Source organism: Erpetoichthys calabaricus, chromosome 11 (assembly GCF_900747795.2).
Source record: "Erpetoichthys calabaricus chromosome 11, fErpCal1.3, whole genome shotgun sequence".
Classification (NCBI taxonomy): Eukaryota; Metazoa; Chordata; class Cladistia; order Polypteriformes; family Polypteridae; genus Erpetoichthys; species Erpetoichthys calabaricus.
In genome coordinates this window covers 30,822,907-30,967,085 of record NC_041404.2, presented here as the reverse complement: position 1 = coordinate 30,967,085, position 144,179 = coordinate 30,822,907, and the positions used below count along the sequence as shown (strand labels likewise).

Sequence of the window (144,179 nt, the reverse complement as noted above, 5' to 3'; positions counted from 1 at the left end):
TTACATTATTGTTGTTATTTTTATTATGACTTATTCTTGTAAAAATACTTAATTAGAACAGTATAATTACTAAGCCTTTGATGAGGCAACTAAAAAATTAAATTTCAATTCAGTTAACTAAGTCGCTATTTTTATTTGATTTATTATTACAAAATATTTAAAGAACAAAAACATGAGCAATCCTTGGGAATCATGACAGTGATGCCATAATTGTACAGTAACTCAGGGTGAATCAAGTCTGGTAAATGTAGGAGTACCTACAGAATTGTTAATACAAAGCTCCTAATCACCAGCCTGCTTGGATTGCCTTTCCCAGTATACTGCAGAGACCCAGCAACTCCAGGATTTAATCTAAGAATGGAATATTACAGAATTTGCTAGTGGACCTCCTCTCCCTCTTGCTGCCTGTGCAATCTGATGTAAAGCTCCTGACTCACAGGACTTGTGACATTTTCTTCTGTCATATTCTAATTCACACATGGCTTCTTTTGTGGAATGCATTAGGTACTTTTCCCTATGTCTAGGGAATCCATTAGTGTTACTCAGTGTTTAAAGCTCCTAGAATTGTGCTTCCAGGGTATGAATAATGAAGATGTAGTCTATTTGATATTTATACACATGCTAAAAAATGAGAAATCTCAGGGCACTGGGTGACAACAGAATGCTTCAGAAGCCATGATGTTATGCATAAAGAATAGCATAATACTATATCTGTCCTTAAAGCTTTCCATCTTAGATCTAACTCCTTTCTAAATTTGGATCGGGAAGACTGAAATATACGTCGTCATCAAGAAAGGTCAAGACAAGACTCTGTTCTGTAAGGGATGGCATGCACTCCTGTGACTTTTCTATGATGCATCATTCACTGTGTAATGTTACTAATGTAATTACCCTACTTTTAACATTAAGTGCTTTTTCGAAACTAGTGAAGAGCAAAATAGCGGAGCTTCATTTTGCATGCAGCTTTGAAAGTTAATGCTAAAAGTAATTTAATGAGATTTTGTAATCAAATGAGCTTTTTTGTTTTTTTTTCTTTAAGTTTTTTGAGTGGAAAACATGAAATATTGTTACCTGAAGCTTTGCTCACATCTGTGTTTTTTTCTTCAGCTGTGTAGTACCAGTAATTTGCAGCTCACCAGTATAATAAATGCTATTTTATGCATCTTGTTTGCAACACCTTGTTTGTAAAATGTGACATTCTACATATTTTATACACAAAAAAACATCAAAATGCACCATCATGCACAGTACTCTCTTTACTCTACAACAGGTGATAACAGTAAGTAACACACATGAATACATCTACTGCACACTGAGGGAACTAAAATTCATTTTAAATGACCACATGTGATTAGCAGTGTCTTTGTGTAAACAAAAAGCTAGCAGTATGCATACAGTACATTGTATTTGGATAAATTCTGAGGTACTATGACGGTTCACAGAGGCCGAGAATCCTAGCTCTACATGTTATGTTTATTTGGTGAAAAAACATGTTTAAAATTTGAAATTGACAAATCATCACGTATAATCTCTCTATTGTATTAAAAAAAGTTTTCCGGTGTGTCCGCGTTATTCAACCTTGACCACTCCCCTCCACATCGCTCGCCCAATCACTACTACTGTGCACATCTCCGTATCACCCTGCGACACCCTCAGTGCCTTCAATGCAGTCGGTTATAATGGAAAAGCAAGTGATCTATTCAAGAACGTCGAATTGTACATTCCAATAGAAAAAGAGAGGCAAGAGCTGTTAATGAACATCGAAAAAAGAAAATGAACCAAAAAGAGCTACATATTATAAAAATCAAGAACAAAGAGAATCATCTAATAAATGAAAAAGAGAAAAATATCCCAAACAATATGCAAACAGAAATGCAAAAAGGGAACTTTTATAGAATGTAAGTTAGAGGATAAAGTAATTCATAAAGTAACTCTTACTGCCACCTCCATGCATCGCTGTTAGAGTGGTATTGTGCAGCTGATTAGAGGTGTCTGGTTTCCTCCAGACATGATGCTAAATTTGGCTTCATCAGACTACAGAATCTTGTTCCTCACACTCTGAGAGTCCATTGGGTACTTTTTTGCAAACTCCAAAGGGCTTCCATGTATGTTTTATTGAGGAGAAGCTTCTGTCTGGCCATTCTTTCTTAAAGCCCAGAGTGGTGGAGCATTGCAGTGATGGTTGTCCTCCTGGAAGTTTCTCCCATCTCCACACTGGTTCTCTAGGGTTCAGCCAGAATTACCATTGGGTTCTTAATCACCTATCTTACAGAGACCTTCCCCTCACAGATGCTCAGTTTACCTGTATACCCAGTTATAGGAAAAGATGTGATTGTTCCAGACTTCTCCCATTTAAGAATTATAAGTCAACTGTCCTCTTGGTAACCTTCAATGCTGCAAGAATGTTTGGTAGCCTTCCCCAAATCTGTGCCTCAACACAATTCTGTCTCTAAGTTCTGTAGTCAACTCCTTCGACCTCATGGCTTGATTTTTAGTCTCTGACACACACTATCAACTATGGGACCTTCTACAGACAGATGTGTGCCTTTCTTAATGATGTCCAGTCATTTGAGTTGAAGACAGGTGGACTCCAAACAACATCTCAAAAATGATCAATTGAGCCAAATGTCAAGTGTCAAAGCAAAGGATCCAAATACTTGTGTCAATATGATATATCAGGGTTTTTCTATATTTAATAATTTTACAAGAATTTCTATAATCCTCTTTTTCGTTTTGTCATTCTGGGGTATTCGGTCTTGCTTGATGTTGGGAAAAAATTCATTTAAATGATTTTATTACAAGGCTGCAACATTGCAAAATGTGAAAAAAGTGAAAGAGACTGAATATGTTCAAAATCCCCACAATATGTGAATAGGACTGAAAAGAATGTTGGGCTGAATGATGTTTTCTCTACAATGTGTTTTTCATGCTCTACTAACATTCTCCAAACTACTTACTCTTTCACAGATTAGGTGGGGGGAACAGGGAGAGGTTGGGCCAACACTGGGTGGGGTGCCAGTCCATTCCAGGGCACAGACACACCTGCATACTCTACACTTACTGACTGTCTTGACTGAATTCCTTCACCTGGTGAGCCTTGCACTAAATAAGTATAGAGGCCTTTGCTCTACGTTGTATTTATAAAGTCCTTGCATGCTTTTGCCTTTTGAAAAGGTGCTATATGTAATAGTTGTATTTGAAAACCATTGAAGGAATGGTGATGAGTGGCCTGACTATCTGAATACTTTTCATCAAACAGACCAGTTGTCTCTTCTTAATTCTCTGTGTGCAGTAATGCAGAGAGCTAGAGTGCATTCAACCAGAGTGATTGACACCAACAGGACCTCTTAGACTTTGCACTACACACCGATACAAACATCAAGAAGATGTTAAAAATGAGTGCCTTCAGAAGTGTGACAGTAAAACGTGTCTGGGTCTCCGGAACAGAAAATAGTGCTGAAACTAATGGCGCAGAACTATAGAAAATCTCACCAAGCCTCTAATTAGGCCCATAATAGAGCAGTGTTGTCAGATATCACAGTGGTGCTCTGCCCCTGCTGAACAAGAGGGTCCGGAGATGACAGGAAATTTCCATGCTGTGATTTCAGTTATACAACTTTGCAGAATCTCACAATCATGCCGCTTCCAATCCGCCCCATCTTTTTATATTCCTCATCTGTTGATTTCATGTTAGTGTGCTCTGTCAGCTTTGACAGCTGACGTTTTCTGGAGGATGGTGGATCATGCAGCAGCAGTAGCCAAGGTGGATGTGAAATTCATGTTCCTTTCATAGCTCCGAAGAAAGATGGATAGAGAGAAGGAGAATGTCACAGGGTTAGGAGTTTGTCATGCACTGGAATTGTAGTTTTGAAAAAAAAAACCTCACAAAAGAAGTGGTCCAAGTCATTTTAATTTATTGCCTTTATTCTCCTATTCTACCACGGACAGAGAAGTGCAGATTTATAAATTGTAAACCAATCAAACACTACTATAGAGAATATCTTTTATATTGTTCATGAAATGAAATTAAAATAATAGACTTGCTGGACAGGAGCTTGAATGGAGTCTCATTGGAGCTGTGAGACAACAGTGCTAATCATTGGACCAACAATATACAGTTTGTTATCTTATCATTTTTTTTTAATTCTCTATAATGCTATAAACATATTTCCATCTGTCTATCTCTTATTTAATCCTCCTATCCAAAAACATTGTCTGTTGAGGAAGCAATGGCTGCAAGGAAGGAACCAACTATTGACAAGCAAAGTAACAGTAAAGTGATGAATGGAATGTTTCCCTTCATTGACTTGTTTCATGTGTTGATGCCATCATTCGGTCACATTTACTTGGACGTCCTTCAGGCTGTGCTTGCTATTTCAGTAGAGGATATTTGTGTTATTTTGAAATTGAGTGAAGTGAAAAGTTTGAACATTTTGGAAATAATATAAAGTACATAAAACTGTTGATGAGTTTACTATCTTCTAAAAACTATTCCTAATAGTTTCTATGAACTATGCAACAGAAGGTTTGCTCAGTAGTCAGTGCATGCTGCCTCACTGATCCAGCATCCTGGATTTGAATCTTACACCAGGTAGGTGTCTGTGTGAAGTTTGCATGTTTTCCCCTTATTTATGTAGGTTAATGTCCAATATCCCCAAAGCAGTGCATGTTAGGCGTCTAAAATGGCTTCTGTGGTGGACTAGAGCCATTTCTGGGGTTAATTTCTACCTTGTGCCCAATTCTATCATGAGAAGCTCAGCCACCCATGACCCTAAACTGAATTAAAGGGCTACTCCTCCCTAAAATTATATTTTTTATATGTTCCTTATACTCCGTTGGGCCCTTGAATAAGGTCCTTCACCTGTAATTGCTTCGTCCTGGGTATGACGTTAATCTACATCCAGCCTTACAAGCAGCTCCTCCAACTTGTAGGGAACACTTGGGGGTTGGTGGCAGGACTGGCACTCCAGCCACCATAAAAAAAACTCACATTGTTCCAGTGTGGTGCTGAGGTGTCACTCGCTGCACTTGGGTCCCAATCCAGGTGGTTCATCGTGTGGTGGGTGTGGCAACACGCTATCAGTGTATGCTCCCAACCTCTCTCTCTCTCTCTCTCCATGTAGTTTGTTATTATGGGAGAAAAAAAATTGAATCACATGCCATCTTGCTGAAAGAAGATAAGAAAGTTTCTGATTGAATAGGCAACTATGGTAATCAATAATGGACAACTGCATACAATATCAAAAACATCCATGAAGAAGTCTCATGTTATTTGTATTGCATAATCCACATAATAAGTTGTCCAGTCATATACTCAATATGTCCTAAGCACATCTATTTTTTTAATTACTAAAATATTGTTAAATAAACAACTTCAGGAAAACACTCTCATGACTGAAAATGGAGTGTGCTCAGATGCAAATGCGCATTTGAATTGAAGACTCATCCATCTTTCTCCTCATTTATTGGTCTGCAGTATAGCAGGTACGTGGCTCTGAAAGAATGGCTATTTTATGAAATAATCCATTGGCCGAGGTAGCATCAGTGGGTGCACTAGCACAGCTGCGGGAAGTTGGTGAAGTAATTGGGGTGAGATGCACGTGACGGTGCAAACTTTCTCGATTGCTTCATCAACTTCCTGTGGTGCGTGATTGAGATGCTGTGCCCACAGAACTGTTTAAGTACAGGCCATCATAAGTAAAGAGAGAACAGAGAAGAAAAAAAAAAACGAGAGAAACAGGTGCAGAGCCATGAGAACAGCAGCGGGTGGAGAGGCAAGTCGAGCCAGCCAGTATGGAGAAAGGCAGCAGGGTCGTTTGCCCCACGTAGACGCAAGGGTTTGGTGCTCTAGGGGTGGATCGTGCTCGCTGACTATTCTATTGAAGAGCGGGTACGATCGAGGTGGTGTCCTTCCTAGGGTTCCGAGGGACGGCTGCGTGTGTGTGAAGGAAGACAGGAGGACAACCGAACCCTGAGTGGTCTGGCAGACACTAACGGAGACAGCCAAGACAGGGGTTGGGATGGAGAGGACCACGACTGCTGAAGTCTCCGCTAGCTGTGTGAGCTATGGGAGAGCTGGGGAGATGAAGAGGGTGTATTGTTGGACTCGTCCAAGTTGGGAGAAGAACAAAGACCTGCCTTCTGGGACACTGATTTTAGTCTTCTTATGAATCATTTTATTCTTTTTTTTTTTACAGTTTTTATGGATTATTTATTGAACCTTATTGGAAGCACTGCACTTTTTATATGGGCAATGTTTTGATTGTTTTAATAAAAGCACTTGGACACTTCACACCATCACGTTAACTGGAGTGTTTTGTCCCCATCTGCCATGCTCATCCTGTTACATTATCGACGGTGTTGGGTTCTAGAGGTTCCCAAATATGGAAGAGAGAGCATGGAACTGGACCCGCACTGTCACATGGTCCTGACTCTAGCCCAGTAATATCTTATTCATTGCAAAATGCACAGAGAGACATGGAGAACAAAAAATAAAGGAAAAAATCTGCTTTGTACTTGTATAGATAGTGTGGTAGCCTGCCCAGACACAGACAGGTGGACACCAATGGTTCACCCACAACATGTTTATTTACATTCATATTTACAAAAGTGCACCTCAAAACCCCCAAAAGTCCCCAAAGTCCAGGCCAACTCAAATACCTTAGTCTTCAGGCCGCCTCCTTGCCTCTCCTCCCGAGCTCCGTCCTTCTCCACTCCTGACTCAAGCCATTGAATGGAGGGAGGCGGCCCCTTTTATAATCACTCGGATGTGCTCCAGGTGCTTGCAGACAATCTTCCGCCGGCACGCCCCAGTGTGGCGGAAGTACCGGCTACGCACCTGGAAGCACTCCGGGTGTCCCTGGTCTTCTCCCCCCCAGCACTTCCTGGTGTGGCAGAAGTGCTTAGGGCCAGGGCTCCAAAGGCATTGGGGCGCCCCCTGGTGGTGACCATGGGCCCCTACAGGGTTGAGCTTCCAAGCTTTGTACCTGTGGTCTCCATAGCTGCCAGGGCAGTCGCCCCCACGTGGTCTGGAGGAGGCGCGAGCCCCCCTCCGGACCTCCGGGGTGTCCCGGCCGGGTCGCCCCCCCAGCCTCCTGCGACAATAGTTAAATGCTTTATATACTCACTGATATGTTCTCCCGTGGATAAGTCGGGGCTTAGTTTTACCATATAATTTCCAGTATTTTATAATGTCGGTCATATAAGTTGAATGCGGAAAACTCACTCTATTGGTCCAAGAGATTATGATATGCGAATGCCCACCTGAGAGAGTAACCACGGAGTACACTGCCTTTTTTTCTATGTATTGTGCCTACGTGACCCAACAGTAATACCCAAACTATTCGGAAGTGACGTTTGCCCTGTTTTGTGTTTTTTGTATCTCACACCCTCATGCACCTTTATCGTAAGGGCATCCCTTATCTATGATGGAGCGTTCAATCAGAAGAAAATATGAAGTTGGTTTTAAATTAAAAGTCGTTGAAGTGGCGAAAGAAATTGGTAACTGAGCTGCTGCAAAAAAATTTGATGTGTCTCAGAAACTGATACGAGATTGGAGGAGGCAAGAAGATGTAAAAAAAAAAATTCAGTGTTGCATTTTTGAACGGGCATATAAGTTGGGGTCTGATTTTATGAGCAATTTTTTGGGTTTCAAGACCCGACTCATACGCAAGTATATATGGTACTTTATGTGTCCCCAGGGACAATTTGACTTTTTATGGGAGCTCTTTTAAATAAATAAATAAAAATATATATACATGTGAGATTTTTGAGACCTTCCCCAACAGTTATGCACGGTGAAATGAGGTTGACGTGTCTGTCAAGGATTGCTTGTCCGTTGCAGAGGCAACCTCAGTTTGGCAGCGCCACTGAGGCAACTGCAAGTTTGCAACTCTCACCATGTAACGTGTCTGTCGCCAGATGGTTAATGTGGGGCAATTTCTAACACGGCCATTGACCTGGCTTGTTTGTTGTGTCTGTGTATGTTGAAGTGGATACATACCTAAACTGTTCCTGTTTTGATTTGAATAAAGTTGGTTTTCTTGAAGTCTTTGGACTCAGTGTCTTCTCTCTTGTGCAAGACAGTGACACATTGCTTGTTCATAGGTCTGAACAAACACCAAAATGACTAAAAAGAAAGAAAATTAGGAACCTCTGACTTAGCTGTCACAATCGCAGTGAGGCATTATGCAGGCGTATTGCTGCTGATATAAAGGACCCCCCACTCATGTTTCTTGATACACCTCTGCTGAATGATTCATTGACTGAAAGTCCTCAGTGTTGGTGTGTCAGAGAGAGGATGTGCAGCATTGTTCATAATGGCACTCAGTTTTGTTTAATTCTCTTCTTTGCTTTAACCTTCAGGGGGTTCCAGAGTGTGTCCTATAACTGAGTTTGCCCTTTTAATTAGTTTGTTGATTCATTAGGATCCTCTTGAAGTGATGTTAGCAGACAAGCACACCACAGTGCAGAAAATCACACTGGCCATAACAGAGTCGTAAAAGATGTGAAGGACGTCACTTCCCACATTAAAGGAATGCAGTCTGCTAAGAAAAAAGAGCCTGCTCTGGCCCTTTCTAATATAGTTCCTTTATATTACGTGACCAGTCCAACCTATAATTCATATGGACACTCATGCACTTGAAAGAGTGGACCACCTCTGCATCCACTCCTTGAATAGTGACTGGATACAGAGACTTATTGGTGTGGTGAAAGTCAATCACCAGTTCCTTGGTTTTGCTGATATTTAGTTTCAGATGATATTTTTCTGCCACAAGAAACAACATTCTTCACCTGACTCCTCTCCTTTGTCTCAGCCCCCCCTTATCAATACACCTTTTAAGTGCAGAATCATTTGAGAATTTCTGCAAGTGACATGACCTGCTGTTATATTTATAGTCAGAGGTGTACTGAGTCAGGAGAAAAGGAGACCGGACTGTTCCTTGTGGTGCTCCAGTGTTGCTCACAAAGTCCTTGAGTCTCACAAACTGGGGTGTGCCCGACAGATAGTCCATTATCCAGCACATCACAGGCTCATCCACCTGCATGTCCGAGATGCTTCATCAAGCAGAAGGACGATTTACCCATGCAGTTTGACAGCCTGCTGCTAAATAATCCCAAGGTACTCCAGTTATGGATATGAATTTAATGATGGGATGTGAGTCTGCAAATGAAAGGCTCAGTCGTGTCTGAGTGTGTTTCATTTTCAACCATGAGAGTGTTTTGAAGAAGTGATTTATTTAACAGTATTTTAGTAAAAATACATGTGTTTAGGATGTTGTGTGCATATGACTGGACGACTTAACATGTGGATTATGTGACATTTGTAACATGACATTTTTAATGGACTTTTTGATACTGTTTATTGTAGACACCTACTTCATCAAAAACTTTGTCTCTGTTCTGCATTAAAACACAGAACTAAAAAAAATTCTCTGCTATCAGTACAAATGACATGGGGTAAGTAACATTTTGGGTAGAGTGCTCCTTTAAGTGGGTTTCAGAAACGTATGCTATGTGTCACACACGTGCAGTTAGGAGGCAGTCAAAAAGCCTAAAGGTGAGTGAAACATCGCGAGACAAGGGGTTGTCACATGGTACTTACCTAAATCTCTCGTTCTTCTCAACAGGAAAACAGAGGAGATATAAGAAGCCTACTTCTGGGTTCCAAAAAGGCCACCGGACCATTTCCTGTTATTCATTTTTGTTACTGTATAAAAATGCCATTTTGACATTGTAAATCATCAACTGCTATATACATCTTGCTTTTCATCACTAAAACATTTTTTTCTTGTCCGTTGGACAATTTACGGGGATGGTCCCCAAAACTTCTTTTTGTGACGCTTCTTTTTATTTTTAAAGAAGAAAACTCTCACATGTTATATCAGTGTCTATCGAAAATATAATTGCTTGCATAATGTGATGCAGTGCCACCCCATCCTAACCAGTGCTGGTTTCCCCACAGCCCTTTGCCACCGTGAATTGGATTTAGCAGATGTGAGAATTTTATTTCATATTTTTCACATGTTTAAAGTTTCAAGTATTAGGTGACACCAACATACACATGGGTTCCTTGTAATGCTTCTGTATCAAAACAAATAATTAAAATCTATGTAAAATAATTATCTTAATAGCCAAGCTCAGCCAATGTCTTCAGAGACTGGAGAGGTTAATTAATTTCCAAGACAAGAAAAAGAAACTTGTTTTCCCTTCCTGAAGATACTTTCTGATTCCTGGTTTTAACCTTGACTCGTATTTTGGCTTTGACATTTTCTGGTCATTTTCATTTTTTTTTTACCACTGCCAGTCTTTAAGTAGAACAAAATGTCTACATGTGACAGGAAATGATTCTGATGATTATTGCTTTTTCACAAGTGAGCTTTATTTAAACACTTAATGATATATAGACCCATGTACAATTAGCACAAGATAACACTTCAAGGCAGGGACTAAACATATTTTTTCTTCTGTTAATGGCACAAATTTCACTTACCATGAAACAATGCTACTGTCATGTTTTTTGTACGATTTTGAGTCCTCAAAGGCCGCCAGTATTTATTTCCATTGATAGGTCCACTTCTAGCATTGCGAGGGGTGTGGCCTCTGAGGTCATGACCCATGTGTAATCGACACAACAGCATAAAAGAATGGCTATGAGTGGAAATCCTTATCTGATCTACGGATACTAAATCTCTGAAGTATTCAAAGTTTATCAGATAGATAGATAGATAGATAGATAGATAGATAGATAGATAGATAGATAGATAGATAGATAGATAGATAGATAGATAGATAGATAGATAGATAGATAGATAGATAGATAGATAGATAGACAGATAGATAGATCTTTATTTGCTTTCTTTTCTCGCTTATACTTTTGGTTTTGACCCTTTTGTTCTTTCGACCATGATTATTGTCTCTTGTATTAGACTTCGGTTTCATTTTGCTTTATACTCCTATGTTTTTTCATTTTGTTTGTTTGTTATGCACATCTCCTGAAGTTTGCTCAAAAGTTTATCTGCTAGTTTGATGACAGAACAGTTATTTTCAAACACACATTCAAGTTTTACTGTGAATTCAGTTTTGTATCAATCACTGACTCCTATTACTATTACTATTAGAAACCTTAGCCTTATCCTTAATTTACACATACACCAACATACACATGGGTTCCTTGTAATGCTTCTGTATTTCACCAGATAATTAAAATTCATGTGAAATAATTATTTTAATAGCCAAGCTCAGCCGAATGGTAATGTCTTCAGAGACTGGAGAGATGAATTAATTTCCAAGCGAGGAAAAAGAAACTTGCTTTCCCTGCCTGAAGATATTTTATCAGGTGTAGCAAATAATATGCAGCCCAATCAATTCACCTCTGCACCATCATTCATCCTTGGGTGAGGCGTAGCCCTTAAAGCAGATGTGATATCACCATAAGGAATTTGACATTGTCACACACGTACGCATGGGAGGCAGCTAAAGGGCTTGAATAAGGGCAATTCCAAATCAGACCAGGATGCGGCAGAGTGCACTGACTCTTTATGTCCCTTTTCTGAAGACCATTCACAGAAGATTCCACCTGGTCCTCTTGATGTCACTTCCACCTATGGGTGCCCCAGACTGGCAGGTGAAGAAAGTAAGACAGTGGAGACTTGACCCAAAGTGGCCAACCCACAAGCAGGCCTGGTCTTTATGGGCTGCAGTAGGGCACTGGTTGCGGCCAGGGGAAAACACGCCCTACCAAATAGTGGAGCAGGTGGCTTGTTACCTGCTCCTAGAGACACTACCCCATGGCTTCGCCCAGCCGGTCTGGGGTAAAGACTTTATTAATAAGAAAGGTCTGATGAGGTCTGATGAACCTCACTGAGGCACAGAGGAGAGCCTTGTAACTTGTGGGAGCAGAACGATCCCTTAGTCGAGTTCAGCTGGGGTATGTCCCTAGACCTGGCCCTCTCCCCTACAACTCAGAGCTCACGCCAGTGTCTGTGGAGATGCGGGCACGCAAGTTGCTTGGAAGCGAGGAGGAATGCAGGTGGAGGGGGGGAGGGGTCAGTGCGCTCTGACGAAAACCTTGACGGTCCCACACACAGGTGTGGTGATCATAAATGGGTTTAAAACCAGGGCCTTATTCGACTCCGGCAGCAACATTAACATTGTTTCCCGCCGATTTGTGCTACCGCGACAGTGGATAACATTTAAGACCAGCATAACCTGTGTCCACAGAGAAATCCGCTGGTACAGGTCCGCCGCCTGTATCATCAGTTGCGGGGGATCGGTACGGAAATTAACCGTGTCTGTCCACCAAAATCCACCACATTCAGTGATACTGGAGCGGGAGTTAAAAGCGTTGAGACACATACCACTTCTGGGTTTAATTTAGGACTAGTTGTAGACGGAGACGAGCCGTCTTAAGCCGCCTCCACGCCGTGTAACCAGCTGGTGGAGAGAGACGAAGCGGCCCCCCTGAGTGATGTGGCAACTCCTGGACCGTTGTGAGCTGATACGTCATCCTCCAGCGCTGAGATGGAACGGGAGGAACCCACACCCCTTAAGGTCGGCCCGGACCCTCTCTTCCTCTTACAGTTTCAATTTAGAGAAACGCCGGCTTCGTTTAGAAGGGAACAGTGTAATGACGATTCCTTTAAATTTCCTAAAAATGCAGTGGTCCTTGTCAATGGCCAGCGCACTCACCAGTCCATACCACAGGGTCCTCACTTTGTTTTAGAGAACGACCTGCTGTATCATGTAGCTGAGCATGAGGGACAGGAGAGAAAGCTACTTCTAATCCCACGGACCTTCCGGCAGCAGGTCTGTGAGTTAGCACACGCCCACTTCCTAGGTGGCCATTTGGGCACCAAGAAAACTCTGGAGCGGATCAGGCTCCGCTTTCATTGGCCGGGAATCAATGAGGAGGTTCGTCGCTTTTGCACTTCCTGCCCAGAGTGTCAATTGTAACAAATTCCTAGGAAGGACTGTGCTCCTCTCGTTCATATTCCCCTAATCGATGTTCCCTTTCACAGAACTGGGGTCGATTTAGTCGAACCCCTAGAGCTCTACACCTGAGGACACAAGTACATTTTAGTCCTCGTGGATTATGCTACCAAATACCCCGAAGCTATTCCGTTACGCTCAGCTAGTTCTAAAGCCATCACACTGGAATTACTAGGGGTCTTTGCACGTGTCGGCATCCCTTTTGAAGTCCTGACGGACCAAGGGATGCCTTTTACCTTGGCGACGTTCAAGGAGACTGCCACGTTACTTAAAATAAAGCATCTAAAGACCACAGTATATCATCCTCAAACCGACGGTTTGGTAGAGAGATTCAATCAGACTCTCAAACAAATGCTTCATAAGGTGGTCAATGAGGACGGAAGGAACTGGGATCAGCTCCTCCCCCTCGTCGTTTTTGCCTATTGGGAAGGCCCTCAAGTCATGGAAGAGGCATAAGCAGCACAGGTCCGATATTACAATCGTGGCACATCTCTCCGGGAGTTTAGCCCAGGAGATCGCGTCATGGTCTTAGTACCTACCTCCCACTCTAAGTTACTTACCCATTGGCAAGGTCCCTACGAAGTTAAGGAGAGGAAAGGACTTGTCGACTATTTGGTGAGTCAACCCAATTGTCGGCCGAGGAAGTGGGTTTATCATGTAAATCTGCTGAAACCGTGGAATGACAGGGATCCCGATCCCTCCTCTGGTCAGCTCTTTGCTCACACAGCTAGCCTTAACTTCGTTGCGGATTTAAGTCCCAAACAGCGACGGGAACTGGAAGCAGTTATCCTGTCCATCCCGGAGGTAGTGAGTGAAAACCCCGGAAGGACCTCTCTGATTGAGCACGACACTGTGACAGAGCCCGGGGTTATAATTCGAGAATGACCGTATCATCTTCCTGAAGCAAAAAGAGTTGAAGTGAAGCTTGAGAACAAGCACATGCTGGAACTAGGAGCAATCGAGGAAAGTCGTAGTCCCTGGTCCAGTCCCATTGTGTTGGTCGCTAAACTTGACGGGAGTTGGAGGTTTTGGAATGACTTCTGTTGACTTAATCAAGTCTCCCAATTTGATGCTTATCCAATGCCATGAGTGGACAACCTCCTCGAGAGGCCTGGAATAGTTCAATATTTGACCACGCTGGATTTGACAAAGGGGTACTGGCAGGTTCCTTTAACGGACTCTGCGAAGGTTAAGACCGCGTCCCTAGCGGACACTGGCAGTATCGTGTTCTTCCATTTGGGCTACATGGGGCTCCGGCAACCTTCCAGCGTCTGGTGGACAAAGTGCTCAGGCCTCATAACTCATATAGTGCTGCCTGCCTGGTTGATGTGGTCATCTATTCCAGCACATGAATGGAACACCTACAGCAGGTAAAAGCGGTATTGAGGACACTTGGTGAGGCCGGGCTTCAGATTAATCCCAAGAAATGTTTCTTTGGATTGATCGAAGCCAAGTATTTAGGCTACCTGGTGGATCGGGGTACCGAGAAGCCACAGTGCTCCAAAGTAGATGCCATTTTGAAATGGTCCCATCCGCGAACCAAGCGGCAAGTCCAAGTCTTTCTCAGGTTAGCGGGGTAGTACTGCTGGTTTGTGCCCCAGTTCTCGGAGAGAGCGGCACCCTTGACTGATCTGACAAAGAAGAGGGCCCCAAACATTGTGGTATGGACTGAAAAGACAGGCACTGCATTTAGTGACTTGAAGCAGACCCTTTCGTCTGCACCTATTTTGAAAGCACCTAACTTTTCTTTACCTTTCATCCTCCAGACGGACACTTTAGACACAGGCCTGGGGGCCATGCTGAGCCAAAGCGTCAATGGTGTGGAACACTCCATCATGTTCCTGAGCCAGAAACTGTTGGCTCGGGAGACTAGGTATGCGGCGGTGGAGAGGAAGTGTTTGGGGATTAAATTTGCAATTACTCAGCTGAGGTACTACCTGTTGGGCCGGGAATTCACCCTTGTCACGGACCATGCACCTTTACAGTGGATGGCCCTGCACAAGGAGTCGAATCCGCAGGTCACCTGGTGGTTTCTTGACCTCCAGCTGTACAAGTTTTCACTCATTCATCGTCGGGGCTCTCTTCATGCCAACACCGATGCTCTTTCTCGGGTTCACAGCCTCTCAGTTAGGGTCACCTGACCCGACGGGTCTGGGCTGGGGGTGGGGGGGGGGAGGTTGTCCTTGTCACACACGTACGCATGGGAGGCAGCTAAAGAGCTTGAATAAGGGTAATTCTGAATCAGACCAGGATGTGGCAGAGTGCACTGACTCTTTTTCTTCCTTTCCTGCAGACCATTCACGGGAGATTCCACCTGGCTCTCTTGATGTCACTTCCGGGTCCGAGCCTATGGAGGAAGACCTTGCTGGCTCCAACCCCTGTGATGTCACGTCCAGGCTTGAGCCTATGGCTGAAGACCTTTGTGAGCCCAACCCCTTTGACCTCACTTCCTGTCTTCCCCTTTAAAAGTCTCCACCTTTTCCCTATTCCCTCAGTTCTGTTTTGGACTCGGTTTTGTGCACATCAGTGCTGTTTATATTTTTGCAACTTTGCAGCCAGGATACCAAATATACAGGTGGCTGCCGCAAACCTTGTTATGACTCAGAGTGGAGTTTCTGACAACATCTATGATGACCACCTGGCTCACATTTTTTCTTAAAGGGTCTCTTGTGAGAAACACAGCAAATGATGAAAAAAATATCTTGCTATGGTCCACAAGTTGCTTTAGGACTCTAAACAAATGGAAAGTCTTTTTTTATTCTTAACTAGAACTGAAGATGAGAAAAGCAGACAACGGTCTCTTTCAGTTACTGACTTTTATGCACCAAAGCATTTTTTTTAACATTACTAGTGAAAAATGAAGACCCACAACCATAAAACAAAATGAAAATAAAAACAAGGTTAAAAATAATGAGCTGTTGATACTTCTTATGTTTTCCAAATAGTTACCTCTCTCAGTTTCTTTACAAGTCATAATGTGTTTTATTACTTCTGTTGACTCATCTACAGCAAGCAAAACATTTCTAATGTTGCAACCCATTGTTTTGATTCCAACATGAAAAAATCCAGTTTGACATTGATCTGATAACTCATGGGACTTTTTAAATAGTGGTCTTCAAAGACAACATCGATGTAAGGTGGTTAAAACAATACATTTGTATGGTTAGAAGATTTGACTAATTGATGATCTTCTTGATTGCCTCCTCGCATTTCTCTCTTGTTCTCTTTCTTACATTCTGTATCCTGAAGTTTGTCTTTCATGCCCATGAGCCATTGTGTATGTCTGCTGCTTAGTTGTTTAATATTTAGAATTGCTTCTTGTTTGTCAATGTAGTTCAGTGTCTTGTCTTCTTATGGGAGGGGGGCGTATGACCCAACAAAAGGATAGATATAAACAACAGTAAACTCTCCAAGCGATTGTCAGCATGCATTTCTCCATCTTTGTTATTCTTGAATTTAGTATCCCACACTTGATGCTCAACAGATGACACTGCTCTTATTCTGTTTCCTTCTATTATGCTGTTCTTCTTCATGTAATTGGCCTCTGCAATTTGCTATATATTCAACAGATGTCTTTCTCTTTCTGCCATGTCACTTAGTTTTGCTCTCACTTTGCCATTATTAACCAACAACCACAGGTCACTTTGCTGAGGCTGCCATTTTTTTTTAATTTCCAGAACGTATCAGGTCACAAGCTTATGATTAAGACCAAGATCAAGATTTTAGTCTTCAGTAGTTCCCAAGTAATCGTGTGACAGATGAACAGACTGTAGAATTTTAATATATATTGTAAAGGGTTCAAAAAGAAGAACGTTACAACCTCTTCAGGTGGAGAATCTTGTATACTTAGTGGATAAAAAAGAGCAACAATCAAGAGTGTGAGAGTGTCAAACCAATATATTTTCTCTCTGGTTATCAAGAGCACTCTGATGTATTTTAAGGCTTTGAGGTGGATTATATGCTGTCAGGGCTGAAGGGGCATGGCTAATGGGCGGATGTGGAACTTGGTTCTCTGGTCCTCTGTTGAATGAAGCTTGGAATTGCGGGTAAAAAGAAACATTCAGTCAGTAACAGCACCCTCTCTTGGTCTGGGGTGGAAGTGTCAGATTCTTCAAAGCTTTTAAGATTTCCCTTTTCCACATGTATGTGACAACGTGATTATTTTTTTAATCTGGATGGAATAAAACATTAGTCTTTTTCAGTTGTTGCCACATTATATAAACATCCATCCATCCATCCATCCATTTTCCAACCCGCTGAATCCGAGCACAGGGTCACGGGGGTCTGCTGGAGCCAATCCCAGCCAACACAGGGCACAAGGCAGGAACCAATCCCAGGCAGGGTGCCAACCCACCGCAGCATTATGTGAACATTTAAACTAAAAAGAAAAACTAGTTTTCTTTAATGTAATAAATGGACTAATTATAAATCAGTGTAATAAATGGAATAATGTATTAATTATAAGTGGGTTGCACCATGGCATGGTGTGTAGAGTTGCCACCTTGTAAATGCAGTCTCCTGGATTTAAACTTGTTGTCCTTTCAATGTCCATGTAATGTCTGCACATTCCCTCCTTGTCTTAATGTCTTTTCCTCAGGATTTTCCTTTCATGTTCCCAAAGACTTTTGTTCAATTAAATGATAATTCAAAAAGGACCCAGTCTGTGTGTGTGTGCGTGGACACTACAATGGACTACCGCTCAATCCAGGATTGGCTCCAGTCTTCTCTCTAATGTTGCTGGAATGGGCTCCAGCCACAGACAACTCTCAGTCAGATTAAGTGGGCTTGAGAATTTTGTGTTATAAATTATGAAGTAAAAATAGCACATTGCATTCTTGGCCTTCTTTCATCTATGCATTCCTGGTTTTGTGGCTTTTTTGTACATTAATTTATAAATAGTGCAATCCATGAAAGATACTGTAAACACGGGGTGGGTTTAACATAAGTAACCGATTACAGTTGTTGATCTAATTACTCTAATCACTTACTAGATATCCACTCTTTGACATTGGTTTATTTGCACTTGTTTTTGTTGCTTTGGCATTTGTAAATATAAAAGAAACCCAGTGGACATACATTTAAAAGGCAGATATATTCATAATCCAAATATCCATCCATTTACTGAACCTGCTGTAAGGTTAAGATGGATAGCAACCGATAGTCGGCACCAGGGAACCAGAGAAGTGAAACACAAGTAGATTTATGTTATGTGAACAGACTGACGGGATGCTACAAACTCTTATACAAAAAGAATTGACCCCGGGGTATTACTGTCCCAGCATAATAAATGCACTAAAAAAAGGCAAGAGGGTAACAACTACTGTTGAACAAGTGCTCCTCAATCCACTAGGGGGCAGCAGAGAGGCTCCTTTCTATTGTTCATGGTTCCCTGCTAAATATTGTGAAGAAGAGGCTAGCGGTTGGGCATTCTAGGTATCTACATAGCATTGTTAACCCAAGAATTAGCTGCTGAGATTTCCCATTGGGACTTTTTTTGGACTTAATGTTTTGTATGTTCTTGGTTCTTTGTGTTCTTGCAGTGATGTTCTCTCTCTTTTATTATACAGTATAACCCAATTTTATTTATACCTTGACATCCTTAGGTCTCTGGAATGGTTCAAAAGTGCCCCCTAGAGTTCACTCCATTCATTAATTTCATAACTCGTCTTTCTACTGCAAGGTTCGAGATTTTATTTAGTCATGTTTACTCAGGAAATCATGAAATGTGCCTTTTCAGTTGCTCCAAAAACAGACAGAAAAAAATTAAGAAATTTGGACGTGGCAAATTAAAATGTACACAGAACTTTAAAAACTTTAACATCATTTGAAAACAAATTCTTTGCTAACTACTAGCAGTTTGGTTTTTACCTAAAACAGTTACATTTTATACTGTATATGAGAGACTGCACACTCCTGCAATTTTTATTATCACAGATATTCCTTATTAAAAAGATGTTTGGCATTGGGAAGAAAGAAATGTCTGCAGTGCTTTGTGTCAATCTTTAAAGCAACTAACTTTCCCCCTGATTTACTGAAGTTTTGTGTGTAATGGGTGTCTGTCATCAGTTGAGATGGTTTCCAGTTCTTTTTTAACGGTTGTCCTCTGACGCACACTTACTTACCAAATCATCTACGTCAGCCCTAAAACCTTTAACTGCATGTTTGGTAATCTGCTGCAGCTTTTTTCCCAATTTTGATTTGTCAGACTACTAAACCAGGCAAGGAAGCTGAAAGTGAATACAGACTGGATCTCTCTGCGATAAAAGCACAACATGAAGTTCATGTCTACTTAAAATAGTCTGAGTTTACAAAGGGTTAGGGTTAAATGCATTGATTGCATTTATAGTATACACTAAATGAACAAATTATTAGGAATACTATTCCACAAGATGTTGCAAACATTCCTTTGAGATTCTGGTCCATGTTGACATGACTGCATCACACAATTTCTGCAGATTTTTAAAATGCACATCCATGTTGTGAATCTCCCATTCTACCATATCCCAGTTAGATTCACATACAGTGACTGGGAAGGCCAATGAAGAACACTGAACTCATTGTCATGTTCCATGAAATCAATTTGAGATGACTTTTCCTTTTTGACATAGTGTATTATCATGCTGGATATAGTCATTAGAAGATGCGTGGCCATAAAGGGATACACATGGTTGACAGCAATACTAAAATAGGCATTGGCATTCAAACGATGATTGATTGGAAACATTGGTTGCAAAGTATGCCAAGAAAATTTTCCCCACAGAATTATACCACCATTGCCACCTGTTAACACAAGGCAAGTTGGGTAAATGGATTCCTGCTGTTGGTGACAAATTCTGACCCTACCATCTGTGTGCCTCTTCAGAAATCGAGATTCACCAGACCAGGCTACGTTTTACCAATCTTCGACTGCCCAGTTTTGGTGAGCCTGTACCCACTGCAGCCACAGCTTTCTGTTCTTGGCTGACAGGAGGGGAACCCGACATGGTCTCCTGCTGCTATGTTGTGCATTCTGAGGTGCTTTTCTGCTCACTACAGTCGTACTGAGTGGTTGTCTGAGATACTGTAGCTTTTCTGTCAGCTTGAACCAGTCTGGCCATTCTCCTCTTACCTGTCTTATCAAAAAAATATTTCTGTTTGCAGAACTGACACTAACTGGATGTTTTTTTGTTCCTCACACCATTATGACTAAACTCTAGAGAATGTTGTGTGTGAAAATCCCAGCAGAGGCTACAATGGCTGAGATTGGAGAGAAGGTGCAGACACCAACTGTGCCTGGGTGCTTCACAAACAGTTTTAAATGGTGGTAAGGACAAAGCCATTGTTAAAAAATGCATGTGGCATCTCAGCTAGAGTTTTCCAGAAAGCACACAGGAGACTCCAAAGTCTGTAGTCAAGGGATTTCAATTGATTGTAGTATAAATGCACCTTATCTGTAGGGTCCAACCTGTGGTATGTTTGCTGGCCTAATGTACACAATGAACAGAAAAGAACTCTCCAAGCAACTTCATTAAAAGGTGAATGGAAAGCACAAGTCAGGGCATGGAGACACGAAAATATCCAAACCACTAAAATCCCTTGGAGTCCAATTGAATTAATCATTAAGAAATGGAGTGTGTCAGAGCTGTAAATCTGACTAGAGCAGACCATCCATAAAAATGGCGTTAACATACAAGAAAAGACCAGCGAGGGAGGATGTAAACATGACTAAATAAAGAAACCTAACCTAACCTAACCTAAGGCCATCAAGGGACCTTTGAGAACTCTGATGGAGACATAAGTGATAGAGATTGAAAAGATTGCATAAAAAAGCATTTTGCTTTACCAGTTACAGCTTTATAAGAGAATGACAAAGGGAAAGCCACATTTAAAAAATACACACATAACATTTTGACCAGAGTTTGACAGAAGGCACACGGGAGACTCTGAAGTCAGCTAGAAGAAGGTGATCTGATGACACCTAAACACCATGTTTGAACACAGCATGTTATCAAAAACACAGCATCCCCACTGTGAAGTATGGTGGTGGCAACATTATGCTATGGGGATGCTTGTCTTCAGGTGGCCCTGGAAGGCTTGTTAGGGTAAAAATGCTGGGAAATCCTGGAGGAAAACCTGATACTGTCTGCAAGAAACCTACACCCTGACAAAAGGTTTATTTTCCAGGAAGACAAAAACCCCAAGCATAAAGTCAAAGCTACACAGGAATGGCATCCAAACAACAATGTTAATGTCCTGGAATTGGCTAAGTCAGCATTCAGGTCTTAATCCAACTGACAATTTGTGGCTACACTTGACTTGACAGAGACCGCTCATTCACGATTCATAATGCAACCTGATGGAGCATTTTATCAAAACAGAATGTCCGAAAATGGCAGTGTACAGATGTGCAAAGCTGACAGGGAACACACAGACTCAGGGCTGTCATGGCTGCCAAAGGTGCATCTACCAATTGTTGACTTGAAGGGGTTGAAAACTTATGGGATCAATTCCTTTGCGTTTTTGTATTTGTAATTAATTTAGGCCACTTTGCAGAGGTCTGTTTTCACTTTGACATTAACAAGTCTTTTTCTGTTGATCAGTGTCAACAAAAGACAAATTAAATCCACTATGATTCAGTGTTGTAAAGCAATAACATGTGAAAGCATGCAAGGGGGTGAATACTTTTTATATGCATTGTATATACACAGGGCATGAAGATTAGATGTTAGTTTTCTCCATTAAACACCTTTGTTTTTCAGCTCTAAAACACTTCAGAATTTCATGTTTTTAATGAAACCATTTCAAGTATTTAAAATAAAACAAAAATTCCATTGCTTTTAATATTTATAAAGACTTCGGCTAGAGTTAACATCAAGCACGGCAGGCTCAATGGGCTCTGTAAATTTGGCCACACAAAACTAAATTAAATCAGGCAAAGTGTACGTCAGAGCTGTTCAAGAGTAATCCAAACATGTAATTCATTCAGGGGACATTTTAAATCATGAAAAGCTGACAGCGTGCAGGGCAGAGAGGCTGATGGAGTCTGCCTGTCCTAACTGCTAATAGTATTTGCACAAACTTGACTGAATGATACATCAAGGCTTATTGACAGTCCATTTTTTTATCCTGCTAATGCCTATTCCAATTGTATTTGTACAAGTTAGGAACCAATCCTGGGTGTAGCGCCCATCCATGGTAGGGACTTTCATGCACATATTGGCACTCACTTATAAGGGTCCATTGTAGAATCTCCAGTTAATCTAACTGGGACATTGCTTGGGTGGTAGGAGGAAAATGCAAGCAGACAAAGAACATGAAAAGTCCATATAGGAAACAACTGGGCACAAGATTCAAACCCAACAATGGAACCATGAGGCAACAGTGCTAACCATTGCACCACCTTGCTGTCCATCTCCATCTTGTAATGATTCTTTCTCCAAAATCAAAATCTATTTACACTTTTAGGGCAGTGAGTCAGAAATGTGATTTAGAGTACAGGCAAACCTTTAAAAAGTCTAAAAATGAACTGAAATAAAACACATCTGCTACCCCGATAGGTAATGACATACAGTCTCTCAAGGCTTCATAATCTAATATGCCATCAGTGCATTAGATAGATAGATAGATAGATAGATAGATAGATAGATAGATAGATAGATAGATAGATAGATAGATAGATAGATAGATAGATAGATAGATAGATAGATACTTTATTAATCCCCAAGGGGAAATTCACATACTCCAGCAGCAGCATAATGATAAAAAAAACAATATTAATTAAAGAGTGATAACAACACAGTGCAAGGTGGAGAGTGTGAGGCAGGTATAACAGTCAATAACTTTGTATAATGTTAACGTTTACCCCCCCGGGTGGAATTGAAGAGTCGCATAGTGTGGGGGAGGAACGATCTCCTCAGTCTGTCAGTGGAGCAGGACAGTGACAGCAGTCTGTCGCTGAAGCTGCTCCTCTGTCTGGAGATGATACTGTTTAGTGGATGCAGTGGATTCTCCATGATTGACAGGAGCCTGCTCAGTGCCCGTCGCTCTGCCACAGATGACAAACTGTCCAGCTCCATGCCAACAATAGAGCCTGCCTTCCTCACCAGTTTGTCCAGTCGTGAGGTGTCACTCTTCTTTATGCTGCCTCCCCAGCACACCACCACGTAGAAGAGGGCGCTCGCCACAACCGTCTGATAGAACATCTGCAGCATCTTATTGCAGATGTTGAAGGACGCCAGCCTTCTAAGGAAGTATAGTCAGCTCTGTCCTTTCTTACACAGTGCATCAATATTGGCAGTCCAGTCTAATTTATCATCCAGTTGCATTCCCAGGTATTTATAGGTTTGCACCCTCTGCACACAGTCACCTCTGTTGATCACGGGGTCCGTGATGGGCCTGGGCCTCCTAAAATCCACCACCAGCTCCTCGGTTTTGCTGGTATTCAGTTATAGGTGGTTTGAGTTGCACCATTTAACAAAGTCCTTGATTAGGTTCCTATACTCCTCCTTCTGCCTACACGATAGCAGTGTCGTCAGCAAACTTTTACACGTGGCAGGACTCCAAGTTGTATTGGAAGTCCGATGTATATAGGCTGAACAGGACTGGAGAAAGCACAGTCCCCTGTGGCGCGCTGCTGACCACAATGTCAGACCTGCAGTTCCCGAGACACACATACTGAGGTCTGTCTATAAGATGGTTCACGATCCATGTCACCAGGTATGAATCTACTCCCATCTCTGTCAGCTTGTCCTAAAGGAGCAGAGGTTGGATGGTGTTGAAGGCAGGCAGAGCAGGTAAGGCCATTTCATATGACTTAGGACCCTGACCAGAAGAAAGCCGGTTAAGGAAAAGGATGAAACAGTGAATATTGTAATGCAAAAAGGGTGTTACAGTTTAAAGAGGCAGCACTTTTGCTCCATGATTAGAGCTGCTACAGAGCACATCCAGCATGCTGGGCATACTGTAAATGCCATTTCCAGCCATTGTCTGTATAGAGTTGTCCCATTGTTCTCCTGTCTATTTGTGCTCTGGTTTTCCATTCTTATCCCATCCCCAATGGTGTGTGTGTTAGGTTGATTGGTGATTATAAACTGTACCCATTTGGGTGAGAGTGTTTGTGTGAGTGTTTGTGTATGTGACTGTGTATAAGACGACATAGTAGACTAGCATCCTCTCAAATGTTGGTTCCTGTCCTTTGTCCAATGCTGCTAGTACAGGCCTCTGTCTCCCTTGACAGTGAACTAAGTAAGTGAGTTTGAGTAGGGTATGAACACCCACATTTCTCCAGTTTTATTGAAATGTAGGTTGTGAATAACATGAAATGGTACAAAAGTAGGTGGTGAGCTGCCACTGGTTAAAAGAAAGTTATTAAAAACTGAACAATAATATATATTTTCAGAATTATACAAAAATGCCTTTTTCTTGGTGCAAATAATGGCTTAGCAGTTTAAAAGGTATTCTGCAACAGTAGAAGTTAATTAATCCTTGAAGCCGGATCTTAATTTAACCTGCAATACTGGATCACGAGTTGGTTAACAGACAAGAGAAAAAGAGTGTGGATAAGAGGAGAACGCTCTATGTGGAGTGAAGTCATCAGTGGAGTCCCTCAGAGGTCTGTCCTTGGTCTGATACTTTTTCTGATTCATATTAGGCAAGCAGTGTGGTACAGTGGTCAAGGCTTTGGACCTCAAACCCTGAGGGTGTGGGTTCAAATCCCACCACTGGCATTGTGTGACCCTGAGCAAGTCACTTCACTTGCGCTTGTGCTCCAATTGGAGAAAGAAAAGAAATGTAACCAATTGTATCTCAAATGCTGTAAGTTGTATTGGATAAAGGTGTCAATGTTATAATAATATAACACAGTGGGATCTCTCTCTCTCTCTATATATATATATATATAGAAGCACTATCTTTGATATATGCACATACTAAATCGACAGGACACACATTCAACTGGGACAACGTAAAAGTAAAATTTAAGGCCAGTACAAAAAGCGCCAGAGAGTTGGCCGAGTCTTGGCTATCAGATGAAAACGCCATCAACAGACACTTGGACATAAACCCAGCATATGCCAACTTAAGAAGGACATATACACTTTAATTAAACGATACACCCCCCCCCCCCCTTGATCATACTGACTTAGTCACCGCCATCCCCTCCCCCCCCCCCCCCACAATACTGAACGTGATGCTATATATTGCCTTTGATTCTTGTAAGTCTAAGCATTATCCTCTGATGAAGACCCCTGATAGGGGTTGAAAGCTCAGGAATAAAACTATTTTATGATACGTGATTCGTTTTTTCTCCCTTTGTGGATCTCCAACTGCAAATATATATATATATATATATATATATATATATATATATATATATATATATATTGTCACACACGTTTGCATGGGAGGCAGCTAAAGGGCTTGAGTGATGGCAATTCTGAGACAGGTGGCAGAGTGCACTGACTCTTTTCTCTCTTCCCTGTAGACCATTCCCGGGAGATTCCATCTGCCTTACTGGCTCCGGCCCCTGTGATGTCACGTCCGGGCAGGAACCAATGGCTAAAGAACATGGGCCCAATCCTTATGACCTCACTTCCTGTCTTCCCCTTTAAAAGCCTTCCCCTTTCCTCTATTTGTCAGTCTTGTTCTGGACTCAAATGTATGCACATCTGTGCTGTTTATTGCTACGAAAATGATTTTGCAGCCAGGATACCATACGGGTGACTGCCCCAAACCTTTATCTGTGCATGTCTCATTTTTGTGACTATATATATATATATATATATATATATATATATATATATATATATATATATATATATATATATATATAAACGTTGGTCTGTCCATTTTTCACAAGAGAACTACTTCACGGATTTAGATTTTTTTCTATAATCTGCTTGAACATTCCAGTTGATTTTGCAACTTCTGTCATCGTGCTAAGTATCATAGTTCACTTGCAGGAGCGATATATTTGCGCTTATCCAAGACAGAGGCTGTGGACCAAGGGGATGGGAAAATGTGACGTCAGAAGTGGGATCCTCCTCACTTATGTTCCATCCCCCGTACGAGGTGGTCTGCCTGTCTCCACATTTTGGAGCATATCCTGCCTCCACTTAGCTTGTGATACCTGTTTGTTTATTGATTTTTAAAGTTTGTCCTGTTTCACTACTACGTGGGCGGAGCAGTGGGAAAACAGCTAGTAGTGAATAAACTTGCAAAATTCACAGATGACACTAAAATTGGAGGAATAGCAGACACTGAGGAGGCAGCAAAGAAATTCCAAAGACCTACATAATCTTCAGAACTGGGCAAACACCTGGAAAATGCAGTTTAATGTATCAAAGTGCTGCATGTGAGCAAAAGGAACATCAATTATAAATACAAGATGGGAGACACTGTCATACAGGAAGCAACCTATTTAGGGGGTTGTGTTGACACAATGTTTTCATTATCTAAGAATGTGCAGAAGTAATTTTAAAGGCAAAAAAATGTAAGGTTATATTGTAAAACTGTTGATTATTAGATTATTAATTAAGGGACATTATGCTTAGACTATTCAATGCACTATAAGACTACCTCTAGAGTATTATATGAAGTCATGGTTACGATGCTACAATAAGACACAGCAGCACATGAACCTGTGCAGAGGAGAGTGGCTATGTGCATCCCAGGACAAAAGGACATTTGTACTCTGACAGCCTCAAAGAATTAAACCTGTTTAGTCTCAAACAGAGGAGACTAAACAGGTTTTAGGTAGCTCAGGAAGATATTGTGGGGACCTAATCCAGGTCTTTAAAATCCTCAAAGACACTGATGATGTAGATCCAGCAGAATTCAGCTTCAAGTTGATGTTATTTCTTCACAGACATGGTAATGTATGTATGCATTTCTCACACAAATATGTGTTCAAAAGTTAAGCATTTTCTATAAATTAAAAAAAAATAAAAAATATATATTTTAGCCAGTCTTAGCATTTTATAATGTACCAGCTGTGTAAGCCCGTGCTGTAAAAAGCCTGGGGTCTTAGAAACTATTGAAATCATCATAAAAAAATTGACACGTAGAGATGTCAGGTAATTGAAAGGAACTACTCTGTGCATCTCTCACCTAGGAGGATTTGTTTTACCGATGTGCTCGCCTCGCTTGTGCATTAGCAACGGGAGGAAAAGTAAAACGGATACCATTTTTCCGATGTTATTGGCTACGCAACTTTGCCTTTCATCTGAGGTTTCGTTTTGCAGACGTGCTGGCCTCATTTGTGTTATTAGCGGCTAAGTTTTCTGTTTCCTCGGAGACGGAGCCCTTATCCTGACTGCACCTCTCACTTTCGGGCCAGACAGACACACACACTTCCACGCATAGACGTTTATATATAAGATTCTGTGGGGCATGGGGCACCACTGGAAAATAAAAGCCCAAAAATTTCCTGAATACAACCTCTTTGCAGTGTCAAAAGGAAACATGCCTTCCAGGTTTCCAATGCATGTTTGGATCCAGAAATAGTGGTTTTATCACATACTAGCAAAATACCCATGCTTTGCAGCGGCGAAGTACTGCCTTAAAATTTTTATTAAGAAGAAAAGTAAACCTTTTTAAACTGAGGGAAAATATACCAATAATTATTTGTTAAGGATCTCTTTGTATACAACGTTGTCAGTTCGGCCCTCCGGTTGTAATATGACCACGCTGTGCGCTGAGCTTACTCTTGAGCATGCAACGTACAGTTGGCCATGTGAAAAGCAATCTTGCCTCAAATCAATGCCAACCTTTTGTAGGGTCTGTCCCTGAGATTTATTAATTGTCATTGCGAAGCAGAGCCTTACTGGAAATTGGAGGCGTTTGAATTGAAATGGGTTTCATCGATAACTTCTCATCCAGCTTTTGAGAGTTTAAACATTCATAAACATCAAAGTGTCCACTACTCAAATTGTCACCTGTGAATCTAAGATGTTTAAGAGGCATTGGTGGTTGTCCAAAGGTGTAAAATATTTGGCCATTTCGGTACACTTGAAAGCGACAACCGAACAATTCAGCGGCAGCCATCAACTCACATGCAGAACCATAGGTGAAGGGCTTAAGCATTTCACTCTTATAGTGCACCTGTGTAGTATAATTATCTCCTGTACTGTCATCAGTCCACACCTTGAACCTGTCCCAGTCATTCAATACATAAGACACAATATTCCTCCGGATATCAAGAGTGAGCCTGATATGGCCGTGCAATATGTAACACAGAGAATGGAAAAGGCAGTCGCCATCTCCTGGCATGGAAACCACTCGGTAAGCGACAGTTTTTTGATCGATGGTGATCACTTCGATAGACATGTTAATGGGGGTACGGTTGGAACGATAAAGGAAATGGGTACCAGAACAATGTAAACTAAGTCTAAAATACCTACACAATAACTATAATCGCAATAAACGAACAATAAAACAGCGGAGAAGCCATGGATTAAATAAAAAGGCTGCAGTTATCAGCAGGGAGACATGAATACAGTGGCGAAGCAAGGAAGGGAGTGAAGAGATCAGAGCGATGGACGGCCTATTAGTGCACACGCATTTGTGCTTCCTTTTCATTGTCCCGGACGAAATAAAGTTGCAAAAATTTGTGTTCCTCAGTCGGCATAGGTAAAAGACTGCCAATCAAGTGATACACTTGTCCCTGGACTTTAAATGAAGGCATAAAATTTCCCTCAACGATATGGTTAGCACCAAATGACGTCATTTGAAATGCGCTGTTGTACTTTTGACTGTTGTTCAAGAAATGCTCACTTTGAGGATGTTCTCCATTTAACAGGCCCTCAAGAAGGTCAGCAAGCTTATGTAAAGGAGTGAGAGAGACTTTACCACCGTTACAGCACAAACCAGAAGACTCGCATTTACACCTATGAGCTTGACAATCCTCACAGTCAACATCCATGGATCCAATGTTGTTTTCGTATGTGCTGCTTTTCATTATTGGGATTGTACCAGAAACAGAAGCTCTATTAACTTGTGGATTTGCCTGCGAGTATTTAGTGACAGTGTGCAAGTATTTGGCGGCAGCGTCATGAAGTTGTTTCTGTCTAGCTGCATCAGAAAATGTATGACGACGTCTGACACGCCTCCTTTTTACTGTTTTCTCTCAGCTTCCGAAATAAGTACGTACATCGGTTTCGGTTAGCGCAGGGAAGCCGCCTACCAAATTTCGTGAAGATGGGGCCATAAATACGAAAGTTTAACATGGCGGACGTTGTCGACCGTTATTACCGTTATGCGTAGAATTTCTAAATGAAACCTGCTTAACTTTTGTAAGTAAGCTGTAAGGAATGAGCCTGCCAAATTTCAGCCTTCTACCTACACGGGAAGTTGGAAAATTAGTGATGAGTGAATCATTGAGGGCTTTGCCTTTTATTAGTATAGACTCCTGGTACTGTTTTTCTCGAGATAAGGAAGCATTTTCTGTTTGCCTGTGTGATACCAGCCAACTTCATGGGAAGAATTCTCAGATAAACACAAACATTTTACTGTGATTTTGTCTTTCAAGAGGAAACTACGCCCTGGGGATGAAAGGTTGTTGCAAAAGAAAGGAGATATTGAGCTAGCGTGCACCACTGGTCTTCTTTTAAAATGGCTAAATCTCATTATATTACATGTATAAGCTATTTTACAATTTGTGTATAATCTCAAGATGCAGATCAATGCTCTGCAACATTTTTGGCTGAAAACAATGGATGTATTCCATATGTTTTTAGACATGGTTTCCAGATGCCGGACATTTTTTTGCTTCATATATTGAGAAATATCAGAAAGCTCAAGGTAGCTCAGGAAGTTTTGAGTAGTGAAGTGAAATGAATCCTTTACACCAAATCATCAGAACTCAAATGGTGTTTTCCAGGTGACCTATGCCCCATAAGGTTCCATTATAAAATGGCAGAGGTGGCTATGTATTTATTTATTCATGTAATTTATATAAGACACTTAACTTTAGAACACAATTTTGTGTGGCCAATGCATATATACCACGTTTGTGAAGAAATAAATTTGACTTGAAAAATACCAAACTTATCCTTTAGAGTTGAATCATGTACTCAAGGACACCAGTGGAAATTAAAAGGAAGTGCTTTTAAGACCGAAACCAGGAAACACTTCTTTATGCAAGGAATTGTGAGAGTCAGGAGCAAACTACAGAGATATGTAATTGAAGCAGAAATCTTGACATCCTTTAAGAAGAATCTGGATGAGATATTGGGATAGCTTAGCTATTAGCTAAACAAATGCGCTTGGTGGACCGAATAGCCTCTTTATATGTGAAGTTTCTCATGTTGTTATGTATTTATGATGTAAACCAATCCTACAATTGTTTGAACGTTTCCTGATTACTCTCAAACCCTCTGTGTTTATGAAAGCAGTTTTGGAACAAACTATGTTGCTACACCAGTCTTTTGAAATGTATCTTGCCATCATAATGGTGAAAAAAATGCAATTAACAAAAGAAGATAGACCTTTATAACCCTTGAAAGTGTAGGTCTTTCCTTTCGTGAAATTGTAAAGAAAGCCAAGGTGTCAATGAGTGCAAAGTCCTACCCCATCAAAAGGAACTTAGAAACTGGAGTGAACTCTGATAGGAACAGGTCTGGCAGACCCAAGCTCACAACAGAATCAGAAGACAAGTTCCTGAGCCTCAACAGCCTGTGTGATAGGCACATCACAGCACAGTGGTAGAAGTAAGAAAGTCTCACTTTCAGCTGTTAAGAGACAACTTTGAGCTGCAGGTTTGATAAGTCGAGTGGCAATAAGAAACAAATTGCTAAAATTGCACAGTAAGGGAAAAAGGTTTACCTGGTCCAAAAACTACCACCAGTCTCATTGTACTCTGAAATTAAAGCACAGAACAAATAAACAATTGAAAATATGGAAGATGGAGGCAGGAAGCTCTTGTCCTCCCTCACAAGCTGTTGACTGTTGGAAATTATTAAAATACTAACAATTCAAAATGCCCAACTTAATGGTACAATCCAAGGTCTGTCTTTTGTTCATTTACAACCCTCTGTTCAATGGATATGCCTTACGTTCTTCTTTCTTTGTTCATCTTGTTGCCTTTTTTCATCAGACATTTTAGCCCTTACATTCCTTATTCTTTGTGCTTCTTGTGGCCTTTCTCTCCAGACGACATGATGCCCAGATGCATGCACATACACCGCATGGATTACTGTCTTACGCCAGCCACTTGCCTTTGTTCATTAGACATTAATGCCCTATTTTAGATGGCAGGTGACATTATGATCAGGCATGGAAGCCAGATGCCGGACATTTTTTTGCTTCATATATAGAGAGATATCAGAAAGCTCAAGGTAGCTCAGGAAATTTTAAGTAATGAAGTGAAATGAATCCTTTACACCAAATCATCAGAACTCAAATAGTGTTCAGTTTGTTATACTGTAGGTATTTAACCCAATATTTAAAATATTGGGCAAAATGAGTGCAAAACATGTTGGCAGACACAAGAAGTAGTATACTAGTCCAACATGAGGAACTAATTGCACTTATTGCACAACATGCAAATATTTATAAAAAGAAAGGTGTACAGTTAGACATCCTGTTCATTCAGTCAGCATTTTGGAGCTGGGCTGTGCTGAGCTTTTCTGCCTTATTTCTTTGATTCTTCACCCTTTGTGAAATCCACATCATTGTTTTGGTGTTACTCAGATATTTGAAAATTACTGGACTATGGTGATTAATATGCTGTCCAGCATTATTCAAGCACACAGGCCATGAATGAATACATCAGTGTATTACCTCAAGTCTAGTGCTGGGAATGCCTAACTAATGAACATCGCATTTGGGATTTAGAAAATGAAGGCTAGCACTGTAGCAAGCTGCTATGATTCACCAGATGAGCTGGAAAAGTCCACAGCCTCTCATTGCATAACGTCAAATGCATGTGACATGCATCAGGAAACAGGTTAGGGTGAAATAATCCATGAATGAAGGCAGCACGCTGGCAGGCATCTGCATGGTACCCAGTTATAAATCTTTATCTGCAGTCTTAAATGATGCCTGTTAAATTTTTACTGTAGCACATGCCTGCTTGTTTAATTTATTTCTGCCTTGTGTGGATACAGATTTTATGGTCTCTGTTTACAGAAGGTACATATGCTGTGCTCCTCTTCACTCAGCACCAATGTCAAGTAAAAGGAGTTTTACATTTTCAACATGTACAAAGAAAATATGCAATTGATAGATACTTAGTGTGGCCTCTGAGGGGTGTCTCGGACCCCCACTCCCCCGCAAACCCCAGACACAGTTCCAGGTTCAAATAAGCTTTTGATTCTTCTTTTTCTTTCAGTAAACAATCTTCTTTACCCCGTACTACCTTTTTTGTTTTCTGTAGCTTTTCTTCCTTCACCTACACTCCAGCTGAGCATTGTCTCACAAGGCTCCTGACTCTGACTCACTTGGCTAAGGAAGATGAACCTCTTTTAAAGTGAGACCTAGAAGTACTTCAAGTACGTCACCAGAATTTATACCTTGGAAGCACTTTCAGGTCAGACCGATAAGGGCAGGAAAGCTGCCCTTCCAAGAGCTTCCTCCAGAGGCCCCAGAGGTCTCCGACAGGGTCTATATGCTCCAAATATAATTCTCATGTAGCCCTGTGGGAATCCTAATTGGAGAAGCAGAAGTTGCATGCTGCCATCCAACATATTGAGGGAACATCCATTATATAGGCAATATGTCGAAGAAAGTTTCTTCACAAGTGATAGATAGATAGATAGATAGATAGATAGATAGATAGATAGATAGATAGATAGATAGATAGATAGATAGATAGATAGATAGATAGATAGATAGATAGATAGATAGATAGATAGATAGATAGATAGATAGATAGATAGATAGATAGATAGATAGATAGATAGAAAATTCACTATGTTAGATAGATTGAAAGATAAACATATGGGTTTACGTTAAATGAAAAGTCCATCACAGGTTACCATAGGAATATTTTTTTTAATCACAAAATGCTGTAAAGGACATGGATGGACTGGCATCCTGTTCAGGTTGGATGCTATGCCCTTGCCTAAGTTTGCCGTCAAAAGGAAGACATTTATGCCTTGTAGGTTTTATGTCCTTCTTTCAGCTATTTGTCCAGTTATTTGTAGCTGTTTCGAGAGTTTGGTGCTTTAAAATGCCCCCTTGTGGTCACAATATGCACTCATCTCTTTATATATAAAATCCAACATTTGTCCATCTGTCTGAATGTCTGTCTGCTTTTCACAAGAGAACTACTTAATTGATTTAGATCTGGTTTTTTTTCTATAATTTGATTGAACATTCCAGTTGATTTTGCGACTTCTCTCATCGTGTTAAGTATTATAGTTCAGTTGCAGCACCGATTTATTCGTGTGAATCCGAAAGAGAGGCTGTGGGTCGAGGGGAGGGGAAGCTGGGACCTCAGGAGTTCGGAGGTGGGCATTACCCTCCTCACTCACACACCAGCCTCCGCTCGAGTTGCTATACCTCTCGCCACATGTTGGAGCGTACCTTGCCTCCACTTAGCTAGCAATACCTGTTTGTCCAGCAGACATTATCATCTAGAGATTGTTAAAGAGTAACGTTTGATGTTTTTGATAGAGAGATCACAGCTACATGTGTTTTAGATGGTACCTGCTCATTGGCAGATATATCACGGCCACGTGCTCTTCTCCCCACATGGGGGACGCTCTCCCATCAGAGCTGAACACGATCAGATACAGTGACAATGTTTGACGCTGGAGCGTACCTACCTTCCGGTTGGTCACAGATACCTTGCTAACTATTTACATTTTTACCAAAGAAATCACAGCTACATTCTCGCCCCTGATAGCAAAACCATAAATATTGTACAGTAATCCCTCCTCCATCGCAGGGGTTGCGTTCCAGAGCCACCCGCGAAATAAGAAAATCCGCGAAGTAGAAACCATATGTTTATATAGTTATTTTTATATATTTCAAGCCCTTATAAACTCTCCCACACTATTATAAACATTTCACGCACAGTTATACAGCATAAACCCTTTGTATTCTCTTAGATATTAGGTAAGATTCGTTGAAATTATGTATGTAAACACAGTTTACATACAGTAAAACCTAAGTATTATTTTAAAGATATCGAACGTCTCCAATATCACATACGTTACAGCCATTACAACAGACAGGCCACCAGCAATAAATACGTACAATGCAAGAAAAATTGTATACAGTAAAATGTGTTTACAGCGACACTACACTATGTACATGTAATAAGTACTGTACGTAAATAATTAATTATGGTTACTCACCAACAATGACACGACGACTTGTCCGATAACGATGAGTTTAATTTTACTGCACAACAAAGGATAGCGTTACAGCTCTTCTAAAGGAGCCTCTTCAGGCGACTGTTTAGCACTGCCGTTGTTCTTCTTCCATCACTCTTCAATCCAAATCCCTAAAGCAGATTCCATCCAGACTACTGCCTTATCACGTCCACTTGCAACTCGTTTTGCGCCCTGATTAAAGGACACTGCGTCCGTAGATCTTATATGCTTTTCCTCCTTTTTAAATAAAAAGAATCGTGGACTCATTGATGCTGTAATTGTGTCCTGCAGCGGTGTAGCTGTTTCCTTCCTTCAACATATCCAAAACATTTACCTTTTCTGCAATCCTGAAGCATTAGCAGTAACGTGCATTAATGCTGAATGAGTGAGATTATACTTCCTGGTTAATGCAGCACTCCGTTGCTGAGCCAATCAGCAGCACACAGGAACTTAACCGCGTGCTCTGATTGGGTAGCTTCTCAGCCATCCGCCAATAGCATCCCTTGTTTGAATTCAAATGCGTCCCTTGTTTGAATTCAAATGGGCAAATCAACCGAGGAAGCACACGTACTGTAGACCGCAGACATCCGCGAAGCAGTGAAAAATCCGCGATATATATTCACATATGCTTACATTTAAAATCCGCGATGGAGTGAAGCCGCGAAAGACGAAGCGCGATATAGCGAGGGATCACTGTATATCGAGAAGCCCTCGGATCGGAAAGCTGTCAATATAAATTCTTCTCAGTACAAATTATTACATTTTTTTTTAAATTGATTTTTAAAGTTGCCCTGTTTCACTACTACACGGGCGGAGCCACAGGGGACAGCTAGTATACAATATATACCATTTAGATTGCCATAATAGCAAGCTATACTAGAGATTGTATCATGTTTCTTTCCACAAGGTTTTAGGAATTGTTAGTATAACTGTGCAAGTAGTATATGGAAACAGGTAAGGATTACATCAGGTAAGCTGGCTTGTGTGTTCTATTAAATAAATGGAGTTATGCATTTGGAATTTTTAATGCTTTCTTGTCTGTCACGGCAACAGAGAGTGGTGACACGTTGCCTTTTGGTAGGGCATGGAATTTAAAAATATCACTGTACTCTTTACCCTTGAGCATGGGAAAGGCACTAAATAAATAAAATGTATTATTTTATTTTTATTATTATTTGACAGCACTAGTGCTGCTGCTACTACTACTACTACTTTTATGCAACAGAAATCTAAATTTAATACCTAAACCTTTAGCCACTAGCAACTAGTCTGTGATGAAAAATGTGACACTTGTAGCTTCATCAAATACTCTATACATCTGTAGTGTGACCACTAGGGGGTGTTACAGCACTCCAAACCCCAGACACAACTGTACAGGCACAAGTCCCTATACAACCGAAACGTTTATTTGTATAAAGGCTTTGACATCACAAATAACACAATTCTTCTCTCTTTCTCCCTCTCTCCATTCCTCCAGGTGAACTTTGTCCATCCTCCATACCCGACTCCAAAATCGCGTGGATGAGGTTGAGCTGCTTCTTTTATCTTGGACACTGAGCACTTCTGGTGCTAGGACATAGCCCATTGGAAGTACTTCAGGGTCAAACAGAACCCCACAAAGTAGGGATCAATAATCCTTGCAGCTCCACCTGGTGGCCCCCACAGAACCAAACAGGACTGCCCCACCGAACTACAAGTCTCAACATACTCTGAGGGTGTCTGTGTGGGAATCCTGATCCAAGGATGCCATCTAGTGTATCAGGAGAGCATGTAGTCCTGACAGGTTGTCACCCCCTATTCTTCCATCATACTGGCATCTCTGGCTGGGTATTATTTTAAGATCCAGCCCTACTGGGATGCCAATATGCCCACTTCTGTACTGGTATCTTCTGCCACCTTCCAGGCTAAGGCAAAGAACACCCTACCATTTTTTCTGTTCATTTACCACCTGGACCAGGTAAGGGAATGGTGTCCATACGGGTGGGGATGCTGGTCCCTGCATGCTATTCATTACAGTAATTAATATACCACCATGGGACCCAGGAGAATGTCTGTCTACAGGATGACCAGGGGACAAATTAAAGGAATAAGTGTCTCAGGGGCTGTTAAAGAAAACAAGTATGGTGGGCATCCTTTTCTTTTTATATTCTTGATCTATATCCAAATGTGTTGGTCTCCTTCTTTTTAATTTCTGTTTCTTAAGAATTTAACACCAGAAAGGCAGTGCTGATTACACAAGAAACAGTTTCCTGGTTCAGCTACAACATATACTGAAGTGCTAAAAACATGTCAGCCTTTCAGTGTACTCCGTCTTTATCATTTACATAGCAAAGCTTTCTTTATACCCTGTGACTTGAGAAAGTGTATTCAGAAGATCGATGGTGTGCTTACTTTATAATCTTTCTGTGTAGGCAGGAAAATATATAACATGTAATAAAAAGATTTAATCCTCCAAATACTATTTTCTTCTTTGTCAAAACATAAAACTCTATGATCTCCTTACCCTTCTCTCTGGCACACATCCAAGCCAATTAGGTTTTATTGAATTATTCATGCTGTGCCTATCAAACCAACTTGGTTTGTGGAGATTTTTTTTTAGCTGTACGCAGCATTATAAATGCTTCCAAAGAGCTATATTGTCAATTAATTCTGCATTTCTCAAACGTCTTCACATCTTTATCTTTCTCTCTTCCTATTAGTATGGGTGACAGCAGCAGTGAGTCATGACAGCATCAAAGTCCGCATTAATACAAAAACTTATTGGTTACCCTTTCGATCAGGAGCTACCCCTGCTGTGTAATAAGAACTTAACAAACACTTTGGTTTTAGTAATACTTAAAAAGGACTATTGACACTTTACTTGTATGCTAGGGGACTTGCCACAGTAACAGTCACTGCTAAGTAAGAAGAGCATAACAAAGCCTTTATTATTATGTCTGTGTCTGTGTCTACAAAACACATTATCTGTTTGTTTGTCAAGCCACCGACTTGAAGTTTAGCACACAGGTCCTTCTCACTATAAGTCAAGTTTCAGACTTTGTCACACATGTGCGTTGGAAGCTCTGTCGAGGTATGTAATGACCCACCAGGATGAGAGGGGGCTGTCTTCTCCATCTCTCCCCGCAGCACTGAGAAACCTCCTAGTGAGGACATCTAACTCTGCCCCTTCCAGTTTCCCTGACCATAAGAACCCCAACTGCCTGGAAGTAGGCATCATTTTGACAAGAGTGACCCGCCAGACCTAATGCACAGCTAGAGACGAGCTTTTATTTTGTTATTTAAAGCCAGAGAGCAAGAGGTATAATGCCTAAGGAACATTTCTTTTTGTTTTTGGAACTTCCCATTAATTAAACAGGACAACCCAGTTTGGGCTCCAGATTTTTTTGCCAGCCTGTCATTTTAGTACATGTCCACAAATTATAACTGTTAGGTTTGTCAGAGTGAGTGGCAAGAAACAGTACAGTGTGAACTATCGACATAGAAATAATGCCATGCAGGTTTTAATGGGTTGGTTTGGGTATTGTTATGTTTTAGTCACTGCGGTGGGCTGGCGCCCCGCCCAGGGTTTGTTTCCTGCCTTGCGCCCTGTGTTGGCTGCGATTGGCTCCAGCAGACTCCCGTGACCCTGTAGTTAGGATATAGCGGGTTGGATAATGGATGGATGTTTTAGTCAGTGTATGGGAGATGCTTTAACCTTTTTAACTGACAGATTTCAGATAAACAGCCGAGGCCTGAAAGGCTTGTTAAACTACTGGTGATAATGGTGATGCCCTATACTCCTTCTCACCCTCTCGGGTCTGCCAGGAAACAGCGTCTGGTGATGCTGCCTCTGCATAGCGTCAAGTCTCAAGTCTGTGTAGTTCCTAATTGGTGGAACAAGCTACCCACCTCCATCCGTACTTTTGACTCCCTCATTGTATTCAAGAAGCAATTGAAGATTATTTTGGGAAAGCTGTAGTGAGACGTCAAGCAAAATTACCCTGTTTATTGGCTAACTGAAAAGATTACAATATGCAAGCTTTTGAGGCAACTCAGGCCCCTTCTTCAGGCAAGATAAAAGGTGTCATTTTGCTTGACGTTTCACTACATCCATAATGGGTAACACAGTGCAACACCCTAGTACTACATTTGGGAAAGCTGAAAGGTAAATCAGGGCCATACTTTGTTTTGTAGAGAAAGTCAGTTTGCAGCTAAGTGCAGATTTTCATTCCCATGGGAAGCCACCTAGAGCATGTACGATAATTTAGAAACTGTAAAAATGTTAGCTGGTTTGCTAATGGACAGCAAGCAAGGTGTGTGCACTTAATTTGAGAGAGGGGGGAGAAAACAGTGACTGGTTTTTATTAGAACTTTTCCAAATTACTTCTTTTAGATCCGTTGTTTTAGGGTAGTTTTAGTTCAGTTGGGGCTTTCTTGCAAAAATTGAGTGTTTGATTCAGTTGCTGTCATTCTGACACTTTGAGAGGTGCCACAGAAATTTAAATGGAGATTGGTATCTGCTTAGCTGTTGGAAACGTTTCAAGGAGCTCTGTCTCCAGTAAGAAATCTTTCTTTTCACTGTCTGAGAGGGATATAAAATCAGTAGATAAGGAACTGAACCATCTCAGAATTGTTATCTGGGACTAAACGAAGAATGCATGAACCCACACAGGTTGTATAAATCTTTGTATTGCTTACATTTGTTGATCAAAGAGTCTCTATGTCCAGTCATTATTCAAGGAGTGAATTTCCCCTTGGGATTAATAAAGTATCTATCTATCTATCTATCTATCTATCTATCTATCTATCTATCTATCTATCTATCTATCTATCTATCTATCTATCTATCTATCTATCTATCTATCTATCTATCTATCAGGGGTGTCGAACTCCGGTCCTGGAGGGCCGCAGTGGGTACAGGTTTTCCTTCTAACCATCTCCTTAATTAGTGATCAGTTTTTGCTGCTAATTAACTTCTTATGCCTTTGTTTTAATTGATGTGACTCAGACCCCTTAGTTGTTTCTTTCTCCTTAATTAGCAGCCAAACAATAATGAGACACAAAACAAGCAGCCACATGACCAGCTCTCCTGTGCCCATCACACAATAGCTGAAAATAAAGAAGGGTGAAGGTCTCAGTAAAACAGACAATCAACAGTTTTGGAAATGTCTGCTGTGGCAGAACGAGAGCAGCAACAAGCCATGGAATTAAATGACGGGTTCAATTAACAAGAATCAGCATTTCATTAAGAAAGTGGTTGGAGTGAAATTGGTTGGAGTTTGAATCCCCAGTTTAATTGATAATCTGTTGACTCGTTTCACATCTAATTTCTGTTTGGCTGTCATTTAATGAAGAAAAGAATCAATTCAGGGGACTGAATCCTTAAAACAGGGCTAAAGAAAAGAAGTTAATTAGCAGTGAAAACTGGTCACTTGTTATGAAAAAGGTTAGAATGAAAACCTGCAGCCACTGCGGCCCTCCAGGCCTGGAGTTTGGCACCTGTGATCTAATAAGTGGATGTAGAGTTGGTACATTCCTACAAGTACTTGAGGGTGCATATTAATGACAGGTTGGACTGCACTCAGAACACAGAGGACCTATTTATTTTAGTTTTGTTTATAATTTGTGTTTTATCTATTGTTCGGTGTCCTTGAGTGTTTAGAAAGGCGCCTACAAATAAATACAATGTATTATTATTATTATTTAAGAAAGGGCAGAACAGGCTCTTCTTCCTTAGGAGACTGTATTCCTTTAATGTGGGAAGTGACATCCTTAACATGTTCTACAACTCTGTGATGGTCAGTGTAAGTTTCTTTGCTCTGGTGTGCTGAGCTGATAACATCACTTCAAGAGAGGCCCACTGAATCGACAAGCTAATTAAAAGTGCAAGATTGGTTATAGGATGCACTCTGGACCCCCTGGAGGTCATAGCAAAGTAGAGAATGAAAACAAAACTGAGTGCCATTATGAACAATGCTGCACATCCTCGCTCTAACACACCAACATTAAGGACTTTCAGACAAAGAATTATTCAGCAAAAGTGTGTCAGGAAATGCTATGGGGGCTCCTTTATACCAACAGTAATACATCTGCATAATGCCTCACTGAGAATGTGTCTGACAAGTCAGAAGTTTTGTTTTTAATTTTCTTGCTATATAGTCATTCTAGTGCATGTATATTTATTTATTTATTGATCTAACTATTTATTAATTAATTTATTTAAAGAGCTTCTGTAAAAATCCAAATTACACCCTAGGGACAAACAAGGTTCTATCTATCTATCTATCTATCTATCTATCTATCTATCTATCTATCTATCTATCTATCTATCTATCTATCTATCTATCTATCTATCTATCTATCTATCTATCTATCTATCTATCTATCTATCTTTTCTGCTATTGGTTATAATGCATATAAATATAATATTTATTTAAAAGATTAAATTCATTGTCTCTGTCTGATTATTGATTACTAGCATAACCGAGAAACTGAGATTGAGCATTACTTGTCTAGCTGTGGTACATTAAGGGCATGAGAGAGTACAGTCAGTGAGCAGCCTGCCATTACAGGTCCCTAGGGTTGAATACACACGGTACAATACCCACAGTGAGACTGGTAAAAGGGGAAAGGTAACAGTTACATAGCTGGTTTTGACATTTGTTCCTATCAACCTTTAAGAAAAGTAGCAAAGTGGTTAGTTGGTGCTTTTCATTTAAAATGAATGTCACAGGTGTTCCCATAACATGATAAAACAGCCAGTATCTCAACCCGTGCTTAAACACTGGGTCACATATTTTTATGCTCTTTTTGTTAACATTTAAATATTATTTGTATACTATGTTTTGAATATTATTTTAACTATTCATTATTTATTATATATGTATTTTGTTTCTTTTATTGTTAACGTATTTAGTTATATGCCCTGTCCTCTTTATGTGGAGTTTCAGGGGCAGGGCCACTATGATGTTTCAGCTGCAGGACTGCCCACTGCCTATATATTCCAGGCAGAGGGTCCGGTTGTCCAGGTTGGCATTGTATATTGAACATTTTATTAGTAAGTATCATTCGGATTTTCTGGTTTTCCGAAATATTTTGTTCGATTCGTGTGAATTTTGATGATTAGATTTTGGACTAGCTTTTTTGTTCAATATATAGTAGAAGGAGGACTGACGTCATGCTGGGAAACAGGATGATTTCATACTTGGGTGGGAGGCCAGGAGAGAATGACAAATGGATTGGCCATTCATTGTCATTCACATTGGAACTCAGTTGGGATACCTACAGAAGCAGATCAGTACTCTATAACAGGGATAGGCAACGTCGGTCCTGGAGTGCCACAGTATGTGCAGGTTTTTGTTCCAACCCAGTTCCTTAACGAGAACTCAATTATTGCTGATGAAGCACATATTGCTTAAGTGACATTTTAATGCTTCATTTTAGTGGTCTCGCTTGTTAAGGTTCTCCAACCTTAATTGCTTATTTCAATCTTAAACTGCTGCATTCAGTGTTTTAATTGCTCCTTATTAGCAATAAGATGTAAAACAGGGGTAGGCAATGTCGGTCCTGGTGAGCCGCAGTGGCTACAGGTTTTCATTCCAACCCAATTGCTTAATTAGAAACCAATCATTGCCAATCTCAGACCTTATTTAATTTTATGGCTTGTTAGTCTGTGCAATGTAAGGCTTTTATATCATAGATTTTTTTCCTTTCCAAGGATATCATCCAAATAATTTGAAGCCTAAAACAGATCATTTTCAGTCTGTCACATTTTTCTATTAAGTGTTTTATTAAATCAAACAGTGCATGATGAACACACACAGATGTAATTGGAAAAAAGCTAGCTGGAGAACTGCTGGCTGCTTTGTCTTTTACATCTTATTGCTAATAAGGAGCAATTAAAACACTGAATGCAGCAGTTTAAGATTGAAATAAGCAATTAAGGTTGGAGAACCTTAACAAGCGAGACCACTAAAATGAAGCATTAAAATGTCACTTAAGCAATATGTGCTTCATCAGCAATAATTGAGTTCTCGTTAAGGAACTGGGTTGGAACAAAAACCTGCACATACTGTGGCACTCCAGGACCGACGTTGCCTACCCCTGCTCTATAACATGCCTATGATTTGCTTCACCCAACTGAAAGGGCATGGCGGATGTTTGTCAACTGGCCAACCAACCACAAGCGTTACTTGCTACACCCAAATAATCAGATTGCGATTCAGACCTATGGATATAATACTCCAATCTACACCCTGTCAAGTAAGCGAACGAGCCACCATGGCGCAACATCTGAGGCTTTGCCTCATGCACTGATGTCTGAGGTTCAATCCCCACAAGGGGAAGCAAAGGTGCATACAACTGATAAGCCCCAATTAGAATTGGAATGGATGATAAGTTACCCAGTCGGGAAGCACTAATAATGGGTGGAGAATGCCATTGGGTGGGTGTACTGGTTGGGATGGTTGGTGGTCCCTTTCCCAGTTGGGATGAGATAGTGGAAGTACAATGGGAAACTGCACCAATATGCTAAGTGGCAACATCCCTTTGCCAGAACTCCTGTGTGCACACCTGCAATGCTACCTGGGAGTTGTAGTCCCAATGGGCAGCCCTGCTTGGTTACTTGCCTGCTGCCCAGGGGAACAACCAGAAGAGGAAATTTTCCAATTTAAGGATTTAGGAGTGGAGTAGAGTAAAGCTCACCTGGGAGGAGTAAAGTTAAAGGAATCATAGTTGTGCTTGTTTGAACCAAGCGGAAAAGCCTGTGAAAAGTGTTTGTTTACATAAATAAGCCTTTTGAAGCTGGGGCTGTTTGATAGTTGTATCTCATGTTTGGAGGTCTGAGATACCCCCTACCGGCCACAATACATATGTATCAACGTGTTTACTGTAGAACATTAGAACATTAGAACACTCTAGATGAGAACAGGACATTCAGCCCAACAAAGCTCACCAGTACTATCCACTTATTTCTTCCAAGAAAACATCAAGTCGAGTTTTGAAAGACCCTAACGTCTTACTGTCTACCACAGTACTTGGTAGCTTATTCCAAGTTTCTATCGTTCTTTGTGTAAGGAAAAACTTCCTAATGTTTGTGCGAAATTTACCCTTAACAAGTTTCCAACTGTGTCCCCGTGTTCTTGATGAACTCATTTTAAAATAACAGTCTCGATCCACTGCACTAATTCCCTTCATAATTTTAAACACTTCAATCATGTCACCTCTTAATCTTCTTTTGCTTAAACTGTAAAGGCTCAGCTCTTTTAATCTTTCCTCATAATTCAACCCCTGTAGCCCTGGAATCACCCTGGTCGCTCTTCTCTGGACCTTTTCTAGCGCTGCTATGTCCTTTTTGTAGCCTGGAGACCAAAACTGCACACAGTACTCAAGATGAGGCCTCACCAGTGCATTATAAAGCTTGAGCAGAACCTCCTTGGACTTGTACTCCACACATCGTGCTATATATCCTAACATTCTGTTAGCCTTCTTAATGGCTTCTGAACACTGTCGGGAAGTCGATAGCTTAGACTCCACTATGACTCCTAAATCCTTCTCATAAGGTGTACTCTCGATTTTCCAACCGCCCATTGTGTATTCAAACCTAACATTTTTACTTCCAATTTGTAATACTTTACATTTACTGACATTAAATTTCATCTGCCACAAATCTGCCCAAGCTAGTATGCTATCCAAATACTTCTGTAATGATATAACGGATTCCAAATTATCTGCTAATCCACCTATCTTGGTATCATCTGCAAATTTAACCAGCTTGTTACATATACTGTATATACACATATAAGAAGCTTTCCATTACTAGCAAGTCAAGTCAAGTCAAGTTGGGGAGCATGCACTGGTACAGTGCGTTGCCGCACCCACTACACGTCGTAACAGCTCGGGATCCCGGTTGGGACCCACAGCACCACACCAGTTCCGATCCCCAACAGACCTGACCCCGTTGGCTCTCCAACGGTTTTGACTTTTCCAGGGATGGGGCTTCCGAGGGCTTTCCTCCATCCCCTTCATGATGCAAGCAGCCTTCCTATGTGTGGCTGCAGCAGAGCTACTCCCGTGGAGAGCAAAAAGGAGTCCTTTCTGTAGTCTCGGAGCTTTGTGAAGTTTTTTTATGGTGGCCGGAGTGCTAATCCTGCCACCAACCCCCATGATTTCCCAACAAGTTGAAGGACTACTTGCAGAGCCGGATGCAGTTTAACGTCATACCCAGGACCAGCAGTAGGTATGAATTAAATTCAATAAGTTTAAGGGTAATAAAATTTGATAATATATAAAGTGTAATTACTTTTCGCCTTTCTACCTTTTCACTTCCTCACATAGGCAATGACAGGCAACACAGCTACTACAACAACAAGTGACTAATAGACTAGACAGGATAGAGGTAGTAAACTTTATTTTTGAATATCCATCTGTCCATCTCCCTTTTTTCATAAAAGTGTTACAGAGAGCTGAAGTCTACTGCAGTAGCATTAGTCACAAGACAGGAACCAGCCCTGGATGGAAGGCCACTCCACTGAGGACACACACACACATACACAAACTCATAATGGCTTAGTCTAGAGTTGTTAAGTAATGTGACGTGAGTATGTTTCTGAAACTAGAAAATGAGGAAAAACTGTCATATTTAAAACAATTTTTATATCTTACTATGAACTGGACCCAAAGTGAACCTATCTGCTATGGGTATAATAGAACCAGATAATGAAATCAGGCTATTGAATCTTGCATTAAATAAGCATAAAATAATGATATGTAAGAGCAAACAATAAGCTGCTCCAAATGCATTATATAACTTCATTTCTTACTGAATACGTGGGTGTGGGTGTACATTGTGTGGGCTGTCTAACTACCTTGGGAAGAAAAAGAAGACATTTGTATATTACATATCAAACAATACATTTGACTACTTTCCTTATATAATTATTTATTTACTCTATTTTTTTAATGTAAATATTTCTGAAATGTGGGCGTGCATGTATCATGCTTTTTCCTTATCAATTTCAGTTCCTGCCATGCTCCAGTGCAGGACTGAATAAAGTGAATGTGTTTATATAAACACTTGAACCCTCGAAAGCTTCACTCAAGGGAGACCTGTGGCCTGGTGGCTAATGAGCTGCACTGTAAGCCTGAACTTCTCTAGATTGGTTTCTCAGCACTGACTTCCCATCTGACCCTTATTGAGTCACTTAAACTGCTGTGACTCACCATGTAGAATGTAAAGGCAGTCGTACTCTGCATCTGTGTAGACATTGATTCAAGAATCTACAGTAACAGGCTAGAAAACTTCTGCTTTATTCTTGCACACTTCTTTGTTGTTTTGGGAGTTTTGAAGTCAGGATTCAGTCCAGGATGTCTGGATGTGTGCTTTCTTCTCATTTAATCTTTGAGATTAAGTATATTTTATTATAATTTTTTGGTCTTACCACAATACCATTTTGTTTTATTTATAGGAGGTGTTTTGTTCTCATTCTGTCATCAAGATGCAACTCTCGTTGTCTAGGAGGCACAGTCCTGGATGTAGTGATGCAATGCCTTCTAAGACAGTAAGACAAAACGTTTAGCATCCGGGATTGTGGGTATTTAATGCACTGTCTGTTAAGTTCTTTGTTTAGAAGACTGCTATCTATTGGTCATATGTGGCACTTCAGTTCAATTAAATATGTATATGATCCTATGATCCCTTTACTTGACACCATTGGATGATGCAATTTGTATTAATTGGTAGGAAGAAGAATGCTTGTGTTTATACACTTAATGTCCTTTCATAAGTTTTCTATTCAAGCTGCTCAATGCATCGTTAGTGCTTTTAACATTCTATATATGCTATAACCACCAGGGGTGACTAACTCAAGACACAGTAATACCCTAAACGTTACTAGGATAAAATAAAAGATATTTATGTATTCAAAGCACTTCTTCACAATCACTCTTCCAAAGATTAGCTACAAATACATGATACAAAACAGATTCTTCCTACACTCGCACTCCCATTGTGTGTTGATCGGCATTCAGGGAGACTGAGTCCAGAAGTCCCTCTACAGGGGCAGTGTGTTCCGTCTCAAATAATTTAGTGATGGAGTTCAGACATTGATTCCATGACTCGTTATTTACTCAGAAGGAAAGGACACTTACCCCCAGTCTGGATTTCAGGGATATTAGGGCTGACGTAGCTAGCATTTGGGTTTGCGTTCACAGTACTGATATTGGCGTCACTCCAGGTCCTCAGCATCTCACGACCTTCCAGTCAGGGAGCTTAAAAAGACAGAAGACAGCCTGCCACAGGTACCTCATTTTCACGGAGTGATTTTGCAAGGGTTTTTATCAGATCTTTTTAGGGACATTGGCCCTTCTCCTGTATGTACCTCATTAACTTTACCGTCAAAGAGGCCATCCAGTGTCCCTCCCGCAAGGAATTCTTCCTGCCTATGTAGATCCCGATCTTACAGCCGGTATGTTGGCCATTTGTGTTTTGAATTTCACAACCTTCCAGACAGCAACCAGCTTCACTATGGATGGATTTCTTGCCTAATCATTAGCCCATCTTTGGTACCAGTGTTGGTACTGGATGTGAAGGGTTAAAAATTATGATTTTAGTTACAATAAATGCATATTACAGTTTTTCTGCCAAATAGACACATCAGAAAATCCTGTCAATTACGACAATTGTAACCACCAGGGGGTGCCACCTTGCCTGAAACCCAAAACACAGTACAGTAGTACCCAACATGTTACTGAGATAAAATAAAAGATATGTATTTATCCAAAGCACTTCTCCACAATCACCTTTCCAAAGATTACCCACAAATACACAATTCAAAACAAATTCTTCTTCCTCTTATCCTCCTGTTGATTGTTACCCTGTTGCTCCCGACTCTGACTCCCTGATGGCTCCTTTTAAGCCAGACTTGGGAATGCTTCCGGTACAGTCTCCCTGGAAGCAGTTCTAGGCCATAAAGAAAATAGGGAATTCCTCAATCCAAACCCGGACTCCAACTCCTAAGCACCCCTGCAAGAGTCCTAACTGGGCTGCCACACATGGGCCATTGCCACCTGCCATATGGAGGATGGAACTGTTCCCAAACTCCAGATTCCGCTGGTCCATCCATCCAGTCAGCCAATTTGTCTGAATTTCTGCTCAGGCCTCTCGTTCGGGTAATAAACCATCTTCCTTCCTGGCCGGGATGCCCATTCTTCTCCTAATATATAATAATAATTCATTACATTTATATAGCGCTTTTCTCAGTACACAAAGCACTATCCACACAGGGAGGAACTGGGAAGCCAACCCACAATCGTCCACAGTCTCCTTACTGCAAAGCAGCAGCACTACCACTGTGCCACCTGTGAGGACAATATATGTATGCGTGTGTGTGTGTGTGTGTGTGTGTGTTTATTTTAAGGTGTAATACATCTTGTGTTAGAGTAATTGAGTTGTAAATTTAGAGATGTAGTTTCAGTTTGATGCTTAGATGTGCTGTATGCTGTCTACCAGCATCAGGTATACTGTCAACATCAATAATATTCATCTCTTTTATGTATTTTGGGGGTGAGCTGATAAGTCTTTAGCCTTTTAAAGAAAACAATGAGCTACAGCTTTGACGCATTTTGTTTACTCAATATATTCCCTCCTGAACTCAATATTATTTTAGCTTTATTTCTCCAACTTCTTCAACCTGTCAAAGAAGAACTCTGGTGATTGTGCTACAAACCACTCATCAGCAACTGATGTGGTGTTCTTGATGCTTAAATTTGTTTTCCCTTTGGTTGTTTTTTGTGGTTAGGAAATAGGATATAGTCAAAAACGGCCAGGTCAGGTGAGTAAGCTGGGTGTTGCAGCACTTGAAAGCATAGATTAACCAATTTCTGCTGTTAGGAGATGCATTTCCAGGAAGAAACAAGACCCCCTTCGAAGATTGCCTCATTGTTTGGAGGCCAGTTCCTGCTTCAACTTGTTCAAAAGTGATACGTAGTAATGTGGAGTGAGGGTTACACCTTTTTCCAGGTAATTCACAAGATCAATTCCATCTTTCTTCTTATAAACCATCACTTTGCTTGCTGACTTCTGTTTCTTGAAGTTCTTTGCATGCGGGGAACCACTATGCCTCCATTCTTTGGATTGTTTTTTGGTCTCATAATTGTGGATCCAAGTTTCATCCATAGTAACAAAGCAATTCCATAATCCCACAACATTCCCCCTAAAATGGTCCAAAATGTTTTGGTAGTCCAACACTCAATCACGATGCTGGCTAACTTTGAGGCATTTGGTAATCCATTTGGCTGAGAGATCCCAAGATATGTGCAGGGTCTCTGACATTTTTTTAACAGATATTCTTCAATCCTCCAAGATCATGGTGTGAATGGCATCCACATTTTCAGTTGGTGTCCCAGGATGTGCTTCATCTTCTGTGTTGAAATTTCCTGTTCTAAATCAAGCAATCCAGTTTTTGTAATGTACCTGATGTATCATCATACATTTGTTTGGTTGAGTTTCATTTTTAAGAACAAACATATAATCACCACTCATCACTCTTTTGATGTGAAATGTATTTTGTTTTCTGACATCTTTATCTGAACCATGCAAAAAAAAAAAAAAGTTACAATAATATCATTTTGTCCAGAGACGTTTGACACAATAAGTTTTGATGTGATATAGGTTAGGTTATTGAAAAAATGTCAAATAAGGAAAGCCAAAGACTTATCAGCATCCCCTCATGTCTTTGTTTTCTGTAGATTGATACTTAAATATTGTTTTCTGTTTTAGTTTTACCTTTTCCTAATTGCTACATTAGACAAGTTAAGCAAACTTCTCCATTGCGTAAAAGAGGAATTAGTTTAAGCTACCTGTCAAGTTATACACATGGTACTAGGAGGACTAAGAGTTTGGTTAGCATTCTGGTTTATTCTGAATTCCCACTTATGACTGCTTTGAATTTTGATTTTGTTTCACTTCCTTGTCCTTCTTCATTCCAATCTAATCAGTTATTTGCACCAGCAGTACAATGATTTGTATAACGCGTATTCTCTGTTTGTTTTGACATATCATTTTTGGTCTTAACCCCAGGGGATGGTGGAGACGGCTTGGGATTGTAGTGAGTGGCAAGAAATACCACAGTATGAAGTATTGGCATAAAAACAGAACTGTTATGATGTAAGTACACTCAGAGTAGCGCAAAGGTGTGAGGCCACAAAAAGCACCCAGAAACCAGGCCAGGGCCAAACTGGCCCGAGTAAGGGTATATGCATCTATGTGCCCCATGATGGTCTAATGCCTTGTCCAGAGCTGCTTCCTCTCTCGTGTCCAATGCTGCTGGGATTGACTCTATCCTTCCATTTCCCTGAACTGGATTAAGCAGGTCTGACAATGTAAGTATGCATGATGTTTATGTAGTGAGAGATGGCTGTATATTCCATAAATGATTTCTTCCAAGTTGTCTCCATATGTGTTTAAATGTTTCTTAGATGTAAAGCCTTTCTAAAAAAATTGGAAATGCATGGACCAAATAAATAAAGGTTGTTCATAAAGAGCAAGCTGAACATTTACATTTTGGCCACACGATCTTTTGTTTTCTGTATGAGAATATACCACGCCACAGTGAGCACATCATGGTCCAGTCTTTCAAAAGTTGTGCTTCTCAATCCAAAATTAATGTAAGGATGTAAAAGCAATGTTTGCATATGGCAGAAGTTGTGAGTATTTGAGTTGTATCCTCATTTGTCGGCATACATTTCTCTGTCGTTGTTCTTCTTGCATTCTGTATCATGGAGTATGTGTGGCATGGCAATGACCTACCTGATTAACGGCTAAGTATCCAGGCTTATCTCTTATAGTTCTTCATCCCTGAAGCATCTCCTGTGTTTGGCTTGACACTTGGTTTGAAACTCGAGTTCTTTTTCACACCATCACGGTGTGTAGTACTGTGAGGAGCACAGGTACGTTTGCGCAGGCAGTTTTCTGTCTTTGTCGCATGTGCATTCAGTTTCTCATACTTGACGTTCAGCAGATGGCACTACTGTTCTCCTTTGTCTTCCTATGAGGGACCTCAGCAATGTATTTCACGCTCGGCAGATGTCACTGCTGCTTTTGAACAACTTGTTGTAAGAAAGTCGCTAACCCTGATATCTTTGTGGAGGTTAATGCTACCCACAGTTTTTGCTTCATCAGTGCATATAACATTATAAGCTTTTATTTAAGATCAAAGGTCAAACTCCAGTGGAGATTTAAAATGACTTGCATTGATCAGTACACTCATTGTTCCTGTGATTGTGCTCTTTAAGAATTGCAGCCATGCTAAAACCCACCGATCTCACTTCTGTAGCCATATTAAGGCAAGGAAATATTGCATTAAAGAATGAAACATTTGGCCTTTTAAAAACCTTTCTCCCCCATATACAAACAGCTGAAGGAAGCCCATAGGATTAATAATAATTCTCTAATGATGCTCCATTGAGTTCTAAAGTAATCTTATGTTCAGAGGAAGTGGAGTTATTTTCCTAGGCATGGTACCACAAGAAAATGTCAGCTATTTTATATTCTTAGGACAGTCCAAAAGTAACCAATCCATGCAAAGGTTTGGTCACTCTTACTTAAAATGTCTGTTACTGAGAATAGTTAAGTGAGCAGAAGATGAACTGATCACCAAAAGGCATAAAGTTAAAGATGACACATTTCTTTAATATTTTAAGCAAGATTACATTTTTATTTCCATCATTCACAGGTACAAATACCAAAAAAATGAAAAGGGCCTGAAGTCAACGCTTGGGCACTCGACATGGTCAGTATATTAGTAACACCTCTTTGACAAGTATCACAGCTTATAAATGCTTTTTGTAGCCAGCTAAGAGTCTTTCAGTACTTCCTTGCAGTATTTTTGCCCATTCATCTTATAAAAGGCTTCTAATTCTGCAAGATTCTTGGGCCATCTTGCATGCATTGCTCTTTTGAGATCTATCCACAGATTTTCAATGATGTTTAGGTCAGGGGCTGTGATGGCCATGACAAAACCATCAGCTTGCGCCTCTTGAGGTATTCCACTATAGATTTACAGATATGTTTCAGATCATTATCTTCAACTTTTTTATAGATGGTGTGATGTTTGCTTCCAGAATTTACTGGTATTTATTTGAATCCATTCTTTCCTCTACCAATGACATGTTGTCTGTGCCACTGGCTGCAACACAAGCCCAAATTCTGACTGATCCTCCCCCATGCTTAATAGTTGGAGAGGCGTTCTTTTCCTGGAATTCGGCACATTTGTTCTCCAAACATACCTTTGTGCATTTTGGCAATTTCTATTTTGACTTCATCAGTCCACAGGACATGTTTCCAAAATGCATCAGACTTGTTTAGATGTTCATTCAGGTGCTGAATTTTGTGGCTAGGATGCAGGAAAGGTTTTCTTCTGCTGATTCCACCGTGAAGGTCATATTGGTTCAGGTGTCGCTCCATAGTAGAACAGTGAACCACCACTCCAGTGTGTGCTACATCTTCCTGAAGGTCTTTCGAGGTCAAACGGGGATTTTTATTTGCCTTTCTAGCAATCCAATGAACAGTTCATTCAGAAAGTTTCTTAGTCTTTCAGTCCTCAACTTGACCTCCACTGTTCCTGTTAACTGCCATTTCTTAATAACATTATAAACTGGGCAAGAGAAGAAGAGACAGCAAGAGAGAAAAGAATGGGAAGTTAAACTCAAGCTAAAATGTAACACATTACAACATGGTTTAAATAGAGACAAGAGTTTTATAACCAGATATGAGGATTGTTTACATCTCTCCACTGACCCAGACAACCTGACTACAGATCCACATTGTAGGGAAAAACTCATCAAAAACTTCAAAAGACGTTGTTGGACAGTTATCTTATCAAAAGATCTTGACTATACATTGTTCTCCTCTCTTGCTAAATGAATCTTAGCCTGGAGTGGTCTATTAATTTTTCACATCTAAGACATTCCACTTAAAGGTTTGCCAGTGCTGTATCTGTCCTAGTGTCTATATAAACACAGGGTACTCCAGTTTCTGTATTACATTTTGCCTGAAGAAGTAGCCTGAGTTGCCTTGAAAGCTTGCATATTGTAATCTTTTTAGTTAGCCAATAAAAGGTGTCATTTTGCATGACTTCTCATTATGAACTGAGGAAACAGCTACCTGAAAATGCTTCGCTATTGTCTTGTAGCCATCTCCTGCTTTGTGAGCATCAATTACAGCATTTTATTTTTCAGAGTGCTAGGCAGCTGCTTAGAGGAGCTCATGGCTGCTGATTGTTGGGACAAAATTCTCTGATTGAGGAGTCAGAGAATTTATACGGCTTTGCAATCTGCGTCACCCGGAGTTTCCTAATGATGACTGTGAACAAGCCAGAGCCTTAATGGGCTACTTAAGGTCTGAGACCTCAGTAAACATTATCTGAGACATCAAATATCTAGAGGTGCCCAAACTTTTGCTTGGTGCTACTTTAAATTTTTTCACTGTACAGTTGTACAAAACAAAAGTAATATGCAAATCTTCCATAAGATGCTGGAAAGAAATGTGTTATCTTTAACTTTATGCCTTTTGGTGATCAATTCATCTTCTGCTCACTTAAATATTCATAGTGACAGACAATTTAATTTAAGGGTCCCCAAACTTTTGTATGCCACTGTAAGTTCTACTAACTTTACCCATTAACTTGTATGCTGATTCCGTAACTTTGTGCCTCTGTTAACCTGAAATACCTCATTTATAACCTTGATGCTCGGTTAATGTTTCAGTCAATATGATTTCCTGTTTGTCTTTAGTGGCCCTGTCTTTATTAAGGATGTGTTGCCAAAATGTAATCCTGTAATTGTGTAAGCTGAGTATACATGAATTAAAGACAACCAGCCTCATGGATCACAGTGACGTACTTCTCACTAATTGTTTTCTTTTATATAGTTCTTCTTCTATTTCTTGACACAAATCTTAAAAATAAATTAGGCAAAGCCAAATTTGACGAATAACTTTTTACAAGATTTGTTTTTATCAAAACAGGAACTATAATAATTTGCATCCAAATGGTGACACATAAAGGTTATACTGCAGCTGCCAAAAACAAAATCAAATCAGATTTATCTCACCAAAAAAGCTGAAACACAGCCCAAAGCCTGCCCGCTCAAAGGATTTATTTAAAGAAAAGTCAGAAATGCCACAAAGCAACCTTGGAATAAGCTGTAGTTTTCACTTGAGATTCATTATATGCACTGCTGTGAAAATGTTTTTGCCCCTTCCTGAATTCCTGCATAGCTGCAAATTTCTGGCACTGAATGTCATCGCATCTTCAGCCAAAATCTAATATTAGATGAAAGCCACCTGAATGAACAAAGAACACATTATTTTCATTTATCTAAGGAACAAAGTTATCCAATGCCAACTGGCAATGCCTGAAAAACTAATTGCCCCAATGAAATCAGCCTAATTAAAGGCGTAATTGTGCTTAGCCAGGCTTGATTACAGCCAGCCCTCCTACTTATAAACCTCACTTATTTTGATCCTTAACATCAGAGTCAAGTTGCCAGTGCAAAGATTTAACAAGCACATAATGACATATGTAAGAGAAATTTCTGAAGAGATCAGAAAAGAAAGGTGTTCATATTTATCAGAACAGGAAGGACAAAACCGTTCTACAGCTCTGAGTCTTCACCGTACTACAGTGACAGCCATTATCTCCAAATGGAAAACACTTGAAACAATAATGAATGCTTTCAGTATTGGCTGATCAGGTATAATTAGTTCAAGGGTACAGTGAAAATCACAAGGTACCCCTAAGAAATATCCATCCCTCTTATCTAATGTAGCCAATGGTCTTAAGTGTGCCACTGTGATCTGTGAGGGTTTTTCCATGCACATTATTTTATTTAAAATGGATATTTGATGACACCACACAAACCAGCTGACAGGTTGAACCTGACAGGGAGATGAGATGAAACAAGTGGAAGATGACTCAGGCAGTGCTGATGTGCCCTGTTCAGTAATGATCAATATATGGCCAGGGGCCACTGTCAGCTATTTTTGAGGTTTCCCAAACTGATACTGCTATGCAAGCAACCTTTGCAATAACCGTGTGCTATTCAATATTCATGTTATGCCAGCAAAAAACTGCACCCATGTTTGGAGAACCTTGAACTGTAGTGAAGGCACAAACGCTCGGACAAGTGCAGTGAACCTCACCTACAGGCAGATGGAAGACATTGCTCCTGCCTGTACCAAGGACAAAAATATCTTCCCGCATTCTCTATCGAAGTTGGACGAGTGGCAACTGCAGGAACCCCTGACTGCATCATGCTTTCGCCAGTAGCTCTCTTTCGACTATTATATTAATTTGAGTGTTAAGCCAATATTAAACAGATGCTAAGCATAATCTTCCTTTAGTGTTACTGATTCTTTCTTCCTTGTAGACTCACCGGCGTACTGCTAGGGAAAGTTATAATATATCTTGGTTTAGTAAAGGCTGCAATCTCTAATGGACCTATTTCCAGGGAGTGTGCGCACCCTGCTGGATACACCTAAGCAAAGGTCAATGATCACACCTTCACAATCAAAAAGCCACTAGGCAAAAATGGGGTTCGTTGGAGCAGAAAACACAGCTAAACAAGAAGAACTTAGAGTAAAGGCTCATCTCATCTTGTCCAGGAAACACCTAGATCAATCCCAAACATTTTGGAAGAATATTTCACAAACAGGAGATCTTCCTGTACAACATGGGCCCCATCATGTCAGGCATAAAGCAAACACAGCATTCCGTAGTAAGAACATCCTACCAAAAGTGGTGACAGTGTTATGCCATGAGGATGCTTTGCATGTCCAACCAAAATGCACCCAGGGCATTCACCTAGGGTGCAGATCACAATGGGGGGGTAACACCAGCTGCAAGGGTAAGCTACCAAACAGTCGGTTGGATCACTTATAAGCTAGGCCCAGCACCAACACTGGGTGCACCACATTGCCAATCTATAGCCCCATGACAAATGGTAGTATTGCTGGAGTATGTGAATTTCCCCTTGATATCTATCTATCTATCTATCTATCTATCTATCTATCTATCTATCTATCTATCTATCTATCTATCTATCTATCTATCTATCTATCTATCTATCTATCTATCTATCTATCTATCTATCTATCTATCTATCTATCTATCTATCTATCTATCTAATACAGGACTTCACTGTAATAAATAAAAAACACAAATCAGCTTACCTAATGTATTCCTTTCTCCAGTTTCTATGAGTGCTACAATTACCTAAAACCTGCTGGAAAACACCAGATTCTGTCTTCATCTGTTAATATGCAGTACATAAATGATCCTGATGAAAATATAAATAACAAGCTGGTCAAATCTGAAGATGATATCAAACTAAGTGGAATTGTGGATATGGTAAATTTAACTGAATAATTACAGATGGACGAGGGCAGAAGGCAGACTTGGGCAAATTTGTGACAGATGAAATTTAATGTAAATACATGTAAAGTGTAAGGGGGCAGATACTAGTTGGTGTTGTATAATTATGTTCATTCAATAAATGACATAGGTAACAAATGCATTAATTCTACACTCAGATACTATTAGATTTTGGCTAAATGCCTGAAAACATATTGTTTATTTAGCATCTTTAATAATAAGCAATGGAACAAAATTCTCTAAAAATACAATATTAGAGATTTCTTCATAAACTGAATATTAATCAAGTGGCCTTGGTTTATGCCATTGCATCATTTTTTTTAATTCAAAAGTCAAGTGACATGAGAAGCCAGCAGATTGTGTGAAGGAGGAAAGGCTTGGTGGATGTAGCAGGCCATCTATCTCTGCTGTATCTGAATTCCATTTTTAGTTAATTGAGCTATTAAGAAAAATTACCAGAAAGGTGAAGGCTGAACTACAAATGTCTCAAAAATATTTTATTCCTGCAACATTTCCATAGGATTCCTAGCATTATTCACAAGCTGCTGATCCATCAGAATTTGCTAAAAGGATGCATTACATAAATCATAAAATTAATAGAGAGGTCTGCTGAAGAAAAAAGGACTGAGGCATTTGTGGTGAAAGGCACATAAATTGTTAAGAATTTCACCCTGGAGGATACAAATCAGTAAGAAATGTACGTTGCGTAATGATGTACTGCAAACTGACGTCACAAAGTACATATTTACATGAAAATCAACAAGTGGATGAGAAAGGCACTGACACTTATAAATAAATCTTGAGTATGTATAATGAGGACAGTGTTCTCGCTTGATTGTTCTTTATTCTTGTTTGTTTTACAAAATTAAGTTTTTATTTCAATTCCATTGCTCTTGTTTCTTTTTTTGGCTGAATGTTTTCAGAATTCTATTTAATAACATAGAGTTTACATAACTTGGCATTGGTCCTGCCTTTCATTTTATGTTCCTGGGATTGGCTCTTTTTGTTTTTTTCTTCCTGAAGGGAATCAGGCTCTAAAAATGATTAGAAAAGTGATGCCCAGATAATTAAGAACGTAAACTTTAAATAATGTATTCCATCCATCCATTATCCAGCCCGCTATATCCTAACTACAGGGTCACGGGGGTCTGCTGGAGCCAATCCCAGCCAACACAGGGCGCAAGGCAGGAGACAAACCCCGGGCAGGGCGCCAGCCTACTGCAGTAAATAATGTATTGATTTCAATAACTACTTTGTGTTTTAGGGCAGTACAGTAATGAGCACTGCTGCTTCATGTATCCAGCATCAAGGTTTTGAATCTTGTGCCCCAGTTTGCGTGTGTGGAGTCTGCACCTTCTGTATTTGTGTGTGGGTGCAGGTCAGGTTATTTGGGGACTTTAATCTGTACACACTGTAGGTGTGTACTGTACCTGAGTGGGCTGTGGTATGGACTGGCATCCTCTCTGTGGCTGGTTTGTGTCCAGTGTTGTCAGGAAAGGCTCTGGCCTATAAGACCCTGAATTGGATGAAAATGTTTGGAGGATTGTTATATTGTACAGTATGTATGATGCCTGCAAAAAGAACTCATCCCCTTTGAATTTTAAAATGTTATTACACCACTGACAGTTTATATAATTTTGCTTTTTTGACACTAATCAACAGAAAACAACTCTTTAATGCAAACAAATCTCTGCAAGTTAATGACAAATATTAAACACAAAATAATTGCTATCATAAGTATTCTTCCCTTTCAAATAGATAGATAGATAGATAGATAGATAGATAGATAGATAGATAGATAGATAGATAGATAGATAGATAGATAGATAGATAGATAGATAGATAGATAGATAGATAGATAGATAGATAGATAGATAGATAGATACTTTATTAATCTCAAGGGGAAATTCACATACTCCAGCAGCAGCATACTGATACAAAAAAAACAATATTAAATTAAAGAGTAATAAAAATGTAGGTCACTATTAAATCACTATTTGGTGCAGTAGATGCACCTTTGACAAATATGACAGCCTTAAATCTGTATGGAATCAGCTTTACACATCTGAACACTGCCGTTTTTCCCCTTTCTTCTTTGTAAAACTGCTCAAGCACTGTCAGATTGTATGGAGATCCTGAGTGAACAGCCTTTGTAAAGTCCAACCACACATTCTCGCTGGATTGAGATCTGGATTCTGACTTCGGCCACTCCAGGACATTAACGTTGTTGTTTTGAAGCCATTCCTGTGTAATAGAAACCAATGCTGCTGGAAATGTCTTGTATTCCTCTCCACCTGGTGATAGGCTTAGTAGGATCAGAAAACAGCACGTAGGTAAGCTCAAGGACATAAACTTTACACTTTAGATTCAATAAACAGCAACTGTAATCATTATTCAGGGGTTCCTACCAGACTAGGCTTCAGTTTTACTCCTGAGCTTCCCCTTGATCCTGCAATGCGTAAAGAGTCCTGGGTTTGAATCAGGAATCTACTCAGTGTCCGTGTAGAGTTTGCATCGTCTCTCCTGTGTGTGTGTTGGCATTCCCCCATACCCAAAGGTGTTCCTTTTGCATTAATTGCTAGCCTCATTTGTGTGTGTGTGTGCGTGTCATGTGCTTGCACCTGATGCAGCCAGGACAGTCGTCAGCCCAATCGTGACCTTAAAATGGATTAAGCAGGTGTGATGATGAATAGATGGATGGACAGAATATATGAATGAGGAGTAGTGGTAGTAACAGTATTCTCACATGTATAAAAAACAGTGAAATTCACATTTATATGTATGATTAGTATGCAGTGCCATAGTAAAGATTAAAATTATAAGCATATATTGTAACTTAATTTCAGGAAATAACTACTTCTTCTATATAACTTTCAATCCAGGTTAGGTTCTTGCCTCGGAGCTAGCGCTGCTGGATTAGCCTTATTTTCCTTTAATAAATAAATTAGGTTTGGAAAATGAATGGATGAATAATTAACACTGAAAAAAATGACATATTAAAAATATAGAAAATGAACCTTATGTAAAAGGGATGCAGTTCAGGTATGATTTTCACCTAGTGCCCCTTTTGTAAAATGATGGCTGAATGGATGCAATGACTTAACTGGCATCCTGTCTACAGTTGGTTCTTCTTACTTTGTTGTCGCTGTTGCTGAAACAGGCTCAAGTTGACCTTGTAATGGGCTTACCAGATTCAAAAAATGGAACTCTTATAGGAAGAAGAAATAATCTTAAGCATAAACTTTTCTTATTTTAATTTCATTTCAGTCAATGGTTATTGCAATGATTTAATGGGGCTGATTTGTGCTTTACTATGGTGCCCTGCGACCCTGTAATGGAAACAGTGGGTCCAGAAAAAGGATGGAGCAATGAGCTCACTAAAGACCCAAAAGCTGCTTTTACAACAGTATCCTGGTTCACTTGATAAAGACAGAGCACAGGGAGGCAAATACTGGTAACAGCCACTTATGTTTTAAATAAAAGCAATCAGAAAATAATAAACTTAAACTGGTGTCCTTTGTGTGTGAGAATAACATTTGGAAATAAATAGTGAAGATAAACAAGCAGATGGGAATTTTAACAGACTATTTACTTGAAAACTAGTTACAGCTTTGCAGTCTGTATCTCCGTATTACATTTGTGCGCCATCTGCTGTTTCTAACTGGGATGTCCAGAACAGGATCAAGAAACTCCAGGAATATTAGACAGAAATACACCTTATTGCTTGGGTAATATAACATATTCTGATAATTTCCGCTTCATCTAATTCAAGGCTATGGGATGCCATTGCCTGTAATGGCGAGACTAGGTGTAAATCACAAGGCAGTCTGGAACTGGGAGCCTGGCCATGTATGTCCCCACAAGGACTGAAATTACAGGCGGCAATTACCCTGATAAGCATGTCTTTGGGATGTAAGAGGGAAGGCCAAAGTGCCCAATGAATACTCATGCAGGCATGGAAGCATCACAATTACAAGCCACAATGAAACATGAACAGGGAAGCAGGATTTCAGGAAATCAACACAAACATGCCCTTCATTCTACTCTGAGCCAATTGGAAAGCCCTCACCCCCAGGCTGCCCAACCCCATAAGTCAAAGGGCAGACTTTAAGGCCTGCACAGTCCCAAAATGAAGCCAGGGCTTTGTAAAGTTTAAAAAAATGTCCACCAATATCAAAAACGAGAAAGGAGCAAGCTGTAAAAACCTTCTGGCCAATCAAATAAAGAATTTCAAAAAAGCCAAACAAAATGGAAACCAAGGAAAAAGAGCAAAAATATGATTACCATACAGGCAAGAACCTACAGCCGACAAATCCAACTCATTATTCTATAATCGAAGCAAGAGTCAAAACCAGGAAATCCAAACGAGAATCAAAATGATGAGTCAAAAACTAGCAATGCCAAAGCTACTGCTACAACTGCCGCTTCTGCTTTTATACAGCTGTGGCCACACCCCCAACCACAACATCTGGAGGCTCTGTCCTCGAAACTCTTAAGAGGACAAAGCAGAAGACAAATAAAACGAAGACATATATCCTTAATATAATACAAACTTGTAAAATAATTAACAAACAATACCATATTAATAAAAATCTAAACATTCCATAAATACAAGAACAATACAAAATTTAAAGAATTAATGGCAGAATATGAAAACTTATACATACTATAAATAGCAAAAAAACAAAAAATAAATAAACTTGAGGCAGTTCAATATCCATGACTGTATCGCAAAAGTCATGAATTAGTAGACAAACAATCAGACACAGTGTTTTCTCTGTTGTGGCTTTCAAAATTTTCTGCATCCATACCATGATTTACTTTAACATTTACTTATTTGGCTGCCGCCATTACCCAAGGCAACTTATAACATTTATGATACAATTGGTTATATTTCTTTTTGGTTTTACAATTAGAGCACAGGCATGTCAGGTGACTTGCTTAGGGTTACACAGTGTCATTAGTAGGATTTGAAGCCATAACCTCCGGGTTTGAAGTCCAAGACCTTAACCACATGATGAATGAAGAAAGGGTGTGATAAGAGGTATTTGGGGTCTGCTTCTTCTATTTCCTTTTGTTATTTTAATGAAATGAAAGCATATTTCCATATGAAAAGCTCACAGTACTGCTACATGCATACTGACTAATTCTATACACCAAACAGCTAAACCTCCTCCCATATATTAAATTGACCAATTTGAACAATTCAGACTCCCACATTCTGTCATTCTGCCAATCAATAAATTAATGAGGTACATAAAGGTGTTTTTTACCTTACATATCCTCCTTGGATTTGACGCACAAGAAACAATAGAGCTGCTAATCTTGAAACAGCAAGGTCCATGACCAGCATCGTCATACCATGACAGAAAATGTAGGATGGTGTGAGAAGTGGAGTAACAATTTTAGAAGCAGCACAACTGTTCCTGGCTTCTCCTACCCACATTAAACACTGCTCTGGACAAGAAATATCCTGTTGGGTTCATTGGGTACCACCAAAGGGGGCTGTTGGGAGGCAGATCCCTTATCCTTATATACTGTAGTTCCACTTGATCCAAAAGTACATTCCAGATACAATAATTTGGCACAGGTAGTACTCCTGGGTCAGGTTTTAAAAGGAGCCTTCCACATCGACCAAGGGAATGGGAATCGGGAGAGGAGGCAGATAAAGGTATAAAAAAAGGAAAATGAAAGGAGTGTGGTTTGACATGCAGGTGTGAAGGATGTGTATGAGTGCAACAATAACCAGGAGATGGCAGCGTTTAGCAGAAAATCATGGCAAAAACAGAAAGCCAGGTCAGAACTAAAGAGAGACGACCAAACAGAATACCAACCAAAGGAAACCAAAACACAAGAAAGGAATGGAAATCTGCCAGGAGTCGGGGATGAAAAAAAGAATTCAAAATCAAAAATGAAGCCTGACAAAAGGGCCTACTAACCACCTGAGAAATGAACACACAAGAATTTTATCTAACTGAGCGATAACATGAAATGATAGCTGCCATATTTATACTGACAGAAATGGTGATGTAGTTAATGTGCCAACACATACATCACATCCCGTAAATAAAGAAACTGAAGAGGAATAAAATGAAACATGATAAACTCCAAAAACACGTTTATGTTGGTATAACAATGATAATGTGAGGCAAAATACACATACAAAACCGTATTACACATAATTACTTAATTACACATAATTACTACAGAGTGGAGTTGTGCTTAACTGGTGTGAAAAGGACATACCTTTGAGAAGTGATGCCAGTTGTGTTAATTTAATGCTCAACTATGCTCTAATAAAATAATTTTGTTTTTGATCTGAACTTCAGTTCTGGTAAGTTGTGTTTGGGTTTGAAGTGCAAGATGCCCCTTACAGCCCACAATATACAGGGATTGATAGTGGTGCTTGTGATCAGACTCAATACTCAGAAAAACCATCAGACGTGATCAGAGTCCAAGTAGCAAAAATGTTTATTGAGAAACTAACAGTGATATGGGAAGGTTTTCACAGAAGAAGAATTAACAGGATAAAACAATAAATGCTATAGTCCAACAGTCTACCTAAACATAAAAGTGACCTACCTGGTTCCTAGAAAATGTCTCCTTTTCACCTCCTTTACTTTTATCTAACTCCAGCCTTCATCTTCTTTACTTCAGGTGAGCTGTTGCCTCTAACTCTTTACTCCTTTCTAAAATGCTCACCTGGCTTGTGGAGACGGGGTCTTTTTAAGGTCTGACCTTGGGGTACTTCTGCTGCCACTCTGTCTAAACAGGAATCAATTCAGTGTCAGTCAGAAAGCTCTGCTGGCAATGATGCGGCCTCCAGAGACCACAATTCTTAGACTTTCTGGTGGGAGTCTGAAGAATGTCCACACCATCTTGGAATGGGGGACTGGTTTAAAACACCACCTCAGCTGTCTTTTTATTAATTTACACTCCTGTTCCTTATGACATACCTACCAAGGGAGTCTGCTCTGTAATCCCTATGGGGGTCTTGTATGACCTAATGTTTGTGGACATCTGACCATCACGCCTACAGTATATCAGCCTGTTGGAAATCCAACTCCAAAATCACAGTCATTAATACAGAGTCCAATCCTCCCACTCCTCCACACCCTCACTTTTTCAGCTTCCACAAAATTTTGAAGTATGTCTGTCAGAACTGGTGCCCATTCAGCCAAAAGAGCATTTATGAGATTAGTTTACTGATGTTGGACAAGAAGAAGTGTCTTTCAAATTCATCCCAACGGTGTTCAGTAGGATTGGAGATCAGTGTTCTGTGTAGTTCCTCCATACCAAATTTATTAAACCATATCTATATGGACCTGGCTATGTACAAAGGGACAGAGTGATGCTGGGACAGGAAAGGACCTTCACCAAACATTTGCCAAAAAGATGATAGTGCACATTTGTCTAAAATGTCTTTGTTTGCTGTAGTGTTAATAGTATTCTTCAGTGGAACCAAGGTTCCTAGCCCAAACCCTGTCATTATCTCTCCTTCAGCAAACTTTTACAGTGGGCACTATGCACCCTGGAGGGTAGCATTCTTCTGGTATCTGCCAAACCCAGACTCATCTGTCAGACTGCCAGATAGTGAAGTGTGATTCATTACTCCAGAGTCCACATCTCCAAAGCTCCAGAGTCCAATGGCAGCTTGCTTTACACCACACTAGTGGACGCTTGCCATTCTATTTAGTGATCTTAGGCTTGTGTGCAGCTCCTCGGCCATGGAATCCCATTTCATGAAGCTCCTAACATAAACGTCTTGTGCTGATGTTGTTTCCAAAGGCAGTTTGGATCTCTGTTGTGAGTGATGTACCAGAGAACAGGTGATTTTTACATTCTAATTTCTTCATTAATTTTCATTCACGCTCTGTGACTATGCATGGTCTGTGGTTGTGGCTGAGCTGTTGTTGCTCCTAAACACTTCTGCTTCACAATAGCACTTACAGTTGACTGGGGTAGATCTAGTAGAGCAGAAATTTCGTGACCTGACTTGTGGCAAAGATGGCATCCTTTGACAGTGCTACATTTAAGGTCACTGCACTCTTCAAACAACTCATTCTCCTTCTAATGTTTGTCAATAGAGATTGCATGGCTATGTGCTTGATCTTATGCATCTGTTAACAACGGGTTCAACTGAAACACTTCAACTCAATAATTTGGGGAGATGTCCTCATACTTTTGGCCATGTAGTGTATGTTACATTCAATGTGACATTTTATTTATTGTGCAGTGTACAAATGCCAATAAACTTCAACTCGAGACAGTTATGGATATGCTAAATGTATCACTAAAAAGCTACATAAAAAAAGAGTAAAGCAAACATCTGAAAGACTTTTTTTAAAATGTAGCATGTTTTTCATTTATTTAAGATAGGTTTGTTTTGCTTTAGCCTAACAAGTGAAGATATACAAACACACACACATACATTCCCACCCCCATACAGTGTCAGCTAGTATATGTCACCCCATGACTAATGCAGCCCAAAAATATTCCCACACAGTAATATTTGATCAAACTCTATCTGTTTTATGGCAAAAAAACATAAATCTGACCTCCACTTGACCAGAAAATACATCTTTTTATATGGTTGACTGCACATTCTAAACTTCTTCTCTGAATCCCTCCTTTCTAGTGTTATATGGCACCCACCAGAAAGCAAACTTATGACACTGGTATTAACCCGGACTGTAATTCAGAGACACAAATCACATGAAAGAACTGTAATGTGGACCTCTGCATCTGCAGCCTTCATTGTGTGCTTTTTATTCTGCTGGAAATTGAGGATTTATTGGTGATTTCTGGTCAAAGTCATGAGCAGGTTTTCCTTCAGAAACCCCCTACTGATATACATACACTCATGAAGCAAACTGTGTTTTGTCTTTTATAATGCCCTCTCTCTGTCAGTGGCAACAGATACAAATCAACTAGTGACCCCAAGCAGGAATGGAGAATGAGCATGAGCAGTGTTTGTAGGCCAATTGTGACAGTTTCAGAAGAACAGATGGCTAAATAAGTCCCGATGAGGAAATCAGACAGACAATGTCATGTATTTCATCTACCATGGGATGAAACATCGATTAGTAAGCCATGTTTAGCTGCAATAAACACTCATAGCCATAATGGGACAATGTAGGCACTCTCTTCCAACACTATAATAACAATATTTTTTTCCAACACTATAATAACAACATAATCTTTCCCCCTCTGGCATTATTTAGGCATTATGTAATATTAAAAAAATAGCATTTTTATGTTTTTGATTTATATGATCAGGATACAATAAATTGTTAAGATAATTTTTATAATTGGAGCATAGTGAGGTTAAGTGATTTGCTCAGGGACACACAGTAGCAGAAAGTGACTTGGACAGCCTATTGTTTACCTTGCTATGCCTCAAAACCCTGTAGTTAGATTTGGATATTGAAAAATTAGTGGCCCGGGTGAATTGGGATCCTCTATTTGGAAGACTACACTTCTTGTTCAGTTTTGATCATTTTTTTAAGTAGACTAGTTGTGTTCAACTTTATTGTCATGGTGCACTGCCCGAGGATGTGTACAATGAAAAAATACTTTGTGCTAAAAGAAAACCAACAAAACAATGACAATAATAAAAGATAAATAATAACATAAAAAGAGAAAATGCATTAAATGTGCAAAAACTAGGGGTTTAGTCAATAGGCAATTCAGAGTTCCAGAGCATGGTGGCGCTGTTGAGTAGTTAATAACGTCACAGTATTGAGAAAGAAGCTATTTCTTAGTCTAGAGCAGAGGTCATCAATCACAGTCCTAGTGGGCCACAGTGGCTGCAAGTTTTCCTTCCAACTACTTTCCTAATTAAAAGACAGTCCTTGCTGATAACGAAGCTTGTTATTTAACTATTTGGCTTGTTAGTGCTTCCATTCATCCAGGAGAAATTTTAATTGCACTGTAGAGTTTCCTTCTCTGAGAGCATTATCCATGTGTTTTGTGGACCAGAACAGATTTAAACTTAGTGATCCTTCCAATTACCTTCTCATTTATTTCTAAACATTTTTTTAACACAGAAACGTCATGATGCATACGCTCAGGTTTAAAAGGAAGCACGTTAGCTGGAGAGCTGCTGGTTTATTGGTTATCTCCAGTTCAATATTAATTAATGTCTGGTTAAGAAAACAGACAACAATTAAAACTTAGCAGCTGCTAAAAACTAAAATAGGCAAGTAAGGGTTCTGAATTGTAACAAGCAAGATAACTAAAATAAAACCCCAAAAAATATTGCTTTAGTAATAAATAAATGGATTCTGTTTAAGAAATTGAATGAAAATGAAAACGGCTAACAAGGCATCTAATTATCAGCAAGAACTGAGTTCCAACTAGGAAACTGGCTGGAATGAAAACCTGTAGCCACTGTAAATACTTCAGGACCATGACTGAGGACCCCTGATGTCTGTTGCGCCTTTGTGAGGGAAGAAGTGAAAACATTTGATAGTTGGAGTGTGTAGGATCAAGGGTGACTCGGATTCCTCTCTGCAAGCAACGCATTGAGTAGATGTTCTTCACAGCTGGAACTACGATGCCAATGATATGCTTTGCAGTTTTAACAATACTCTGTAGAGCTTTCTGATCAGCGACCATGCAGTTGTACAAATTGACAAGCAATTTAGAGGACAGATGGGACTTTATCAACCTCATTAAGAAATGAAGGTGCTGTTGAGTCTTTCTTACCAAGAAGGTGTTAGTTGTCCCAGTTAGATCCTTTGTGACACAAGTGCTGGGGAACTTAAATTTTCTGAATGAAAGATTGAAAAATGAAAAGGCAGGCCAGGTTCGACACCAGTAAGTCAATATATTTTTATCCCTAAGAGTTTTCCAGAAGGCACATTGAAGACTCTGAAGTCACCTGGAAGAAGGTTATGTGGTCTGTTGAGACCAAAATTGAGCTTTAACCCATTAGTCTAAATGCCATGTGTAGAATAAGCAAGCATGACATATTCTCAAAAACACTCTTTCTCCATCATGAAGCATCATGGTGGCAGCATCAGGTTGTAAGGATGTTTCTCTGTAGCAGGCTTTAGAAGACTTGTGAGGGTAAAATAAATGCAGCAGAATACAGTGAAATTCTGAAGGAAAACATGATGAAGATGTAAAGAAACCTGTGCCTTGGGAGAAGAAGTGCTTTTCAACAAGACAATGGCCACAAGCAGAAAGCCAAAGCTACACAGGAGTGGCTTGAAGTGATTCAGTTAGAGCCCAGTTCTCAAAAAATTAGAGAATTTGTGTCTGAATTTGAAAAAGGTTGTTCATTCATGATTCCCATGCAGCCCGACAGAGCTTGAGCAGTTTTATAAAGAAGAACAGGGATAAAGTGCAGTGTCCAGATGTGCAAAGCTGATAAAAAGAGAGAGACCTGTGCACGTTGACTCAAGACTGTCATGGCTCCCAAGTACTGTCTGCTTAGTACTGAGTGAATTCTTACGCAGTTATTTTATGTTTTATATTTATAAATATTTTAGAGCATTTTGTAGACATCAATTTTCATCTTGACTTTAAAGAATCTTTATCTGTTGATCAGTAAGAAAAAAATTAAAAAATTAAATCAATTGTGATTGCATGAGAATAAAATGTGAATACTGTAGGTACTGTACACATATTTTTATCATTTGATGCTTCTCTGTGTTTCAGCATTATGCTTTGTGTTTAAACTGTGCTCCTTCCACCCTCTTCTTACTATTATTGAATTACAGACTGGGCTCACAAGTGGAGGCAGATAGCAGATTTTCAAGCAGCACTTACTTTAAAACTGAATTGAATATGATAGTATTTGAGGAGGTGTAGGCTAAATATCACTAATCTCAGTATAAAAATTGCCAGCGCTAACCTGGATCAGTGTGTATATGTGAATGGTTGCGTCTTATGATGGACTGGCTTCCCATTAAGGGTCGGTTCCTGCCTTGTGTTCAGTGCTGCTGAGAAAGCCAGCCGCTCTTGTTAATACTCACCCAGTTATAAGGGTTAGTAAAACTACATAAGGATAAAATATTTGCATTTCATATTACTCACTTCTCCCATTCAAGCAAGAGCAAAACATGTTCAAGTAGTAAATAAACCCATGAACAAAAAAATATCCGCTATAACATTAAAACTACCTGCCTAAATATTGTGAAGGACCCCCATGTGTCACCAAAATAGCGCTGACCGATTGAGGTATGGACTCTACAAAACCTCTGAAGGTGCCCTGTGGTATATGGCATTAAGATGTTAGCAGCAGATCTTTTAAGTCCTGTAAGCTGCAAGGTGGGGCTTCCATGGATCAGACTTTCACAATACAACCACAGATGCTCGATCTGATTGAGAGGTGGGGAATGTCAACATTTTGAACTCTTCCTCATGTTCCTCAAACCATTCCTGGACAATTTTTGCAGTGTGGCAATGCTGCATTGTCTTTCTGAAAGAGACCACTGCTATCAGGGAATACTGTTGTTGTTTTGTTTTTTCTGTCCTCCTGGCCATCTGACCTTACTTTATTCTTTATTACTTAGTATTGCCTAATCTTATTTTTGTTTCATATAAACCTTTCTTTCTTCATGTTGTAAAGCACTTTGAGCTACACCATTTGTATGAAAATGTGTTATATAAATAAATGTTGTTGTTGTTGTAGGCACTTTTGGCAGCAGACAGGGGTCAGCATGGGCACTGTGAGCGGTCTGTGGCTATGCAGCCCTATAGACAGCAAGCAGTGATGCACTCTATGTTCTGATACCTTTCTCTCATGACCAGAATTAGGCTTTTCAGTAATCAGAGCTACAGTAGCTCATCTTGGGATTGAACGAGAGAGGTTAGCCTTCACTCGCACACATCAATGAGTCTTGGGCGCCAATGACCCTGTCGCCAGTTCACTGATTTTTCTTCCTTAGACCATTTTTAGTAGGTATTAATCACTGCATATCGGAAACACCCCACAAGATCTGCTGCTGGACAGGCTATGACCCATTCGTCTAGCCATCACAATTTGGCACTTTGTCAGAGTCGCTCAGATTATTATGCTTGCCATTCATTTTCCCTGCTTTCAACATAACACCTTTAAGAACTGATTGTTTATTTGCTGCCTAATATATCCCACCCCTTGACAGGTGCCATTGTAATGAGATAATCAATGTTACTCGCCTCACCTGTCAGTGGTCTTAATGTTGTGACTGAGTATAGCGACATTCTTACTTGCCTGTGCTAATCAGCATACAAGACATTTCCACTCTCCAGTGCCATTAGAATAAAAAACAGTAAACAAATTCTGCTACAAAAGTAGTGAGAAGTCAAGCAAAATGACACCTTTGATTGACTAACTAGAAAGATTACAATATGCAAGCTTTTGAGGCAACTCAGGCCCCTTCTTGTCATTTTGCTTGACTTCTCACTACATTCATAATGGCTAACACGGTACAACACCCTATCACTGCTACAAAAGTTAAACTATTGTGACAGACGACCGGCTATGGACTCCGGTCGTCACCCCCAGGCCGCTAGGAGGAGCCCTCCGGACAGCATATTTGTGCCCCGAGTTCCAGCAGGGCCTTGTGGACTTTGTAGTGTGGTGGCACAGCCCTGCTGGATACCTTGGGGGCCGCCAGGAGTCGCTGTAGGGGGGCTAGTTGGCTCTGGCATGCCCTATAACCCGGGAGTGCATCTCAGTCACGTGACTGGAAGAAGCGATGTGCTCCCGGGATGAAGAAAAGGACTGTTTACCCTGACCCGGAAGGAAAACGGACTTGTGGGTTTGGCTTGGAGCCACTTCCGGGTCAGGGGCTATAAAAGGACTCTGGGAAGCCCAGAACACCGAGCTGAGCTGGGAGGTAGGGTGGCGACGTGTCTGGGCGAGGAGGAGAGTTATTGAGAGAATAGTGAATTGTGTTAATGAGTGTGTGGAGGAGAGTGCTTGGTGCACTACCGTATAGTAATAAAAAGAATTATTATTATACTTTCACCTGGTCATCAGAGTGGTACCTGAGGGTTCGAGAGGTGGACACAAGCCTCATCTGTTACACTATGCATTTTATGTCCCTATATATTGCAGCATGGTTCCTCTCTGGACAATACTTACCTGAATCTAAAGTGGCAAAGGAGTTCTTCATCAAAGATAACAGATTTATTATACAAAATAAGCACAAACAAAGTGAGACCATAAAGTAACAGAAAACAAACCCCTTCTTTTTTTGGACATCGCTGTACAGTAAGAATATTTAATTCCTGCACAAGGTGGGATATACAGTACACTTTCCCATTGGTAAAAATGTAGCGCCACAAGTGCCAAAACATTTCCAAATACCTCCCAAAATTCTTATACTCACTCCTACTCTCTCATTCCAGCACTGGCAAAATTAATTTGATGGTGAAAATTGGAGTGAAAAATATAACCTTGTAAGAAAAAAAATACTGCCAAGATATGTATAGCCAAAATAAAAGCATCTTGACTAAATTAATTTGTATGCCTGAGAAATAATTTTCTGAATTCTAACATAAAAACAATTTAAAACGATGATTCATAGGAAGAATACAAGATGATATTTACAGTGCACTGAGGCCACCTAGTGACCTGATTAGCAAATACTAAAGTGTATGTTATTATACAGCATACAGTCTTGTGTTACCAGAGGCTTTTTTTACAGCTTCTTGGGTGACTTGCAGATTTACTGCACGCTTCATGTTGTCACTCATGCAAATTCTGTTTTGCCAATTTCATTGAACAATGATGTCTTCTAAAAAGACTTCTTGCTCTATTCCTAATGTGTACTTTCTGTTCCTTTCAAAGTAGTTCCAGATAGATGCTTCATTTTAGAAATATGTCAAATAAAGAAAAAAGATTAGCTTCCCCGCGACACTGCTCAGGATAACAGAGTTTGTAAATAAATGGATTGATAAATTACTTTGTTCTAATTGGGATCAGAACTATCCACATTCTGTGTCACTCATCATCAAAAGTGCCGGACTACTATTTCTGGTTTGAACTTGAGGGTGTGTCTGAAGGACCGTTTGGTCTTGAGAGTCTTGCTGCTGCTGTGTCATATTGAAGCTCCTTCTCTTTCATCCAAAATGTATATTTGAATTAAACTTGTCCAAAATTAATATGCTGAATAAAGGTGAATGTGAAGTTGCTAATAACCACTGATTGAAAAAAAAACAGAAAAGATATAACCGTGTTTTAGAATATCCATATGCAAAGTACTTCTAGAATGATTCCAGAACTGCAAGTTATGAACTATGACGAAAGACTGAAGGATTTGAATCATTTCAGTTCAGTGAAAAAAGATTAATGGGAGACATGACAGGAGTGTTCAGAATAACAGTATGAAGTCAGATAGCAAGGCGAGTGGCAGATGTTAGTTTAAGAATTATGACGATACTAGCCATGATACCCGTTGAAGACAGGTAATAAAATTTGTAATATCTCTTGCCCTATGTCTGCCTTCAGTGCATTTCTTTTTTATCCTCCCCTGTCTGAACATCCCTTTGTCAAGGAAATCCCATTAAGCCTGATCCTCATATTTTTGAGGTGCCTTGCTTACTTCTGTCTGCTTTTATATTTCTCTTCTTTGAAGGCAACTCTTAGTGTGGCTCCTACAGCTTTACCCCTCCTCGTGTAACTCACACTCGCACTTCCTATTTTGATTGTGTAACCAAAGCCAAATTAACCAATCACACCAAACTCAAAATTAGTTATACCAAGCATCACAATTGAGTACATTCTCTTGTTTATCTGATATGACTGAATTAACTGAATTATGTCAAAACCATACTAATAAAACAAGAAAACATAAGCTGCATGCAAGATTTCTAAAGGATATTAGACAAAATAAATGTTAAAAATCTGTGTATAAATAGGCACAAAAAAATCCAGAGAGCAAAAGAATTGCAGTTGCTACATATATAAAAAAAACAACAAGTGAACAAACTTGTGATTGCTAATTATGCACAAAAAATGAAGAATTGCTATTGCTAAATACAAGCATAAACATCCAATAATTACTGGGCTACCGTTACTAAGTATACCTCAAAACATATTGATATGAACAGAGAAACTTCTCTTCAACGTGCAAATCATAAAAGATGTTTGCCTTGGCTAAACAATTTCAATGATGGGTTTAATTATAATTCACACATGAATTATGAATCTATAAACGAGATTCTGTTATGGTCCATGAATGTTAAATGTTCATATTGTAACATCCAGCATTGTCACTCTAGAAGTGGGTGGGTTCTGGACAGGTGATTGACAGCAGGGTATTCACTGGTGTGCTAAGCTCTGTGTTCCAGGATCCCCTGGAACTTTTCAAGTCTAAGAAGGTTCGAGAAGGCAGGTGGAGACTTCCAGGGCATTATAAATACAGCCTTGCAAATGATAATCGGAGATGGAATAAAGGGACACCAGAAGAAACACTGGACGATGATTGGGAACCCTGCAAGAATGGAATAGCCTGGTGAAATGACTGCTTTTTTATTTTGGGGCATTTTACTTAGTTTTTACAATGCAATTTGATAGTACTAGAAGACTATGTAAATCATTTATTGTGGAATAAACATGCCCGTCATTGGGCTTAACTCCCATTTGGTGTGTGTCTTGGTCTTTCCATTTCAGTGCTCTATACAATTGGTTTTAGAAGTGGGATTGGACCGGCAAACAACCTGAGATGGAGGGCTGGTACCATCAATAGTTAGACTGTAAACCATTGGCTCGGCAGACCCCAATTGGTCTGTAGAAATCACCTTCAAGCCCCGAGCACAAATCACGGGAAAACTGTACCGAATCTCTGATAACTGATGATTTGTTTTATAGTTATCTGCCAAGAAAGGACACAGAGACTGGCAGAGCCTTCATTCCCTGAGGAGAAAAACTGAAAGTTGGCCTGTATAATGGATTGGACACCTGGGAGGTTTAACAGAGCCAATTTTCAGTTGCTGATAATGGAAGGCGACTGAGGGAGTAAGTGGTGCATCTGGTGACGGTGTCAGAAGGAGTAATACCTGATGATCTGGCACCAGAAGATTGGATGGAGCTGAGTGCACATTTGTAGCCATAGAATGTTGGTTCAACCTCAGGGAGTCGCTGCTGGGATTGCAAGAAAAGCTGAGCTCCCGGCCCTGGATGCCCGGTGAGAGCCTGGAGAGATTCACAGCTATGGTTCAGTTGTTAGTGCAATGGGCGTATCCACACTTTCCTCAGGCTGTGCAGAGCTCAGCATACCTGTGAATACTCTGCTGTCAATCACCTGTTCAGAGCCCCTCCATTCTCTAGGGTGACAATATTGTTGTGCACTGAAATAGACTGATGAACCAACTGGAATGAGTTGCAGAACCGGAAAAGTCAAATTTTCACCTTTTGAAGACTTATTAGAGCCTGGTTAAAGTTTAGTATTTGCTTTACTCCCAGACTCAGAACATTTTCTCAGTGCTCAGTACATTTAAAATGACACCATTTGGAGCAAAAAGAATAACTGAAGGCAATTTAATGCTGAATTTAAAAGTACAAGGAGAGGTGTATCATCATTGTCTTAGGAAATGTCCTGTAACACAGCTAGTAATAAATAAAAACAAAAATAATATATTCATATTAACAATATAATCACAACACAACTGTGAATGAGATAGTTTAACCATGGAGGATGCTATTAGCAAATATCTAGTATTCTCTTTCCACATTTCCTTGTTTTATCATTGTCCATTCACTGAGGTTAAGGACATTTTTGAAAAATGAGAACATCCTGTGGCAGAATTAAAAAGAAAAGAACTGGGAGATGAATAATTATAAAGGAAGCAACCCAAGATTAAGGCCAAAGAGTAGACTATAGTTAGAAATAACGGGAGAATCATTTAGAAATCAAATATTAAAAATCAGAAATGCTAAACCTAAATTGAATTTTACAAAATGCTACAAATCCTAACTCTAGCCCTGAATCTAAATTCCTCCAAACTGTCACTAAATATGTTTAGATGTATTGAATCAAATGTTTGGATTGCTATGAGATCGTGCAACGCACGGCTGGTGGTCAAGTGACTGACAACAGATACCTCTGCTCATGGAATGCATTGACAGCAAGTGCGGGATAGTTTAAGGATGAATGGTGTGCATAGTGTACAATTAAATGGCAAAAACTGAACAAAATTCATAGGAATACATTTAATCCTGCATGTGTTGTGGGGTAAACCAAGAAGCAACCATGGTGGATAATATGCCAGTTCTTTGCAGGGCAAAATAGCACAGCTGATCAGAAAAGAGTGTGCTGTGTGCAGCCCAGTAACAAAAGCTTACAAATAAAGGATGTGTTTAGTTTTAGTTTAGAACACTCTCTAGATGAGAACAGGCCATTCAGCCCAACAAAGCTCACCAGTCCTATCCACTTATTTCTTCCAAAAAAACATCAAGTCGAGTTTTGAAAGTCCCTAAAGTCTTACTGTCTACCACACTACTTGGTAGCTTATTCCAAGTGTCTATTGTTCTTTGTGTAAAGAAAAACTTCCTAATATTTGTGCGAAATTTACCCTTAACAAGTTTCCAACTGTGTCCACGTGTTCTTGATGAACTCACTTTAAAATAACAGTCTTGAACCACTGTAGTAATTCCTTTCATAATTTTAAACATTTCAATCGTGTCACCTCTTAATCTTCTTTTGCTTAAACTGTTAAACTGCTCAGCTCTTTTAATCTTTCCTCATAATTCATCTCCTGTAGCCCTGGAGTCAGCTTAGTCACTCTTCTCTGGACCTTTTCTAGCACTGCTATGTCCTTTTTGTAGCCTGGACACCAAAACTGCACACAGTACTCCAGATGAGGCCTCACCAGTGCATTATAAAGGTTGAGCAAAACCTCCTTGGACTCCACACATCAGGGCGTTATATAACCTAACATTCTGTTTGCCTTCTTAATGGCTTCTGAACACTGTCAGGAAGTTGATACCTTAGAGTCCACTATGACTCCTAAATCCTTCTAATAAGGTGTACTCTCGATTTTCAGACCGCCCATTGTGTATTCAAACCTAACATTTTTACTTCCTGTGCGTAATACTTTACATTTACTGACATTAAATTTCATCTGCCACAAACCTGCCCAAGCCTGTATACTGTCCAAGTCCTTCTGTAATGATATAACGGATTGCTAATCCACCTATCTTGGTATCATCTGTATCTATTATAGTGTCATGGATGGTATGCCTGACCTGGCATCCCTGGTTTGGAGGCCGGAAGAAAAAAAAAAGGCAGGAGACTTTGTGTCTTGGCCATGAAATTGGCAGTAGGAGCCAACAATTTGTAGAGTGTGTCAACATCCCAGACAGGGGCAGATAAAGGACCCTTACCTAGCTGGGAAGACATCATCATGAAACAACCAGGGAGGACTCCATACCGTAAATGATAGCACCCCTGAGACTCAGTGCCCAAAAGTACAGTCACAGAACATGCTGGGAAATGTAGTGCCGTTGAGCAGCTCTGTTGAGTTCCATGAATGCTGTTAGAGAGTGCTGCAGGGATTTATGTTCTCTATTTTCAGAGAGTTCTGCTTGACTTGGAAGTACCAATGGGATATGCCCTTGCACTGGAAGTACTCCCAGGTCTTGGATAAAAGGAGTCACTCAGGCGAATTGGAGTCAGGTGGAAGAACAACAAAAATCACCTGGCAGGAGTGGAGGAGGAAACAAGAAGAGAAAAGGATTGTGATTGTGCTTGTCTGAAAGCAATTATACTAAAAAAAGCCTTGGTTAAGGTAATTTATTATATGAAACCTTGAACCCAGGACTTATGTCTGTGCAGTTGTGTCAAGGGTTACAGGGGCAGCAACACCTCCTAGGGGTTACTCTAGTTATTTATTATACATATTTTGAAACATTGTAATTTGGTGAAGCAGCAGCTACAGTTCATACCTTGAATGTTCAGGGGCTAAAGCTGGGGATGGAAAAAGGTGAAGTTTGTTGTTTACCTTACAGCGTATGAAGGACTAAATGTCTCTTTGTTAATTGAGAAGTAATACTGACACATTTCCATCATTCAAAGATCCTACCTGCTGCTGCTGGTAACATCAGGCACGCACATGAAAAGTTAGGTTAAACACACATGTAGCATGCAATCAAGTGCCACACATGAGGGGAACGTGCGGACTCCATAAAAACCCTGAAATTGTGAGTCAGGCATTCTAGCTCAGCACCACCACTCTGCCTATATGGTAAAACCTTTGTACTAAATTTACTAAACTTTAATCTGACTAAAATTAAATCTACATCTATAGCTTTGTTGAGTTATTGTCACTTGATTGCAATCTACATGCTTTCTTAACCTCTCCCTCCACATGCACGCCCAGTGCCCAGTGCAGCAGGTTGCTCTACTCTTGCACAATATTCTTAAATTTGAATACACATCTGGGTGTAGCTCATTAAAAAGTTTGTAGTGAATAGCAGCAAAATCCAGAACTGCAAAGGCTCCACCCAAAGGATTTGTCCTAAAACATCACAATTCCTCAAGTCTGTGCACTTTAAATGGCCAGGGTTTCAGGAAGACAACAAAAGAAACTGAGCAAAAGCCTTGATGATGAGAGGAAATAAAACCATAAAATTGCTGTTATCAGCTTAAGAGCTTAGTTGTGAAAGGTATCTGAAGCTTAATGATTAATTTGGATATCGGAATGAGCCAGGCAATGGCACATAAGACACATACAGACACACACACACACACTGTCTGCAACAATATGTTTCTGTCATTTTGACTATTGCATCACCATATGGCATAACAACAGCAATTAGAGCTGAGATAAGCATTGTGGTCTATGGATATACGTTGTGTTAAAACATTGTGGTTATACTCCGGCATGACACGTTTGCATTTCCAATTAGACAGTAATGCTAATTTACTTTAGTTATTCTTTTAAACATTTACTCAGAAAATAGATGCTGTACAGCCTCATCTGCTGTTGTACTGGTGTCGTTAGGCAAATCTTTTGATTCGGGTGTTTTGAGTAGCGAAGTGTGCATCTTTCTCTTTGTTATCAACTTTCTTAAAGTCATTCCTTTTCACCTTTTTTGGGAGGGTGTGACACACTGTTTACTTCTAATGCATATTTTGCAATTCATATTTTCATGAACATGGTTACCAATTCTTACATTGACACAGAGCTCTTACAGCACCTGCAGGAATATACAGTATTATTTACTTTTACCACTAGTCCATTGATGCTTACAAATGCCAATGTATAATCTGATTTTGGAACAGGTTATGTCTATTTTTAACACATACAGAGTGCTCTACACACATGTTACAAATGTTCAATACAAACGTACAAACATTCAGTAGGGTTTATTTTTAGGGAAACATTTTAGCTGTAGATAGTTTATCGTACTCAGAAGCTTGATTACATGCTATGCACATCCTAATGATGAGTTCCTTTTGAACTGGGATTTTGGAATTTCCGAGTTCTTAGTCGTACTTTTAAACTGAAGTCAGATTTCCTACTCGGAATCTCTGGCCTGGTCTGTCAAGCCTGAACTTCTTTGACTTCAGATTATAACATTAATCCAAAATGAAGAAATGCACCCCAAACTTTAGTGAAAGATGTATGCTTATAGGGTGGCACGGTGGCGCAGTGGGTAGCGCTGCTGCCTCACAGTTGGGAAACCTGGGGACCTGGGTTCGCCTCCCGGGTCCTCCCTGCGTGGAGTTTGCATGTTCTCCCCGTGTCTGCGTGGGATTCCTCCGGGCGCTCCGGTTTCCTCCCACAGTCCAAAGACATGCAGGTTAGGTGGATTGGCGATTCTAAATTGGCCCGGGTGTGTTTGTGTGTGTCCTGCAGTGGGTTGGCACCCTGCCCAGGATTGGTTCCCTGCCTTGTTGGCTGGGATTGGCTCCAGCAGACCCCCGTGACCCTGTGTTCAGATTCAGCAGGTTGGATAATGGATGGATGTATGCTTACACAATTTATTAGCACTTTTGTCTATTTGCCTCATTAAATCAGTTGTACACATAATACTGTCTAACGTCTATCAGTGGATATGTTGCTACGGCATTTGCATGAGCAAAACATCGCATTATCTAAATTCAACTGGTATTTATTCTGGAAAAGCAAGTACAACAAAAGTCTTCCTGGAGGTGTCAATATTTGCTTTCTGAATGTTTTACTGGAACTCAGTTTACTCCAGTAGCTCCAACATCCGACTTCCAAGGTAAAATGGAGCATAGCATTAATCTATACCTCACCAGCCATCACATGACATCTGGTGGAGCACATGCATGCATGATAATACTTGACTATGGTTGGCAAAATCTTTTCTATAAAAACGAAGTACTTTTTGCAAAATAATGCAATATTTTTGAAAAATAACACAAACGTTTTGCAAAATAACAAAATCTTTTTTTTTTTTGAATGGCAGGAATGCTTCCGTAGAAGTGAGCTGGTACACACTTCTCAGTTTTTAGTAGCTGTAAACAGGTGTTTAGTCCATCTTCACAAAAATGTCAATCAAATCTCAAATCAGCAATGTTTCATGATCAGGGCTTGTCATAGAGCAGAGTTTCTCAACCTTTTAAGTATTTGCGACCCGAGTTTTCATAACAGTTTTAATCGCACCCCCTCTAACGTTTTGTTGAAAGGAGCCCACTAATACCAATTTGTTCTTTTTTAATTAATGATATATCATAGATGCATATTTTATTAAACCTACTTAACTTTTATCGACATTTATCTAACTCTATATTTATTTTTCTAGTATCAGAATGTAGTTTAAGTTAATTTGTTTTGGTTTCAATAGATATATTTTTCATATTTTCGATTCTTGTTTTCTTTTTTTCACATCTTCGCACCCCCTTAGGGGGGCCCGCCCCACAGTTTGAGAACCTGTCATAGAGAAAGGTATGGTCCAGTATTGACTTCTGTGAAAGCTGATCATGAAAAGTCACTGATTTTGTGGTTTGACTAACTTTTTTACCAGGGTGGAAGTGATTTGGATACAACAGGAGCACCAGTGTTTTTTCCAGTGAATCAGTGCAAACTCGAAAATCCAACAGAGGTGTGTTTGGGGGGCTTCCATTTCAAACATATGCCCTTTGTTCAACTGTCAGTGTATTATGGCCACTTTTCAATTGAGTAACTCCGTCTTAAACATTAGAGTAACAACATTTGTGTACTGTATATCAACTTCAGGCACTGACCGTCATCACTTTAATGTCATGGCCTATTTGAGTATTGTTGCTGATCATGTGTTTTATTTCATGGCCACAATGTACTCACCTTCTAATAGTTACTTCAACATGATAATGGGAAATCTGTTTTTTTCTGAGTTCAGGATTATTCAGTGGCCTGCCAAATCACTTGAGCTGAATCCAACAGAACACTCTGGGATGTGGTACAACGGGATATTCTCACTCTGAATGTGCAGCTGACAAATCTGCAGAAACTGAGTGATGCAATCATGGCAACATGGGCCAGAATCTCAAAACATCTTGTGGAACTAACAATTAAGTCTCTTTTAAGAGAGAAAGGAGAAACCATTTGTTTAGTGTTTCTAATAATCGGCCCAGTGAGTGTATACAGTATTATATAACTTGATTAAAGCCACGTGACGGCAGGCTATCTGCGTTAAGTAGGGTGACCAAGCGTCCTCTTTTGCCCGGACATGTCCACTTTTTACGTCCTGTCCGGTTTTATAAATTCACGAAAATGTCCGGTTTTTCATAGCACCATTACGCGTGTACGTAAATTGACTGGCGTTTTGCACACAATACTAGGGTACTACTTTTTTGCGTGACGTAATTACCGGGAGGCTGCCTTGTGGGCAGGTCTGCGCCGTGCGCGCAAACACACAGACATAGACAGGGAGCAGTGCAGACAGGGATCAGAGCAGAGAGCGGAGCAGTATAGCAGGGAAAATGCCGAAGCGTAAGTGCAGCTTCACCGATGAACTGCAAAGAAAATTTCCCACATACCGTCCCGGTCGGGACAAGTGGGAGGCGGAGTGCACCGTGTGCAAAGCCGGTACATATGTCTCGGTATCCAATAAAGGTGCTGGGGATATGAAAGCCCACATGGACACCGAGAAACATAAAAAAGCTGTGCGAGGTGAGACTAGTTCATCTGCAAAGTTGACAGTTTTTTGTCAGACCAGGAAAAACAGAGGATGATGTAAATGCAGCAGAAGGTGCAATGGCTTTTCATACAGTGAAACATCACAACAGTTACAGGTCCATGGATTGCACCAGTACTTTGCTTAAAAAGGCATTTCCTGACTCTGACATTGCAAAAAAGTTTAGTAGTGCTCGCACCAAGACCGAAGCCATCGTCAATGGTGCTATAGCCCCCCACTCTGTTGAAATCACTCATGAAGCACTCAAAGAAATCCAGTACTGTGGTGTTTCCACAGACGGGAGTAACCACGGAGCAGTGAAAATATTCCCAGTCATAATCCAGTATTTTGACTGGAAGAAGGGTGGCGTGCAAACAAAATTGATTGAAGTTAAAGACACACCCAATGAGACAGCAGAAACCATTGCAAAATATCTCACAGAAACCCTGGCAAAAAACAATCTGTCGGAAAAATGCATTGCATTTACTGGAGACAATTGCAACACAAATTTTGGAGGAATCCGACGTGACGAAGCTGGAAAGAATGTGTTTGCAAATTTGAAGAGTTTGCTGCAAAACAAGACTCTGATCGGTGTGGGTTGCCCAGCACACATATTGAATTGTGCACACCATGGGGCAGGCACAATAGAAATTGACATTGAGAATATCATATTCAAATTCTACCAGTACTTTCACATTTACACTGTGCGCACTGAGAGCCTGAAGGAGTATTGTGATTTTGTTGAGATTGATTACAGAAGGATGCTCTCTCAGAGTAAGACAAGGTGGCTGTCATTGTTCCCAAGCATTGAGAGGATGTTACAGATGTTTCCAACTTTAAAGGCATATTTTCTGTCTCAGCAAAAGCCACCCATAGCACTCAAGAGTTTTTTTGAAAATGATTTTGCTGAAATCTACCTTTGGCACATGCACACACTCATGTCTGTGTTCCACACCCACATTCAAGAAATGGAACAGGAGAACATGTCCATTATGGAAGTGAAGAAGATATTAAACAATATTCATACCATTCTTCTTCAACGCAAGAGCAACAACTTCATGTCCCTTAAAGTTAAGGGACTAATGGCACAGAAGCGCAAAGATGGACTTGACAAAGGCTGTGACCAGTTCTGTGCAGATGTGCATGGCATGTACAGTGCATGTCTGGAGTATCTGGAGAAGTGGATGACTCCCATGGAAGAGTTCTCAACATTCATGTGGATGGATCTGAGTGAGCCACCAAACTGGAATGATTTGGAGGCATGCATCAATTACCTTGGAGAGAAGGGGGTGGCAGTTGATGATGTTAAGTGTTTTGACCAGGTCACCAATCTGAGGAAATTCACAGAAACGTGCAACCATGATGAGGAGTTCAGTGGCCTGCAGGTACACCAGAAGTGGACCAAATATTTTGAAAAGGCAAAAAGCATTGCATGTTACTCAGAGCTACTGACAATTGCACAGTTTGTCTTTGCACTTCCCTCTCACAATGCAAGTGTTGAGAGGGTTTTTTCACTAATGCAAAGCCAGTGGACCAAGGAGAGGAACCTGCTCTCCGTAGAGTCACTAAAGGGGATTCTACTAGTTCAGTACAACTTCAAAGACATGTCTTGCAAAGACTTTCATGCTTATTTGTTAAGCTATCGAAAACTGCTAGGAAAGATCAACCCTACAGCAAAATATGGATGGGCTGACAAGGAGGATGAAGAAGAGAAGCAGGATGAAGAAGAAAACTAAAGATGAAAAGTCTAGATTCTTTTTGTTTAAGTTTTTTTGTCTTTGTGAGACTCTTCTGTTATTTATTTTATTACATTTAAGAGATATATTGTTGAAGCTGGAACAGAATAGTTCATATTTAGAACAGTATTTAATTATTTATTTGAAGAGTCTAAGAGAGCTATTATTTTGTTATAAGTTTTTACAGATTTCATTTTATTTTATTACAGAGGTTAATTCTGCACCATTGAAGTATAATAAATAATGTTCATCAACCACCAAGAAGCTTGTCTGAATTCGTCTGGTGGCCGTGCCGATCGTCCTCTTTTTTGGAAATCAAAATATGGTCACCCTAGCGTTAAGGAGTTGCTCTACCTAACTGAGTGGCCGTTCTCGTATGTCTGTAAGTAGGCCGACAGTCTCACAAATACATATTCACAAAGAAAATTAATAATTGAATATATTTACATATAAAGCGTCTTGATTTATACAAGAACACCCATCAGAGAATTGCACAGCCACTACCGCGTAGCGTATCTTAGAAGTTGCCCGCCGAATGAAACCAAGTATGTGCTCATTTCTGATTGGCTACAGTCATCGCTGTTCCGTCACTTTAGTCATCACTACTACAACTCATGTTATTGCCTCTGAATTTATTGATTAAATTTTTGCAATATGCTTGCTTTAAACAATTCAGAAAATATGAAAAGTGTTTTGTTTTGATGGAAATATATTACCGATTTAAATGTACTGTCACAAGTTTACATTCTTAAAATGTGTTGAGAGTCCGTTATATAAATAATACTCATTTGCAAAACATTTGTATTGCGTTATTTTGAATAAAACGTTTTACACTGACTCGTCAAATATGCAATTTAAAATGATCTGGCTTTTTCTTATAAATTCACATCAAAAACTTTCGTCTGACTTTCTTCGGGTAAGTTAATCATGTTTCCAGACGTACGAAATATGCAGTGACACAATCCAGGAAGTCTGCAGTTTTTTTTAAGCTGGCAAGATGGCGTTGGGACGGGACGGGAAAGTGATTTCATTGCTGGTCTGTGGTATTCAGATAGGCAAAAGCAACGTTATGCCCAGAGCTTTCAGTCTCTTTTTAATGTTGGTATGTCTTTCTATCCGTGGTGTACTAGCTGATATTACGGATGGTAACAGCGAACATCTGAAACGAGAGCACTCACTTATAAAACCCTACCAGGGTAAGTAACTAACTTTTTCATCATGTACTTTTTTGTTTTAAAAGTTTATGCTTAATCTTTTCATTATTCTAGATGTGTGTATTATAGTGATATTTGGAATTTACCTCCTTTAAGTTACTTTTTCCTGTCATGTTGTGAATGCCATCGAATTAAGTAGCGTTCTTTTACGGAAAAGTTTAATATGAACTCGCGTCATAAACTGTTCCAGAATGTCATGTCAGTGTAGAGTGATTGTAAATTTACAACTTCTGTTTGACTAGCCTAATTTATAATGCTGTATATGGTCTTTATACATTAATGTCCAGAAATAAACTATTTGCTGATTGTGTGTGGCTTTTTGTGCGCAGAGGAGAATGGGATATAAGAAAGGGTCCGTGGATTTTGTGAAAGCAACAGTCGATTGCTGTATTTGAGTAATTGTGGACAAGAGCCATGTCAGCTTTACAATTGTTGTATCTGTTTGAGAGCACGAACCATGCAGGAAGCCGGACCTTGGTTTTCAAATTGTTCTTGTGTTGGTTGAATATGATTGGTTGTTACTGGGGTGCGAAGCGTTGGCCGCGCAGAACAGCTGCCTACAGCGTTCCTGGCATCCCCATGCGTACAGCCAGACAGGTCGATTTCGCAATTTGCTCTGGAAATGGGCTGTTACCGATCAGAGCTGCTGGCGACTTTGAAATCGCTGGTAGGCGTTTTTTTATACTGATACTGTAAACCTAATAATGCAGTTAACTTAACAACTAAGTTAAATTAAATAATCCTCTTAATAATTAAGTTGAATCTGTTTTTTTGATCTATGGCTCAGACCACGCAGAATGTAATCGGAAAATACAAAATGCTTCGTGTTACAATCAACAGGGTCTTACGACAGGTATTGAGGTACATATTGAACAAAATCACATGCTCAAGTAAATGGTTAGTGTATGTAGAGATGCTTTTTTTTTTTTTTTTTGAAGTTAAGATGAGAAGCACATGATCATGATGAAAGTTTTGCAGAGAGAGCGTTGCAAGTGTCCAGTGCTATTCTTGGTTGAGATGGATGAGATAACTGGAGTCTGTGCTGTAAGTGATCTTGAGTATGACAGTCAGCCCTAAAGCGGACTCAGCTGGAGAATACAGAAAAATGGGGAAGCACTCGAAGTTGAATGCAAGAAAGACAATGTTGACAAATGGAGAGGCAGGACCAGGAACCATATTAGAGTTGACAGTATGCGCATATAGAGCAGAGGTTCTCAGACAAAGGTGCTCCGAGGCCTCTCAGTGTACCATGTGAATATAACAGGGGCCCCCTACACACGCCGTGAAATTTACCATCTGCATTTGCTGTAGTCTTGACAAAGGTGCTTGTTTTTGAACTTGACAAATTCATATTGCTGCCAGTGTTATTACACTACCTGTATATTTAAAGAAGAAAACAAAATTAAGAAGCCATTTAAAAACTTGTTTTTTTCTTTTTAAACTAGTGCCTAAATTTCTTAAACATAACATAAAATGGGTTGGCTTTTTTTTTAGGGATAAACAGTTACCAGTCATTACCAAAATACATAATTTGTTAAAACAGATTTTTTTCTATCTCACTTGGCTTAAATATCATGTTATATATTTATGAAAATATAAAAATAAGCTAATGTCATTTTTATAATGCAGAATTAGTTGTTTCAGTCATATGCTTGCTCTAAGTCTACAAAGACACAATGCAGCTCCTTCTGGCCTTCTTTATACTTCTCCATCAACACCCTCAGAACAAACATTACATCTGTGGTGCTCTTCTCTGGCCTGAAATCATACTGCTGCTTGCTAATCATCCCCACCCTTCTTAACCTAGCTTCCACTATTCTTTCACATAACTTCATGCTGTGGCTGATCAGTTTTATTCTTCTGTAGTTACTACAGCTCTACACATCCCCCTTATTCTTAAATATCGGCACCAGTACACTTCTTCTCCACTCCTCGGGCATCCTCTCACTTTCCAAGCTGACATTAAACAATCTGGTTAAAAATTCCACTGCTGTCTTTCCTAAACACCTCCATGCTTCCTTGCTTTCTCTTTGCTAATTAGTTGCACTTTGTGGTTCACTATCTCCCCGTCTTCCAACCTTCTCTGTCTCTTTCTTTTTATTCATCAACTTCTCAAAGTACTCTTTCCATCTGTTCAACGCTGTCTCCTCGCTTGTGAGTATGTTTCCATCATTATCCTTTATCACCCCAACCTGCTGCTCCTCTTTCCCAATATGGGTAAATTTAGAAGTCCACAATAGGTTGATGTGGTATACAAGTACTGAATAAGTAACAAAAAAAAACCCAGTTTTAAAAATGGTACAGTACCAGCATTTCTTTAATTTCTTGTCAGGAGGTAAATGGTAGTTATCAAGTTCCTTATAGTCAGCCATTTATTAGCACTATTGGAACGTCAAGGGGGAAATGAGCCCTTCATTTGTTAAATTGAACATGCGTACAGTTAGGTCCATAAATATTTGGAAAGAGACAACTTTTTTCTAATTTTGGTCCTGTACATTACCACAATGAATTTTAAATGAAACAACTCGGATGCAGTTGAAGTGCAGACTTTAAGCTTTAATTCAGTGGGGTGAACAAAACGATTGCATAAAAATGTGAGGCAACTAAAGCATTTTTTTAACACAATCCCTTCATTTCAGGGGCTCAAAAGTAATTGGACAAATTAAATAACTGGAAATAAAATGTTCATTTCTAATACTTGGTTGAAAACCCTTTGTTGGCAATGACAACCTGAAGTCTTGAACTCATGGACATCACCAGATGCTGGGTTTCTTCCTTTCTAATGCTCTGCCAGGCCTTTACTGCAGCGGCTTTCAGTTGCTGTTTGTTTGTGGGCCTTTCTGTGCGAAGTTTAGTCTTCAACAAGTGAAATGCATGCTCAATTGGATTAAGATCAGGTGACTGACTTGGCCGTTCAAGATTTTTCCACTTCTTTGCTTTAATAAACTCCTGGGTTACTTTGGCTGTATGTTTTGGGTCATTGGGCGGCGTTTCATGCTACAAATGGAGAATCAATTTGACTGCATTTAGCTGGATTTGAGCAGACAGTATGTCTCTGAACACCTCAGAATTCATTCGGCTGCTTCTGTCCTGTGTCGCATCATCATCAATAATAATAATAATTCATTACATTTATATAGCGCTTTTCTCAGTACTCAAAGCGCTATCCATAACACTAGTGACCCAGTGCCACTGGCAGCCATGCACACCCAAGCCATCACACTGCCTCCACCGTGTTTTACAGATGATGTGGTATGCTTTGGATAATGAGCTGTTCCACGCCTTCTCCATACTTTTTTCTTGCCATCATTCTGGTAGAGGTTGATCTTGGTTTCATTTGTCCAAAGAATGTTTTTCCAGAACTGTGCTGGCTTTTTTAGATGTTGTTTAGCAAAGTCCAATCTAGCCTTTCTATTCTTGAGGCTTATGGGTGGCTTGCACCTTGCAGTGCACCCTCTGTATTTTCTTTCATGCAGTCTTCTGTTTATGGTAGACTTGGATATCGATATGCCTACCCCCTGTAAATTGTTGTTCACTTGGTTGGCTGTTGTGAAGGGGTTTCTCTTCACCATGGAAATTATTCTGTGATCATCCACCACTGTTGTCTTCCGTGGACGTCCAGGTCTTTTTGCGTTGCTGAGTTCACTAGTGCTTGCTTTCTTTCTCAGGATGTACCAAACTGTAGATTTTGCCACTCGTAATATTGTAGCAATTTCTCGGATGGGTTTTTTTCTGTTTTTGCAGCTTAAGGATGGCTTCTTTCACCTGCATGGAGAGCTCCTTTCACCACATGTTGTCTGTTCACAGCAAAATCTTCCACATGCAAACACCACACCTCAAATCAACTCCAGGCCTTTTATCTGCTTAATTGATAATGACATAACGACGGACTTGCCCACACCTGCCCATGAAATAGCCTTTGAGTCAATTGTCCAATTACTTTTGAGCCCCTGAAATGAAGGGATTGTGTTAAAAAATGCTTTAGTTGCCTCACATTTTTATGCAATCGTTTTGTTCACCCCACTGAATTAAAGCTGAAAGTCTGCACTTCAACTGCATCTGAGTTGTTTCATTTAAAATTCATTGTGGTAATGTACAGGACCAAAATTAGAAAAAAGTCGTCTCTGTCCAAATATTTATGGACCTAACTGTATATTCAATTTACCAAGTGGGACAACTGTTGCAATGTATATACTAATGTAAAATGCAGACCACTTAAAGAAAAGCAGGGGTGTGGAAATCAAATTTTTTTCTACTTGTCCACGGACAAGTAAACTTAGAAAATCCACTTGTCCGCCAGTTAAATTCACTTGTCCATAAACAAATAACAAAAGTGAAAAATAGTTTATTTTTTCTGATCTCTTTTATTGATACCAAAATTGCCTTCCATTTTAAAACTGAAAAAAGTTCTTTCAGGGAGTAGTATTTTGCCACCTTGCTCTAGAGCATTTTATAAAAGATTCCCTTATTTTAACTCACTAATAAACAATGCCTTCATTATAGCTACACTAGTTCTGTTTCACATACTACAGTTACAGTGAAGATTTTTATAGATATTTCATAACCTTTGGAAACCGTTAGAATGTTTTCTTCTTTATTTTTTATTAAACTGACAGCGCGAAACCAACTTGTTTTATATGAAATATTCGCTAATCAAAAACGATCTATTGACAGCTCATCAAAATTGATGTCGTCACGTAATAAATTTCTTAACTCCTCAATATATCACAACCTACACGAAATCGCAAATTTCAGTAAAGATTAACTGCCTAACAAGCTTTGTTATGTGGTGAAAACAATTGTATTGTAAGTAAAATGACTGCATTTTTATGTAGAAACAATGAATTTTATCATTCTTCTTCTATAATACGCTACCGTGGCTGTTTGTTTGTCTGTCCAGGATTTTAAATCACCTGTAGCTCGCAAACCATTTCACCTTTTGACTTGAAATTTGGTACACTTACAGTATACTACATGACGTCTACTATCCGCTTTCGAGGTGATGATTTGCATTACTCTTTATTTTTATTTTATTTTATTTCGCTAATCATTCTTGAGGCAGATTGAAGACTTAAGTGCCAGTTTAAGTGAAAAATTAAAGAAAATGTACAAAACACAACACAAAAACTAACTTAATCAGTTTTAACGTGAAAAGATGCCGACGAAAGAAGAGAAGCAGCGGGCCGCTAGGGTGGAGAAAAGAAGGGCTGCTCAGGAAGCAGCAAGCGCATCAACCTCAGAGCAAATGTATGCTAAACGTACAGAGAAAGAGGATGAAAACTATGAATGCTCAAGTCAAGTGTATTTATTCACTGCATGTTATCGTGCAGTACGCCATTACTGGTAATATATAAAAGTTATTGATTATAATGAAAAATCATCAGATTACATCGTAATGTCAGCATGAAAAAAATGACCGCATCTCCAAGCGTGTAAGTATTAGGGTAAAATATTTATGTAAGACCGTAAGATTGCTTCCCCTTTGAAAAATCAGCCGTCATTTTGTAAACAATATTGAAGACCAATTTGAGACATGAAGAACATGCCTAAGTAGACTGTTTCCGCACAAAGTACGTACCCAAATGTTTAAAATGTTAAAGTAGTGGTAAAATGTGCCCTGCACAGCACATATATTTTTTCTCCAGAAAATTGCAGTTGTGCGCGGACAACTGAAACAGAAAAACACTTGTCCAACGGGCAATTTACCCGAGTCGGGCGTTGGATTTCCGCACCCCTGAAAAGTAGTGACACCCCCCATTAACATCTCTTGTTAATCATTTGCGGAGTGCAGCAGAACAGGAAGGCACACGTTTCTGTGGGGTGGGGAATGACACAGCTATAATACAGGGGTTTGGAAGGAGTTATCTGTTACTTGCTTCTGAACTGTTTTGGTAATTGTGCTGAGATCTGAAAGCTGGTATCGATAACAAAGGCAAAATTTTAGTACAGATCCAACAGTATTCTGTAAAGGATGGTTTTTCAGAAATGTGGGGAAGCTTTGCTGATTGATACTGTTCATGAGTATGGGAGAAAGATGAAACTAGATAGTGGGCATAGGGGTTAACTGTGTAGTATAGGCATCAGGGCTTTATCCCTAATTGTGACTTCTAAAGGATCCCCTTTGGCACTAGGGGAAATTTTTTTATTAAAATAAATATAAAACAATATGGTGACGCATGGCAGTAGAACATATAATAAAGTTGGAAAGTATTGGGTTAAGTTTGAGAAGTTTGAGATGCAGAATTTTATTGTGGAAGAGAAAGAGAAGTTCCAAGTTGAGTGAAGAGACTGGTGTACAGGTAATAAGACATGAGTTAAATCTGGCCGAGGTGAGTGGGTATATGGAGCAAATGGCAGAGAGTGTGCAAAGCCTAAGGGGTGTATTCATTTGGAATGTAAATGACCAAGGCCAAGTGGGATACTGATGATATTTAGGATGCAAAAGCTGATGGATGACTTAAAGGAATACTCTACCCAAAGGAAGGCAGCAGGTCCAGATGGCATTCCAGAATGTGTTTTTAAGATCTCTGCCAATGAGCTTGAATCAGTGTACAGAGCAATATTTTATCTGTCCATAACCCAGTCTGCCATACCAACATGCTTTAAGAGATCCACAATTGTCCCTGTACCCAAGAAATCAAGTACAACCAGTCTGAATGACCAATCCACCATTGCAGTAATGCCCATAGCAATGAAGATTTTCAAGAGGCTAGTCAAGAATTACATAACCTCTTTGATGCCAAAAAACTAGATCCGTTACAGTTCACACTTCACCCCACTAAATCCACACGTAGTGCTGTCTCTGTGATCCTACTGGCCTTCCTGAACAACAAGAGTGGGAATTGTGTGTAAATACTATTTATAGATTATAGTTCAGGAGTAACCCCTTCTGAGCTCATCATCAATTTTGGGGACCTGGGTCTGAACACTTCCCGAAATAGGTCCATGTGAGTGGCCACACTTCATTATCCCTCACTCTCAACAGAGGCACTTCACAGTACTGCATACTGAGTCCTCTGCTGTTCTTCCCCAACACATCTGATAGCATGGTTGCACGTGATTCTAACATCATTGTCAAGATTGCTGACACAGCTGTAATGGGTTTTGATCTCTAACAACAATTACCAGGCTTATTGGATAAAGTGCAGTCTTTCACACTGGTGTCAGGATAGTAGTATCTATCCTCCTGAATGCCAGCAAACCAAAGTAGTTGATTGTGGACTTTGGGGGGGAAAAAGCAGAGGCATTACAACCCCCTCAGAATTAAGTCAGCAGTCAGATGGTAAGGATAGAAGTTTTAGATACCTCAGTGTCCACATCACAGAGGAGTTAACCTGGTTTAGGGACATTGACAAGTTGAAGTAGGAAGCAAAACAACATATTTACCACATCAAGGATTTCAGGCTGACCTCCCTGTTACTAAAGAACTTCTACATACAGACTGTTGAAATTATCCTGACAAAGTATTACTGCCTGGTTTGAAAACTGCACACAGCAGGACCACAAGGCTCCTCACAAAGTGGTTTGGTCAGATGAACACATCACTTGGTGTGTACTCTTTAACTTCCAGGACATCTATACCAAGCAATGTTGAACTAGGCCAAAGAAAACTGTAAAAAAATACCAGCATCTCAGCAATGGCCTTTACTTTGTGCTGTGATCTGGGAAACACTACAACTGCCTGAAGACCAGTTCAGAGAGACTGAGGTGGACCTTCTTTCCCAGTCCATCCACATCCTTAATGAGGACAGTATCTAGAGCTACATGAAGTTAATACTCTGTTATTGCATATTTTTATAATTTTAATATAATGCATACTATTGGTGACATTTAACATAATGATTTTTATTGATATTTATAAAGTCGTGTATTGTCCTTTTGTTTTCTACTTAATGCACAGTCTCAGAGTTTAGCAACTAAGTATTTCACTACATATTGTACTGTGTAAACTGTAATTTTATGTGACTAATAAGTTTAATTTGATATAAACGTGACGAAAGTTCTGAGGTAAAAACAAGGCTGAGTCAATTGCTATTCTTGGTAGAAACTGAAAAGTTAACTAGGGTCTGTGCTATAAGTGAGCCCATGTGTAATAGTCAGCCCTAAAGCAGACACTGGAGGAGATTACAGTAAAATGGAAAGCAGATAGTGGAAGAAAAACACCTAAAGCTGAATACAAGAAAGACCAAGTTGACAGATGGAGGGAAAGAAGAAGAAACCATATTAGAGTTGAGAACATGTGTATAAAGAAGAACTCTCAGTACATGAAATGCTGCATCTTCGTACACACTGAACTAGTGGGTTGTGTTTTTTGCCTTCTAGAGCTGGTTCAGTCAGCTACAGAGAAAACACTCTTTCATAAAGAGAGCAGTTTAACAACTGAAGGATCAATTACAACTTTGAACAAGTCTCATCTCACTTTAGTAAAAACCTTTGTGTGACTGATTGCAAAATACAATTGGCTTTAACTTGTTTTGAGATGCTTACCTCTTGAACTGCATTGTCCATCCTGACTCTCTGACTTTTTTTTTTATTCTACAACTTTAAGAATAAAGAGTGATTTTATTGAAGTGTTTTAGTTTTATTTGTACAACTCTGAATATGGATGCAAATGGTGGTGGTGGTTTTTATAAGGAAGTACTCTACTCACAATTATACATTTTATATCTGTTACTTACTGTATATCAATATTGTTTGTAACCTGATGTTTTAACAGAGAACAGATAGAACAAAATTCCTTATAAGATAGCCTTTGGTGAGTGTCGAAATTTAACAACAACAAACAATACAAAACATCCATGAAAAAATTTCAAATTACTCTTGTTACATAATCCAAATGTCATATATCCAGTCATATGCTCACAATAGATAGATAGATAGATAGATAGATAGATAGATAGATAGATAGATACTTTATTAATCCCAAGGGGAAATAGGCCATACACATGCATTTTTGCTAAAATATTGTTATAGAAATCATGAGATGCACTCAGGATGACGATTGAAGATGATTATTTGAAAATCCCCCATGCAGATCAGGAGTTTGCACATTAATAGCATATTCACCGTCTGTCAGGAATGCGCCAATACTGCCTAAAAAAAAAAAAATAGTTAATTGGTAACTGCGATTGGAACAGAGAGCATATTTTAAAAACCTAAAAAGATCACTACAAACAGGGTAAGAGATGCAAGATAAATGTCTATTGATAGTATTCCTTTAGGAATGTTTCTTGCCAAGAAATTAAAAATGGGAGCAAAGAATCAAATGCTGTAATTCCAAATAATACCCTGTGAACTAGTGGTTGTAGCTTTTAAATTGTTACTTTTAAGGTATAACTAAATAAAATAAAATTTTGTTTGGACTAAGATGTATGTGTTTGCCCATTGTCTGAGAAATATCAGTTACACATTTTCATTTATTTATTTTTTTATTTTTCTCTTGTATTTGTTATTGTACTATAGGTAAGGTGCAACTATGGCTTAGCCAGTAAGGGGCTCGATAATTACATTCACGCAGCTTCATTCTCATCTACTGTGTAGACCTGAGCAAGTCACACAACTTGTCTTTTGAACTACTTACAAACTTTGTTCCTATGATATTATCTGGATTGTGTGTTAATTATGAAATGTTTGTCTATAAAATAAAGACTATAATAATATATACATTTTAGTATTTTGTTACTTACCTAATAGTTTCTTCATACAAATGTATCCTTTTATACTTTTCATTATTTCTACTGTATCTGCCCATGTACCGGACCTATTTCTCTAAGTGGGTTTTTGAGCTATTTATTTCCTTTTCTCTTGCCCAAGATGTATTTTTTGAATTGGCTTGTCTAATTTTTTTTGTGCTTTTGTTTTGTCGAGAGAAATTTATCAAAATTGTTTAATAGTAGCAATGAGAAATGTCAGTGTAACTTTTGACTAAAATATTGTGAATCCTTTTTTTTTTTTTTTTTTAATTATTATTATTATTGTAAATTGGTTGTAAATTCCATAGGAGTCGGAACAAGTTCAACACCTCTTTGGGATTTTAGTGGCAACACGCTTCTAACTAGCCAGTATGTCCGTCTTACGCCAGATGAGAGGAGTAAACAAGGTTCTATTTGGAATAGAGTGGTGAGTAGAGTATTTCGTGCAGTGTTGAAATTTTGCTAATTTGGCATTTCTGAGACTTTACTGTTTATACAGTAAGCTATGCTTAAAGACATCTTTTGGCCTTTCTTTTCAATGTTGCTATCATCTAAATAGTTGTTAAATTATTTTTTTCCAAAAAAAAGTCTGTAAATTAATTATAACACTCTAATCCTTTTAGTTGTGAACTGTCATTTTTGTATAGTTTTTAGTGCTGCTACCTTAACTTTAGTATCCTAGGTTCAGGTCACATTTTGGCCAATAGCTCTGTGAATTTTGTACTTTCTTCTTTTGTCTGGGTGTGCCCCCATGGGAATACAAGTTTCATCTCCCATTTTAAAGATATGTTGGATAAGCTTGTTGGTGATAATAAATTTGCCCAGTCTTTGTGTACCCTCCGATACATTTCCGCTCCATCCAGGATATATTTCCTAATTGTGCCAGTTACTGGAGAGTTAACACCCTTGCACCCAATACTGGAAAAATAAGGTTTAAAAATGAATGCATAAAAATATGAGGTTGTTTTTGAGACTTTTATTGTGGTTCTGCTGCAGTCATTCAGTGTTGGCTTCTGGCTTTACTTTAACCAAGTTACCTCTCTCCCTCTGCTTATTTTCAGCCATGTTTTCTAAAGGACTGGGAGTTACATGTTCAATTTAAAGTTCATGGATCAGGAAAAAAGAATTTGCATGGAGATGGCATTGGTATTTGGTACACAAAAGAGAGACTACATCATGGTATACAGTTATTTCTTTTGGTTACTTTAGAAAAAATGTTCTAAAGATAAAAATATAACAATGCTACTTATTCTTGTTATGTGTATTGTTGGCACTAGTTGTCTAAAAATTGCCTTCAGTGGAATAATTTGTGAATTGAATGATTTAATGTGAAACCTCTGAAATATTAATTTGCTGACTTTGGTTCTCTTTGTCATTTATAATGTGGGCAATATGGTGGTGCAGGTGTTAGCAGCACTGCCCCCAGTGCCATAGGAACAAATCCCATACCTGTTCATTATCTGGGTAATGTTTGCTTGCATGAACTGAACTCCCTGTCATCATCTGCCTGCTAATTGGCTAATTAGTGATTCTAAATTGACCCAGTTTGAGTGTGGTTGTGTGCTTTGACCCAGTGCTGCCAGCAGAGGTTTTAGCCCTGCCCGCACACTGACATTGGAGTGGATTTTGTCAGGTTTGAAAATGTTATTTATAATCTTTACTATATAATTTAGAAAACATAACCATACTCTATCTTGAACAAAAAGCATATTACTTAAAATTATAAAAGGCCACTTAATATAAATGAGTTAATTTGGACACTAAATCATTCAGTAATATTGAAGATTCATTTTTTATTTAAATGCATTGGATTTTTCAGAAAACACGTCACAGTTCAAAGTAAATTTAAACAAGAAAGTGCCACAATAGTAGTAGTACACTCCTTTTTAAAGAAAAGTAGTACACCACTGAAATAAACCTGTAATGTAAATTTAATTAAAAACAGGAATTTACATGCGAGTACAGTTATTTAAAGCAAAAGTCTTAATACTTGAGATTTTGTAAGGCAGAAGTTGAGAACTGCTCCTTACATGATTGGATGTTAGTAGCTAAAATAACTTTTATTGTTAAACAGTTAATTAAAAATTTTATCTACCTTCATACAGGGTCTGTATTTGGGAATCAAGAGCAGTTCATTGGGCTGGGAGTGTTTGTGGACACCTTCCGCAATGATCTTCAAGGAATGGATGTAAGTTCTGTTGCATAGTTAATTTAATCATTCACCCTTTCTTTCCACAGGGCCGGTGTTTGGAAGCAAAGATAATTTTCATGGGTTGGCCATTTTTATAGACACATACCCAAATGATGAAGCTACTGACGTGAGTTATTAACACAATTTTTTTCCCCCTTTTCTTTCTAGTAATTCTTTTCTGCTTGTGGTGGGTTGCTGATTGTTATGGGTTCAGATCCAACTCCAGGGAGAAACAAACTAAGGAAATATTTAAAACACATAGTGGTGTACTGTATACATTGTTTTTATATAGTACTCTCGTATGAAAGGTTAAGAACATTTGGATAGGATAAGCAGCTTGTTTACGAGATCACATAGCTTAACTTTTTTTTTTTTTTTTTCTTTCTTGTGAATGAGCATGCACTTCAACATATACTAGATTTGTCACTAGTATTATACATCTTTAGTAGTTAATTGAACTGAGTTGGGCTGATTTTGTTTCCAGTCAGTGAGAAAGTTTGAAGCCAGTAATGCCTTTAAATGAATGCATTGTTTAAGTTTACCACGGATCCCTCCTATTTGGATCACTGGTTTCTTTTAATCTCTTTAGTTAGGGCCAGTCCTCTTGTTTCTAAAGGAGAAGACTTCATATTAGTAGACACAGATGTGAATGATAAATGATTTATTAATACCGTTCATTTGTACCATTGTCTGTACATTGGGCATTGTTTAAGGAAACACTTGATCTAGCTGGATTACAGGAAATAGTCATTTTCTTTTAAACGATACAATAGGCACTAATGTTTTGGTATCAAAATAAAACCTAGAATGACAGGGTCTTGTAAATATTGGCATAGTTGAATAGATATATGCTATTTTGAAAAAACAAATTGTATCAAAATCAAAATGAGATAAGAAAAAGTGGTTCTTGTATACAGCTACATTGCCATAAGGTAGTATACATTCAGTATACATGGACGTGAGTGCGTGTTGTGAAAAAGGAGGGTTTTGTTTATAATGATAGGAAAATAGTTAATCGAAACTCTTCCTTTTGTCAGTAAAGTGCATCTGCAGTAAATATACAAGTTAGCTAAGAGTGAAGTTTTTTTTTTTTTTTTTATGAAGTTTGCAAATATTTTGGCTAATATAGTAAGCTAACATATAAGGAAGACCGGTATAAATTATGATATATTCCAGAAAGAAATACTTGTTTCTTGCGCTAATTATGACATAGATTCAGTGATACTCTGTCTGCTACTGCCTGTAATATCTGACAGTTAATAAAAGTACGTTTATGAAATAAGACCTATATACAGTATTTACAAAAACAGCTTTTCCGTCATTGGTTTTGGCCACCACCCTTGTAAGATTTGTATTATACTCAGTGGAATGTACTACTTCCTCATTCTGCCTCTCTCATGCACATCTTTCAGTAAGGTCAATGGATTTTTTTTTTTTTTTCAATAAAAAAGCATAAAAGTAAAACTTAAGAGGTATATGGTTAGCAACTGCTAAAAGGTGTTAATTTAACACTGAACTGGTATCCACTGAGAACTGGAAATTGAATTGCATATAATGGCCAAAGTACAGATTACAGAAAAATGCTCCTCATAAAGTTATCTGGGGATTAACATCTGAAGCTATACAGAGAGGAAAACAAACAACAACTGAGCATGTTTCCCTTTATTGAAGAGTTTCTCCTGTCCCAACAGAGGAAGGGAACCTCTTCTGCATGTTATTGTACTGAGGTGGGTTTCCTTTGGGAGACCTGTTTTTCTTCATCTTCTTGTAGTCCAGCAACATGCACTTCAGTTTTCTCCCAAATATAACCCTGAAGTGAAATGTACGACTCAAAGTAAAGGCTGTACACATGCATGTCATTTTAAATACTGATCCATCTAGTTATCAAGCAGTGTTGGTCCTTTGTGCATGAGGGGCCTCTAGGCTTATTTATACAAATTAATTAATTGTTCATCAGTTTCATTCTTTATCTTTAGACAGTTCTATGTAAACTTATCCTAAAGGTGCATTTGCTAGTACACTGTGTCGCCTTTGCAGATACAGTGATCCCTCGCTATATCGCGCTTCGCCTTTCGCGGCTTCACTCTATCGCGGATTTTATATGTAAACATATTTAAATATCGCAGATTTCTGAGGACAATGGGTCTTTTAATTTCTGGTACATGCTTCCTCAGTTGGTTTGGCCAGTTGATTTCATACAAGGGATGCTATTGGCAGATGGCTGAGAAGCTACCCAACGTACTTTTCTCTCTCTCTTGCGCTGACTTTCTCTGATCCTGATGTAGGGGGTGTGAGCAGGGGGGCTGTTCGCACACCTAGACGATACGGACGCTCGTCTAAAAATGCTGAAAGATTATCTTCACGTTGCTATCTTCTGTGCAGCTGCTTCCTGAAGCGACATGCTGCACGGTGCTTCGCATACTTAAAAGCTCGAAGGGCACGTATTGATTTTTGACTGTTTGTTTTTCTCTGTCTCTCTCTCTCTCTCTCTCCCCCCCCCCCCCAATCCCTCCCCCCCCCCTGCTTCTGACGGAGGGGGTGTGAGCTGCCGCCTTCAGCAGCTTTGTACCGGCGGTGCTTCGCATACTTAAAAGCCAAACAGCCCTATTGATTTGTTTGCTTTCCTCTGTCTTTCTGACAGTCACTGCTCCTGACGAACACTCCTTTGAAGAGGAAGATATATTTGCATTCTTTTAATTGTGAGACAGAACTGTCATCTCTGTCTTGTCATGGAGCACAGTTTAAACTTTTGAAAAAGAGACAAATGTTTGTTTGCAGTGTTTGAATAACGTTCCTGTCTCTCTACAACCTCCTGTGTTTCTGCGCAAATCTGTGACCCAAGCATTACAATATAAAAATAACCATATAAACATATGGTTTCTACTTCGCGGATTTTCTTATTTCGCGGGTGGCTCTGGAACGCAACCCCCGTGATGGAGGAGGGATTACTGTATTAATATTTCTGTGCAAACAGCACTACTGAGTACTACTGCTAGCAGTCCTGTGATAGACCCTGAAGCAGCCATCTTATAGTTTGAATTCCAGTTCCTTATTTACTAGGCTGCTTTGCTTATGGAATGTTGTAGTTGTTTTATACACCATAATCTGTGTTGCGTACTCTTTGTATATATGTCTATGAATGATAACAGTTACTAAGTACCATAAGCCAAGAATTACTACATTATTAGATCATTATACTTTTTTCATATGTTGCTTCAGATTTCTAGAATTGATCCAAAATCTAGAATTTCATTCTGAACCCACTATCAAGGGTGTGTTTTTATTTTTTAGTGCTGTTCTTTAGTTTGAATGCCTAACCCAGATGCTTATTTTTCTTTCACAGAAAAAGGAAGATTTAAAGTCTGCTCCTTGCTTAAAATTAACAAGCTGTTTGGGACAGTACATTGTTTTGCTGAATATGTCTTAACCACATTCTTAAGCTTAAATGCCTAACCCAGAAGCTTGTTTTTTGTACTTCACAGGAAAAAAGAAAATTAAACACTGCTCTTTGCTTAAAACTAACAAGGTGCTTATCCTATAGGGAAAGAAATTGTTTTGTTCAATAAAGTGGTTGTATACTTTAATTTTCAGCATTGGTAAGGACATCATTTTTTGAGAGAGATTGCTGAAATTTCCAAAACATGAATTCTTCGTGATCAAGGTGGTAATGGTTATTCATGTTTTGATTGCACAATTTAAATTTGTATTGATCATAATTGCAATTTCACAATTAACTTTCAACTTCTTCAATATGTTAACAGTTAATGCTTTTTTTGAAGTCTGAACGGCCACCTTATCAAAGTCAAGCACTATTTACATACTCTAGTGACCCTGTGGTACAAAAAAACGATCTGAAGCAAAAGAAAAGCTAAATAGGCAGTGTAGATAGGGAAAATTATTTTAAAATGAAATTATGAAAGTTGATGATCTGTTTTGAAGGATCACCTCTAAACTCAGTGCTACACGTTTAATTTGACTGGATGATCCTATTCAGATGATGTGTTCCAAATAATTTTTAGATGCTTTATGCAGTAACAGTACAGATACATTTAGCCATCTGAAGCTTAACTACAAAATACAGTATGAAGAGTGAATTTTAGTTACATTAGTGTTCATGATCCTGTTTTTGTTCATTATGGAAATTTGGCCAAAAGCTGTTTAAGAATTGCCACTGTATCTCTAAAGGAATTATAAAGCTTATTGTACAAGAGTGTTTACTCTTACTTGTTAAAGTGCAATTAAATATATCATAGGCATTATATTTATTTAAGTATGGATCACAGTAGGTGTAATTTGTATTTAGTTATCCATATTGTCATACTGGTGGCCCTAATTTCAAGCAGTGGCAACCATTGCTATTCATCTTGAATAGCATGATTAACTGAAGAAGTAAGCCTCTCTCTTTTAACGGACATCTATATAAAAAGCAGTGATGGGAAAGTACTAAACCTTTTTTACATACATTATCAGAAATGTTTTTATTAAAATAAACAATAATAGACATTAGGGTTGTCACAGTACCAGAATTTCAATCTTCGATACAATACTAAATACTGAAATTCGATGCCCAATACGGCATATAATTCAACTCAATTAAAAATGTATTTAAATAAATTGCAATCCTATATGCATTAAAATCTACATTGATGGAAACAAATAATTGAAATGTATGATATTAAATACTTTAAATACTGCAATCTTTTGCAAAAGGTAACATTAAAGTTCTGTAAACAATAAAAAGTAAAGAAGTTAAAATCTGGTCAGCAGTTTTTTTTTTTTGTTGTTTTGTTGATAAAAACAAGTACTGTTACTGAGGTAGCACAGTGGAATGTTACAAATGGCATTAATTGTTAATTGAATAAGAGTTGCCATCTTTTGTAAACAATATACATAAAATTATTGAAACAAACATTAAATGAGCAAGTAAAAAGAACATTAATGTGGATTTTGTAAACAATTGTTCAGAAGAGCAGCACACAAGCAAAGCAGTCCATTAACACACTTTTGTTTTGTGTAACTGCAAACAGTGCATAATGCATTTTGTTTAAATAAACTACAATGTCTTTGTAGCTTCCAAGGTTTTTGTAAGAGAGACTAGCATGTCAACATGCTCTTTTTCAGTGTACTTTTGTTGGGCTGCAAATATGCCCTATGGGCATACTAAATACACACTCTGAAACACAGCTGGAAGTGTATGAGCCACCAGAGGAGTAATGCCACTGTTAATGCAATTGAGCATTGAAAAGTCATTATATAGTAAATGTGAAATATAATTTTAAGATTGCCCATAATAAAATAAAGTAGCAGTGTGTAACCATACACTTCCCAGCTAGGTGTTAAAAATCAAGAATATGACAGAGCTCTAGTACTAAAGAGTGCTAAATGAACAGCACAGAATAAAGATGTCCCAGTGGTAAAAATAATTGCAGACCCCCATCTTCATGCCTTAAATGTTTGACTGACAATAAAGAAAGAAAAAAATAAACGATACATTCCTAACATAACAATGTACTGCTTTATAAATATTAATATTTCCATAATTTAGGAAATAGATCCTTCTTGAAATTCTTTGTATTGGCTCATGTGCCAGTCCTTCAAGTGTTTGGTTAAATTGGTTGTGTTAACCCCAATAGTTGGTTTAGTTGGTTTTGCGCAATAGCAAGTCTTGCATACAGGCTGGCATGTATCTTGTGAGCTTCCTTCCCCATTTGCCATAAAGCTGAAGTATTTCCAGACACCACTCTGGCTGTCCACTTTGTCAATTTAGCGTGCTGGTGAAGGCACTGACAGGGCTGTAGTTGCCATCTCATTAACACCTGTGAGTGGGCTGAAATGTTGCTGCAACTCCAGCCATACCGATTGATAGAATGCAAGGCTCAGCTGTCTAAAGCCAAAGAGAACCGGAAGTGCATTTGTAATATATCCTGTAGAACTGATATCATGAAAATGAATATTGAAGTCATTTTGAAATGTCAATTATTTGTTACTTCAATAATTTTAAGAACCTTAACAAACATATGCTGTAATGAGGCTGCTCACACTAAAGGAGAGGAAAACAAAATTTCTAACTTGCATCATTCTAGGAAAAGATGCACAATTCCACAGGATCCATTTGAATTAGCAAACTAAATATCGGCTGGACTTTAGCCAATGGGCAGCCTAAGCCCTCCAGAACTTCTTTCAGTGTCACAGTACATACTCCATTGTCATAATTGTATCGTAATGATTCTTAACGTAATTCAGAATCATGTTTCTTGTGTCTAGTAGAATACAAACCCAGTTTATTATATAGACAGTTTTAATGATTTATATTATCCATCCATCATCCAACCCGCTATATCCTAACTACAGGGTCACAGGAGCCAATCCCAGCCGATACAGGGCGCAAGGCAGGAAACAAACCCCAGGCAGGGCACCAGCCCACCACAGGGCACACACACCCACACAATAAGCACACACTAGGGACAATTTAGGATCGCCAATTCACCTAACCTGCATGTCTTTGGACTGTGGGAGGAAACTGGAGTACCTGGAGGAAATCCACGCAGACACGGGGAGAACATGCAAACCCGGGTCTCCTTACTGCGAGGCAGCAGCGCTACCCACTGTGCCACCGTGCCAACCTATTTATATTATGTTACACTTATTTTTATAGTCCTGTACTTTTTAAAACAAAGAAGAATTTAACAAATACAAGTCACTTATTGTATAAAGTTAACGGGTTGCATTAATTTTCTTTTCCTTTCTCATGAACTTAAAAAATGAATTAAAAATATTTTTTTCAGAAATTTTGTTTTACATTTCTTTTTTCCACTCCTATAACAGCGTTCTTTCCCATATATTTCTACCATGGTAAATAATGGCTCTTTGAACTATGATCATGGGAAAGATGGACGTTCATCTGAGCTTGGAGGATGTTCTGCTGAGATCCGTAATAGAGACCACGACACATACCTTGCCATTCGCTACTCCAAAGGAAGACTTACTGTAAGAATCTTGTCCATTTGAACTGAATAAGTGTTTTCTTGCCACAGTAGTAGCATTTTGAGCTACTTTAAGAGAGAATACCTGAAGTCTCAGTATTCTTGTAGTCTGTCTGACAGAGTAAAAGTAGCTAACTATTTTTGGGGTTGTTGTATCATCTCTTTGAGCTAGTATAGTTATTTGACTATCATTGGTTTAAGTTGAGCATTAATATTTTGCTGCTATCTGTGGTCTTATGCTTAGGTAATGGTTGATGTAGAAGATCGTAATGAATGGAAGGAGTGCATTGATGTTTCAGGAGTTCGACTTCCTACTGGCTATTTCTTTGGGGCCTCAGCCGCCACAGGTGATCTTTCAGGTAAGATGTGTCCTATTTCAGAAAACATTGTTTTTGAATTTTACAATGTGTTTTTGTTTTAGTATTTTACATATCATAGGCAATTTCTTCCTTATTGTATTCTTTCCAGCAAACAGCAACTTCATATTAAAAGCTCATTATACAATAAAAAAATTGCAATACAGTATGGCAAGCAAATTTAAGACATGTACCAAAAACAGTTTATGGAGGGGTCCCCCCCTTTTAAAACAAACAATGGCAGTTTCTTTTGAGTGCACATAATCTGAACATAGGTCCTTAAATCTGTGAGGACATATCCACTCCAGTGCAGACCAAGTGTTTACCACAAATGCTAGGAAGAAAAAGGAAATGAGGGGAAACTGTTTGTAGTGGATAGTTGACAATGTTCGGGTTTGGCTCTCTCTTTCTCTCGAAAGATATAGATACTGTATCGATAGATAGATAGATATAGATATCTATAGATAGATATCTATATATATGATTAAGTGTAAAGAATGTTTCCAGGATATCACCTATGGTATTCTTGTAAGCCAAAACTCAAGTATAATTCTATCTATAATATGTTAATTTTATTGAAAATATACATATCTTTAAAATCCTTTGGGTATATACTTTTGATTGTGTGCAGTTGCGCTAAATTTTTTTTTTTTTCTCCCCATCAACTCCTTAGACAATCATGATATTATCTCAATGAAGCTTTACCAGCTGATGGTGGAGCACACTCCTGAAGAGGAAAATGTAGACTGGACAAAAATAGAGCCAAGCGTTAGTCTGCTTAAGTCTCCAAAAGGTATGTATAAATAAGTCAGTAATTTTAAATTGTAGCTTTCACAGGACACACAACCACTAGGGCCATCACATTTTATTAGGAAACATGGGCAACTTTACCTTGTTTCCACATACTTTATTCCTCATTTGTAGTTACTGTGAAAATATATTAGCAGCTAATTACTCTTAGTTAGAATGCTCTCTAAACTCCTCCTTGTCCACATTTATTGTACAGTTTCTCCCTTTTACCATGTAGTGATACGTAATACTAATGTAAAAGTACAAGTTCAGAAAATAGTTTTTGGTTTTTAACTTATTGCCATGCTCAGCCTACATGCTTATAACTGCATATCTACTAAATAATACTGTATTTGTATTTGTGACATAACTGTATTTTATGTCCATATGAAAATGATAGTCACAATGCTGATGTGCTACCTCTGGCGCTGACGTCCGAGGTTCGATTCCCGAGAGGGAGTGCAGTGGAGTGTGTACACCTGATGAGCCCAGAATGAGGGCGAAACACGTGTCGTGTACTCTTTGCATTTATTTGACAGTAAACTATTTCAACCATATATATATATATATATATATATATATATATATATAAAAGCCAAATACCACTGACTCACTCATCACGAAATCTCCCAAACCATGAGGACTTGGTACTTGAAATTTGGAATGTAGGTTACCCTTGGCCCATAGGTGCTCGCTAAGAAACGGTTTTAAAAAGTTTTGTGGTCCAAGCGCAAAATTTCTTAGACATACAAACGGGTCAAAAAAAGTATATCTGCTTTTCACAAGAGAATTACTTAACAGATTTGGATCTTGTGTTTTTTTTTTTTTTCTAGAATTTGCTTGAACATTCTGGTTGATTTTTTGCGACTTCTCTCATTGCGCTTATAATCATAGATCGCTTGCAGGAGTGATATAGTCACGCTAATCCGAGACGGAGGCTGCAGGTTGAGGGGAGTGGGAAGAGTGACGTCAGGAGTAGATAGCTGGCCGGGGCCTTCCTCACTGTCCTGTTTCACTAATATGCGAGCAAAGCTGCAGGGAATGGCTAGTCATAAATCATGAAGTAATTACACAAAGAATCACAAAAATAATGTGGAATCAACATACATAGCTTACAATTAAATAATGAACCGAAACCTGAACTTTTAACAAAATAATACTTGGAACAAATACAACCTGAATTTGAACACCTTCCTAAAAAGCAAGATGAAAACGAGGCCAATGTATTATAAGCACCTACAAAAATAACAAAAAAATGTGTCCAAGTAAAACTAAACAATCAAAACGACTGTTGACTTTGAACGCACTGCTGAAGACTGATTTCATTGAAGGTATAAGCATCTCCTGAATGGACATACATTAAACCTTGTGTTAAACTCTGCAGATACCATCCTCAATTGTTCACCATCATCAACGACTTGATAATTATACCCTACACACAAGTGTTTTTCAACTGGTATGCTGTGGAAATAATAATGTAGTGCCCCTGGATCCTAACCTGAGAGAAACTCAATTCACATGTGGTCAAGACCTGTCTGAGGAGGACGGGACTACCTGGAGAAATCAACATAAAAGCAGCTCTGCAATCCCTGTTTTGCAGACAAAGCACTTAAGCAGCCAGGAGACTTGTTGTTGGTCCATTTGCCTGGATGTGTGTTTGTCAGTGACTTCAATGGAGCTGAGGAGCCGTGGGCATATTAGTTGCCTCTGACCCTGGGTCATTGGAGTAACGCAAAGTTAGGACCGCTTGCTCACTAAGTACTGTGTCTATAAATGACTCCCCTGCATCTATGGCAGTATGTATAAATCAAGAAAATAAGTACCAATATGAGGCAATCGCTTTGTTGCCTGCCCTGGATGTGACACTATTTTTCACACATTAAACTGACCACGTTAATCATAAAAATTTAATGTGTTAACTTTCCCAGGCCATTTGTGACCACAATATGGTCTGATCACACACCAAAATTACTAAAATAAAAAAAAAATCTATTGTAACAAGTAGGAATTCTTCATCTTTAGAGTTTTGGTGATAAAATTAATCGTTTATGCTACTGAGTCCCCATTTGCAGAGGGAGGAAAGTAAACACTTAATACTCATGATGTAATGTATCCTCCTAGACAGATATGAAAAAATTCCTACAGCCAATATTTCAATGTCTTTGGTTTAATTGTAGTTTCCCCTCTTCTGTTTTTGTTTTTTTTTTTTTTTTCCCCCAGTTTGTTTGATTACACCAGATGAAATCTGTCCAAGGTAACAGCCTTGGACAAGATACCAGTCCATAATAAGACACATTCACTCACACACATGAACAGAGGGACTGTTTGGAATCACCAATCAATCTAACCTGCATATCTCTTGGGATAATGGAGATAATGGGAAAATATGCAAACACCACACGGACAAGAACTGGGCACAGGATTCAAAATAAGAATGCTGGATCTGTGAAACACTAGCACTAACCACTGCAATATTATACCATCCCTCAATCAATCATACAGTACTTTGTATTGTATCATCAACAATACACACCATCACAGGTCTCTTTACAGAGCAAACAGGATTTTTACAATAATTATCAAATATGGAAAAATGTCTTGCCTGTCCTGTTAAAAGCCATAATTAACTTTTTAAATTTGTAATATGTAGTAAGCTTGTGCTCTTGCATTTTTATACGAAATAGTTTTTTCAATTTTTCTTTCAATTACTTAATCTATTTTTATATAACAGAAGTTTTCTTTCCAGAAAATGTATGCTTACATGCTGGTACACCTGAACTACTGTTTCACTGTTTTATTTCAGATAATATTGACGATCCCACAGGAAATTTTCGAAGCGCTCCTTTGACTGGCTGGAAGGTTTTCCTTTTACTTTTATGCGCTTTGCTGGGAATTGTAGTGTGTGCTGTTGTAGGTGCTGTTGTCTTCCAAAAGCGCCAAGAAAGAAACAAAAGATTTTACTAAGATGAACAGCATAAATACACAAATTCAATGTGAATTTTAAATTGATTGTATTAAACTTCAGATGTTCATAATTGAAATGCTTGGAAGAGTGAATTGCTATGTTAGATATCCCTAACAAAACTGTCATCAGCAAATTGACATCAGAAGTAGTAGGGAGTGAACTTGTAAGAAGTAGACAAACTGCTTCCTGGGTTTTTTTTTTTTTTTTTTTAAAAACTTTTCCCATTTTTGTAAAAAAACAAAAGATTTATTTTTAAGAAAGAAGTAACAAAAGTTGCCATTTGTTTCAGGATTGTTTATAAGAATGTTATTTTTAGGTAACAAACTTTCAGAGTATTAAATAACATCTCCTTGGTGCAGGTGATCAAATGTGTAGTTTTGTTAAATTAATTCTATTTATGTTTTCATATCTTTCATATTTTAATTGATTTTCTTTGTGTTTAAATTCTAAATGTCTATGCACTGTATTGTCTTTGTTTACAATTAATATTTTTGAGTTGTTTTGCATTGCTTTATTTTATGTAATGATTGAAAATGCCATATTCAAACAACCATAGATTTTTTATGCATCTAAGTGCAAATTTTGTTTTTAATACAAAGTCTGTAAACTTCTAGTTGCACAACACAACTAAGAAGACAATTAAATAACAAGTAATAGAAAGGGTTACAGTTTGAAAGCAAATCTGAATGCCTTGGAAATGTTTCATTTTCATGTTCAGCCCATCGAAGCATGATTTTTTATCTGCATTTTGGCATTTAACACTTCCCAGGTGAACTTCGGTAAGACATTTGTATCAAGAGTCATAACTCCATTTTTTAAATATATATACTGGTATGAAGTGGAAAAGTCCAATTAATTACTTATTTTTTCCCCTAGGGTCTACAAAAAAATAGCTTTCTTTTATGTTACGAAAATTCAATTTTTGGTACTTATTTGTAGTACATGAATGCCCATGACACAGAACCGTAAAATTAAAACAAATTCAAGTCAGTCATTTGCATTTGTGTATGTCATCAGTGAAATATAAATTAATGATGATTTTATTTGTTTAAGCTGCCCACCTCAGCAGGAATGGAGACAAAGATATGTGAAGATAAAACCATTTGTATAAAACATTTTTTTCTCTCTAGCAGAGTGGATTTTGCTGTCTTTTTGGAAAATAAAACCTATGTATAAAACAGTCCTTACCAATGGGGAATTTCCCACCGGGTGGCTGAAGTGAGACTTGGGTGTTGTGGTTTTTAGATGAACAAAAGAAGACTGAATTGTTAAATAAATATGACTATAAATCTATCATGTCTTATGGCCATTGTAGCTGGAAGTAGAATACAGACCAATGAGACCCAGTGAAATTTGCCTTTTCTTAAACCTAATTTGTCAGTACTTTTCTAATTTGTGTGGTTTTCATGCATTTTACAGTCTAAAAGCCAAAAAAGCAACAATTCTGAGACTGTGTTTCTCCATTTTACATGCATTAGGACCTCTGCACAATGTCTACATTTATTACATAAAAAACACTATTTCCACAGGGCTCAGATATAATAAGCACACATATAGGAAAAAAAGGAAAGTTGCTTGGAATTAACATAAGCCTTTCATCTTTCTTTAAAGTATGATACGTATGTATGCTAATTTATTTCTTGATCCATGTTAGTATGTTTTCAGAGAGAGGGTTTGGGGCTTGACCTGGACAAAGCACACTTTACATTGCATTCATGTCATATTGGACAGTTAGTAGATACAAGTTTCCTACTCAGAAATTCCACTTGAACGCCCTACAAACTTGGAGCTATGAGTTAGACCATTAAGATAAAACAAATCCACCAGAATTCTCCAAGTTGTGACCCCAAGTTGACCTTTCAACTTAGTCAGTTATATAAAATAAAAAGTCCAGCCTGGTCATCTATAAGTACAGTTTTGTGGTCAAATTGCTTTTGAAGCAAAGTAATACACATTTAATATGTTTAGTTTATCCCATATTTTCACAGAATAGAATACAGTTTGCTTTTTTTGCAGACCAAGCAACAAATCAACACCAACCTTGCATTTCTATGAAAAGTCCTCAAATGAACATAATGAAGTGGGAAGGTGAAGCGTCAGAAGCCGGAGCTTTAATACTCAGATAACATGTGAAAGCAGCACAAACCCTACAAGGCCAAAGTAGTCACTTAACCTAACCAGCACATTTGGAATGACATGAGTACAGTGATAGGGCTGAGGGCCAAATCCAGGATTTTGTACCTGTGAAGCAGCAGTGCTAAGCACTTTACCTCCATGCTGTGAGGGATCTCAATGTATTTAATAGAAAGCATTTCACTGGAATAAGGAATCATTGAATAGAGAACTATCCATCATATTATTGTTTTAATTCTGTAAATCCATTTGAGGTAAATTACAGTGTTCTTCGGGATATGGTGCCTGAAGTCTAAATGTACTTGATGATATTCTCAAAGACACAGAGTATTTATTTTAGTCCAACTAGTGAGTGGAATCCAATGCATTTAACTTGTATTTACTGAGCAAGAATTGGCCACATGCAAGAAAAACACACTAGTACCTTGTCTGTGGATCACAATTGTAAAAACTCTGTTAAGGTGGGTTTGAGCTGAAACGTGTGTGTATATGATATAATATTGCAGGTGTTGTTTACTGAAATGCTGTGAATGAATGAAAACCTCTGAATAAATGCAGTTCTTGAGGGTTTTGTTTCCTTGTTTGCTATTTTTATGGTTTTTAATACTTTATAATTTAATACAAACAATTGTAGATTAGTCTAACATATAGTCTGTGAATGAAATATTCTTGTTGATAGCTTTTTAACTGTTTTTACATGAGAAAAAGTTAGTTTTCAAGATGTCTTGGCTAAGCCTGGAGGTGGCAAATGAAGTGAGTTGAAATCTATCTGTTTGTACAGCAAGATGGAGGAAACTGAATATTACACCACCAGTCTCAGCTTACAGGCCATTCTGTTGAAAATACAGAACAAATATCTGATAGCACACTCTTTCTGTTTTCAGCTCTGTCGCAAATAATGGTTAAATTAGTTTTAATATTGGATCAGTTTTAATGTGTGCATGTCAACCTGGAATGTCTGCAGGCAGTAGAAGAAATTGAACAAGTTCTGGTATAGATATGTATGTGGTCCTTGGGCTGATGCCCAGTATATCAACTCAGGAGAAGGTGGAAACTGGGTAAGCCAATGTAGCAGAGGTTATGTCATATGACAGATTATTGAGACTCGTGACAGTGGTACACTTTCTTCACAATCGGAATATATCTTAAAAATTCAGGATAAAAGACACTTTTGAAATTAAGGTCAAGACTTTGGAAACTTAAGAATCCTTTCCTTTTCATTATATCCAGTGAATGTCATAGTGTTGATGAAAGTATTTTTGTTGAAGTAAAAGTGCCTACTGCAAATAGACCAGACTGTCGTGTCTTATAACCCCAAGTGGATTACTTTGTGGCTGTTGTGTTTATCAACATGGAGAATCAACAGCAAATCGGTTGATACTGTAGGAAGTATGGAAAGAAAAAGGTGTTTAACAGGCAGTGTCTTCAGTCTCTTTCAGAGGTAGAGTACAAAATTGCAAGCTAGAGTTTGAAAAGGCACTAAGAAATGGGTAAAACATTGCAGTGGGTAATAAGAAATAAAGCTTGTTGGCAACAAATCTTGAGTCTTCATCAGTTTGAAGTGTGCAGCATTGGTATTAAAAAAATACAAAATATACGTTCTGGTATTAAGACCAGTTTTAGTTACGATGTATAACGATTTTTTTATTACCTTTCTGATATGCCATCCATATCATACAAATTTAACTTCAGGTCTTGAAGATTGAGTTTCAAAAATAAATTACATCACTTTTTTACATAGTCGCCATTGTTTGCGATGCAGTTTTCACAGCGTCGTACCAACTTTTTTAATGCCCAATTACTACTACTCCCGCCTTCACTGTTTCCAATGAAAATATAAAAGTGGGAAAACTTTTTGAATGTCCCTCGTGTATGTACTGTATGTTTGCTAGGATGCTGACAATGATCAGTGCTTGAAGCCTGTACTGTACTCCTCACCCCTTAACAACCAAAGCTGCAGTGACAGAAGATGGGATAAGGTGGTTGTGGTATCCTATCAGGTACGTGGATTTGTGTTTTCTTTGAAATAGAAGTAGTTCTACAGTCATGGCCGAAATTATCGCCACCCCCTGGGATTTTCCCAGAAAATGCACCATTTCTCCCAGAAAATTATTGCAATTACAAATGTTTTGGTAAATACGTGTTTATTTCATTTATGTGCATTGGAACAACACAAAAAAACAGAGAAAAAAAAGCCAAATCTGACATGTCACACAGAACTCCGAAAATGGGTCGGACAAAATTATTGGCACCCTTTCAAAATTGTGGGTAAATAGTTTTATTTTCAAGCATATGATGCTCGTCTGAACTCACCTGTGGCAAGAAGCAGGTGCTGGCAATATAGCAATCACACCTGAAGCCAGTTAAAATGGAGAAAAGTTGACTCAACCTTTCTGTTGTGTGTCTGATTGTGCCACACTAAGCATGGAGAACAGAAAGAAGAGCAGAGAATTGTCTGAGGACTTGAGAACAAAAATTGTGGAAAAATATCAACAATCTCAAGGCTACAAGTCCATCTCCAGAGATCTTCATGTTCCTTTGTCCACTGTGCACAACATAATCAAGAAGTTCACAACACATGGCACTGTAGCTAATCTCCCTGGACGTGGACGGAAGAGAAAAATTGATAAAAGACTGCAACGAAGGATAGTCCAAATGGTGGATAAACAACCCCAATCAACTTCAAAACATACTCAAGCTGTTCTGCAGACTCAGGGTGCAACAGTGTCAGCTCGAACTATCCGTCGACATCTGAATGAAATGAAACGCTATGCCAGGAGGACCCCACTGCTGACACAGAAACATAAAAAAGGCAGACTGGAGTTTGCCAAAATGTACTTGAGGAAGCCAAAATCCTTCTGGGTGAACGTCTTGTGGACAGATGAGACCAAGGTAGAGCTTTTTGGTAAAGCTCATCATTCTGCTGTATACAGAAAACGGAATGAGGCCTACGAAGAAAAGAACACAGTACCTACAGTCAAACATGGTGGAGGTTCTAAGATGTTTTGGGGATGTTTTGCTGCCTCTGGCACTGGATGCCTTGACTGTGTGCAAGGCATCATGAAATCTGAAGACTACCAAAAGATATTGTGGCGCAATGTAGGGCCCAGTGTCAGAAAGCTGGGTCTGCGTCAGAGGTCATGGGTGTTCCAGCAGAACAGTGACCCCAAACATACCTCTAAAAGCACTCAGAAATGGTTGAAGACAAAGCGCTGGAGAGTTCTGAAGTGGCCAGCAATGAGTCCGGATCTCAATCCAAATGAACACTTACGGAGAGATCTCAAAATTGCTGTTGGGAGAAAGCGCCCTTCAAATCTGAGAAACCTTGAGCAGTTTGCAAAAGAAGAGTGGTCGGAAATTCCAGTTGAGAGGTGTAACAAGCTTGTTGATGGTTATAGGATGCGCTTGATTTCAGTTATTTTTTCCAAAGGGCGTGCAACAAAATATTAAGTAGAGGGTGCCAATAATTTTGTCCAGCCCGGTTTTTGAGTTTTGTGTGAAATGATGTCAGATTTGCCTTTTTTTCTGTTTTTTTGTGTTGTTCCAATGCACATAAAGGAAATAAACGTGTGTATACCAAAACATTTGTAATTGCAACAATTTTCTGGGAGAAATGGTGCATCTTCAAGGAAAATTCCAGGGGTGCCGATAATTTTGGCCATGACTGTATAAATTGAAATAGTGCTATACTTTGAGACAGAAAGTGGAAGTGTGTATAATGTTACAGTACTTGGACACGAAAGTAAGAAGTTCACTGGACTTTGTTCACTTGAGAGTAGTATTGCTACTGATGAATACTAAAATACATTAAACCCTAAAAACAAACCCAGTCTGCTTTGAAGGTCTCAAAGTTGTATGGGGAATGCTCTTTTAAATGCAGAAGGCAGCAAACAAGATGTGGTAAGCTAGTAGCCAGTCGGTCTCTGTAAATATTAACATACATATTGAAGAAAAGATGGCTTTGTTTGCTAATGTATATATTCCAGAGTGGGAGGAAAGTACTGCAACCTCTGGTGCATTCTGTGCCAAACGTGTACTTCAGCTTTTGTCACAACAGGGACAGAAATTGTTTCCTTGCTTTTTAAAATGAAGCCTAGCCTTCAAAAATATTCCAAATACGTACACTTTAGCCAGAAAAAATGCAGGTTAAAGGGATGTCTTGGTGCTAGTTTTCTTTACAAGTAATAATAATAAACGTAATTTTCATGTTTACCCCAAGTCAGTGTGAATCTTAATGTTCTTCATACATTCCAGCTTCCCTTGCACATTACAACCACACAAAGAGTAACAATGATTGGGGACTCTGAGTGGAGCTGGTGATAGGCACCCAGTTCATGGAAAAATTAGTCATTCCTGCTTGACTGAACAAGTATGCCAAGTTAGTTAAAAAATAGCTCAAAGCTATCATATAATATACACTACCTGTCAAAAGATTTAGACCATTTCAGTTTTTATAGATAGATAAAATAAAACTTTATTAATCCCAATGGGAAATTCACATTCTTCAGCAGCAGCATACTGATACAATAAATAATATTAAATTAAAGAATGATAATAATACAGGTGAAAAAAAAACAGACAATAACTATGTATAATGTTAAATATTAACGTTTACCCCCCCTGGTGGAATTAAACAGTCGAATAGTTTGGGGGAGGAATGATCTCCTCAATCTGTCTGTGGAGCAGGACAGTGACAGCAGTCTGTCGCTGAAGCTGCTCTTCTGTCTGGAGATGACATTATTTAGTGGATGCAGTGGATTCTCCATAATTGATAGGAGCCTGCTGAGCGCCCTTCGCTCTGCCACAGATGTTAAACTGTCCAGCTCCATGCCAACAATAGAGGCTGCCTTCCTCACCAGTTTGTCAAGGCGTGAGGCGTCTTTCCTCTTAATGCTGCCTCCCCAGCACACCACTGCGTAGAAGAGGGCGCTCGCCACAACTGTTTGATAGAACATCTGCAGCATCTTATTGCAGATGTTGAAGGAAGCCAGCCTTCTAAGGAAGTATAACCGGCTTTGTCCTTTCTTGCACAGCGCATCAGTATTGGCAGTCCAGTCTAATTTATCATCCAGCTGCACTCCCAGATATTTATAGGTCTGCACCATCTGCACACAGTCACCTTTGATGATCACTGGGTCTATGAGGGGTCTGGGCCTCCTAAAATCCACCACCAGCTCCTTGGTTTTGCTGGTGTTCAGGTGTAGGTGAAATTATTTATTTATTATTATTTATTGAAATGCACACAGTTTAATGTCTTAATATTTCATGAAATTAAAGCATAGAGCAAATAAACAATGGCAAATAAAGTCAAGGAATTATGAAGTGTACAGTACAAAGTTTTATTCAAAATTTTGATTCATTAAAGTAGCCTCCCTTTGCTGATGTAACAAGAAAACTGTGGTAACCATCACCACATTCACCAACTCTGCCTCCAGCAAGAGCCCCAAACCATCACACATCGTCCTCCATGTTTGACAGTTGGTGTCACACACTGAGGAACCGTACTTTCACCAAGTTGACAGCATACAAACACCCTGCATGATGAAACGAACATGTTACATTTTGAGAACCATAAGACTTTCTTCTAGTCTTCAGTAGTCCACAGCCGGTATTTCAAGGCCCTATTTTGTCCTTTAAGGAATAGCTTTCTTACTGCTGCTCGCCTCATCAAACCTGCAGCACAAAGTCTCCTCTTCACAGTAGAAACTGACACTTGCTTTTTTCGACCACTGTTAAGCTCTTCTTGAAGCTGTTGTGCTGTGAGGCGCCTATCACAAAAGCTGGTGACCCTCAGAAACTTGTCTGCCAGATCTCTTCCTATCAGAGTTTCTTCCAGTTTGCAGTTGCCTTTGGATTGTGTACGACACCACTGGACTCACTGACACTTTTTTTTGCAATTTCTCTAAATAAAAGGCCTATACTTCTACAGGTAATAATGCTCTGTCTCATTTCATTTGCTAATTGTCATTTTCTTATCATTATCACTGGAAGTTACAACTTTTACACTGCAATATTGTCCAAGTAGTACTGCACAAAAAAGGTTTAAAAAAACCGTAAATACGCCTGATCCCACTCCCAAGTTCTTTTAGAAATCTCAAATCAACTTAAAACTAAACCTGCATGCACACATTTTCAGCCACTCCCTGTCAGCTCCCACCAAGAACCACGCATGACTTAAAAAAGGGGCATTTATAAATATTCATGATATAATTATATATATATATAATTTGGCCATATTTTTGAGTGATGCGTTTATTTTCAGATAATCGGAGAACACAGAAAGTGAAACTTTAGTGAGTGTGAACTTAAGGTATTACTGACATTTGGCAGGTTTATGGCGCCTGCAACACCTAGAGAAAAATGTGTGTGCCATGTTACTAAAATACGTCTTTCTCAATTTTAAGACCACAGTTACTGTAAATATATTTATAAATGAATTAGGTGCATGGTGACACAACAGCAGTCCAAAGACACATGGGTTAGATGAAGTGGCGATGCCAAGTTTTCCCCTGATGTGTGTGTGTGTGTGTGTGTTCACCCTGCATTCGACTGGTGCTCTGTCCAGGGATTGTTCCTGCCTGTGCCTGTTGGATGGGAAAGACTCCAGATGTCCCCTGTCCTGGACAAGTGAGGATTAGAGAATGGATGGAGCAACGAATACTACACTCAAGTTCTCAGCGACATCAGCTTTACAAGGCCACATTGGCACCAGGTTATTGTTCCAACCCAATTGCTTAATGAGAAGTCAAATATTGCTCAAGTGCCATTTTTGTGCTTCATTTCAGCTGTCTCGCTTGTTGGGATTTCAAACCCTTAATTTCTTATTTCAGTCTTAAAAATAGCTGCATTCACAGTTTTTAATTGCTCCTTATTTTAGTAACAAGATGCAAATGACAAAGGAATCAGCAGTTCTCCATCTAACTTGTTTCCATTTACACCTGTGTGTTTATCATGAACTGTCGGGTTTAATAAAATATTTGGAAGGAAACTGAAGAGCAAAAGTGAAGCACTGAAAATTACTCATCCACTTCAGACTACAAATTATGTGGATAATATCCTTAAAAAGGAAAAAAATCTATGATATAAGAATGACCTGACATTGCAGAGTTAAAACATGAACAGGGGTTGGGACAAAAGCCAGCAACCACTGCGGCCCACTACGACCAATGTTGCTCACACCCACAAATCTGTTTTACCCTTAACAGCTCTCACTTCCATGTCACTAATCCTTAAAACAGAACAGAGAAATACTGAGCTCTGCTTCAGATTTATCTTGGCAGACATTATTTCAACTTGAATATGTTGTATTCAATAATTTCGTCTTTTACACACCCAATACGTTCTTAAAGTAATGGTTCTTTGATTGGCGCAGTGGAAGCACTGCTGCCTTGCAGTTAGGAGACCTAGGTTCGCTTCCCAGGTCTTCCCTGTGTGGAGTTTGCATGTTCTCTCCATGTCTGTGTGGGTTTCCTCCAGGTGCTCCAGTTTCCTCCCACAGTCCAAAAACATGCAGGTTAGGTGCATTGGCGATCCTAAATTGTCCCTAGTGTGTGTACCCTGCAGTGGGCTGGCGCCCTGTCCGGGGTTTGTTCCTGCCTTGCGCCCTGTGTTGGCTGGGATTGGCTCCAGCAGACCCCTGTGACCCTGTGTTAGGATATAGCGGGTTGGATAATGGATGGATGGTTCTTTGATAGCGTTTTACTGGGTTGTGTGGTTTCATTGCATCAAAAAGTACCATTTCATTTTGGGAAAGGTTCTCTGGGCTATGAGAAGGCCACAACAGCGTTAGGCAGGTGTAGTGGTTAAAGCTTTGCAGGTTGTGGCTTCAAAATGAGATTTTCTGTTCACTTTGTTGACCTGATCCTTTGAATTGGTAAAATGCCATCACCAAAAGTCTGTGTAGGACTTTCAGATGGTCACAACTTCTCGCAACTTTAAGCCAATTTGTAAGTCGAATTCGAGTTATATGAATCCCGACTTTTGTGTAAGAAATTAAGAAATATCTTACGCAAGTTTCCGAGCGTAATCAAGTTGTATAAACGGAGGCTCCTGGACGTCGCTCTCCGAAGACAGGCGTGTGTATCGGCCACTGCCATTGTTTCATAAATGAATAACAAATGATTTTTAAACCATCCCCATTATCAAAATGTAATGGCGTATTACATATGTAATTTAAAAATCCATCCTCGATTTGTACGGAACAGATTTAATGAATCAATTTTTTTACACTTCTAACTATGGTATTATCTGTTAAACAGAATACAGGAATAAGTAGCTATTACCACCCTCGTCTAATAATTTCTATCAGTTTTAGCTAAACTTCAATTCTTTTTTTTTTTTTTTTTGTCCTGCGAAACTAATTTAGTATCGACAGGAGTTGTGTTGGAAAGCAACAGGTGGACCAAAGCTTAAATGGCATAAGGCAGTCTATGGCATCTACTGTTCGCTGTCAGGGAAACCACTGCACTTAGATACACTGTCTACGCACTACGAAATGACAAAATAATACGTTACCTCCATAGCCAACTCCCTCAAATCTTATATTAAATAAAATCAAATAGTGACGGCGAGAACTACTTTTCCCATCATTCTACACGAGAACTTCTCCGGCAGATCATTGGTCAGTTCTGCACTAGAGGTTACGTGGCACTGCTTCTCTTGCGCATGCCCGCTTGTCTTACCTTTCACTTCCCGGTAGTGAAAATGGTGGCGTTGAAAATGCAGCTCCTACTCACATTTCCTTTGCTAACAGTTATGTGTAGCTTATGTTCTGCTCTCTATTTTCATATAGGTGAAACGGAGAAAAAATGTTTTATAGAAGAAATTCCGGATGAAACCATGGTTATAGGTATTTGTAATGCATGTTTTTTTTATCTCATTGTTTTGTCTTACTTGTATCTGTACAAACCAGACGAAACTAACTGTGGATTTAAATACAATCTTTTAATACTTTTAATTACCTGCATTAAATATTTTTACTGCTTTGTTGTCTTGTTGTGTTCGGACTGTGTAGGTTATCTTTTACGGAAGCAGTTCTTTATTTTCCTCGAAAGTAAAATAATTTGTTCTTTATGACGGTTCATTGTAATTTCACAGCATACAGTACCTAAATCTCAGTGTTAATGTATTGTAGATTTACGCAAGAAAGTGAATGAGCATGAACATTGTCACAAATCAAGCGAAATAAAAGTGAATAAAGATCTTCTGGTGTCGGTGGGTTCATTGCAGTATAACAGTACTGAGCAGTGTACCTTAGTACAAAAGTTTATTTCAGTTATACAAATTTTATTTTGAATAAATCAATTTTAAAAATGTTCTATATCAACAATTAAGTTTTTAATATGGTGCGGATGAAAAGGTTGGTATATTGAGAATGTCTGCAGGATTCCGTGGTTTTGGAAGTTAAATCTCAATTTTTCGTACTAAAGAATTAGTAAATTCTGTTTTACGTTATCCAATTTAATTTACGTTATTAGCATTTTTCACAGTTAGTAAGGTTTTTACAAAGTAAGCAAGTACACACACGGATGATAACAGGGAAATACTGTTGATACATCATAAGTGTGCACATATCACGTAAATTGTGTCTCTAAGCAAATTTTATGAAACATTTAATATACATAGACGATGGTTGAAAGAAAAGGTTAATGGCACAGTAGAGCTTGCGTCTGTACTGTTAATTCAGAAAAATAGTACACTCAGAAATAAGCCAAATATCGTGGTATTTTTACGTCATGTGCAGTTTTTCAACCTTAAAATAAAATGAAAAATATTCAATTGGTGATGAACTCTTTGAATTGTTTCCCCTCAGAGTACAGTCAACGAACATTTATATGGTGGTGGTTCACTAGATTAGATTATTATTACTTGTATTTGGATTTTTAAATATATTTAACTGGTGGTTGATAGTACATGTTTAGAGTGTGCTTGAATTTAAATCTAATTAATGTAACGTTTACTATTTATATAAAAATTGATTGAAAATACACATACAGTCGAAAGGAAAGTTTTGTTTCTTGAAAGTACAGTGCATCTTACTAACAACATTCAAAATCAGTTGTATATTTACACCTGCTAACATACACAGAACATCTGAAAAGTAAATCACACTAAAGCTTAAAAAAAGAAGTGTTAGTGCCAGTTTGGTTTTTTTTTTGTCCATGAAGTTGTAAATTAGAGTACTTCAATTTTGATCAAATATGTAGCCAATGTAAAAAAAAAAAAAAAAATACTCTGGCACTGCAGTTGATAAATAATAACAAAATTATAGTTTGAGGGCCTGCAGTGGGTTGGCACCCTGCCCAGGATTGGTTCCTGCCTTGTGCCCTGTGTTGGCAGGGATTGGCTCCAGCAGATCCCCGTGACCCTGTGTTCAGATTCAGCGGGTTGGATAATGGATGGATAGTTTGAGGGCAAAAATATATTTCTGTGGTAACTTGTATGTTTTTGGAAATCATGAGGGGTATATTTGCATTTCCAGGGAATTACCGCACTCAACTCTATGATAAGCAAAGAGAAGAGTACTTGCCTGCCACTCCAGGTCTAGGGATGTTTGTGGAAGTTAAGGATCCAGATGATAAGGTAATGAGATTTCAGAATCGATCTTTCAATTAAGGTTACAAGTCTTTTGTGGGGAAAAAAAATATATTGTAATCTTTTAAACACATTTTTTTTTTGTCTATGTAAAATTGAACATTTACTAAATAATGATGCACCAGATGTTTCAAAATAAAGCAATGCACGTATGCTTTATTTCGGGAACAAGCCTGAAACACATTCTGCATTATCATATGAAATACTCTATTTTTAAATATTAAATAGAAAATTTAATTGTACACTTTTTTTTTTTTTTTTAAAGAGCTAGCTAACCGACTGTAGTAAAACTTTTTTTTGACTTACTTTACATCAGACTGTTTACTCTTGTAAAGTAAATGCGCATTTATACAGTTTTGTTAAAATGCTATTATTTGGGAAGGAGGGCTGCTCCATTGACTCTTCAGTTGTTAGATTTATAAGTGTCATTTTCTTTCTTTTTCATAGGTTATTCTCTCCAGGCAATATGGATCTGAAGGAAGATTTACCTTTACATCCCACACACCTGGAGAGCATCAAATCTGCCTCCATTCCAATTCCTCCAAATTTGCTCTGTTTGCTGGAGGAATGCTGGTAGGACTACAACGTAACTTACTTACAGCAATGCAAGGGTTTCATGAAAAAAAATATCTAAATGTTAACATTGTAGAGTACTTTAAGTTAATAATTACTCAAAAAAAAAAAAAAAAAGAATTTTGCACCATGTAGTACATACACCTTGATATGCTATACTTTGAGGCCAGGATTCCCACTGTCTAATAGTTGCACATCCAGTTTTGTTGGTGTGGGTCTTCTCTGGGAGAAAGGTTAATTTTGTTCCTGTTCTCAATACCCTTTTTTAATCAGATGGAAAATTTGAATGGTTTTAACGTGGATGTGTATATGTGTGTGGCATTATTTGTATTCTGCACACCCATTCAGCTTTGGTTTCTACCTGAAGCCAATTCTTGGTTTGATCTGCTTTCATCATTGAATTCATTGAATTGCTGTGGGAGCCAGTCATTTCAATATTCCCAGTACAGTAATCCCTCCTCCATCGCGGGGGTTGCGTTCCAGAGCCACCCGCGAAATAAGAAAATCCGCGAAGTAGAAACCATATGTTTATATGGTTATTTTTATATTGTCATGCTTGGGTCACAGATTTGCACAGAAACACAGGAGGTTGTAGAGAGACAGGAACGTTATTCAAACACTGCAAACAAACATTTGTCTCTTTTTCAAAAGTTTAAACTGTGCTCCATGACAAGACAGAGATGACAGTTCTGTCTCACAATTAAAAGAATGCAAACATACCTTCCTCTTCAAAGGAGTGCGTGTCAGGAGCAGTGACTGTCACAGAGATAGCCCTATTGATTTGTTTGCTTTTCTCTCTGTTTGGCTTTTAAGTATGCGAAGCACAGCAGCACAAAGCTGTTGAAGGCGGCAGCTCACACACCCTCCGTCAGGAGCAGACAAAGAGAGAGAGAGACAGAGTTTGTTTTTCAAGCACAAATCAATACGTGCCCTTCGAGCTTTTAAGTATGCGAAGCACTGTGCAGCATGTCGTTTCAGGAAGCAGCTGCACAAAAGATAGCAACGTGAAGATAATCTTTCAGCATTTTTAGACGAGCGTCCGTATCGTCTAGGTGTGCGAACAGCCCCCCTGCTCACACCCCCTACGTCAGGATCACAGAAAGTCAGCGCAAGAGAGAGAGAGAGAGAAAGTAAGCTGGGTAGCTTCTCAGCCATCTGCCAATAGCGTCCCTTGTATGAAATCAACTGGGCAAACCAACTGAGGAAGCATGTACCAGAAATTAAAAGACCCATTGTCCGCAGAAACCCGCGAAGCAGCGAAAAATCTGCGATATATATTTAAATATGCATACATATAAAATCCGCGATGGAGTGAAGCCGCGAAAGGCGAAGCGCGATATAGCGATGGTTTACTGTAATATATATAATGTTGAACAGCTTACTGAAGTAATGAGCTAGTCCAGTGCAGAGCCCACTTACAAGCACCCACCACCCATACAGACTTAGTATATTATCATCAGTAATCCTGATGTCCATGTATTTGACATGTGGGGTCAAACTTTGGACAGATACAGGAAGAATGGGTAAACTTGACACAGAGAGAACCTAGTCTCTTCTAAATTTTGAAGTAGTGAAAATGTATTTAACATTGTTAAAAATATTTTTTAAAAAATGGAGTGGCACAACCTGGTTGTAGTTTAAGTGATTATTTTACAAGATTATTAAATGATAATTGAATAGTTATGTGTATACCATTTTAAATAGTTTTCATTATCACTTGTATTGTTGAAATATTACTAGAATATTGGATATGATGTTCTTGTTTATTGCATTTTCAGAGAGTTCACCTTGATATTCAAGTTGGTGAACATGCTACTGATTATGCAGAGATTGCAGCTAAGGACAAACTGACTGAACTTCAGTTACGAGTCCGGCAGCTAATTGAGCAGGTGGAACAGATTCAAAAAGAGCAGAACTACCAAAGGGTAAGACATTTTTAATTCATAACAAAATATTTAACAAACGGGTTTTAAAAACTAACTCAATGTAGTAAAACCATAAACATGAGATATTCTAATCCTATTATTGATATAGTTTGAATCATTACTTCGCTCCATAAATTACTTGTTTACATAATACGATTGCAATGTTATAATGATACAGATACTTGTAGCACACTGTAATCAAATAGAATATGTAATTATGACTCTCAGATGCATAATGAAAGACCAGGAATTTTTTTCAGTGTATAAAAAAGATAAAAATGAATATGTGACCCTTATTAATGCTGTCTGTAACACCTGTGTTCTTTTTTTGTAGTACCGTGAGGAGCGTTTCAGACAAACAAGTGAAAGTACTAACCAGAGAGTTCTTTGGTGGTCAATTATTCAGACCCTCATTCTTGTTGCAATTGGTTTCTGGCAAATGAGACACCTCAAGAGCTTTTTTGAAGCCAAGAAGCTTGTGTAAATGTGTCCATAATTAAATTAAATCACTGTATGCAGTATGGAGGAGAAGCACAGTCAACATCATTTTACATATGTCTAAATCAAATAGGGCCTGTGTGACCTTTATTTTGTGAAGAATTTGTTGGTTAAAGGATAATTTGGTCTTCCAGCTGAGCCAGTTGAGATTATTTTAATTTCCACAGCCCAAACTCAAAAAAGAGCCTCATCCAAAAGTATGTGTACTTTTGTATTTTTATTTTTATTTTTTTTTTAAAGTAACAAATTGTACATTTATTTTGTCAATGGTTAGTAAGTTGATGTGGAATGATTAATGGGTTGCTTTTTGTGTATTAACCAATGCCCAACAAACTCTTACCAATATAAAGGTTATTGTTTCTTGCAGTGTGGCAAGAGAACACTTTTTTCTCCCTCACTAAATGTATTTGTTGTTAAAAATGTAGGAAACTTGAAAGGTCATGGTTGGTCATTATTGCAATGTCTCCAGTTGCAAGGTTCTAGAAACATGTTTCTTTTTATGAAAGTACCAGTTCTAATGATTAGCAAAGGATATGCGCTAGCAAATGCAGAAGACTTTAACTGAATGTTTTCAACATTAAACTACCATCGGTCACATCAGCAAAACTGCCCTGGTTATATGAAAAATGACTGTTTACCTGAAATCTATCATTGAGCTATTATTTCATGTTCTTGACCATAAAAATACACAATTCTGTAACCAATGTGCCTGTTATATTTGAAAGATGTTTAAAGAGTAATGTGTTTTTTTAATATTACAATTTGTAGTTACTAAGTGGAGATAAAACATTACTCTGAACACAATCTTGCAGTTCTTTTAGTATTTATTACCTATGATCATAGCTTTATAATTTTTTTCATAAAGAAAACTTAAATGCTAAACAAAAATGTTGTAAGATAAAATTAAAGTTCAGATAGGTGAGCCCATTTGTTTCCCATTGTGTATTGTGCTGCAAGTTACTTTCAGAGAACGGTCAAATGTCATCTGTTGTTTTGAGATCCTATTTAAAGGATGTCAGTTTCTGTTGCTTAATTGTGTTAGCTAATACACAGCAATTTTTTTTTTTAGTACAAACTATGGGTTAAACTACTATAGTGCATTTAAAAAGACATTTCCTAGAATGGATCTAGAGGTTTTCAGTGGGAAATTTAATTATTTTGATGTGTGTGTATATATATGTAAAAATTATTTGATTTTTCATCATAGTGAATAATCGGGTTTGCCATTAAATTTTCCTGTTCATAGTTTAAACTGTGATAAATAGTACTGTTTTGTTGAGCTAAGCTGCTGGTAAACAACAATTAAAGTAGTTACTTTTTATTTTCTTTTATTTAGCTTATTTTCCTTCAGCAACAAATCGGTATATACTAATATAACTTTCATACTGTTCATGACAAGAATGATTGTAAATTTTAGAACCACTTAAACTGAGTGTTTTTAATTGTCCGGCATATTATTTGATATATTAATTGACATCATTGCTGTATTGTATCATAGATCACATCTTGGTAGTCCTTGTTACTGAGTTTGCTAACCCTTTTGACTTTTGAAAAGTGAAAATCTACATGTAAAAGATGCTTTAAATCTGAATTTCAGTCACAGCTTTTGAGACATGTTTCAGAAGTTAATCATTAAGTTAAATCATTAATCATAAGTTAAAAAAAAAAAGTAAAAATGTATTATAAAGAGGAAAGAGTGAAGATTTTTGTGTTTTACTCAGCTTTTTATTCTGTGGTATGTTTGTATATGCCATCATTTGCATGACAATACTGTGCAGCTGATAAACTGTGTTTGCTGCATTCAGGGCAGTTAAGTTGCATATATTCTTTATTGTCTGTTCAGACATTTACATTCTTGTTTTTCCTGTTCAGAATTTACATTGTAAGATCAAAGAAAAAATTCAAATACCATACAACAGAGTATTGCATTAAAAGTACATTACAAAATATAAAATGTACAGTATCTATTGAAATTATTGTTAAAAGTGGTTTAACCTTTTTAGTATTGTTTTACTGGGATGTGTACTCTGTTGCTTGTCTCTTGTCATGCTATTTTTATGAAGGGATAAAATTATATTTCACTATACGTGGTTGGGGAAGAAAAAATACAAAGTAAAGGTGGTGTACTCTAGAAATGATATACAGAAATGGAAAGCTTTTATCCTGCCTTTGCTCAACTTGTCATTTTGTTGTTTTGGTTGCACTGAGCTTACCCAGGTTTCTGAGTAATATGGGAAAATATACCAGCTATTTTTTTGTGCTTGCAGAAAAGTTGTGGGAGAATTATCATCTTTTACCAGAGTCAAACAAATACCAGTTGAATGAAATTTCTTACATTAATGAGGTGCAGGTCTTTTCCTTTAGTGCAACTCAATGTATAAAAAAGAATGAGATTATGTGATGAATAGGATTCTGTTACTGGAAAAAAATCTTAATACTTTTACAAATAAAAGGAGTACAGTTCAACTTGTGTATTTATTTGGTAACATTTTAATATATCGTCAAACCTGATCAAGTCAGCTGAGCAGCACTGGACCATATTCATATAGTATTAACTGTAAGCCTGAAACCAACTCTGGATGGTTTGCCAGTCCATCATATGTATATTACCATACTCAAACTCCTATAAGACCAATTTAGATCCAACATTAAATCTAAAACACTTATTTTTTTGGAAAAATAATGAAAGAAAAGACTCGGAGAGAATGTGCAGACTTCACAAAATCCATGTCTGGCCCTGGGTATGCAGGTGCAGAAAAAATTGGCTGAACTTGGACCGGTAGAAGTTTCAATTTTAATAATAAAAGAACACATTAAAATATGCCTAGATGTAGCCGTTTTTAAATTGTCCAAGGAAGATTGTATGATAACATAATGCATTTGTTCATTTCCAAGCTTATTTTGGGTATTAACGCTAAATGGCAAGTGCTTCTCTCTTGTGTACTGGATGAACAACCTGCTTATCCCAATTCTGTTGTGTCCAATGAAATTCTGCCCTCAATGGCATTGTGTTATATTAATCGGTAAGCGAAGTGTTAACTATAATGAGGCGCATTCCTAGAGCAGTTTCAATATAACTGAGTACTGCATATTCCTAATAGATATTTGAATGTGCAGTGAAGCTGTAACTGTTCACTACTGAAAAGGTTAGGATGTTACAGAACTAAAAGTACTGTACGTTTTTTGCGAATCGTTACAATATGCAAGTAACATTTTCGAAGGGCACGATTTTAAATTAAAATACCTTATTTATTGCAAAGCTACACAAAATGTAATTTAAATAACGCAAAAATAAGTTAAATTATTCTGGAAGACTGATTTGGTTCAAGCGAGGCATAATCCAGCCACTCATTTTTCAAAACTTGATAAAATACGACCGGAACACATTTCGTGGTACACCACGTTCTTTTGATTATGCTAGGAACCTTACCACTTATGTGATTTTTCGCGTCGGACGGATATAAGGCTACGCATCTGGAGAAATCAGCCAGCGTGTATAGAGGACGCGGTTTAGCTCTCGTGCATAATAGTTATATATTTCAAGAAACTTTAAATGATAAATTATGTCATGAATAGTTTTTCGTGGAAGTATCGTAGTCATCACGCTTCTGAACAGCACTGGGACCAACATCTCCAGCGGTTCTCTCGCCAGTTGTTTTTGGCTTAACAGAAGGGTTAATCGGCTAAATTTAACAAGAAATCAGTACGGTCTGGTGAAGTAAGGTGTGTGGAGGTACAATGCAACATATAAAAACGCAAAAGGAAAATCCTGCAAAGAGCTATGCGAGGTTTGGAGGCAAAGACATAGCCATGAGCTAAAGTAATGAATAGTTCCTCATTTCCAATGTTTAAATCAAAGCGGAAGAAACGCTAATTACATTAAGTTAGAAAAGTGTAAGAAGAAAAGGAAAAACGTTTAGAAATACCAAGCATCCTCAAACATCCTTGGAATTGAAATGGAGTATGTTACTGTAAAAGGAGTACAAGAAGCTGGAAGGTTGAGTTAGTTTGAAAAGCACCAGTTATGGCTATTGGACTTTGAGCAGATCCGAAATCTTATTTGAAGATGATGTACTCATCCAGAAGAAAGCCTGTCCTTTACTTTAAGGAGGACAGCAGGTAAGAAATGCATTGTGTGGTGGGAATGGGCTCGTACACTCAAGTTGAGTCGGGCGGCTTCATTGTCACACTTTGCTTGCCCGCTGTAACACGTAAGCAGAGCTGATATTCCTGGAACAGGTAAGTAGATTTGATATTATTGACGTCTTAATAGGTGACAGTGACGTAATCCCTGTTGTGTCACTATTCGTTGGAAATCAATCCGCCCAAATAGCCTATTTCCTGCTTTCAGCGTTTTTTCTTGTAGTCCGGAAACTGTTTTGGCACCTGATGATTGGTCAGTGGTCTTAGACACTCATGAGGTCTTTGCCACTTGGCAGGACTTGAAGGTGGAGAATGCTGTGGTCAGTACGCAGAATATACGTGTAAGTCCCTCCGATTTAAGAAGATCGTAGACCCTTCATGTAATTTACCGATAACAGAGGTCACGGAAAGCAATTCGGTATATTCGGGAATTTTTGGAAAATACCTTTACAGATGCTGTTATTTTTTTCGTATCCAGCTTAGAATGAAAAAGTTGACTTAAACGGTAGCAAAGTGGTACCGTATCAGTGCAATACTGCAGAGGTATATTAAGTCATTTATTTGCAACGTTAATACACACCAACAAGTTCGCAGTGTGTGAATGAACCGAGTGTTTTATTCAGTGTATATTTCTTGATTTATTTTTTGTATCTTTAGTTCCATAAAGTCAGAATATTTAATCTTGCATTTGTATTTTTAATCTTTTTCCCTTGTTTTAATACTCTAAGCATGTAGTATATCTGCTCAACGTAACTTCTTTATTATATGTAGTATGTGGCTTTTTTTTTTATTTTTTAGCTTTTATTTGGCTGTATGAGAATTTCATATCTTGGACTTGTGATTTGTAAATTGCTTTGGTTGATTACATCTGCTGTATTTTATCTGTCATTCTCAAACATACTTAATCTAGTCAAGGGTGCCAGAGCCTTTTCTTCAGTGTCTGGAACAAAGCATCAGCCCTGGAAGGGACACCAGTCTATCTGCTCTTCATATGAATGTGTGCATGTAGATAGAGTGGATTCAGAAAGTATCAAGATCCCTTCACTTTCTGCATTCTTTATTGTGTTGTAGATTTTTTTTAGATTTTTTTGCCCCTTTAGTCTACAGTTGATAGTCCATAATAAGAAAATGAAAACCATTTTTAAGTAAGATTTGCAGATTTATTAAAAATCAAAAATTTGAAATCTCTCATTCAGTACTTTGTAGAAGCCCCTTTGGCAGCAGTTAGTTTCATTTTGGTCTTGGTGAAGTCTCCGCAAGCTTTTCACACCTGGATCTGGGCAATGTATCCTAATTTCAGGCAGATCCTTTCAAGCTCTGTTAGACTGGATGAGCAGCATCTGTAAGCTGTCATCTTCAGTTCTCCTTATAGATGTTCTATTTGCTTTAACTTTGGGCTTTACTGTGCCACTCACACTTGTCTGGAAGCCACTCAAGTATAGTTTTTGCAGTATGCTTTGGGTCATTTTTGTGCTGAAAGGTGAACCATCACCTAAGTCTGTGGTCAAGTGCACACTGGAGCAGGATCTCTCTGTATTTGGCTGCATTCATCCTCCCCTCAATTCTGACCAGTCCCTGCTGCTGAAAAGTACCTCCATAGCATAATGCTGTAACCGCCATTCTTCACTATAGGGATGGTACAAGGCAGGTGATAAGCAGTACCTAGTCTTCACCAGACACAGTGCTTGGAGTTCAATTTTTCTCTCATCAAACCACTGAAACTTTTCCATGTGCCCTCAGAGTCCTTTAAACTGTCAAATACCTTTTACACACAAGTCTAACTACTGATTCTCCTGATTGAGTGCCGCTGAGATGGTCATCCTCCCAACAGGTTCTCTCATCTCCGCAGAGGATTTCTCGAGCTGTGCTAGAGTGATCATTGGGTTGCTGTGACAAATGCCCTTTTTGCTTGGTTACTCACTTTAGCCAGATGGCCAACTCTATGAAGAGACCTGGTGGTTCCAAACGTCTTCCATTTCGGAATGATTGAGGCCACTGTGCTCCTGGGGAACCTCAAAGCATTGTAAACTCTTTTATGCCCTTGCCCCAATCTGTGCCTCACCTCAGTTTGATTGTGGCAGTCTACAGAGAGTTCTTTGGACTTAATGGCTTAGTTTTTGTCCTGACAGGCATTATGAATTACTAAATGGTGTGCTAAATGATGTCCAGTCTTTCCAGTTTGACACAGGTGGACTCCCCTCCAGTCCTCGACACACTTCAGAGATGAAGCAAACAGGTGCATCTGAACTCAATTTGGAGTGCCACAGTGAAGAGTATGAATGAATACTTACAGAAATGAGAGATTCACAAGTCTTCTACTGATATGGGAGAATCTCTGGAAAGGACAACCATCTCGGCAGCACTCTAACACTTTATAGTACAGTGGACCCTTGACTTACGAACTCAATTCGTTTGCGAGGGCTGGTTGTAACTCAAATTGGTTGCAAGTCAATACTATTTTTCCCATAAGAAATAATGGAAATGCCCTTAATGTGTTCCGAACCGCCCACAGCAACACTTAACTTTTTTTAATAGAAAAGGGTTGTATAATGTGTATAATTTACCAAAAACACCAATAATTTTTCTAATGTACTAACCAAAAAGTTATAAAAAGTGCCTAGCGTACCAGAAACAGCAATTTCATATTGTACTCACCATTTAAGTTGACATCTTTGGCTTGTAGGAAGGAAGGAGGAGGATAATGAAATGGAAGGTGGTTATTGTTTGGAAGGAGTTTCCTTATATAAATCTTTTCTTTGTAAAATTGTCGAGATTGTGGATTTCGACATGCTCTACATATTAGCGAGATCGGTCACACGAACGCCACTCTCATATTTCCACACAATTTCCTTCTTCATTTCAATTGTGATCGCTTTCTTTACCTTCGTTACCTTCCTTAGCAATTATCGAAATAAATTATATAAATCACTGCACTGACTGAAATTACGTCCTAAAACACATGTATCTGGGCTCCGACTGACACATACAAATGCTCTCGGCTGTTTGTTTACAATCGCACAAGCGTATGCACGTGACCACATTCGGGTCGTAACTCAAGATGCTGGTCGTAATTCAAAACAAATTTTGGTCGTAAAGCAAGTTGTTCGCATGTCGGGCCGGTCGCATATCAAGGGTCGACTGTAGGTGGTTAGTTAGAAGCCACTGTTGAGTAAAAGACAAATGAGAGCGCCTTTTGAGTTGGTCTAATGGTATTTAAAGGACCCTGAGAACATGTGGAAAAAGATTCTCTGGTCTAATGAGACAAAAAATTAACACTTTTGGGGAAAACGTCAAGCATTATGTCTGGTGAAGACCAGGCAGTGCTCATCATCTGCCTAATACCATCCTTGCATTAAAGCATGGAAGTTGGAAATATCATATGTGGAGTTCTTCTCAAAGGCAGGGAAAAGGAGACTGGTCAGATTTATGGGGAGGATGAATTCAGTCAAGTACTGAGAGGTCCTTGAAGAAAGCCTGCTCCAGTGTGCATGCAGCGTTCGACTGGGGCGACAGTTCACCTTTTAGCTCAACAATAACCCAAAGCAAACAATCCAAGATGATGCTGAAGTGGCTTTGGAACACACCCTTACAGTCCGACTGTTCTTGAGTGGCGAAGCCAAAGCCCGGAAGTAAATCCCATAGAGCATGTGTAGAGAGACCTGAAGATGGCAGTTTACAGATGTTTCCCCATCCACTCCAAAGGAACGTGTGAGGATTTGCCAGGAAGAATGGGGTAAACTGCCTAAATTCAGGTGTGCAAAACATGTTAAGACTTCACAAAGAATACTCCAACCTAGAAATTCTGCTTCTACAAAGTGCTAAATTAGTGATCTAAAGTAAACACATATAAAAATTTGAGATTTCAGTTTTTGATTTTTTTAATAAATGTGTAAACTTTTCTGAAAACATGTTTTCACTTTGACATTATAAGTTACTGAGTGCAGAATGATAGGCAAAAATGACCAATTTATAAAAGTAATCACAATAAAGTGTACAGAAAGGGAAGGAGGTCTAAATACATTCTGAATTGACTGTGTATAAATTGTAACAAGAAGACAGGTAGACACAAAAGGTTTGGAGTCCAAGTTGGAAAACCCCATTTAATTCTGCACAGATGTCTGGAGGAGAATTAAAAGAAACAACAGTTGTAGTCGTTGTTGGTCTGTGGTCTCTTTGAATATTTTTGGCTTCCTTAACCAAGATAAAGACTTCGTACGTAGAAATTCTACCCTCTTTCAAAGCAGATCCTCAAATGAAAGCCGACTTCCAGTGTCATGGTCATTTATATAGCAGCAAGACCATGAAAGGACTGAACTTCCATGGACTTTCGTGGGCAGAAGTTACATTACTGTCTTTCATCGGTGGCCTTCTCCACTTTAAGAGCAAAGAGGGAAAATTAGTCCACATTTGTCACACCCTTTTCATTACCTCAGATTCGTACTTTTTAAGTCCTTAAAAGCGTCACCTAGGCTTACATGTCTAAATATATGTATATCTATAGTAAAACTGAGTATGTTTGTTCAGAAATCAGTAAATTACTGGTATCGTGGTTAGCATTACTACCTCAGAGATCTGTGATCCAAGGTTACCATTGCAGCAACTTTGATAAAAATGTGTTCGGTTGACTCTAAATTGCTCCGGCATAAGTTAGTGTGTCCTGTGAAGAATTTAAATATCATTCACTGATGGCCTGTACCTTGTGTCCCTTGCTGCCTTTTGTAGCTTTTGGCTTCTTGGGTTTAGAAAGTGTGTGACTGACTTTGATCCTATATTCTTTGCACCAACTATTCAGTGTTACTTTGCCCTTCATAAAGAAGCACACTATAACCCAGTTCTCTCTCCTAGTACATTCACTGTTTTCTTATCTGTAGTTATAGTAATATTTTCTTGTGGATGAAATATACCAGGACCTAATCAGCAGTGTTTTCAATTAACAGAGCACATTTTCAGAGAAAATTAGGAGACAACCCACTGTTGTAAGTATATAGTAGAATTGGGTTTGCTGCTTGAAATTGCAAATCAGTAACATATGTCAAAGCGTCTAACTTAGACAAGTGCAGCACACTGGTTGCACTCGTCAGAGCAATGCATGATGTCCTATGCTCTTTATTGTTTTATATTGGGTTGCTGTGAGCATTTGGTTGTCTTTATTTGTAACAGTGTAATTTACCTTCTATCAGCAGAATTTACATGCTTACCTTGTCAAGTAAATTTGTTTTTTACCCTCATAAAGCAACACTTCTGTGTAGATTCTCTCAAGCTCTGTGAGGTTGGATGAAGACTATCCGTGGATGGCTATTTTCAGGACAAGCCAGAGTTGTCTGATTGTATTCGAGCCCGAGCTCTGGCTAGGCCTTTTAGGGACATTCACAGAAGTAACGCTAAGCCACTCCTGTGTTATCTTTGCTTTGTGCTTAGGGCCATTGTTCTGTAGAAAGATGAACCTTCAGCCCAGTCTAGGCCACAGAATGTTCTGGAGCAAGTTTTCATTAAGGATATCTCTGAACTTTGCTGTGCTTTATCTTTTCCCAACCCTGGTTAGTCTGCCAGGCCCTCCTACTGAAAAACATCCCCAAAAGTATGATCCTGCTATCACCATGCTTGAGAGTTGGAATGTTATTGCCCAAGTTATGAATGGTGTATGGTTTCCTCAAGACCTGATGCTTTGAATTGAAACCATATAGTTCAATCTTGTTTTCATCAGGCCAGAGAATCTAGTTTCTAACAGCGTGAGAATTCTTGAGATACCTTTTTGCAAATTCCAAGTAGAATCACTTCCATGTTTCTTTTACTGAGGAGAGGCTTCCATCTGGCCACTCTGCCATAAAGCCCAGATCAGTGGAGTTTTGTAGTGATGACTGTCTCTCTGGAAGGTTCTCCCATCTCCACATAGATTTTCTGAAGCTCAGCCAGAATGATCATCAGGTCTCTTAGCAAGGCTCTTCTGTCTCAATTGCTCAGCTTGACTGGGCAGCCAGCTCAAGGAAGAGTCGAAGTTGTTCCAAACTTCTTCCATTCAAGAATTATAGAGGCCACTGTGCTCTTGGGAACCATCAACGCTGCAGGATTTTGTTTTAGCCTTCCTCAGATCTGTGCCTCAGCACAATCCTGTCTCCAAGCTCTGCAGGCAATTTCTTTGAACTCACAACTTGGTGTTTGTTCTGATAAACATTGTCAGCTGTGGGACCTCCTATAGACGGATATGTGCCTTTTATGATCATGTAAAATTAAATTGAATTGGCTAACGGTAGACCTTAAACAAGGTGTAGAAATATCTCCGTGATGAGCAATAGAATATTATCCTGTGTACTAACACTTTATTTTAGGTGCAAGGCTACAGACCTCTAAATTAAATAGCTGTAAACTAATTTAAATGGACCGTTTGACTTGTGCATGTCTGTCAGTGGATGGTCAATGTGCAGTTTCCTGCATGTTTCAATTCATACACCTAATTCATTTGAGAATACTGGGACAGCTGTGTTGCTCCAAATGTTTTCTTTATTATAAGTATGTGCACATTCCTTCCTTATGATACACTTGGAGCTTCAGTTTTATATGAATGCCTCATCATTCCTACATGCTAAGCAGAAGTCTTAGGATCATACCAAAACTTAACAGGATAAAGAAGATGCTAAGAAATGTCTTGTAATATAGAAATGTTTGTTGTCCTATCAAGTAGGTCCATTTAATATTGGAATAAAATATATTGACCTCACCTACCTCATACTAAAAGTTCAGTGTGAGAAAAAGGCTCAATTTCTTTTGTTTTAAATGTGCTGTGTAAATAAGTTGATATTTTAATAAAGGGTGGTGGTTAAATGTTCTGTGAGGTAGTAAATTCGCTACTCCGGTATATATGCTCAACTTCAGATTAGAGTACATACAAAGACGGCTACATGGGCATTAGTGCCAACCGATGTGTAAAGCACTTTAAAATGGGAACACTGACATTACTGACCATCCTCTTAGTGGATTCCCTTGATGTGCCCATACCAAGCAAAACAAAAATAGGACCGCTCAGAGAAAGAGAGAAGCAATCCATTGATGTCATTAATTGGATTTTTATGTTGTGAAAACTAGATTCTCTCTTTGTGCCCATTTTTTGTGTTGCTTTCAGTATAGGCAGTTTGTACACAACCAACACCGTAGGAGATTTCCTCATTCTCAAGAAATTTAAGCATTGCCCTTTGTCCTTGCCAGCCACTTTTCTTACATTGAAATATGAATATATGACTGGGACAGGTGATGTGGTTTCTCATTGAGACATGAGATGTTAAATTTAATCTACTAGTATCAGGACCACAGTATCAACAGGAATTTCTTTATGCTGTTTATCTTTGGTAAGACCTACTATAAGGAAGAAAATAATTATGCTAAATCTGTATTTAGGTAACTGTAAATAATGCTTTTACTGTTCTGAAGATATTGTCGTAATCTATTTGAGAATGTATGTAAGATCAGCAGCATGGGTGGGAGTCACAAGAAATCAAATGTATAGTGAAGACTTGGGTAGATGAGAGAGTATGGAGGACAGTGTGTTAATTACTGTAAATGCTATGTTATAATGCTTAGTCTCTGAGATGTGTTTCTGACATTTTCCTTTTAATGTTCCTTTTTTTTTTTTTTTTTTTTTTTTTATTGCTTGCCAGGTCCCAACTCTTTTTTGGAGTACTGTCCAGAAAATGCACAATTTTTCGGCTGGTCTGCTTCTGTATAGTGATAGCATTTGCCTCCTTGCTGTGGCTTCAACTAAGCTGCTCAGGAGACTTTTCCAGAAGAGTAAATTATGATGGATCTGTACCACAGCAGCTGTGCTCCCAGGATAAGCACACGGTAACTTCAGATGACCTTTCATGGGGGCCTCACAAGATAGCTGTACTTGTTCCCTTCAGAGAGCGATTTGAGGAGCTTCTTGTTTTTGTACCCTACATGCATTCATTTTTAAACAAAAAGAAAATTCGACACAAGATTGTCATAATCAATCAAGTGGACCATTATAGGTAAACCTTTTTAGAACAACCATTTTGTTCTGTAACTAATTGTAGTAGCTGTCAATCTGTATACTGATCTGTTTATGAATGTATATTATGTGTGAAGGGATTTCTATAAAAGAGCATGTCATGTAGCTTTATGACAATATTTCTGGGAGTCCATTGGCCTGGATTATTTCTGAAGGAAGAATAATGTATGCCAAAAAGGCATTAAATCTCCAAAAAGTCAAACAAAGCAGGCTATGACCTTCACTAGTCTTCACTGATATAGCCTCACTCCAGGCAACCGGCCTCCAAACTCCACAGGTGTGCTTTGGCCTACACAGGCCCACATTGGGGTCCTGGCTTTTAAAATTCAAACTATATCTTAAATATCCTAAAACGCACCTAAAATACCAGTTTGTTGAGTGGTCTCAGTGTTGGTTCTGGAGGGCCACAGTGACTGCTGGATTTTGCTACAGATAATTTTTTAATTAACGCTGCTATTGCAACATTCGTTTCTGAGCATAATTGTACTTAACATTAATTAGTTAAACATGGTAATATTCAGAATGCTTAATTTCTTCTTTTAGCCTTAAACAGTTGCATTGACAGTGTTTAATTGTGTCTTGTATTGTTAATCGGCTGCTCATTATCAGTGAGACAAATGAAAAGGAACAAAAAACTGAACAGCTCAGATGTACACATTTATACCCATGAGTTCAATATAATGTATTCATTTCAATAAAATATATCAGGGGGACGGGGGAGCCAAGAGACACAAATGTCTAGGACTGAAAATGAATACTCTGCTCCTGTCTGCAAAATATTTGGTTGAAGTTCTTTGAAAAAGAAAATCTACAGTATTCGTAGTGACAGAATGAGAACACAATAATAGTAAGGTTTAGCTTCAGATTAAGGAATTGGTTAGAATATAGCCACTAAAAACCTGCACTATACAATACTAAACTAAACCTATATCCCCTGTAATATATACAGTATTAAGCATGGAGCGGCATTTTCATGAGATACACTGACTTAATAGTCAATTGATACCTCTTTTGCCCTCAGAAAAAACGGTGAATACTGAGGGACCCAGACTTCTGTATAGTATCGTTCTGTGGGCTGTTGGAGGAGCACTAATCCAAACAGTGTTCCATCCCAACAATGCTGGACTGACTGGAGAAACTATTCTTTTAAGATCAATTCACTGTTAAGTTACATTTGAGGTCTTTTTCCTTGCTCTTTTGACTAAGAAAGACCATTCGTGCAGGATGCATTTTAAAAGGATTCACCTTATTGTAGCAGTATTAGTATTGTTACCTATACAGAGTACAGCAAATATGACATTCAAATGTGGCTGTTCACATGTCAAATTACACTTTCTGAGTTGTAAATACACACTCCACTCCAGTACATTGCAAGCACCAATCAGGTTGACACCTGGCAGAAATGTGCCAAGGACTTAAGAGATTTTGTCCTATACTGGCCTTCTGTTCAGTGCACATCACAGTAAGATGAGATTCAGCAGACTCTGTAATGTTTTCTTAGTAATCCAGGGGTTGTTTTCCTTGGCCTTTTGCAGTCACACTTGTTTGATTTTTCTGTCACTGCTGTGAAAGTTGATTTTTTTTGACTGCTATACTTCATCATTCTGCTATTTTAGTGACACCATTGTACTCGATTAATAATTATCTGATTATATGATGACCCCTTTTTCATCAGTTTTGTATTATTATTATTGATTTAGCAGATGCCTTTATGTAAAGCAAATTATAAATTCAATAAAAAATGAATAGAAGGTGCATGGATCAAAAACAATAAAGAACAAGATTAAAAAAAAATGGGCAAGAGCAAGATGGACTCGTACTGCTAGGAGTGGGCGATCTTCCAAAAAATCCATTGTGAATAGATTACATACATGTAAACAACGGCAATTTTCAAATATGAACATTCTTTAAAAAATTGCAATTGGCACTTGTCACTCATTGTTGCAAAAAAATTGCCATTCTTTAATTGCTTCGCAACCCTGTGTCGGCAATCACTATACATATGCAGAATGGCCTTATCAGAAAAATATTTGCAACTTGAGAGATCATATCGCGAATCTAAAATGTGCATCAGTTTCTTAAAGCCCACGTTGTCTACAGCTTTGAATGGTACCATATCCTTAGCTAGGTAGAATGTGACCGCCTCAGTCACCTCTTTCCATCGTTTTGCTTTTATCATACTTTTCCAACTGTTCTAATGCATCGATCAGCAACAACTGTTTATGCTTCACAACCACGCGAGATACAGATGAGTGGGTTTGTACTGACCGGACTGAAACAGTGTTGGCATGTTTCTTCAGGTGTCTCCATTTAAGAAGATTAAATAGATTTCTCGTATTGCCTCCGTGCCGACCGTTGTCCGACAAATTTTACATATAACTTTGCTTTGTGCAGTATCTGACTGTGCATAGCCGAACCACTGCCACACTACTGATGTCGAGTCCTTCTTTGGCACAAGCTCTTCATCTGCCATGCTGCTTGTGCGCTACAAACTGTTTTCAGCTTCATCACACAAGAAAGCCATGGTGGGGACACATGATATAATTTGGCCAATCAGAACAAGAAATCATTCTGTTGGTTTGTGGACTTGTTTCGAATCCATTAGTATCAAGTATTAGAAGAATATAAAAGATCACGATCTGTACTGTTCGCTTGAAAATTAGATTGTGGACGTCTTCAAGATCGATCACAATCCAAAATTGTCAGATCGCACATCCCTAAGTACTACTACTGTATGATTATGCCTACAACTAGACTAAGGCACAAATTAGCATCATAAATTTGTTCTCAGTATAACAGTAGCTATTCCGTAGAAGAGAAACTAAGCAGTTCCAAAATAATTAATGGAAAGGTGCATTTTCAAGAGACACCTAAACATGAGTAAATTAGGTGCAGTTTGAATAGAGAAAGGGAGGTCATTCCGCTGCTTTGGAGAAAGAATGGAGAATCATTGTCATGTTATAATGGCCAGAAATACCCATAATGTTTTATTCTCCAAACTGAATAAGTGATACTGCTGCTTTTCCTGTATTACATTTTGTACTTGTGTAGCTTTAAAAAGTCGTTTTTTAGCTGACTTTCATTTAAAAAATTGCAGTATTATCATGTTAACTCAAGTGACTATATTTCCCTGTATTTCAGTGAATATTGAGCCTATTATGGTAATTAGTGATAATGGTCTGAATACCTGCTATAGTTTATTGACTGTGTTTTCTATACTAATCTATTTTTATGTCTACTTTCATTTTCCTTTTTTATTTTTTTAGGTTTAATAGAGCTTCGTTGATAAATGTTGGGTTTATGGAAAGTGGGAATGACACTGATTATATTGCGATGCATGATGTAGACTTGCTACCCCAAAATGAAGCTTTGGATTATGGATTTCCGGATCGGGGACCCTTCCATGTTGCTTCTCCTGAACTTCATCCCTTGTACCATTATAAAACATATGTTGGAGGAATTTTACTACTGACAAAGCAACATTATGAAATGGTAATGCAAGCATATTTAAATTTTTCTGCTGCATGCCCAAAGATGTGCAGTATAAGTTATCTGGCAATTGCAAATTGGCCCCTGTGCAAGTTTGGTTGTGTGGTGGGAAACCTGTTCTTCTCTGGTTAGTGGTGTACGCCCAGTGCTACTAGGATAACCTCCGACCCCTAAGTGACCCAGAATTCTGGGTTTGCAAATGTTATGTACTGTGATTGACTTGTGACCTCTTTGGGGTTGATCCTGCCTTGCACCATGTACACTTGTAATAAGCTGTGGCCCCCTGCAGTGACTGAGAAAATGTTAAGAAGTTTTATATGCCATGGGATGAGATTAGTGCTGGATTGATTACTTGATCTAATAAATGGGCAATAAATTGAATGCCAGTTGTACTTGTATAGTTTCTCTAAAGTAGTTTGCGGAATAGGGTCTAGTTAGCATTTTGCAATGGAAAGGGGATCGGGGAGCATAGAAAATGACATGCACTCTCTTAATCTTTTATCAATAATTTAATACCTTGAATTCATCCCTGCTGCACATTTGTTGTTATTTCATTAATTTGGTAACAAAGGCCTTAGTCATGTGTGTCAGACTCAGATCCTGGAGGGCGGTAGTGTCTGCAGGGTTTTGTTCCAGCCACTTTCTCCATTTGTAATCAGTCACTGCTGTTAATCTGAACAGATGTCATTTGGTTAATGGGTTTGGTTAATTTTAATTCACTTAAGACTTAAGACTCCGATCTCTTATTTGGTTTTTTTTTTTTGGTTTTTTTTTATTACCTAGCAGCAAAACAATAATGAGATGCAAAGTGAGCCAGCATATGACCAGTTATGACAGGGGACCTCAGAATCCAACCAATTCCTTTTAGAAGCCAAATCATGATGTTTGTGAAACTAGTTATTTAATTCTATGGCTTTTTGTAGTCATATTCTGCCACACCAGATATTTTCAAAACTTTTATTTTTAAGACACCATCGCATGTTTTGTGGACCAAAACAGTTTATTATTTTTCAGACTTTCACCTAATGGACACACAGGTGCAAACTGATTAGGGTTGTGTTGACTCACTTTGCATACTGTTATGGTATAATTGCTGATTAAGGACCTTAAAAAGCAAGTCAAAAAATAAAGCTGAAAAGTGTGTTTCAGTAGTAATTGGCTAGTAATTAACGTGGCTGGAACAAAAACCCACACCCACTTTGCCCCCCCCCAGGATCTGAGTTTGACACTCCTGTCCTTAAAGTTTCAGATTATTTTAACTGTCCGGAGGATGTTACTAGGAGACATGCTAAAATGTATTAATCAAAATACAGTGGTGTGAAAAACTATTTGCCCCCTTCCTGATTTCTTATTCTTTTGCATGTTTGTCACACAAAATGTTTCTGATCATCAAACACATTTAACCATTAGTCAAATATAACACAAGTAAACACAAAATGCAGTTTTTAAATGATGGTCTTTATTATTTAGGGAGAAAAAAAATCCAAACCTACATGGCCCTGTGTGAAAAAGTAATTGCCCCCTTGTTAAAAAATAACCTAACTGTGGTGTATCACACCTGAGTTCAATTTCCGTAGCCACCCCCAGGCCTGATTACTGCCACACCTGTTTCAATCAAGAAATCACTTAAATAGGAGCTGCCTGACACAGAGAAGTAGACCAAAAGCACCTCAAAAGCTAGACATCATGCCAAGATCCAAAGAAATTCAGGAACAAATGAGAACAGAAGTAATTGAGATCTATCAGTCTGGTAAAGGTTATAAAGCCATTTCTAAAGCTTTGGGACTCCAGCGAACCACAGTGAGAGCCATTATCCACAAATGGCAAAAACATGGAACAGTGGTGAACCTTCCCAGGAGTGGCCGGCCGACCAAAATTACCCCAAGAGCGCAGAGACGACTCATCCGAGAGGTCACAAAAGACCCCAGGACAACGTCTAAAGAACTGCAGGCCTCACTTACCTCAATTAAGGTCAGTGTTCACGACTCCACCATAAGAAAGAGACTGGGCAAAAACGGCCTGCATGGCAGATTTCCAAGACGCAAACCACTGTTAAGCAAAAAGAACATTAGGGCTCGTCTCAATTTTGCTAAGAAACATCTCAATGATTGCCAAGACTTTTGGGAAAATACCTTGTGGACTGATGAGTCAAAAGTTGAACTTTTTGGAAGGCAAATGTCCCGTTACATCTGGCGTAAAAGGAACACAGCATTTCAGAAAAAGAACATCATACCAACAGTAAAATATGGTGGTGGTAGTGTGATGGTCTGGGGTTGTTTTGCTGCTTCAGGACCTGGAAGGCTTGCTGTGATAGATGGAACCATGAATTCTACTGTCTACCAAAAAATCCTGAAGGAGAATGTCCGGTCATCTGTTCGTCAACTCAAGCTGAAGCGATCTTGGGTGCTGCAACAGGACAATGACCCAAAACACACCAGCAAATCCACCTCTGAATGGCTGAAGAAAAACAAAATGAAGACTTTGGAGTGGCCTAGTCAAAGTCCTGACCTGAATCCAATTGAGATGCTATGGCATGACCTTAAAAAGGAGGTTCATGCTAGAAAACCCTCAAATAAAGCTGAATTACAACAATTTTGCAAAGATGAGTGGGCCAAAATTCCTCCAGAGCGCTGTAACAGACTCATTGCAAGTTATCGCAAACGCTTGATTGCAGTTATTGCTGCTAAGGGTGGCCCAACTAGTTATTAGGTTCAGGGGGCAATTACTTTTTCACACAGGGCCATGTAGGTTTGGATTTTTTTTTCTCCCTAAATAATAAAAACCACCATTTACAAACTGCATTTTGTGTTTACTTGTGTTATATTTGACTAATGGTTAAATGTGTTTGATGATCAGAAACATTTTGTGTGACAAACATGCAAAAGAATAAGAAATCAGGAAGGGGGCAAATAGTTTTTCACACCACTGTATGTGTTATCAATATTCACTCTCAATTCCACAATTCTTTACATTATTTTATCACTAAAATTGATCTCATTGCAGTAAGTAATGTTCAAGATATGTTCTGTATATTAAATCAATTGTACTGTTGTTTCTTTTCAAATTAATTGTGAGGGTTGTGATTATACTGCAACAGTATTGTCAGTTGTTAAAAACATATGTTTTCACACTTTTATTTCATCACTGAAGGATCTACCGTATATACTCACGGACAAGTTCTCCCACAGATAAATCGGGACTTGCTTTTACAGTATAATTTCTGGTATTTTATAATTTCAGTTGTATAAGTCAAGTGCGGAAAACTCATGCTATTGTTACAAGGGATTATGATATGCTAATGCCCATCTGAGAGAGTAAGCACGGAGCACATCAGCGGGTGTTCCTAACCTCCCTCTTTCTCTCTATTGTGCCTACGTGACCACATGGTAATACCCAAAGTATTCCGAAGCTGTGTTCAATCAGAAGAAAATATGAAGCTGGTTTTAAATTAAACGTCGTTGAAGTAGCGAAAGAAATTGGTAACTGCGCTGCTGCAACAAAATTCAATGCGTCTGAGTGTATTAAAAAAAAAAACTAAGTGACATTTTTGAACGGCCGTATATTAATAGTATTGTTTATACTTTTTGGAATGTTGATTTTTAAACTGTTATACATCTTATCTTCAGCCTTTAACAGTTTATGTATAATTTTCAGTGCAATGGAATGTCAAACCGCTTTTGGGGTTGGGGTCGAGAAGATGATGAATTCTACAGAAGACTGCAAGGAGCTGGATTAAAGGTATCCAAGTCTGTATCATGCTGAGTTTATTAATATATTATTATATCTCTGCATAGTCGGGAGCAGCAGATCCATTAATGCTCCTTCCTCACTGGTCCAGGGACTCGGTTTCAGCTGCCGACTCCTTCACTGTGTATATGAATATATGGGACCATATGGGTTTTATGAGTACTCCACTTTCTTCCCATGTCTCAAACACATGGATTTTTGATTAACAGGCAATCCTTAACTGTTTCAGCATCGCATTGAATAAGTGAATCTGTCCAATATGTCCAATTCAGATTTCCTTTCTTCATTGTTCATTTTGCTACTGTGGTAGGCTTCAGTCCCATAATAGAAAAAAGGTTTCTGTAAATGTAAAAATGAAAGGACGTATAGTGTGAGTAGTGTTTTCTTTCTTAGAAAAGTTAATTTAAACAATTTAATTTTTAAAATTAATTGATACATTTCCTAATGTGCTTAATCAGTTCAGTGTCACTAGACGCTGAAACCCGGCAGCAATTAAGGTAGGCAGGAACCAACTCTGAACCAGCGTGGCAGTCCATCACTGGGCCCACTCGTGTGCTCACTCGCATGCAGTTTAGAGTTGTGCATTAATCTAACCTGCACATCAATGAAGATGTGTAAGGAAAAGTTGAGGACCAATCAAGAAACCCATGGCAAATGGAGGACATTTAAACTCGCACAAGCAGTGACCTCATCAGTGGGTACCAAAGAAATGGCAATAAAAACAGCAATATGAAGTAGTGCAACACTTTCTAACCAGTGTTTTGCTTTTTAAAATTGAAGTGTTTATGCTGTTTTAATTCCTGAGATGTTTTATACACAATTTTTAACATATATATTTTTTGCCTTTCGCAGCTTTTCCGACCAACAGGTATAACAACGGGTTATGAAACATTTAGGCACATCCATGACCCAGCTTGGAGAAAGAGGGATCAGAAGCGGGTGGCTGCACAGAAACAGGTTTCTAGTTCTCAGTTATTTCTATGAAGCGTGTTTAATAGTAAAATACAGAATAATATATCAATGACAAAAGAAAAATAATGCTTTCAAGTTTAAACAGGTGTATTGTAGTATCTACTAAACATACTGTATATAAAGCAACTTTTTTGTATAACGTTATATGATCTTGAAGCATCATTTGCATTTGATGAGCTGCACCCTTATTTTATATTCTGCTTTGCCTGTCCAGACTACATCCTTTCTGCCTAATACCCTTTTTTTTGTTATTTTTTTCAAGCTGTATGTGGGATATTATTTCTGCTTTGTTTCTGAAGATGATCAAAGTAAATATTCTTACTTGTTTAATTCTTTTTGTGTTACAGGAGCAGTTCAAAGTAGATAAGGAAGGTGGTCTTACAAACTTGAGGTACAAAGTAGAATCCAAGACAATTCTTACAATTGGAGGAGCACCATGCACAATAATGAATGTTCTCCTGGACTGCGACCACAGTGAGACTCCATGGTGCCTGCTGAGTTGAAGTCGAGGCCTGTTTTAATGGAAGATTTCCTGCTGGACCTGTTAGACCTGTCACTGTACAGATACGGTTTCTACTTTGTCAAGGAGTAAAAACATTTCTGCCAGACAGTAATATCTAAGAAACAACCTCGAACTCGATGATTATACAGACTATTTTTTGATGTATTGAACTGAGAAGCATAGATTTCCACAAACTTTGAATTTGCACAACTGAGCTGTAGAATATTCAAATGCCTCAGATAAAATAATATGGATGGTAATGGGCAGCAAGGTGGTGCAGCGGAAAATCAGATACAATACCTCATTGGTCTGGGTTATGTTTTTTAACGCATAGTATTTTGGAGATATCCCACCCCCTTCTTTTCAAATGTAACCTGATTAGAAACTACCAGGAATCTAATTTTATTTGTATTTTTATGCTTTCTTTAGACAGCAGTCTAGTGAGGTAGCATTGTTCATGTATGCACAATATTTATATGAAAACTAAAAGTGCAATGCCACTTTATTACAGTATATGTATAGTTTTATATTAAAGTAAGTATGATGAAGTGATTGATAAGTTGTGTTTTTATTTTACACCACATATACTTTTGCACATTTATTTTGTCATTGTGATGTCTGAGAGTGTGATGTATGAAATTTGACCAATACATTAGATATTAAAGCAAGAACATTACTATACAAATTAGACATTTTAGTGGATTTACTTTAATTTATTGCATATCATGAAATATGTGAAACACTACTTGCAGGCTATTATATACAAGATGATTTTATTTTGAAGACACAAATATTTATAGTTTTTTTTTTTTTATTATTATTAAACTGATCCTCCTTAGTGGTTTATATTAGCTAATGAATACGTTTTTAATTTGTTCTAAATTAATGAAAATCTCCACAATATATGCATGGTTGTAAGATATCCACTAAGAAGCATTGATTTAATTTAAGAAGTATGGTTTCACTATATTGATACTCTGTTGTAGGCAGTATGGACATTTGGCTGAAGAGTTAAACCAGCATTGACTAGGTCACTGGTTCAAATCTCAACACCGGTAAACTTAACATAAATTGCATTAACTAGAATAATAACTAGTATATAGTATAATTAATACGAAATGTATTTGAATGCATGTTCATTAGTAAATTTAAATAGTTGTTTTTAACTTTATTACAGAGGCATGTAAGCATTATTTTGAAATGAATACATTTTGGGAGACTGGAATACCCGCACAGATTACATACAGGATTTGCTTATAAACTTCTAAAGAACACAGTCTTGCAGGTCTTTTGGGTAAATCTGTTATTTTTTTAGTAAAGGGGAACTGTCACTTTTTTCTTTCTTTTACTAGCAAAAAGTACATTTTCATTTGAGAGCTTTGAAAAAGTCAACTATGCAGTGGTCTTGGTAACACACTGATTTGTTCTTGGGATTTGAGTTCCTCCACCAGCTCAGTATTAAATTCGTGATGTCTCCAGCCTCACCTACCCTCACCTTTTTTTTTTTTTTCTCGTCTGGCCTGGTTTTGTTCCCTCCTTTCCCTTTCTATATACGCTACCTGCTCCTTCCTTTTCAGTGATACACCTGCTAAAGCCTATACAGCTGCAACATTGTGTCTTGTACCGTCTTTTCTTTTCTGCTTGTAAATAACCTTTTTTTCTTTTGCAGATGCATGGTTACACAGGGCTACCCTAATTCTGAAGTAGTGTTATCTCTTTATTGGGCCTGAAGCTCTTGCTGTCCTTCACTGCTACAGTTTAGCTGTTTTTTTTTTATGGAATTCATTAACAATTATACTCAATATAACAGTAAACTTGTCTTTGTTAACTGTTTGATTGGTAGGCTCATCGGCTGAAACGTGCTCTTTTCAATCATAACATTCTGGTAGCACAAAATT

At 38.7% G+C, this 144,179-nt stretch overlaps 3 protein-coding genes across 6 annotated transcripts; all 3 read left to right on the top strand.

Annotated features, from left to right (window-relative positions):
• The first annotated feature begins 82,456 nt into the window (after positions 1-82,456).
• On the top strand, positions 82,457-106,663 carry lman2 (lectin, mannose-binding 2). Of its 2 annotated transcripts, none has more exons than XM_028812899.2 (8): positions 82,457-82,692; positions 92,711-92,829; positions 93,464-93,581; positions 94,508-94,590; positions 101,419-101,580; positions 101,821-101,935; positions 102,606-102,725; positions 105,525-106,663. In XM_028812899.2, the coding sequence occupies exons 1-8, from the start codon at positions 82,494-82,496 to the stop codon at positions 105,683-105,685; spliced, it is 1,077 nt and encodes a 358-aa protein (XP_028668732.1). In that variant the 5' UTR covers positions 82,457-82,493; the 3' UTR covers positions 105,686-106,663. The 2 variants fall into 2 exon arrangements, with proteins under 2 accessions (XP_028668732.1, XP_028668733.1); XM_028812900.2 differs by lacking the exon at positions 94,508-94,590 and adding an exon at positions 94,641-94,720 and having other exon boundaries at positions 82,460-82,692.
• Positions 106,664-116,488: 9,825 nt separating this feature from the next.
• On the top strand, positions 116,489-123,647 carry tmed9 (transmembrane p24 trafficking protein 9). Its single transcript, XM_028812903.2, has 5 exons — positions 116,489-116,667; positions 118,300-118,400; positions 118,860-118,985; positions 120,764-120,910; positions 121,245-123,647. The coding sequence occupies exons 1-5, from the start codon at positions 116,523-116,525 to the stop codon at positions 121,392-121,394; spliced, it is 669 nt and encodes a 222-aa protein (XP_028668736.1). The 5' UTR covers positions 116,489-116,522; the 3' UTR covers positions 121,395-123,647.
• A 1,211-nt stretch (positions 123,648-124,858) lies between these two features.
• b4galt7 (xylosylprotein beta 1,4-galactosyltransferase, polypeptide 7 (galactosyltransferase I)) lies at positions 124,859-142,829 on the top strand. 3 transcript variants are annotated; one of them, XM_028812901.2, is made up of 6 exons: positions 124,859-125,527; positions 133,201-133,551; positions 136,838-137,063; positions 140,715-140,798; positions 141,660-141,764; positions 142,127-142,829. In XM_028812901.2, the coding sequence occupies exons 1-6, from the start codon at positions 125,475-125,477 to the stop codon at positions 142,280-142,282; spliced, it is 975 nt and encodes a 324-aa protein (XP_028668734.1). In that variant the 5' UTR covers positions 124,859-125,474; the 3' UTR covers positions 142,283-142,829. The 3 variants fall into 3 exon arrangements, with proteins under 3 accessions (XP_028668734.1, XP_028668735.1, XP_051789806.1); XM_028812902.2 differs by lacking the exon at positions 124,859-125,527 and adding an exon at positions 125,768-125,892; XM_051933846.1 differs by lacking the exon at positions 124,859-125,527 and adding an exon at positions 125,912-125,931.
• Positions 142,830-144,179: the final 1,350 nt, after the last annotated feature.

Coding starts and splice junctions, on each gene's coding strand:
- lman2 (XM_028812899.2), top strand. CDS start 82,494: ATGGCGTTGGGACGGGACGGGAAAGTGATTTCATTGCTGGTCTGTGGT. Junction 92,830..93,463: donor GTTCTATTTGGAATAGAGTG/GTGAGTAGAGTA, acceptor GCTTATTTTCAG/CCATGTTTTCTAAAGGACTG. Junction 93,582..94,507: donor AAAAGAGAGACTACATCATG/GTATACAGTTAT, acceptor ACCTTCATACAG/GGTCTGTATTTGGGAATCAA.
- tmed9 (XM_028812903.2), top strand. CDS start 116,523: ATGGTGGCGTTGAAAATGCAGCTCCTACTCACATTTCCTTTGCTAACA. Junction 116,668..118,299: donor GGATGAAACCATGGTTATAG/GTATTTGTAATG, acceptor TTGCATTTCCAG/GGAATTACCGCACTCAACTC. Junction 118,986..120,763: donor TGTTTGCTGGAGGAATGCTG/GTAGGACTACAA, acceptor TTGCATTTTCAG/AGAGTTCACCTTGATATTCA.
- b4galt7 (XM_028812901.2), top strand. CDS start 125,475: ATGATGTACTCATCCAGAAGAAAGCCTGTCCTTTACTTTAAGGAGGAC. Junction 133,552..136,837: donor AATCAAGTGGACCATTATAG/GTAAACCTTTTT, acceptor TTATTTTTTTAG/GTTTAATAGAGCTTCGTTGA. Junction 141,765..142,126: donor GGGTGGCTGCACAGAAACAG/GTTTCTAGTTCT, acceptor TTTGTGTTACAG/GAGCAGTTCAAAGTAGATAA.